Genomic DNA, 121,972 nt, shown 5'->3' with positions numbered 1-121,972 from the left:
CCTTAAGATAAATCCACATTTCATCTGTCAGGAAAACGTACAGTCGATGGTTCTATTTTAAAGCCCTTTTGTGCATAATATGAGCGCGAATTGATTTGTGAGCATCTGGATACATAAAAATGCTGATGATTTGCAAAAATGCCGTTTAGATTGGCACTTCACTAAGAGTCTTTTCAGTTGGCCCTCTGCTGGTGATAAAACACGCTAAATGACTGTGAAATGTCAAATCAAACACTTCCTCTCAGTGAACCACAACCAAATAGCTTAATTGTTGACAAAAAGAGACTTATAAATGGTTATAATCCAATATTCATATTTCTTACTTTAGTTAAAATGAATAAATCAACAACTAAATCACAACATTCACAATATACAGTATATATTATTTTTTTGTAATGTCTTGTCTGAAATGATTCATTTCTTCACAAGGGTGCTAGACAGTCAAAAATATATTTATTTCTACTGAATATTAATGGAGACACAAAATGTTTGTAAAAAGAAATGGTAAAGAAAGTGTGTTATGATTTCAAGTCAAAACATTTATGGTAAAGGGCCCCTGCAAATATAAGTATATAGAACCACCTTGAATAAAAAAAATAAATAAAACTTGTTTAAAAATATATGTGACACTTTCAGAGATTCTCATTGGCTACATAAATCTGCAACATTTAAATGACTAAATATTATATTAAATTGACCTGAAAATCAGGTCTGTACATGATGACCATAACGGCAAACAAGCACTCAGGAAAATGCTTCGATTTAGTTTTGGTTTGTTGCTATTTACTGTTTTGGGAGAAACACTAATTAAAAATAAAGGTGCTTCAAAAGGTTCCTCGCAGCGATGACATAGAAGAACCATTTTTGGTTCCACAAAGAACCATTCAGTTAAAGGTTCTTTAAATAATCATCTCTTTCCTTTTTATAATCTGAAGAATCTTCTTTTGCCACAAAGAACCTTTTGTGAAAAAGAAAGGTTCTTCAGATGTTAAAGGTTCTTTATGGAACCATTTAGACAAAAAGGTTCTTCTATGGCATCGTTAAGCACCTTGATTTTTAAGAGTGTTGGTATATCCTGGGTCACGTAAACCTGCAAGCAAACATTTTTTGTGAGGACGAGTTAAAAGCTGTGCGGGGGGATGACCTGTAAAGCAGGGAGCATCACAGACCCCCCGTCACTGCTGTGCCTTTGAGCAAAACCCTAAACCCCGGGTGGCTTCAAGAAGACTGTCTTTGTAATTAATGCACAATGAATCACTTTGATTAAAAGGGTCGACCTCACACATTACTATATCATGTATGCATGCAGTAAATATGCCTTGCTTAACTTGTTATTAACTAAATGTGTGCTAAACCTCCAAATATTATATGCACTGATGCCATGAATAGGTTGTAAAATGCTCCATGCCACAAAAATCCAAAATGTTTCCCCAAGGCAACAATTACCAACTTAAAGACAGAGAGCCTGATGAAAAGTGACATGCGCTTGAGGAATGAAGATATGTGGCATGCAGAAATCAGTAAAACATTAAAACAAGCTGTTGACACTTCTAGTCATTTTTTTCAAAACATAATTTTGAATAATTGATAATAAATTAAAAATGTTAAATAGTTATTTTAAAGAATAAATATAATTTAAATAAACATTTAAATAATAATAAATAACTATTATTATTAAATGAAATAGATAATAATAATTAAATTAAATAGATCAGTTGGTTTTTCCCCTGTTTATAGCCTGCATAATATTGAAAATTAAATATGTAATTAAAAATTTGGTGTTTTGAAGACAACTGACTTCCTCTGGAAAAACTCTAAAAACATTAAGTTAAGGTGTAAATAAATCCATCGTAGCTACTTAAAAGCCTGTGTCTAAAGATCAACTTCAAAGCAGAGAATCTTTGCACAGGATGAGAGTTTGATTTGTAGCGAGCGGATTTAGGGAAGTGCAGAGAGATTGATGGCAGGAGTAGATCATGAGGTGAGATCAGCCATGTAAATACAGTGTTTTCATGTGGTTTACTCACTGTACAACTCCTATGTCTCTGAATGTAAGTACAATAGGACACAATACAAAAATCTAGCTTGATAAACAGACCCAAATTCAAACAGATCTGAAATAGATGTTCAGAGTTTGCTCTGTAATAAAAAATGGACACTTTTCTCCTCCATCTCCACACATGAGTTTCCCATCTGACAGGCTGAGATGGTGTCCACGCAGCATGTCAGATATCACTGGAAGGGCCGGACGGGATGAAGAAAAGAGCATCAGCACCATGTACAAATTTTATGCATGACTGGATTCCGCTTGAAGTTGAAATCTAAAATCAGCCGTTCAGCCATAATTACAACCTCCTCCTGTGGGGTCAGATTTCATGTAATAGAGGTGCAGGGTCTCGCTGGTATGCAGAGCCACGAGATAAGGATAATTTTACTACAGGTTGAAATGAACAGTGAATTAGCAGAGCAAGAGGAGTTCACAAAGACACTGGAGAAACAGAACGAAGGCAAATAGTTCATTCTCGATTCTTGGCATGCTTTTGGCATCATAATATATTGACAAAAATATATAATTTACATGCATGAGGGACATCATATTGAATCAAAGTGAATCAAATGCATACTGTTTGTATTCTGTAATGCACATAGCATACAAAGTCTGACCTTCCTTTAAACATAATGGTGTCTGTTTGTATGATTAAGCAGCATAATACATGGTCTTTGTACGGCTAAAATAACTGAAGTGGATGACACCGGAAGGCTCGCACATTAAAGTTACAAATGGCCTCATACTTTAAAAATAAGGTGGATAATCTCTTTATGGCAGCTGTGACAATTTTAACGGTAACAGAATTAAATGAATGTGTGGTATTATGTGAGGCCCTGCTCAAGGGAAAAGGTCTGAGACTGTATTATATTAATAATCTCTTTAGTAAGACCACATAAATAATTCTAGGATTTGCTCTATAACTTCTACATTCCACAATCTCGTCTGAAAATAGAGCTGCTATAAACACAAAGGAGAAGGTAAGAAACAGATTAAACTGCCATTGTCATTTCTGCCTCAGGCTGTACAGCTGCAAACCAACACCAGCAGTCATTACAGGCCTGCATGCGCTCTGAGGAACATCTCAGTTGGAGATAATCTACTTCTCAAAGACAAAAAAAGCACCCATGACATTCAACATTTGCCCATGTGCCAAAGTAAAAAACACATTGATGAGTTGACTATTACTCATCACAGTCGTTATGCTTTTTTTTTTTTTACCTCCAGAAGGGAATAACACACCTGGTCTGTCCTCTTACCTGTCACCAGGCATCTAGTTGATTTGGTTGGCATGCAAGAGGCACATAATCATCTCAAACTGAATGAACGGGTTGGCTTTGATGATGTGCACTACAGGGACAGTGGTGAAGGCATGAATGCCTCAGGCATGTTTCAATCATCCGTTCTGGTCTCTTCAAGGAGCACCGATCCTTCCTCACAAAATGTCAATCATTTGTACAGAATGAGATAAATGCCCATTTGCAAAAGAGGATTTAGAGATGAAATGCTGGTAGCAAATCTGCATTCCTACTTCTATTCTACCAATTCACTAAGTAATTGATCTAATTTGTTTTCTTCAAGACTCATCATAACTTCTTAAATTTGGTTACAAAAAGGTCAATTTGAATCAGGAAAGTAATACTGATTACCTCTCAGCTAACAATTTTATTTTGGGCTGAACTAACCCTTTAACACCTTTTAATGTGGGAGGGATAATGAAAAGTTTAGCTGAATTCTATTCCTGGTCCTTAAATGTTTGGCGAGAGAGGGTCAAAAGGGGCCAAGTATGTACTTTCCATCAGTTATTTCTTCTTCATGTTGAAAGGTTTGTTGGCAACACAGGGGGTGTAAGATCTCAGCAAGTCTTCAGACTTCACAAAAACTGCTCTTCACTTGTGCTTAAAGATCACAGAGTGAGATACACCTGTCCTCTCTTGTCATATGCATGTCAGCATTGTAGCAGTTTTGAGACTCTACTTTTAGACCAGGCTCTGGGTTTTGTACAAACTTTTATTTGTTCTCTGAGGTTATATAGTTTATAACATGGGTTAATCTCACTTTGTCTAAAGCAATTGTTTGTTATTTAATTTTTATTCAGTCTTTTCCTTCTCTCTTATTGTTATACTTCTGATTGCATGTTTAAGAATTTCACTGTATTTTGCAGTGTTCATTTAAAAGGCCACAGGCCCATAATCTGTCTCCGAATCATAAACAATGAGGTCCACTACTCTGCAATCCATCAGAAAAACTTATCGCTCATTGGCACTTTTTTTTATATCTAATGACTAAGTGGCACTGAGAGTACAGAGCTGTCTTTCAGGTCTGGTTCAACCAGGTTTCAAAGAGGTCAGATCCTCGTGGAGAACAAAATCCCTCTGGAAACACTGCCGGCTGCCAATTAGTGAAGTGATCTCTGGCCCTGCAGCGGCTGGCCGTCACCGAGCATATACTCGCATGATCAAATGCGGCCAGTGCTGTGTTGGGATTACCACAGAAGGCTTGTCCAAAGAGGGTATTTGTGTTCAAAGTACATTTCTTGTTCGTCAAGAGCACTTGTAGTAGGGAAAGCTTTTCCCATTGCATTTTCATGTGTTTTTCACAATTTCATTCTAAACATCTAAAGACCTAGAGTAGCTGCCAAGCGTTAAGGGCCGGATTCCTGCAGTATGTATGAATGAATGAATGAATGAATGAATTTATGTCAAACTGATAAAAAAAGCCATTCATTAAATAAATAGAAAAATTAGTACGAAGACTAGGAAATCTCCATGTTCTTCAGATAAGGTGCTATTGATTGCTTTTATTTCATTTGCTAAAGATGTATGTGGACAGTGCAGCCAATCACAACCCACTTCCTTAACAAGAAGAACACAATTATTGAAGATGCCTGTGTGAGGAGACATCATCAATCACCAGACTTCAATGAAACACAAATTTACATGGCGCCACCATAAAAACAAGAGCAGGAATGAAGGTTGTTCATTGTTTGAGAGTATCAAATGCCTCTCAGTAAATGAATGTTGCTTTTGTACTACTTTTATGACGTAAAAGTTTGCAGTCACTCTTCTTACCAAATGCATCACTGGATAATCCAATAAATAATTAATTAAATCATGTCAATTTTCCTTTAAATTTATACGAATGTATGAGGGGACTTTCCAATGAGTCCTGTGTTCCTTTAAAATGTATGTTGGCATTTTAATGCTGTAGAAATAAAACATGAGGTTTACTGTATATATTAAAGATCATTATCCATCTTTTATGAAAATGTGTTATACAATGGTAAAAATGTATAAATCATATGAAATATTTCCTTTAATATAAATGACATTATCAGAAACAAATTTGAGTGAACATTTAATTAGAAAATTAATCTTTCAAAGTAGCTTAGGAAATAATTAATAATAATCATTTAAAAACCTAAGAATTGTAAAAAAAATAACATGTATTTTACAATTTATTAGTATTTGTAAAACCTGATGATCATGTTCTCCAGCCTGAGCATTTTCAAAAATCTTGTGCTACAACGGATGCAAGAAAATCTGTACATCATGTAGAGTTCACATGATCAATATTATAATTTGATTATTGGATTAATGACCTAAAAATACATGAGTAAATAAAATATTTCTTAAATATTTTTAGAATGTATTATTCCTTTGATCTATATCATTTTCTTTTTTTCTTTCTTTAAAAAAAAAAAAAAAAAAAAAAACATCCAATGGTAACCTTTGCACTCCACTATACAATAAAGCATACCGTTAAAGTTTTAATTAATTACAATGTCTTTTGGTTGGCAAACATTCTCACAGTAATGCTTCTGGATGGATAAGAGCCATGAGCTTTCTGTCTCCTCATCTGAACAGACTGGGTTCTGAATAGAAGAGACACATGCGGTGCAGATGAGAGCAGCAGCACTGATACTGTTTTTCTCAAAGGGAGATAAACAACTCTCCTAAGCCTGAAAGTGACAGACTCCAACTCCACGCCTAATAAAACCAGAACAAAGACAGCCAGCAGCCAGAGCAAACAGCACACACGGCGAGACAGTCAGTAGAGCAGGAGGAAAAAAAAAAAAAAAAACACACACTCCAACTCCACGCCTAATAAAACCAGAAGCAGCTACACGGAAAGCAAATCTCATTTCCTTTGCAACAATTTTAGAGGAAGAGCCATATGTCATGTTTGGTTTAGAGAGAAAAAAACCCTCATTATTCCAGACAGCAATGATATTAATGGTCCACGGCTTTGTGTCCCACACTGAGATCCTCTTGGGAATGTTTTTATTGTTCTCAGAGCTCTGGGGGGGAAGTTGCTCTTTTGTGCTGTTTGAGGTTCAGCTCCCTCCTCCAAATTTAAACCTGGGCATTCTCATGTGAAAAGACAGAAACTGTTCTCAGATCAGCGTGGAATGAATTTTAAAAACGTAGCCCTGCTGCTCATATACAAAAAGCACAGCGGTATGTTATAGATTAAAGAGACGAGAAACCGTTTACACACTCAATCAACCCAATGAACGTAAACAAGACTATTTATCATAACTCACTTCAACCTTCATGGGAAGGAACACAGTCGCACTATGAGGTTTGTTAACATCTATAAAACAGTTCTAGAACTAGGTTTTACATATAGAATATCCTATTTATTAAATTTTTTATATGAAATGACTAAAAATGTAAAAATGAACTGAATTTGCAATTGCAAAAATTATATAGGCTATATAAAAATGTTGTTTATATGAGTTTTAATTACATTTTTAAAGTTGTGATGACAAATGAAAGTATCGACAGATCTTTTCTTCAGTATTTTGATTCCAAGTGAAATTATCGAATAAGAAAAAAAAAAGTAGAATGAGGACTCAGTTCTACTTATCAGTTCTTGATTGGATGGAGGCAAATCAGCTAAATGCAAACTTGCAGTAGGTTGTAGGTCGGTGGTGCGGTTTATGACATTTTGGTTAAAAATTATGAAGTTTTAAACATCATTCACAATAAAATAAATAAAATATATTTAGAAAATAGATAAGAGTGAATTTTGAAGTAATGCCAGCTGTAAGGGAAATATTAGTAGCATAATAACTTAACATAGAATATTTGTGCATGGACACCTTAGGATAAGTTAAATATGGTCACGTTTTTATTTCTATTGGTTTTTCAGGACAGTAAAACATGACAGCATTTGCAATAGTCAAGCCAGAATAATACAAAATATACTTAATCAGTGCTTTTACGTGATGCAGCTCCATCTTCTTAAAGCACTGATATTTATGTAGCAATCCAGATCTCTTTTAGAGACATTAACACCATTTAGAAAACTAGAACAACACATCCCGCGTCCTCTCATTGCTGTGCTCGGCCTGTGTGACAGAATCTGGGACCAGAGCCACTGTCTCACAGGAACATCCCACACAGAGACTTCTAATGCTCAGTGTGTGAGCCTCAATTTGCTCAATACAAATCCAGTGAGGCAGTATAAGTTAATTCCACCGCTTTAGTTGCTAAATGCTGTTTTGCAACCCGTCTGGTTCTCTGTCCTATTTAGCACGTCATTAGTAAGCAGTGATTACAAGCGATACTACTCCATTGACAGACCTTCCTGACACAGCAGCTTCCTGTGCACACAGTTCCTCCACCACTGGCCGACTGGCGGTCTCCTCGCTGAAAAATTAAGATATGGTTTTGCTGATTTGGCTGCAAAATGCATCCGTCTCCACTCCAAATCATTGTGTTTTCTAAAAGAATAAAATAATTTGTAAGTAATTTCATTATATTATTGTAGATTGTTCAGTGTCCAACTGTTTTTGAAGGGAGCCTCCAAGTGTGAAATTGACTTCTATTACAGCTCCAGACAGTCACTAGTGAGTGATCATCTTCTTCTTGTGGCGCATTAACCAATCAGCCAAGCCATGATGTAATTTTTCTTGTGGCTCCAGGCTGATTAGTCACTGATCAGTCATGAGAACATCTGTGAGCCCATCAGCAAAGATGGCAAATCACAATATTACAGAGAATCCTGCCACATACTGCCACTGAGATGAATGGGAATGCTAGCTTTCTCCTGCACAATGTTACTTTGGCCTTAATGAAAACATCCATCTGACTGTATTAATATTCCAGTGTGGATGATGTCTCCTTTGTCTCAATGATTTGCAGTGCTGTTCATCACCGAACAGGTTCTTATGATTGAGGATCATAATGGTAGCAGTCCCATGAGAACTGGGACCAGCAGGGTCACACAATCCCAGATCCTGAAAGTGGGTGCTGCTGAGCTGTGGGTTTGTCTCTGGGTAAACACTGCATTACTGTGATTGGTCGGCAGCTCTATGTTACAAACCATCCCTTCACAGCAAGATAAGCACTCCTGCAAGACAGAAACACATTTTGTAAATGAATAATTTTGATGTAAGAGATTATATTTGTATGAGTGGAATAATGTGTATGTGAATACTCACATGGTGTGTATTTTTGTGATGTCTACAGCCAGCTAACTGGCATTCTTCACGCACAGCACATCTTTTGGTAACAAATTTTGTCTTTCCATGATGGTTGAAGTGGTGTATTGTCATACAATATTGAGTATCTATAAATGAAGAAACAGGTTTTGCTTTACAAAGTAAATCTAGAGACAACTGTGAAGATCTGAGAGTGGTGGGTTTGTTTTGTAAACTCACTTTGAGGACACCACACGTCTTCTGCCCAGCGGTTACAGCTGTAGTTGTCTAAGGCCTGTTCACATGTGAAGCACTTGAAACTCTTGGGGTATGGGGTGGCTGCACAGACATGAACACTGTGTTATACTGTAGTATCACTATAAAGTCACTGGAAGTTAACAAAATTAAAATGAATGAACAAAATAACTAAATGAACTGGAATAAACAAACTCACCTTCTACAGCAGGCATGATATTGTAGAAATCAATGCTGTCACTTGTCACCAAATCAACAAGAAGCTGGACGAGAACAGTGACTAAGGCCAGATCTGCTGCCATGTTTAAAACTCTGATAGTGACTCCTAAAATACATAGTCAAAGATAAGAAGTTTAAGTCTCTGAACACCTGACTTCCTTTTGTCCTAATATATATATTTTTATGCACCTCAATATTATAATTATTGGGCAAACTGGGCAAATACACACAGCTTGTCATGCTTAAGTAGGATGAACAGGAACCCATTTCTTAACAGCAGGAAATAGTATTTCACGTAAAAAGCAGATAAAGGTTTTTTTAAAGGAGGGAATTGTTTTTTAACGTAAAAAGCAGATAAAGGTTTATAACTGGGATATGATGAGTTTTTAATAACAACAATAAAATTTTATGTCCCCGGGCGCCGCAGCATAAAAACTGCTCCGGGTGTGTGTTCACAGTGTTATGTGTTCACTGCTCTGTGTGTGTGCACTTCGGATGGGTTAAATAACAAATATGGGTAAAATATACTTTTTTGTTGATATGATGAGTTTTTAATAACAACAATAAAATTTTATGTAGATAATATATGTAAAATATACTTTTTTGTTACAAAAGTATTTTATATAAAAGAAAATTCTAACATTGATGCCTACAGCTGTAAGATAACATATTCATTCATATCCTTTATCATTTCTTTTAAAGGGATAGTTCACCCAAAAATGAAATCCAAGAGCTTTCTAAACCTTCATAGACAGCAACTACCACGTTCAAGGCCCAGAAAGGTAGTAAGAACATCATTAAAATAGTCCTTGTGATATCAGTGGCTCAACCGTGACTTCATTCAACAATTTCTTCTCTTCCGTTTCAGTCTTTGATGCACATTCACAAGAGATGTGTTGCATTGATATCTATGCAGGGTCAGAAAGCTCTCGGATTTCATCAAAAATATCTTAAACTGTGTTCCGAAGATGAACAAAGGTCTTACGGGTTTGGAACAACATGAGGGTGAGTAAGTAATGACAGAATTTTCATTTTTAGGTGAACTATCCCTTTAACAGAATAATGACAAATCACAAATACATAAATAACAGAACAGAATTAGAGGTTATGGATGGATTACTTCTTTTAATTACAGCAAAGGCTCATTCTCTAAAGAAGTACAACCTATGAATTCTAATCATCCAAACAGCATTCATTTCATGCATTGTTCAATTTAATGAATGTGCTGGATTCACTAATATGTTCATTTACATAAAGCCCTCTGGTACTTCAATTGCAAGTACCTACATTTTTAAGCAGGAAACCAAAATCCAGCCTTATAACTGATGATGAGGGACTGAAGTCCCCATCCACGTCTTCCGCCCCCATTTTTGAAACATCTTGCACCTGTCCCTGGCACTTTAAGAAGCAGTAAGGCACGGTGACCTCAGAGGTTAATGATTAAGGCTGAACACATTCTCTGAGGACATTAACATGCTCTAGTGCTTGTATCCATCAGTGTTCAGTTACACAGCATTGACCATCTCACTGTGTGTGATGGATGTTAGCCTAACTGCGTAACTGTGAGCAAGTTCTTTAAATACATTCACAATCTGAATAATAAAGAAGTTTAAATTTCACTTTTCAAATGACTTAAATCAAGCACTCAGCATCAGTTTAGTACACAGTATTCCACAGGCCCAGCATATGGTTTAAAAGCAAACAGACGAGTGTCATTAATCTTTTGGCAGTGACAATCTACTCCTAAGGGTCTCTAGCAGAGTAAAGAGAGATCACACATATATAATGACTGACAGCACAACAGCAATCAGCTCCACTGACCCAGAGGTTAAAACTCACACAGGGGCCTGCAGTCTGAAGCCTTTCAGCTCCAAACGTAAGTGTTCTTAGGTCACAAACCAGCCAGGGCACATGTAGGGTCTTAAAAGCAGTTCATTAAGAGTGAAGAGCATAAAATGGCCATTTGCATGCATCTTTATTTTGGCATATTTATGCTGAATTCAAAACCACACAAACATGCGCTCATTCTCACATAAACAAAGGCTGCATTCTGAAACATGGTGGGATTTTAGATCAAAACCGTAGTCTAGTTTAATATTTAAATGCATTCTTTGAAACTAAATGTCTTTAAGTGAAATGAAAATGATGTAAATGAGTTCTAGAGGCCAGTGCTGTCTGACTGGTTTGAGAACTTCAGAGGCCTGTTGATTGCTTCAGTGATCCGTGAAGCCACCTGAATAACCAAGACTTTTAACACAGTAACTTCATCTTCTTCTAAAAAAAAAAAACACACATCTGTGAGAGTCTATCTTATAATTAATATTTAGAATTTACAGAAACTGATGCCTAACTAAAAACCCATACTATACAATAGCCTACTCATCCAATACAAATGTGAAATAATATAATGCAAAACATACCTTATTCACACAAAATAATGTTAACACAAAACATGCATAAACTTGAAAATCAAAATATACAATAAATAAACAAATAAAAAATAAAACAAAGACTTACCTTTTGTCTGTATGGAAAGCTTTTCGGTTTAACAGGCCAAGTAGACCGATTCCCTGATAAATGTGCAGAGACTTTTGAAGGAAAAGGAAAAGGAAAGAAAAGCTTAGAAGTCATTTTCCATTTCAGCTCTCTCTCACAACAACAGAAAAGAAACCTCCGACCCCAACCTCCTGACAACCCCGGCTTCTGATTGGACAGCAGGTGCATTGTGGGGGCGGAGCCTTTAGCCATTGTGTGAAGTCGACAGTGTGGTGTCAAGCCAGTCTAGTCCATGTAATTAGCATTCACACACACAGATTTAGCACACACCCAATCTCCATAACCTCTGGAACACCCAGAACACAACACTCTGCTAGATGAACTGTACTTTCCCCGATACACTACATGAGTACATTGCTAAATCTGTAGCGATCAATACTAAAACTCACTAATGATAAGAGGTACTTGATGATCTTTGGGGGTTTGCGCAGACAATTGCTTTATTACTTAGAAATCTCTAGCAGTGGAATTCAATTTATTCACTGTATTATAAAAACTATACTTGAGGATCTTACAACTTATAATTTAAAATAACTTTTCTGTTTATTTATTTATTTTTAATTAAAAAAAGTAATAACTACTAATTTTCTTTTAAAAAAAAAAAAAAAAGACTCAAACTTTAATGGTAGCGTATTACACACCACCTACTTAGAGAGGTGGTTATTTATCATATCATAAATAAGGCTTTTTATTTCAGAACAAAGCATCGCCATGTTTAAACTTTCTGTCATGCACTTGTATGGGGAAAATAAACAGCTGAATTTGAGCCAGGACTGCTAACACATGGAAATGAGCAATGATCGCCAATTATTTATGTCTTCTTCCTTTTTTTTTTTTTTTTTTTTTTTTTTACCATTGTGGCATTATTCAGGTTATTTAGGCTTTAGTTCCTCAAGGGGAATTTACCTACTGTGATATATTTCGAATGAATTACAAATGAAATAATATCTTTGATTTAATTTAAATAGATTGATTGAATTATATACAGTTTTATGTTTGCAACATAAGTGAATCTACAATTTGACCTACAGTATAACTGTGAGCAGCACCAATAGTTAGCAGTACAGTATGTGTTATTCCTCCATTGAGAGGTGAGATCATCAGTGAGTGAAGTGAGGAAAAGACTGCTGAGTGTACAAATCACATCAACACCTCAATAACAGGAAATACAGGAGGCTACATACTGTGTGTTACCACTGACTCTCTGATACAATATGAATTCCATGTACTTTGTAAAATATATTATGGCCTTCTGCCAGTCCCCATAAAAAACTGCATGTGGAATATCAATGAAATATGATACAGCATTGCTCATATGATATCTTGAGTTCTAGCTGTCCCTCACGGCTGTCACAGTAAATATACAGCTGTGAAATCTTCAAGTCTTGTGTAAATATCACACCACAGTGAGTTTTAGTGCATCCTTTGAGCTTTATACAAGCCTGATGTGCTGACAGGGTTAGAATTACAGGAATGTTCCCAGACTAACCAGAGCTTTTAAAAAATCCCTCAAATTAATGGTGGATTATCCTTTGAATATCCAAATAAAACACTGGTGAATATTTCACGACTGCCTTTTGGCCATAGACAGTTTGGTTTTTCCCATTTATGCCTTTCAGTGAAGGTTTAACACTTTATGCTTTATGTCATGGTACTATTTCTATAAAAATAAGAAACGGTTCTTTAAACACATTTTAGTGGAGGATGCAAATCACCCACTGTCTTGCCTCCAGGGAAACCGTCTTCCACAGTGACGATTTCAAAACAAAGAGGCTCAACAGGATTTGAAAGGAATGAATCAAGGACAAATTGTCGTGACTTCAGGGTCTTTGTTCAGTTAGTGTTAGAATCAGTTAATGCACTATTTTCATGAGCCAGAAAAAATTAATAAATACGATTTTTCTTAATAAATGATGAATAAATTATTTTCAGAGGCCTGTCAGAAATAGACTCCATAGCTATTAAGAGTCACTTAAAGTCACATGATTTATTTATGTTTTATCCTGTGTTCTTTAGGTCAGGTAAAAGTCAGACTGAGTTCATAATCAAAGGAGCTTAAATCATTTTTTTTAAATCTAATTTGCAGTACTTGCTAACATTAATGCCAAAACAAGACGTACAGCATATGTCCAGGAATACTATATTGCTCTGTCAGCTCTTTTACTGGAAGACATTGCTGACAGATTTACTACTTTGTTTTGAAACCAGCAGATTTCTCGGTCTTTTGACAGAAAAAACAGGACACGTGACGTGCTCTTCTATAGGTGTCTCAAGGGCCGGAGGGCTTTTCTGATGGCCTGAGGGCCAGTGGATCCATTTCATTATATTATACAGTGCTCTATTTTTGCTTCTTTGAGGTTACAGTTGAAAAAAGAGGAATGTGAAGAAACTGGGGAAGAAAAAAAGAGGCCTAAAGTACACATGATGTCACATGAAATCTAATCTTAAAGGCCAATCTTCAGATGTAGTGTACCAATCTAGCTTTTTGTCCTATGAATGGCATGATTTAATGCTCCTCAACAACCTTCTCGTAAATATGATCCTAAGTCTAGCAATTTAAAAACAATTTGTCTGAACATAAAGATAAAAAAGAAAACATTCCCACAGTTCACTTGGAGGCACCTGCATAGGTACGACCCAGATCCCGAGCATTCAAGTGAAAAACACTTAAACCCACATGTCATGTCTCTTGAAATATGTCAGAACTGAGAGCTTAGCATGAATTAGAAAAATAAGCTTTAAAGACCTAAACGCCCTGGTTTCAAGCCACTTTAAGGTATCAGATTTCTTTTGGAATATGGGTAGAAAGTGACATCAAAGCAATATTTCTAAGACCTCCATGTTGCTCAGTACACAGTAACACTGGCAGAATTTCAAGAACGCCACACTCAAGTGTGTATATATCTACCAAGCTCATGAATCACCATGGCATAGCAACACTGAAAGAACAATACAAACATTCAAATGTTCCAGTTACCTGAGATTTCCTGTTGAGATCCTCAAATGGATAAAACACTTCCACTTTCTCTCTTAAATGACTTTCCTCCTAAAGAAACAGCTGATAAAAAAAGGAAAAACAATTAGAGCAACCACACAATTAAATCTATCTATCCAGACTGCTTACTTGACAAACATCTTCATTTCCTCTCTGGACTGAAAGAGTCCAGGATTTTTCCTACACAATCTCACCACATTTATATCTCCTTTGTCTTCCATTGGTCAGTGACTGGTTAGGTATGTGAGCCCACCTTCACAGGAAGACAGACTGTCATAAACACACCAGGTCAAGGATATAAACTCAAGGGGGCTTTGTGTGACTCCTTTTATTGCTCATTTGTGATTGGTGCTTTTCCCACTCATTTATCAATGCTGACCAAGTCAGCACACAGACATGTAGGCTGTAAAACACAAAGGTCCTGAAGGCAATATAGGGGGGCTATTAGTACTCTGGTGGACTAGCAGACATCTTTTAATAAAAAAACGATTTGTGCTTCACATTTAAGTAATATTTTAAGGTAAATTACATATAATATTTATTTGACTACATATCAGTTTATTTTATTTTTAAAAATGTATTTATATTCTAAAGCCACTTTAAATAATAAATTGCACAACTGCATTTGAACTCAAACTAAAATGAAACAAAAAAAATAAATTAAAGGATCTTCTAAAATAATTAGTACTGAGATAAAAAGAACGAAAATGAGCAGATTGTGGGAATTTATTTATTCTGGTCTTTATTTGTCCCTTGTCAGGGAAGGATGTAGGCTAATAGCTTAAATCTGTTCATTCTGTAAATCTATTACTGACTTACATAATCTTTTCCATCAACAGATAAACATCAGGCTGGCAATTGTTCATTGTTATATAAAACTGCCATGTAAAGATTCCATTATTTCCTTCAGGCTATGTCATGTGGATAACGGAGGTGACGTACAGCATTACATTCAGTATAATGCCTTGCTGTTATCCGATCAGGTCTAGTCGTGCCTAAATGAGATTTGTGTGGAAAATCCCTGAGGTGTGTATTTATGTGTATGTGAAGATGAGGGTCATGGTTCAGTAAGTTAGGATATAAAAAGCAGCTTGCAGTGGATCATTTTCACTTGTGTCATGGCATTTCATCTGAACTGAAAACAGTGGAGAAGACCAGGACTAGTTGCTACACAATTAGTGAATATTTCTAAAGATTTTTGTCTTAATTTTTAAGTCTAAGTCAATTTCTGTTTAGGCACGTACCTTAATATCCTGACTACAAAACATTTCCACTGTTGCTGTCCTGGAAAAAAAGATACAAATCAGTCATTAATTTTGCATTAGCAAAATGTAAACAATTAATGAAACCACAAAAAACAAAAACATATGAAAAATAAATACGTAATCAATCAATTATATATTTTAATCAATTATGTATACATTTCCAATATTTAAAATGTGGCAACTTCTTCAAACAACTAATATTAATGAAAAATAATCTTGCCCTTGCTCATCCGTTCAGAATACTGCTTTTGTGACAACGTCTTAGTTGTTTGAAGTTAAACTAGCTGTGACCTGCTTGCTTAAATAATAATTAATAACTTAATAACAAATCTATAAACTTCCAATGATTATAGAAAACGTAAATGTAATACTTAGCATCTTGGCTAACAAAGGCAAATTCTAATTTAATGAAAGGATATATTTTCAAGGCAATGAAATTTTAAAATAAACAAATTCAAAGCTTATGATAGCTGACATAAACTACTAGTCAAAAGATTGGAGTCGATAAGATTGAAAAGATCAGAGGAGTGAGCCACAGCGTTTTAAGAAAGGGATGCTGAACGTCTCCTTCCACAGCAATTTTAAGGGCTCAAAGGCCACCCTGGTAAAATTACACACTTCTCATATTTAGTGTTAAATTTCTTTGTGGGCCCTTTCCCATGTATTTATTACTTTTTGGTACGTGACACCTAAAAGCAGCTTAGAAAGCTTTAAGAAATTCTGAGAATGTGTATTTGGTGTCTCAACCCTTCATTAGTCCATCCAAGTTAAAATTAGGGTCTTTCTAAAGGAATACTCTCAAAAGACCATCATGAACTGAGAAGCAAATTGGTCTTCAGTCCCAAAGCCTTTTAGACCATTTAGACCAACTGCCTTCCATAATTAACATAAATATTATTTTAATCTTCACTTTAAGAAAAATTTAAAATGGTAACAGTGCATAACAAATGTGTATAGTTTATCTGTGCATACAGAAGCCGGAGTATCCCTTCCCAAGGTTCATATGTTGAGAAAGGAACCCTTGAGTGTCAGTCTCTCTCATTACATGGGGGTGAGAGACCAGGGTCTGTTTAATTGGCCAACTGATTACAGTGCATACGCTCTTTCACTCCCCCCGTTCTCCTGCAGACTCTCAGAAGCCTTCCTGTTCTCTGGCCTGCAGGTTCAGAGAGATCAGAGCCCCGCAACAAGGGCTTCCTTTGTGTGCTTCACTGGGCCACAGCGAGGGCTGGATGGGGCCCTGGGAGAAATGTGGGCTCAGGTATCACTAACGGCAGGTGAAGCATATGGCTCTGAACTGATATCTAACTGGATGAGTTCTGGTGAAATCCAGCATGACTATATGTTCAAATTATTTGGCTCACACTGGAGTCAAGAAAGTTCTTCAAGTTTATAATATCAGTCACACTTTATTTTAAGGTCCAGTTCTCACTATTAACAAACTATTAACTACGACTTTTCCCTCAATAAACTCCTAATTACTGCTTATTAATAGTTAGCAAGGTAGTTGTTAAATTTAAGATAAGGATGTAGAATACGGTTGTGCAGAATATGTGCTTTATAAGTACTAATAAACAGCCAATATGCTGGTAATATGCATGCTAATAAGCAACTAATTAATAGTGAGAATTGGTCTCTATACTAAAGTGCTACCATAACATTTTTAAACACACAAAACTAGATGATTTATGATCAAATTTTAAAAAGAATAGCTGTTTCAAAGCCAGTCCAATCTGCATTCTGTAATATTAAGGCGTAGCTCTAAGGATATTGACAGATTCTTAATAATTTTATATAATTTTTTGCAGTCCTATGAGTTTTTACAGCAGAATATATAAATATATATGAGAAATATATGAGTGCACATATACTTGCTTGATGAACAATACTTGCATAAACATACTTGCCTGAGAACAAACTTCACTGGTTTCTGTGTGCCAGGCAAGTGTGTTTGAGCTTCTGTTTACCATATTTGATGTACTCTATGTCTGTGTGTTGATCGATGTTTATATGCGAGTACAAAACTAAATTAGACTTTATATGGATGGACAAAAACAATGAGAAAACATATATTATATATATATATATATATAAAAATATCTTCATTTGTATTCGAAAAAGAATGTAAGTCTTATGGACTTGGAACAACATGATGATGAATGATAACGGAATTTGCATAGTCACTTATTGTTTTAAAAACATTTCTGTATGTTGCACTTTGATTAGTCTAATTAGTCTAGACTTTTATCCCAAAAACCAATTAAAAAAATTAGCTTTATATATATGGTCTATTCACTGACTCAATAATTAATAAACAAAAGGAGCAAAAAGGAGAAAAGGTGTTGCCAAAGACATGAACAAAAGAAAAGGGAAGCTGACTAAAAAGTCTCAACTCAACCTGACTACACAGAAGACAACATCTACTGACATCCTAAACTACTAGAGTAAACAAAGGTAAATGAGTCTTTGTGCTGCACAATGTGATGGGTCCCTTATTCACATCCCAGCACAAGAACTGATACACACAGCAAGGAAGGCAGTGGGCCAAGCCTTCACACAATAGTAGGTTTGTAACTCACAAAGGACTCACAAAATAGATTGTAAACAAAACTTGCCAGTATAAGGGTCTAACAAATATGTTCTTAGTCTCGTTCTTTTTATTAAAAAAATAAATTTAAAAAACCTTTGGAACAGTACAGTATAAGTGTTTGGTTATCATGAATAGTTAGCTGGCAGTTGTTGGCAATGAATGACAGAAAGAGAAACAGATCCGCACCAAAGGGCGTAACACTTCACTTTCCTAAAATGTGCTGCTTTTGTAATCCCTAAGATATGAATTAATGCACTTCTTTTTGCATTTGCTAATCATAAAACTACACAACCCCATCTGCAAACATTGAAATTTAGTTTTAATCTGAGAAGTTAAATTTAACATAAATGCTAATAATTGGGTGTAAATGAGTAATTTATGGGTCTGAATAATTAGAGTTTGTCAAAAGCTGCTTATTACTCTTCTAGAACGTTTCTTTTCATGCTTAATTAACTGGTCAGAGTGCTTTATCCAAAAACACACTGGGTTCAGGAACCCAGATCTAAGTGCCTATTACTCTGGCCACTGCTTTCGACGCATCTGATTTGTGGGTGTGCGGATCTAATCTCCTGAGATGATGAGAGATTGGGTTCTTTTCCAAAGTGCTCTCGTCAAGTTAAGATTAAATAGACCCTTTAACTGTTTCACCTGGACTGTGGCCAAGGTAACTGAATAGAGATGCCTGGACATTTATTCTGTGTGAGAGTCTCCCTGCATTCTCAGGTTCTGATGAGGATTACAGTGCTCTTATTGAAGAGAGCAATGAGATGGAATGCAGACTGTGCTAAGTCCCATAATACTGCAGAGGTCATGCGCAGTTTACCTGAAGAATGAGAAAAAGGTGGAAATACAGCAGAATAATGTGGACTACCCTGCCTTGAACTGCAGACTGTGACTGTTGTCTTAATCAGATCCTGTTATATATGACAATTTGTGCTCAAACTACAAAATACATGTAGTGCCATAGTTTAAGATATTAAATAAATAAATAAATAAATATATATAAAAAAGAACATTTTTAGAAATAATACTTTTTTATGTACACACACACACACACACACACACACACACACACACACACACACACACACACACACACACACACACACACACACACAATATATATACACGCATAACTTAATAATATAATTAAAAATCTAAATATAAACCAAAATAAAGTCTACTCACTTTGTATTTGATCAAACATAGAGTATAACAGTAGTATTGCAAAATATTTTTAAAATTTAAATTAACCATTTTCTATTTTAATGTTTTTTTATTATTCTTTTTTTTTTTGTTTAACTTATTCCTGTCATGGCAATGCTGACACAATGCTGTCACATGATCCTTCAGAAATCATTCCGATATGCCATGTTTGGTGCTCAGGAAACATTTCTTATTACTACAGTATCGATGTTGAAAACAAAAAAGTACAAACCCCAAATTACTTATACATACATACATACATACATACATACATAAACCCAGTAAAATTGCTAGAGCGTTGTGAACATTTGCATTTGAAAATGGTATTTACAGCCATAATGTTGGAGATGAACACTTTTTTACAATATGAAGCACCTTATCAAATATACAACTAGTTTTATTTTTAGAAGTTGCATTCAAAATATACTTAGCTCAAAAAATCTAGCCCTCTCAGTTCGAACAGGTATGACTTTCCTGAGGATATCTGATCCTTTTCATTATGACGTGAACCACCTAGAAATAATACTTTTATTATTATTTTTTTAATACTTTTAAGATGTTTCTGGAAAATTGTACATAATAATAAAAATAATAATAATACATTTTATTTGTTATGCACCTTTCTTACACTCAAGGCGTTACAAAAGTATAAAACAACAATAAAAGAAACAACACTACTCCAATAACAATCACAATGACAACACAATAACAACAATGGCAACAACAACTGTAAGATTATAACCTAAAAGCTTCACTAAAGAGATATGTTTTGAGTAATTTCTTATAACCAAAATCAAAAGACGGAGCATTCCTAATAGGAAAAGGCAGAGAATTCCACAACCTGCAATACAAGAAAAAGACCTCCCACCCATAGTTTTGAGTTTACAACAATGGTAAGAGAAGGTAAGTAAGAGAACCAGCAGAGCGGAGAGACCGAGATGTTGTAGACACTGTGACCAAATTACAAATATAGTACATAGTAAATAAAGAACAAACTCTCCTCATAACGGAGGACCTATTCTTCAAATTTATAAAGGGTTTATTCTAGATACTCTACTAATGCTTCCTCTGACTTTTTGGAGATAAAAGAGTATGTGTCTCTCATCCATGACCCTGGGGACTTCTATTATTATCATGACCTTGAGGGCAAGAGCAGGTGACCCTCCCCTGTCATTCTACTTGGTGACACTGGGATAGTCCTGGCACACAGGGCCTCAGGTCAGGCTTATCTCCACGCTCGACCATCCCCAGTCATTCAAGAGGGATGCACTCACCTGAGCCAAAGCATATATACATTTTCTGCTTTTCCTTTTTTTTGTTCTGGAGCACAAACAGAACTGGTATCTTCAGGATGTAATCATAGAGCAGAATAGTAACTACTACAAACAACCTCTTTAAACCTGAATGTATTGGTCTAAACATGCCCACAGTGAGGCAGGGCCTGTCAGAGTAGTTGTTAAAAAGTGGAGCACAAAAAATACAAGTCAGAAACTTTCTATGAACTGAAACGACATCTTTACATCATTCCTTGAGTTAGAACATGACATAACTATAGAGTCATGTGATACCAGTCAAGAGCTTGTACATTAAGGTTTGAGTTGAGAAAAGTTGTGAGCTCTGAGCTCCCTCTCAAGTCAACTGTAAAGAGCTGATATTCATGACTCGCTCTAATGATAGACCGCAGTAAAATAGCTGAGCTCTTAGCTTTCGTAAGCACCACTTCAGGGAGTAAAACAACCCTGTGTTTAAAGTACATCCAAACACCTATTAAACGAAAAGATCTCCGCACGTCATCCATAAAGGAACAAACCTGCTCAAAAATGTGGAACAACATAAGCATTCGAAACAAATAAGGGATGACTCTTCTTCTGATTATATAGTAAACATGAGTTGAAATTACAGTATCCTTGATATGCAAACCTGAAAAGAAGTAGTTTGGCATTGAGCACAATGCCGTGTAAGTAAATCAACAGCAGCTGCGACCTCTAAGATCACCAAGCCTTCGTGCCATCTGTCCCCCTTCATCTGTCCACAGCAACAACAGTCCTTCTGAATCAAAGAGGGCAAGCTAACAAGGCTCTTACTCTCGATGCGCGTGTTAAAAAAAAAAATGTAATTGGTGTGCTATGCAGCCACTCTTAAAATTCCACAGTAATTGCAAAGGTCTGAATCAGGACCAAAACAGCTGAGTCATGTGGCTTTGATCAAAACAATTTTATGTAGAACATCCTGAGCAAAGTATATTGACTAAAAATTTGGACCCAACTGAATTAATGCTGCATGGAAACAGCATTCTTACAATTATTTAGACACCATCTCTTTAAATAATAATTGGTTTGCTTAATCTTTTTGTCTGGTCCTATTAATTTATTTAAAAATACTATAATACATAATAAGCGCAATTCATACAAACACTAACTCTTATACACCTCTTCTGTGATGAGCATGTTTTTCAATTCTTATTCTGTATATACACAATTGCCAGAATGGTAACAGCCATCACAGCGTGCCGATATCCAGCCATATTGCACTGCTACTCCTGTGATATTGCGTTTATACAACACTACTAGTCTGAAAACGTCACTTTAGAGCTAGCGGTAACACTTTAAGGTCCAATTCCCACTACTAACTAGTTGTTTATTAGCATGCACATTACTATCATATTGGCTGTTTATTAATTAGAAGCAAATTTTCAAATGGAATCTTTATTAACAAACCATACATTTGAAGTCCAAACAATTACATTCTCACCTAAAAAAAAACTCTTAAAACTACATTGTAACACAAAAACAATATTATTTATAAAAATATATTCAATATTATTTTACAAAAATACTGCAAGAAGCGTGATACAAACCGTAAAACAATTTTGGAGTTCTGTTATCACTAGAATATTGCACTCCTATCAGCCAATCAGACTGGAGGACCAGAGAGAACTGTTGTTGTTCGATTTTTTTTATATGTATATGTATATGTATAAAATATATAAATGATTTATATTTGCACAAAAGACAAATAAACAAACAAGTACAGAAAACAATAAAAAAGCTAAAAATAAAAATATAAAAAAAATACTATAATACACAGATATATATAAGGCACAAGGAAACTATATTAATGCTTTTTTCTGTCTACACAAAGTAAAGTCTAAATGTGTTACAAATGCCACAAGCTAAATTACACACAAGGTTTTTGCAAAGATTAAATGAGGGAGAACCCTTCAGTCTTTGGGTTTAGTGGTGCGTAGTACAGACCAGGGTTTGAATGACAGGACATGACCAGTTCATCTCTTGTGGGCTCCTCAACACACTGTTAATGACAGTCTGACTCTCGATTGCACAGATACATGGCAGCTGACAGCAGAATCTGATCCCTGGGTAAGACTGAGCTTTCCCTGACAGACTAATGGAGCTCTCTCGTAGCCGGAGAGGGAGCCTCAATGATATCTTGAGGAGCTGAGGGCCACATCAAAGACAACAATCCTGCCTGTGATCTGCTAGTGTCCTGCAGTTCTACATGAGAGCCGAGATGAGTGACGGCTGAGCTAAGAAGAGAGGAGGGGCTCTCGATCACTCCTCAACCATATGAGACATTACACATGGAGGAAGAGATGCAGAGGACAACAGAAGTTCTGATCACAATATAATCATTTGGACCTGTACCATCAAAATGAAGTGTAGCTGATATGATATCCTCAGTCCCTGGGAGTCACATCAGCAGATTTGTGTTGAGGTATATTAAAGATATATTTGATTGATCCTGTTCTGTGAATAACCACACAACAGCTGTGTAACCACTACACAGTTATAAACCAACTGCTTTCAAAACAGGTGCTATGCCATCTTGAAAAGTCAGGAACAAGAAAGTATCTAGAAGAACTGTGTTCTCTTATGATGTGGTCACCTTAACTGGAAAATATATCTTGCGTTCATTAAAATCATGTATGAAGGAGAGACCGGGGCAAGTTGTCACAGTTGTTATATGGTTTTAAAGTGGAAATTCACAACTGGAAAGTTGAGCTTTTAATAAAACTTGGCCGTCTATGCCGAATGAAAGAACGAATGAATAAATAAATACAAAATGGGCTATGATGTTTCCTTTCCCTAAAAACTTCATTTCAACTTTAATTAACTTTGATTTTGGATTTGTGTAATCCGGATAACTTTTGTTGATGAATCAACCCCGATATATTTTTTTTAAAGCAATGCTAATGAAAGGTGGTTTCAGACACCCAAGTAAAAACTAAAAGTAATAACAATTAAAAAAGTGAATTATCAACCAAACTAAAATTCCAGTCATTTTGATATTACTTTAATAACTATAATAAAGAACATTTGTCAAAAATGTCACACGCTGTAATTTTATAAATAATTAAAAATGAATTATAAATATTTTAACATTTGTATGCCTTTCCATTTCTTCTGTTTTTTTTTCATAGTTTATTTATCTATCAATTTATGAAGAAAAACTTACTTTCATTAATCATTAACTTGCCTTCTTTGTATAAAGTGGATAAAAGCGTTTTGATTTTAAATACAGTGTCAACATGAACATATCCCAACGTGCTGCAATGAACTGCATTTGCTTTTTCGTAGCCAAGTCTTAGAGGTGTGTCAAAAAAGGATGTTATAAAATAACCATGCTGAGTGTTATATTCAGTGAAATAAAACATGTGACAACTAGCCCCGGTCTGCCCCGTTTAAAGCTGTGACTGACAGGGAACTCCAACTGAAGCGAAGATCTTGCTCAGGTGGTCATTAGGTCCAGGTCGGTTGGATAAAAGATGTAGACTAACATCATGTAAAAGTGTCCAAAGTGAAATAATGAGTCACGCTGTGTTGGCGTTTCGTTCACGAGTTTGGTGTTAGCACAGAGATCTAGCGTTTGTCCAATATAAATTTAACTGTCAAATTCAGAGAGCTTAAAGCCTACTCACCGTCGACGTGTGTGACTTCATTTACATGAACAGAAATAAAATCACATCTCCTTGTATTATGTGAAGGTCGCCCGCACCCCTCTACGACGCGGCACTAGCCCACAGTCAGGGTTTTTCGCGTCTCACCGCTCTCATAAACACAGTCTCTGATTGGTCGACTGCATCCCGAGGTTAGGATTCCTTTTCTTCTTTCTTTTGAGTCGAATCTTTTAATGAATCGATTGAACCAGTTCACATAACTAAATGATTCATTAACGTGATAAAAAAAAATCTCAAATAAAAGCAATGTACCTGCTACATATGGATTTATTAGATAATTTTAGTCCATTTTGTAATGTTCTCACTGGGAAGTCAGGATCACTTGATGACGCAATTATATAAAATTTTTTAATCCATTTAACTTCGGTTCTTTGACAAGAACTTTTCAAAAGAATCGATTCGCGGAAAATGCGTACTTGCCTTTAAAGTGTTCTTTACTGTCACCACTCAACTCTATCAGCACTAGCTATATATGTTGTCCTGCTCTTTTTTTCCCCTCAAAGCAAATTACAGCAAAGAAAAACATGTTTTCCAAAAAAAGACAAAATTACTTTAAGATACATTTAGTAAACTTTTTTATTCCACATCAACATCTGATAAATGAGTGTCACACTCTGTAGGTAAAACCCTGTTGTCCATAACACGTGTGCTTTATCTTCAAACAAACACTAGAAACCTTTTCATATCCTTGTTGTGGCACTTCCTTCACCTACAGAACAACTGAATCATTTGAAGTTAATTCCATGTTCTTTAATTTCACAAAAAGCTTCATACACTGCTGAGGTAAAGTTATAGCACATTTCAGAAACTTCAGAAACACTGATGAACAAGACAAAATTGAGGAGGTCTCTTTGTGCAGTACAGTAACTCACCACAATAGAGTTGTACATGGAAAAACATAGTACAAGGACATAGATACAAAAACACTAGACCTTGTTAGGATATGGGGTCTGTATATTTTACATTAGATGATCTTTTAAATAGGAAAAACATATTATTTCACATAATTTCAGTGATGAAGGAAGTCTTTTTGATAGGACAGGTTCTCAAATAGAAACAGAGATGAATTTCCATCAATGCATTTGTGTTTTTCTTCATCATTTCACAACATCCAACAAGAAAGTGCTCACATTACTTATCATGGAGTTGGTTAGTTTTTACAGTAAACTGAGTAAGAATTTGTTTTCACCATATTAACATTTTTATGTACTGATCACTTTGTTACAGCTGATAAAACAGTGCTGAACATATAGACGAGACAATTAACACAAGACAGATAGTAGGCAACATTTTTGCATTAGCACAAGAATGTAAATAGCTATGGCATGATAGCATGGTTTACCTGTTGAAATAATATTTGTGGTTCTTGAAAAAGTCTATGATATTTTTTTTTTTAAAGAATCATTGGTCGTTCATATCATAATATCAAAAATAAGAAATAATTATACAAATATAAGTAAAATTTAATTCAGCACATAAATGACAAATAAACAGTCAGCTGTAAAATCTCTCCACTTTTGCTTTCTTGAATTTATCAGATTTTTTCATATGCTGTAATGTCTCTGACTTTGGCTTTCTCTAAATGTCTGCATTTCATGCCCTTCAAAACAGGTCAGTTTAAAGGAATACTCCACCCCAAAATGAAAATTTTGTCATTAATCACTAACCCCCATGTCGTTCCAAACCCGTAAAAGCTTTGTTCGTCTTCGGAACACAATTTAAGATATTTTGGATGAAAACCGGGAGGCTTGTGACTGTCCCATTGACTGTCAAGTAAATAACAGTGTCAAGGTCCAGAAAAGTATTAAAAGCATGGTCAGAATAGTCCATCTGCCATCAGTGATTCAACCATAACGTTATGAAGTGTCGAGAATACTTTTTGTATGCGAATAAAACAAAAAGAACAACTTTATTCAACAATTCGTCTCCTCTGTGTCTCTCTGCATCACCGTAGGGCCATTTTGGAGAATATGAGCTGAACGCAGGCAGTGTACAGCATTCTGTGTCAGCCGTGCCACAAGGATACTCATCGCTTCATAATGTTACGGTTGAATCACTGATGGCAGATGGACTATTCTGACGATGCTTTTCATACTTTTCTGGACCTTGACAGTGTACTTGACAGTCAATGGGACAGTTACAAGCTTCCCAGTTTTCATCCAAAATATCTTAAATTGTGTTCCGAAGACGAACAAATCTTTTTTGGGTTTGGAATGACATGGGGGTAAGTGATTAATGACGAAATTTTCATTTTGGGGTGGAGTATCCCTTTAAGTAACAGCCAATAAAAGACAGAAGATAAGAAAATAAGATAAGAAAATGATTCCTGATTTTACCACTAATGTGGTAATAAATACTGATATTTTACAGTTGTTGTTTGCTCCAGAGCACCTTATGCTATAAATTAATACATTTTCAAAGCACCTATATTTTGTATAAAAACATGTACACATGATGACTTGGATCTAATGAGAGGAACTTAAAAATAATATACAAAAGACAATATGTAAACAAAATCAACTCCAATACTTAAAATGCATATAAAATAAATAAATAAATTAATTAATTAATTAACCTCTAATAATATTACTAATAGTTATTATAAATCATGATGAATTAAGCTTGATGCAATGTGTATTCCTAAGCTACTGTACATTCCCAAGTCATGTCACTGCATGTTACCAATGGCCATTAAGACCGAAGGAATTAGTGCCAATTAAAAGAACAGAAAGGTCTTAATGTAACTCCTGAAGGGATAAAAACGACAAGTGTAGGTTCTAGTGACTACTTTTCATATTTCCAGACTTCTATGGAAACTAACCTGGCATGAGTGATGACAGATGCACTGAATTACTGTAATCAGAATGTGATAGAAACACTGAAGACTATTTCAAATACAAAATGACACAAGGCAGAAAGAAGCCAAGACAAAAAAGTTTCAATGAAATAGCACTTCTATCACTTTAAAATTCAATATCCTTTAGTCTTACTTTGTGGGTCTGGGTTTGTTTATTCATAGTTGAGTCCACAAATCTCCACTTAAACCGGATGAATGTAAGGAGGTCATGGTAAGGACAGGAAATGAACTTGAAAAGGCTTAGTATAAGATGACAGTAGTTCTTTTCCCCCCTCATTGAATAGAAAAGACTGCATTGGAAAAAGACGTCTTCTTGTTGCCACACATAACTGGAATGGAAAGAATGTGCAGACTGGTATCAGACCGGTCATTTTTTGTCCCCTGTTGGAAGTGTAAATAGTTAGACACACTGTATTGGGAGAAAACCTGTCAGAAAAAAATATTAGCAAGAAACATTGAACCACATTACTGACAATCAACTTTTCTTGTCACCCAGAACATGAAGAATGTTATCTTCATGACTGGGTAAAAGAAAGTGACCTACCCTGAAATAGATCCATAAACTTTGACAACATTTCAGCGAATGCCAGATGGCACTAGACACTGTGCACAGTTCACTGACTTTCCCAAGCATTCGGGCACAAGTCTTTTGTAGCTATTATAACCATGTTGCTCCATCTTTGTCAAACAGTTGGCACAGTAACTAATGTTACACCACAACTTTCTGTTATTTGTGCTTCCCAAATGCATCACATGCTGGAAAACTAATCAGCAGCATTTTTTCAGCACTGCCCCATTCATCTCAACATTAAGCCAAACAGAATCACTCCAGCTTGTTCCAGTGTCAAATTAAGAAGAAAAAACACATGCATCTATAGGTACATGACATGACTCCATGACTTTTAGTAAAACTGTATAAATATAAATTTAAAAACTTTCAGTATACTTGAAAAAACCTTCAGGTTGTGGTGTGTATGTGTATATATATATATATATATATATATATATATATATATATGGCAGACCTTTGATCATAAATTATGTACAATATCATCTTACTAAAACATATTATTAGGTGATATAGAGTGACAATTGATATTTAAAAACATTTTATTTATGTAAGTAGTCTGCTATATACCATTAGTCGACAAATTGCATATTTTTGCTCATTTTATTGCTTCTGAATAAAATCAAGTTGATTTTCCCCATCTTGATTATGAGCTGTCATATTATATGAACCATAAAAGCCTGATGTATCAGATTTGATACTTTAAAAAAGTTCAGACTGTTATTTCACCTGCCAGTTGTTACAGGGTTAAAATGAAGCAATACATATAGTTGTAGCAGAAAAGTCACTAAACCAAACGTACATGGAGAGTTTTTCACTTGCTCCTGTGATGGTACTGCTGCTGCTGCTGCTGTTGGTGCTGCGGTTGGTGCTGGTGGTGTCGTCGTGGGCTTGGGACACCCCCTCTGATACCGTGGCCCGGTGTGGCAGAAGCCGCTGAGTGATGATGTCCAGCACGAATAGGCTTAGCTATAAGAGACAGTGTAGTTTAAATTTAACATATTTTAAAAACTTTTAACTTCAATGAATATGCATATATATACATATATGGAGCATGCATAATGTATGGGAGACATGCACCAATACATGAGAGCATTTGGGCATCAGGTAACCAGAGACAATGTATTACTGAGTATATGGTGCCCTCTACTGGATATAATGCAACATTGCGATCTGAAGATCAAGCAGCTCTGACCGATCTGTGCGGTGTGTTTCATCCTGGCCTGGTTGTTGGCTCGGATGACCTCCTTGATGCGGTCCACCTCCTGCTGGTACTTCTTACGGTCTCTCATGGCGCTTTCTTTGGCCTCTCTCAGAGCAGACTCCAGGATCTTCACTCGCTCAGCAGTTGCACGCAGGCGCTTCTCCAGTTTGGGAAGCTCACATCTTAAGTCTGCATTATCACGTACCAGCTATGAAAATCACAGAATATATAGACAGAGTTATTAATATCATATTATATTACAATATACATTATTACTATTTATTTGTTATAGTTTATTATAGCTATTTGTAATTTCTGTGCAAAGTAAAAAAAAAAACCCCTACAAACCTGCTTGTGGACTTTAGTGAGCTGCTCCAGGTTATTCTCAAGGAAAATTATTTTCTGTTTTTGTGCCAGACTTCCCCCTGATTCATCAGTGTCCAACTCTACACTCTATAAAATAGAAATGTATAACTAATGTTATAACTAATACTGCAGACATCACTATACTTCCTCAGCTGATAACTCGGTACATTAAAAAAAAAATATTTTGTATTACAATTTTTCGAAAAGATTATGTTTACAGTAAATATTCAAATATGCATTATCAAATTAAATTAGCTCAAATTTGCATAATGTCCCAGAACAGAAATCTGAACATTGAATAAGGCCAGGTTCAATTCTTGTTGACATATTAGAGTTAATGGTTTTTACAGAGATTTTTACAGGTTTGTTTATTCAAGTTTGTTCATTCATGTCAATTTACACGATTTATACAACATTATATACCTAAAACATGTATCTTGCTGTTGAAAGTATTTACTGATTTATGTATTGATAAAAATAGCTATCCAAAATGTAAAAAACCTTAACCTCTGTAAAAACCTTTAACTAATGTGTCAACCAAATAAAACAGGAATTTTATTTAGAATTTAGATAGGAATAAACCTATACTGAAAGGAGATTTTTGGCTCAATGCATGGAAAAAAAAAATGTGAGAAGAACAGCCTTTAAAGATATGTGTTGAAATTAATATCTAGAGATGCACACAGACAAAGTGTAATAAAATAATACTTAAATGTGTAGTTTGGCTATGTTCTATTCACTAGTCTGAAAGAAGACAATTTATGGATGCAAAAATCTCAAAAACAGTGTTTTTGCATGTAGAAGCTGTTGGTCAGAGAATACTAGCACATTGCCACTCAGTAAAAAACAAAAAACAAAAAAAAGTAATATCAAAAAAAGGGAACAGTATTTGTTTTGGATACTCACTCGTCCAATGCGATTATTGATGTCCTGGATGAACAGCACACGCAGGTTGAGGAGAGTCTGGAGCTCTTTGGCCTTGTTGAAAAGCAAATGGCATGATCAGTGATCTAAAAAAATACTTTGTACAAAAATAACAGCTTTAGAGGTTGAATATTCAAGGTGAACAACTCTGAGACAGCAGATGGTGGTGCTCAGAGACAAACTCTAGGAATGCCATGCAGGTAATGTAATAATACTCACCACAGTCTCTTCCAGACCCTTGAGATCTTCTTTAGCTTGGTCCCTCTTCTCATTCAACAAGCTGATTACAACAAAAATTATAATATGTGTTCAAAATATCTTTATTAGTGGAACAGAGCTGTTTTACAAAATCTATCTTTGACTTATTCCATGAGCAGATCATTTATACAACTTTTTAATATGAGCAGTTGACTCACAGAAGCTTCTGCAGCCTCTCGTCCTTCTTCTGTTCCTCTTGTTTCAGCTTTTCATAGTCAGACTTGAGCTGATTCTGTTCAAGCTGAAGAGCCTGGTTCACACTGACAGTAGGGGATTATTGAATGAATCGAACAATTTTTTTTAATAAGTTCATTAATTTGGAGTAATACCAGTCAAAAGCAGATGTATTAACTGTCTAAAAATAAATATTACAAATTAATATTAGATATAAAACAATTACAGAACTGATTAGAAGTAATCAGAAATAAAGTACTTACTCTTTCAGCTCATCAAGGATCCTCTGTTTCTCTTCGATTTCATCTCGCAGACGTGAAAGCTGCTTCTGATGAGCCTCTCTGTGGCTTTCCATCTGCTGTTCCAGCGCTTTCTACATGCAAATGCATATGGGATTTATATATTTAATATAGATGGTGCAGTATTAATCTTCTAGGGTGATTTGGTTTCAATAATAAAATCTTTTCCTATTCTATGCAGCAGATTTGGCCTTTTTTAGAGTATCTTTATATCTTGAACTATCAAAAATAAAATACTTTCTTTTATCATAGTTTATCATGCAGAGTAAGCTATAAGTTAGTCATTTGTAGGTTGATTTCTTGTAACGTTGCTCTGCTATCATGTTCATCACCTTCATCTCCTCAGCGTCCTGCATCCTGCTCATGTGTTCCTTTTCCTTATCCATGAATGACACCTCATGCATCTTTTCTGTATGAACCAAAATAAGATTTTTCAAAAGATTTTTACATATATATTAAAATCACTGTGAATGAAAGAGGTCGTGCTTGTTTGAATTTGAATATAATATAATATCACGGTATTTCGTGTGTGCATCACAAAGACCTTGTGCATTGAGTTTAGCGAGCTCCTCCATCAGTGAGTCGTGGCTTTCCTCCAGCTGTCTCTTCTTTTGTTCTATGTTCTGCATGTAGTCGGTGAGGGATTTGATCTTTGCTTGATGCTACACACAAAAAACAAAATGCAAAAACAATGTTGAGATTACTGGGCTTGAGAACTCCATCAATGGGCTGCAATACAAGTACTGGAGGCAGGCTACTAGGTTAGTATTGTTCTTCAATTAGGGACATTAGTTGCATTTCAGTTTTTAATCTCTTACTTTGTGGTTTCAAAAGTAAAAGTGAACTCTCTTGGATTTAACACCTTAAAAAAAAAAAAAAAAAAAAAATTATTAATCCAATTTTGAAGAGAGGTTACAATTGGGACATTCTGGGATATTTACCATGCTACTACTCTTAAAATCAAGAAAAAGTCATTAAAAAGAAACAATAATATGTTTAAAGCAACTATAAGCTATCCTATTTAACTCATTAAAAATCACCCAAATGGACGTGAAGAATCACCAATATACAGTGTTCTGATGTAGAATCACCACTAGATGGCGCTGTTTGCTGCTCTAAATAAATCACTGCGAGTACCTGTGAGATCAGCAGCTGACAGGAAGCGAGCTCTTTCTCGTTGGCCTGCATTTTACGCATTGTGTCGGCCTGTGTGCTCTCAAGCTGTTTACTGCGGTTGACCAGAGATTTCACTTCTGACTTCATCTTACTTATGAAGAGCCGAGCCATTGTGAATTCCTCCTCCATTCCTCCGTTCATCTCTGTCATCTGAATAAAGAGAAACCAAAAATGACATAATACTATTCCAATCATTTGCTATTTGAATCTCTGTCATCAAAAGTGACAGTATAGACAATAAATTATATTTCAAAAACATGCTGTTTTATTTGACCTTTCAATTTATAACATAATACGAAAAAAATATATATCACAGTTGCCACAAACGGATCACTGTTTCTACAAAATAAGAAGGAACTGTTTTCAAAAATGATAATATTGGCAAATATGTTCTTGAGCAGCAAATCAGCATATTAGAATGATTTCTGAAGCATCATGTGACAATGAAGACTGGAATAATGATGCTGAAAATTCAGCTTTGCCATCAGATTAAAAAACTAATAAATGGTATTTCAACATAATTCAAATGTATTGAAACAGTTCTTTTAAATTACATTAATATTTCACGATATTAGGTTTTTTAATTGTATTTTTGATCAAATTACATTCTTTGTAAGCATAGGAGACTTCCTTCAAAAACATATTCAAAAAAATCTTAACGACTCCAAACATTCGAATGGAAAGTGCATATATGTATACAAATATTTGTAAATAACCACATATTCACATGTGTATGTAAGTAGTTGTGAGGTTTGTATTCTTTGCAATGATGAAAAGTAATGTGTAATTTACAAATTATATAAAAAATGGAAAAAATCTGCACAACTCAGAATAACAGACCTTTTTTTTTTAAAAAAAAAACTGATTAAAACTGTATCTTTTGATAAGTGAATAAGTTGTGCATTTACTTTTTTCTTTATTAAGCTGTGTATTCTTACCTTGTGGTCATTCAAAGCAATAACAGTGCCAATCTCATTGAGGTCCCGGAGCAAGAGACTGAGGATCTCTGCTGATCTCTTCTTGTGATGTCCACTGAGCTCCTGCAGGGCAGACAGATCCCTCTCCACACCAGCCAGAGCTGCCTAAGAGATAACAGGACAAAATCAATGCACAAAGCTACATCACCATCACTCTTCATTCACATGAGCTTTATTATTTCCTCCTTATTCTGCTTACACTCTTCTGCATAAGCTCCTCTGTGAGCTGTTGGTTTGTCTTGCTTCTGTCTTCCACCTCATGGCTTTTCTGGTCGTAGTTCACTGCCAGCTCCTCTAAGGCCTGGAGCACCTCCTTCACCTCCTCTTTAGCTGCCTCGTTCTCATGCTGCAAACGGCTCAGATCTTCCTGGATCTTCTCATAGTCACGCCGTGTGGATGCCAGTAACTGTAATAATGCAGCACAGAGACGTCAGACATCTATGTTAGTCAGCAGACTGTCTGGAGCTTTACTTTGCAGAATAAATGCTTCTCTGTGGTTGTCATTAATATACTTTCATTCTCTGTCATGGCTATGTCTTGTTTCAATTTCAGATGCATTGCAGACAAAGCATCATGGGAAGGCGTGTGACATCATAAATTGCGGAGGGCATGAATTTTCTGCTCTGTGTTGCTGCTCTTGAGCCAGACTCACCTCATCCTGATCCACCATCTGCTGCTTCAGGTTCTCTGCCAGCTGACTGTGCTGGTTGATCTCATCATCCTGTGGTGAAAGAGGGAAAGAGAGAGGAAGGTCTGAATTGTGAAGGTTGCACTTCCTGATGCACTTTTCTTACAGTGTGTGAGAGGTATTTATCACCTTGTCATCTAGTTGCTGATACAGGTCATTGATCAGCTCCTCATACTGGGTTTTCTCTGAATCAGAAAGACGCTCAGGGGGTGGAGCTGAAGCCTCAATTATGGGAGCGGCTTCAGAATTCTTTAATTCTTTACTGCTGTGCTGCTCATCAGCAGGTACAGTCTCACCTAAAGATAAAGAGGTAAAATATGTCAGTCCAGCACAACTGCAGCAGTAAAGCTTTTGTTTTATTTATTTATTATTAATTTTCATGTGGCTTTTTTGTAGTATGGAGTTATTTTTGTATAAAATAAAATAAAATAAAAAGGCATTGGATTCTTCAATAATAAATGGACCAAGGCTTTCAGGAAAGAGTCCTGCAGACTTGATGATAAAGACAGAGATGAGAACGACTGATTGGATGTAAAGGAAAGAGTCAGAGCCACAGATATTCTCTGGGCTTTATAGAGCTGGGATGGGTGAACCCAGCATCTGTGTGTTTTATGTGCAGGAGAGGTGGAGGGAGCTGATAACACCAACAAAGAAATAAAAAGCTATTTATGGGGATGCAGGAGAGAGAAAGTGATACATACTGACAGAATGACAAAAACATCAGGATTTATACAAGGGAAAAAGGAAAAGGTTTGGACATGTTGGAGGCTGAGTGTATTCCTTATAATAAGAAAAGTAAATATATTTAGCTACATACGGTAGTGTTGACATACATACTGTAAGTACTTTGTAGCAAACATGCTTTCACTTAATGACAGGGCTGTTTGTTCAGAGTCATTATGTGTGTACCATTACACAATCTGTGTAATTAGTGCTAATTGGTATTTATCATTGTCAATTATTGTGGATTTCTGTCATCAGCACACACATGGTTTATATGAACGCCAATTTGTGTCAAGTACTATATAACAAAATAATTACATAAACTATTCAATAACGTAATTTTCTCTTTGAACATCATTATTTTACTCAAAAAACAGAAATTGGCCCTGACTTTAATAAGTCTTAGACAAACAGGGGAAGATGAAATAACTGGCTCCTTATCATTTTAGAACTCGAAAAGCTTTTGTTAAGACAATTACATCAAAAATTGACTGGCCTCTGCAAATTTGACCCAGTAAACAAAATGATATGCATCATCTCTCAACCATTACAGTATTTTCAAAGCAACCACTTCAAATCTCAAGCATCATTTCAATGAAATTTTCCTGATATTTAAATATATATATATAAACAGTAGTGTATATAAAACTTATAACAAATATATAAATCTATATAACAATAACACAACTATTAAACATGAAACAAAATAAAAATCTTCATCTTCTCGCTTTACCTTTCCGCCATCGTTTAAGCTCATTTTCTAGCCGCTGGATGATGATTTTCAGATTTCTGGTTTTCTCTTTCTCTTTCTCATATTTCTTCTTCCATTCCTCAGCTGTAAGCTCCATGTTCACAGAAACTGTGTTTTTGATGGTTTTGGCTCTGTGTGAATAAATTAAGGTGGATTTGTATATGCACATTTTTGTGACATTTTGTTTTAGCTTCACTAACTATTCTTAATTTCAGTCTTTATACAGTGAAAGAGAAATCTTCTAGGGCATAAAATGGCTTCACCTCTGGCCGAACATGAGTGTGGATTTGGTCTCAGCCTCATTATATACGGATGGAGAGCAGCAGATGACGATGGTTGTTCTGCAGTTCCCACCCAAAGAGTCCTGTAGGATCCTGGTCATTTTACTGTCTCTGTATGGCACATGGGTTTTCTGTAATGAGAAAAATAAGACAAAACAATAAATAATGTATAAAGCAAATATTGCTTTGTACTGTGTGAGGCCTAGGTTATAAATACAAGATGAGTGGCATTTCAGTGAAAAGAGAAAAAGAAACTGTCTGGGCAGTTGAAATGGGTTGAGCACTTACAGTTCCTTCAGCCAGGGCTGAGATGACGTTCCCCAGAGCAGAGAGAGACTTATTGATATTTTTAGCCTCGTCCAGCACAGATCCTTCTGCTCCAGTTTTACTGACCTGTGAAAGAGAAAGAGCCACAGAGAGGTCGAGAGAGAAATAGTGGAGATATTATATCATTCTCAAATCTATTTTGTAGTTTTATTATGATTATGTCAGAGTTTTTGAACTATAATTCTATAATTCCACAAATATACTGTATATATCTATAATATCTATAAATATCATATAAAGTTAAAAAGAAATGCTATTATTTTGCCCTTTTTGTTATCTTTTGCCTTGCTTTATATAGATACAAATAGAGATACATTTAAAGGCAACAATAGAATAAAAAAAAAAAAAATCAATAAAAGCATGCCTTTTCACTTCCTGCCAGATCCACCAGGTAGAGTTTTCCGCTCAATTTCTTCTCTGTCTCCACATTCTCCTGCTTAATATTAATGAGGAAAATGCTGTGACTGCGGGAGCTGTGCTCATTCATGTCTGTAACACAGTGTAACATCAGAGGATCATGGGTTAGGGTTAAAACTGTGTGACACAATGTCAAGATAATAGCACTGTATATTAGTTATGTTTGATTCAAGATGTGAAGTATTATACTTGTGACAGCCACGTGACGATTGGATTTCCCCTCATCGATCACATCCATGACGTCCTCCGGACTGGACACAAAACGCTCTGTACAACCCTGGCAATGGAACAGCATTAAAAGACACAAGACATCGAGGAAGTTTTTGCTTCATGCCTGGTGACTAAAAAACACTGTATTGTATTGTGTATTAGCTTTCCTACCTTGACAAATGGCACCCTGTTCTTATCTTCATGGACAGCCAGGTTGGTTTTGGAAACTTTAGAATCGGACATCAAAAATTTAATTTACACCCTGAAAAATCTATTAATATATGTTTTTTAAAGAATCTTAATACTATGAAGAAGATTGCTTTTATCTCACCATCAAGCAAATCTCGAATTTTGTCCATGTAGATTTCAAAATAAGAGACCTGTGATAAGGCACATTAAAGACATAACATAGGAATTATAGTCTATCAGAAAATGACAGTAGAGGACTCTTAATTAATACATTTTCATTTATGTATAAAAAATTTACACAAATAATAAATATACTAACAATGTATTGAAAATAAGAGTTTGTGTTGTAATAAAGAAATGCAATATTAAAAGTACATATTCAAGTGGTTATTGAATTTGTTGTTATCATAATAAGAATTATGGTCTTGTCAAGAGATTATAGGATTATAGGTTTGCTCTGCTTTCAAATGAGTTTTTATACCACTAGGAATGGGATTAATTACACTATTATACTCTTTCAATGAAGCCCCAATATCTATAACATAATAATGTTAGTATTAGTATAGTCCAATAACATATTAACATAACCTACAATTAAATATGCTGTATATTACTGTATGCCAGAGATACATTCCACTAACATTTATTTTTGAAGACAGCTAAGCTTAATGATTTGTTTCGATCTGTTAATATGCACATATTATTGAACTCAATATAAAAGTGAATGAATTCACATGTGAAAATATGCTGAATGTTTTCACCTTGATATGGAACTCCAGGTTCTCATCCATCGAGTAGATGTGGTCAAAGATGTCCTGGGCGATGCGAGGGATGATGCCCTTCAGCTGTGAGTTATGGAGCTGCCCCTGTGTGCATGTTGCAGAGGATATTTACAGCAAATATTTGATAATATGCCTCTGTATTTCTAACAACTATTGAGAGTTTGTGTAAGAACTAAGCACTGCATTATAGAATTTATATTTCCCTCCACTATGTAAGAAAGATATAAGCATTCCCTCTGAAGAATGTATGAGGATATCCAGTTTGGATAATTTGCATCTTTCAATGGTTACAAAGTGATTCATTTTCAGAAACATTTATTGACTTTATATTCAAAACACTTGCTGAAATGGCAGACTGTTTCCAGGGCAACGCCTGCAGTCAAGTGGCATTTTGCAGCTGTTGCAGCAGTTTGGCATTTCAGTCATTTCATGAAAGATGCTGAGAGATTCATCCATCTAGAGCATTTTGTGACATTTTCTCACCGTACATGTGACAAAAGGTTATTCTATTATTGAACTACAGAAATGTGTGAACTTGATACCATTCGTGATATGATTAGAATAGTTTTTTTTCCTTACCTCCATAGTGTGCGTCTTCCCTGATGAGGTTTGGCCATATGCAAAGATTGTCCCATTATAGCCATCCAGCACATCTGAAATGCAAGATTCATGGTTCAAAACTTTTTTCTTTTAAGGCCTGTATAATTTAACCTTCCATGCAGCTACACATAATTTATATACAACCTTTAACAATCTGCTTGGCACAGGTATCATATACTTGTTCCTGTGTTGTGTTTGGAGGAAAGACTCGGTCAAAGATATATGGCTTGCCCTGAAAAGACAAACAGATTAGTCAAGATACAAGTAATGAACAGGTCTTAAAACATAAAATATTTCAAGAGACATCTCTAATAGAAAATATCATTAATATTTTGTTTTAACCTTTAAAACCCTACAGTAAATTCATATATTTAATATCCACAATAATATGTGTTTGTAAATGAAAGTTTCTATGTTACATTTTCAATGATTTAGCCCAAAACAGATAATAAATTTGATTTCATTATATATCATATTCATTTAAGAATTATTCAGTTTTTTTATCAAGAGGTCACTCTCATAAATGGCCCCAGCACCTCTTTGTTTTGCTGATGCTGCACAGATTCTACTAACGGCTATTTATGAAGTTCCCCAGAGGATTTGAGGGGTCTACATTGTTGGAGAGAAAATAAGAGGACCTTGTGATGAATGCAGCCCAACCCCCAGCTGCCAGTCAATCTTATTGAGCCTCAACAAATCCCTCTCTTTTGTTTTGATTCTCTGAGCCGGAGCCTCAGCTGCTGAAATCTATAACTGTGATTAGAAATGAAAAATAACTCTCCAAAGAAAGAACTACATGCAGAGTATAAACTTTAAACTATAAGTGCTAAGCTACAAAAAGTTTTGGAAATTCAGGTTGATGATACTACTGGCACAAAAATTACTTCTCCTCTCCCCCTTTCTCCTCTGTCATTCATTTTTCATATTTATTTTAGAATATTTTTTGTATGTATTGCATATTTAAATGTATTATTTTTATTTTATTTACATTTATTTAATTTTTATTTTATTATTATATATGTTTTTATTTATTTATTTATTTTACAGAATCTGTAATTTTTGTCTAACCCTTATGTTTAAACATTAGTTTAGACAAAAACATATAAACAAGTAACAAAAAATGTTAAGCTGGATAAATATTTAAGGATGCTTATATACAGCAAAATCAGCTTACTGATATGTGAGATTTAGCATTAGCGCTGTGTTCACACATGCACATAAAGATCATGGGGAGCTCATGTACTGCTGAAAGCAGTTTTCCACATCCTCTTTCGCCCATATGCACACTAGGTGACGTAAAACAGACATGCATTTGCACTGTTGATTATCAGTGTAAGACATCACACAGACACTAATACTGCTGTATCAGAGTTGACAGTGTTCACACAGACACATAATGTTTCTGTCTGTGTTTTATTAAGCTGGTTGGGGTCATGCATCCCTGCCGAGACACAAATGAGAGCTGTTGCTCAAACCCAGACCGTCACCACGGAAACTACATCTCGCCTGGAAAGAAAAGCACTGATTGGCTGATAGTCAGCACCTGTATCCTGGCCAATACTGTAGGAGAACAACATGATGAAAATCATCTCTTCCTTCCATTGCTCTCATTATGGGTCCAACCTTTTATGTTAGAAGTCAAATAAATACTGCAGATTGAAATTAGTTCTTGTAATACAGAAAAAGAATAATTACTGGAAAGCCATTGTCAACAGACAAACAAGTATTTTATGTATAGTGTGTATATAGTCTGTAAATAGGCAAGGACATTTACATGTTTCACCATGTGCTGGAATCTGAAATATCTTTTATAAACACAAGCACTGGCTGTATATAGCACAAGCACTGGCTGTATATAAAAGCGCACGTGTTCAGTACAATGTATTCTTTTAGTCAATAATTTATGCATATTATCTGGGGACCATCAAGGCTTTTTCAAGAGTGCAGGGTTTTACCACATTCAATCAAAAATCTATATTGCTTACTTCCTGAACAATTACTTGAAAAGATAATGCATGTTTTTCTATACATTTCAGATGGGTTTGTTGAATAAAAATAGTACATATACAGTATTTATATAAACTATATAGAAACAAATGTGCATCATAAATAAATCTAATAATGCAGTAAATGTAAGGGTTGTTTGTAAGGTGGTGCAGAAGATAATGCCAAAATGTTAAAGAGGATAAGAAATACAGCAACAAAAAGTGGGTTTATACAAGAAACACGCTTGTGACTGTGCGTGTCAAACAACAATTGTCCCAATCCTCAGTGGACTGACTTAAATATTCCACTAAATCTGCCTAACCGTTCCCTGCCAGTCCTGGCCCCTCAAACTGCACCTCTGTCACTACGGCAACATAAATTACTCACAGGGGCCCTGGGCCTCTTTGTGGCCTTGCGCATATAATAAGACGTTAACACCCACATTAAACACTGCTGACCAGATAACCCTCATAAAGCAAACCATCAAACCCAGCCTGGTATTGACAAGCTGCAAATGAATAGTAATTTCTCACTGTCACAATCCATCCTATAAATCTCCTTGCAACTGTTTTGTGAGTTTACTCAAACACAAACCATGCAATCTTTTTACTCACTAAACTATGAATTATTAAATAATGAAAGATGAAAATAATGTATATTTTTATTCTTGTATACTTTTTATAATTAAATAATTTAATTATGAATGAAATAATTAAATAATTATACTGCAAAAAAAAAGAGTTGTTGCTGAATATTTTTAGTAAAATTGTTGCCATGTTGGTACATTTTTAGATTAAATAAAGACTGTAAATAAAGTAGGCTATAAAGAAAAGAAAAAAAAAAATCTAATACTATACCATCATTTATAAAACTATAGAATTGTGCTATTTATAAATAAATACTCAAGTACTCTTCACATTTTCAGTCCATTTACATTTTCATCAATAATTCAAAGGCTAATTAAAATTGTAAATTTGATTTCATTGTGACTCTGTGGAAGTTAATATTTGTTTCATACATAAAATACAAATAGATCACTAGAAAGATACTGTAGATAGATCTCTGGATAGATAGATAGATAGATAGATAGATAGATAGATAGATAGATAGATAGATAGATAGATAGATAGATAGATAGATAGATAGATAGAATTTCAGATAGATAGATAGATAGATAGATAGATATGTTGGTGGAGTTTGTGTGAAATTTCAGTTTAATCCACAAATGAATTTGAGTTTATTGAGGGTTTAAAATCTATTGCATTAAAGTACCACATGGAAAGATTCACTACCAAAAAACAGTCTCTAATGAGATGCAGTTAAGTAAACATTGATAGTAATAAATGTACATAAATTACCTAGATCTCCATTCAAAGTCACACTTGTATCCTAAAGCTAAATGTCTGGCATTAGGACCATCAGGCTGTGCAGAGCCTGCAGGGTACCATTAAAGAGAATTTAAATTAGAAGCAGAAGTCTAATACCTGCTACGCTCGATTTTGTGTGCAGATTAGGCATGGAAATGTCGATTACCATCTCAATGGGTCAGATAATATGGGCTATTGTGTTTGCACAAGGGATTTCTGGAGGTTTACTGTAAAACATAAAAACCATCAGTATCTTACTGTGTCGACAGGCCAGCTTATTTATAGCACATCACACACCCACACAGTCACTCAGACTCTCATTCCAGTTATCAAATGCTCTTTAATTTGATCACACTACTAAAATATAAATCATATTCTGTTATTAAGAGATAAATGAAGGCTCTGACCCATAATCAACATGTATCTTCCAGACTGAGTAACCGCAAATAATTCCAACCCTAAAAGTGCAGATGGCCGACAATCATTCTACACTCTACATCTGCATTCAAAACAAAGTAGACGGATTTAATGTTGCTAGCTAAATAAATAAATAAATCTAATGTGATTGAATTAAGGTTAAAGTGAAATGGATAAAATTACATGAAATATGTGACAAGTAACGTGCCATTCTAAATTTTTCTTTAAAAAGCCTGGCACAACTGGTGGTCATTAAGAAAATTATGATTTTAAAGTAAACAAAGATATTATGGTGAGATGGAATGTGGAGAACACTGAAGTTCTCAAAGGTTTAACATGTTGGAAATTTGTCACAAAAGTGTGAATATATATATATTTCTAAATATATATATCAATTTCTAAAACCTAAAATATCATTGTTATATCTATTCAGTATGAACACAAAGAGTCAACTAGGCCTATATAATAAAGAAAGCCTAAATTTTAAAAGAAAAAAATATATAAACTGTGATCTCTGGAAATTTTGAGCCACGTTTTTTATTTGATGTGCGCAATTTATCTACAGTGTGTTGTTGTTGTATATTACCTTCCACATTTTTGTTTTGTGTTTCATACCGTTTAACCGTTTAATTTTTGCTGAAAAGCCTATAATAAACTATTTCATGGTCGGTCTCATTGTGACAACACGTAGCAATGTAGGGTCACCGTGAGTCCTGCATCTTTTACTGTCATAAGCGGAATGTTCAACAGTCGACAGTGTATGTGATAAAATAAAAAAATAAAAAAATACAAAATACAAAACTGAAACAAACTCGCTTAAGTAAACCAAAAGAAACCATGTTCAACATAGCACTGTGTGCAACGATTCTCGCTAAAACAACAAAACAGACGCACAGCAATATACATTTTTCGAATGAAAGAGTAGCCTATCTGTTTTTCAAATGAAATGTTGGGCTATCTAAGGGATAACTAAGAACTAAGACTTAATTCAGGATTAACCTCTATAATATGAAAGAACCATACGAATATGATTCACCCAGACAGATATGAAATGATCACATCAATGAGTCAAGTTAGACTAATAGACCTATATTTATCTGAAGTTACATCATATATAACCTCCTGCTCAAAAAAAAAAAAAAAAAAAAAAAAAAAAAAATGGATAACATCTGTAGACTCTGAAGACATCTTACCGATATCACCACGGTGTCTTCTTTGAATTTCGGTATGTATTTGTCACCTCTGGTGATTTCCGATTCGTTAAGTGGCCTGAATCGGCACATCACCTTCACACAACATTCAGCCGCATCCACCATCGTGTATGATTTTATCCGAGGAAACTTTCTCTCTGGTCAGCAGATCTGGTCGTCCACTCCGCAGTCTGCAGAGGAATGCATCAATCAAACAATCAAAATGTCTCGTCTCTCGTCGCTTGCCGGTCGTTCAGTCCGTGCGGTCCATTCCCACTGAAAGAAGCTTTTAAAGGGAAAACAGCCTCAGATCAAATAAACTCCTGGACACCGTTTCAAACAGCACACAACATATCACATAATCATTTAAAATGAGTGTATTTTTGTTGTCGTTGTCGCTCGCTGTTAGGAGCTAAAGCCGAGTGCACCTTGAGTGTTTGAAGAGCATCAGCACTGGACAGTTCCACGCGCTCTGACTGACGGCGGCCGCTCCTTCCGCACGCGCTTCTGCTGTCCAACAGCGCCTCTCAGCAAAGCTGCCCATGACTGCAACAAATCACAAAGTTGCTCAAATAAACAAATCAACAGCACACATTGGCGAAGAAACTGACCCAGAAAAATGGCCCAGCATCTTGGTGGGGTGCGGTAAATTTATACAAGATGCAAGGGGGAAGTTCACTCAGTATAATATTCTTCATATATAGGCTATTACCACACTCTGGTAAGATTTTACAGGATGAAACTGATGAAAGACAATTTATGTTGGAAATGCCAGTTGGAAACAGGTACCTTTTTACACTGTATTTGGGAATATAATCTTGTTAAACCATTCTGGAATCAAGTTATGGATGTCTTAGGTTGCTGGTATGGCTCCGAAATATCTTTAACCTCTAAATTGTCTATTGTGACAATTCTCAAATACCTAATGTTTCAAAGCGTGAATTTTCTGTTATTGTGGTATGCATTAGTGCATTGACAGTGAAAGCCCCAGAATTGAAAGAGTGGGTCAGTGCAATGGTAGAAATGGCATCTTATGAATCCATGCTTAATCGAGTTGGCTAAATGGTGTTGAGGAGGGCTTGTCTCCCTGGGAAGAGTTCTGGACATATACAGTAGGTACTGTAAGGTCTCAAAATCTCAGAAAACACTTTTGTGTTCTGTAGAGTATTGTATTTTATTACATGGTGAAAATGTGCCTGAAAAAATTTAACCTTGTATAATTATGGTAATGTTGTATTTCTGTTACATATCAACCTTCCAAAAAAAAAAAAAAAAAAAAAAAAAAAAAAAAAAAAAAAAAAAAAAAAAAAAAATCAACAGCACCTTTGCAAAATATAATTTATTTGGCGTACACTTACATATGCGCCATCATGATGTCATCAAGATGCTTTATAAAACTTAAAACATTACTTTACTTGTAAACAAACCAAACAAGCTAGACTTTATAAAAAAAGGAAAAGTACATTTTCCAAACAAACACTTCCTGCTGGAGTGATAAAACAAACCGCGGATGGATTTTTTTTTTTTTTTTTTTTTTTTGTATTCAGTGATAATTAAAGTTTTTGAAATGGAAAAATCAATAGTTATATCGAAACGTATGTGAATGGATAATAAAAACACCACAAATTTTGTGATAAAATATTTAGTATATCAATTGTGCGATTGTAAACGAATTAAATTTTTCTTCAGTCGTTTTCTATTCAGCTGCTTTTCTACACACACACACGCACGCACGCACGCACACACACACACACACACGTTTAGATAATGTGCTGTTTAACTTTTAACCCCTCAAGGATTTTAATCAAAGCTATTGTTTACTACAATATCAACAGTATATCCGCAGTGAACACTAGAGGTCGTGTGGTTGGTCAAGTCTTGTATTTTTTTTTTTTTGTTTGTTATAGTGTCTAAACTAAAATGTTAAATCTAAAGTGTTACAGCCAACTGTAAATTTATATGGAGTTCCACTAAGTACTGTAAAAGGTATAGCAAAGATTCAATTAGATCATGATCAATTAAGTGGATCGTTACAGTGATTCTTTAGAATACTGCTGTGTAATTCTGCCTATGAAGGCCTATGGTCCAAGTGAAGGTCAATCAATGCAACTGAATCTCCCACAGAATGACTCCCAGGACAGCTTCTGCTCAACACAAGTGCAAAGAAGCTACAAGAGACAACTTATATGCTGACTGGGATATAAGGTTTGTGATGAAGGTATAAAATATTGTATAATAGTACAGTTATTTAAAATTCTTCCATTCCTTTAGTATCTTATGTTCACTAATTTGTATTTAAAAAAAAGTTTCTGGCAAACATTATAAAAACCTAAAGAAAAAAACTTTTTTTTTTATCATAACAACCAAATGCAAATGCTCATGTGTACATTTATGCACACTTCCCCTTTGAAATCAAAACAAAGGTCTCATGGTGAGTTCATTGTTTTCATGCCAAAGCTGGCGTCTCCTTGGCAACATGCTGTAAACTCAAAGCTGCTTCAGGCAAATGCGCAATGAAGACAAAGGACTGACCCTTAACAGACAAGGACGTAAACACAGGAACTAATTTAACTTCATTTAACTCAAACATTTCAGTCAAGAAAAGTAAGAAACTGCTCACACAGGTGAGTCTTGCTTGTTTAAATGTAAGCAAAAGAAATTACTTTTGATTTCCTTATTTAGTAACTATTGTTTAACATCAAATATTTTTTATTTTTATTTGGGAAGTTCTATGCTGATTTATGTATTATGAATCGTGATTATTGGTTTATAAGGGCTTGTTTTTCTTATGCAATAAATGCCTGGTCATTTATTAATTTCTACTATCTACTAATATTACATTTATTAGTAAATTATATAGGAAGTTGCTTTAGGGAAAAATGTGTTAATCAATAACTTCAAAAGCAAACATTTACAATTTATTAAAGATATAAAAATATCTTTAAAAATACATAAAATGTCCTTGCACTTAAACAGTACTGAGACCGTGCATTGTCTTCATCATAAACACAACCACAAGGGGGCAACAAAGCAGTTCTTGTGCATGCTGTGAATATTGAAGACATTCATTACAGTTAGTGCATCAGAACTGCAGCTCATTTTCTGTTTGTGCATCTGCCAGAACACTGGAGCATGAGTAAACATGAAAGAAGCAGATTTGTCGAGCAGCTGTTGAAGGACGAGCTTGAGGCTGTGGCTCTGGGACTGGAGCAGGGAGTCTACGCCTGGGAAGAGCTTGACCTGCCTCATGATTCACAGGGCTCCACTCCTCTCATCACTGCCTGCAGAACGGGTCTTACTAGGGTATGAGACAAAAGGGTGATATGATCAAAACAAAGTGGAAACTAGCAGACTTCTGTGTAGGAAAGCTAATGTAGTGTAATAGGGGTTTAATGTATTGATTGCAATAATGGGCATAATGTTACTGTAGTAGCTACTTTTTACTGCTTCCTGTTTTCTTGATCGAATTGCTGAATTATAAATTAAACAACAGTTAATTTTAAGAGTAATTATATACAGTCCACTGGGGGCACTGAATCGCTTGTTTTTCTCTGTTTGTGTGTGTCTGTACTACAAAGAAACTTTTGTAGTGAATCTTCCTTCATGTTACAATGTTTCACCACTAGGTGGCGACAAGTGACTGTTTTGATGAGTGAGTGAGTCATCCACTCAACTGATTCATTCAAAGGAAAGAAGCACTGTATGAAATCGACAGCCATTTGTAGTGGTGTCCCAAACAATAGTGGACACTATCAAGTGCACTCACTCAATTTCATAATCCGATGAGTGTCCCACCAAATTAATTCCCATGTCTGTAGCACTTATTTGTTTTTTATTTAATAACTCATTCACTGGACTATAACAGTGGAGTAATGTAGGGAATAGTGAATGAGGTTATAGGGGGCATCTTCTTAAGTCATTGAATTGTTTACGCAATCGATCAGGTAAAAATGTCTGATTCATTCATAGCTCAATAGCACTCGCTCAGAAGCTGCAACATCATTTTGGAATTATTTTCGCTAGCAGAGCAAAAATATACAAACTAACTGCTAATACTGTGTCTAAAATGTAGATTACTCAGTATTAACTTGTTTATTGAATTGTTGTATGAAAGCTACATCACACTTGAAATCGTAATGTCAGAACTCTCAATTTGTTTAAATATCATAAACCTATAAGCCTACCATTCACTCGGTTCATTATAATTTTAATAATTCAGATACATTGCTTTAACATATTTTGAACACAGGTTATGCATTTCCTTCTGAAAAGAGGAGCCGATGCTACACTGTGTAACAATAGCAATCAGACAGCTCTTCATGTTAGTCAACCAGCACTCCAGGGGGAGCTTTTGACGGCTATGATCGGAGAAGTACCCCATCAGAAGCAGCTCTCACTAGCAGCCTGGAGGGGAGACCTCTGCTGTCTACAGGACCTGATGGTGAGCAGCTCAGACTTCAACTTCCACTTGCAGTTTGACTGTTAGTAATGCGATATCAACCTTAGGTTCGCACAAAGCAGGCTAGACTCCATAGGGAGTTCTCTGATGGATCAGTATTGGCCCCCTGTCATATGAGAGCGAGATATTTTTACACTCACCTCAGGCAATGGCAGGAGTAATTACAACAAATAAAGCTTATGTTGTTTGTGTGTTACAGGCCCAGGCAGACTTGTTGGAGTTAAATAAACAGAACAGAGATGGACTGACCCCACTGATGCTGGCTGTAAGGGATGTGGATCTGTTTGAAGGACTTGAGACACCGTGGGAGTATCAACCTGTGGAAGTGGTGAAGGAACTTGTGTGTTTTCCAGTGTAAGGAAACAAATTTCAACTTAATTTTGTCAATCCCTTCTTGGATTTGCAATGGAAATGCAAAATATAAACAACAAATAGAAATGCAATATATTTAGAATATTTAGAATTGTGAATCGTAAAATGGAATTTAAGATGAATGGTGATTTAATCGGACTCTCTAATTAAAAACAGTCATGAATCCACCTGCTCTGATTTCCAGTGATAAGAAGATCCTTGATGGAAGAGGTCATACTGCTCTGTGGTACGCCTCTCAGATCAAGAGCACCAAGAAGGAAGAACTCTTCCATATAATGGATTCTTTAATGCAAACAGGTAAAAATTACATATTCCCTTTGTTTCGCAATATGGAAGTAAGCTGTTCTGTGAAAGTGCAGTAAATGTAATAAAATATATCTTCATAAATCTTTGACTAGATCTACATTGTGCATAGTAATTTAATATTTTATATGTAGTCCAATCAATGTTTTCATTGAGGTTATTTGTCATGTGAATGCAGTTGTACCAGCAATACCAGTTACAACATTTAATTCTCAAAGAAGTTTATAGATTTTATACCACTGTTTAAACAGTTTTAGAAGAAAAAGCATTCATTTATTTTAAGTGCAATTCATGAAAAACCTGTTTATGTTTTCAATGTGATGACTTATTTTAGTATTTGTATTGTATTTTGGAGAAACAATATTCACGTGTCTGGAGGCATCTTATTGGCCAATGAGTCCTTCTGTACTCCCCAGCTGCTCTCCTACACGTGGCTGTTGCACACCAGATTCAGACGGGATGAAGGTCAGGTGCTCTCACACTTCTTACTCATCATTATATACAATGAATCTTGGCAGTGTCTTGCAGAAATCTATTTGAACTGTGTGAACAAAAGCATACAAACAATGACGGCATAAACAGAGTCAAATAATAAATAAGGCTCAGTGGGATTATAAATGCAAAGCCAATTAAATGTAGTTATTTACTCTGAAATGTTTTGATTAAGCCCTTCCTGGCGTTTCATTTGGCTGCGTCTTGGTCACAGGCATCACAGCTGGCTAATGATGGTGTTATCTGATTAAATAAGACTGTCTCCAGATGGTCAGTAGCCAACAGGTGAATTAGTCATGTGTGATTCTGTGAAAGGTTATTGTAAGGGACAGCCAACATCACAGCTTTTGTTTCTTGCTGCATACCAGCTGTGTCATTGATAACCTTTCCTTTACTGAACTTTATTTTTCTGCAGAAAGATTCAGCTGAGATTATCATGGCACAAAACGATCATGCAGATATCCACCAAGGTCAGTCAACATCAACAGTTAGAATTGTGCATTGTTAAACCTAGAAGACAGCATTCAGTGTCAGAGGTACACCTGCAGGATCTCTCTCTCTCACACACACACACACACACACACACACACACACACACACACACACACACACACACACACACACACACACACACACACACACACACACACAGAGAGAGAGAGAGTAGTCTCAGACTTTCAGCCCTTCCCTCAGAGAATCCATGACAATAGGAGGGGTGTGTCTGATTCTGCTTTTTGGGCTCCTCTGTTTCAAATGAGTCAGAGTACACAAAGTCATCCACAGAGAACCTCGGACTCTCACAGATAAGGATTACGCAAGACTCACAGGAACTGTAAAACATTTGGTTTCACTGAAGCTTGGGCTAATTTAGAGAGGACTGAAAGGTACTTGTATATATTTAGTTTACAAGTTGTGTGTGTGTATATGCACAGTGCAAGATTTGTGGTGTTTAAGATTTGTAAAATGTTTTTGAAAGAATTTACAAATCAAAATAGCCGTTTTCTTTTTCATTTATTTTAAAATGTTATTATAATATGTAATTTAATGTAATCGTGATGACAAAGTTTAATTTTAAATAGTCATTACTTCAATTTTTTATTATAAATGTTAACATATACACGAAAAAAAAAAGAAAGTCGTGACATTTGCAAAGTATGGTAACCCATACTCGGAATTGGTGCTCTTTTTGAAAGAAAAAAAAAAAGAAAATTACACACACACACACACACACACACACACACATACACACACACACACACACACACACACACACGTTTATATACATTCTCCTATCATAATTCTCATTTCATCTTATTGCTTTCTCCTTCAGTAATATAGATGTTGTCAGCTTTTATATTAGCTCTTCAGCATAACCATGAGGACTATTTTACATGACCTTTTTCACCCAGAGTGTATTTGGCTGTGTGTCTGCAGATAACAGGATTTGCTTTGAGGGTTGGATGGAGCCAAAGATAGACATCAGACAAGATGGCAGAGACGAGAGGAAGCGAAGCAGGTTAGCCAGCTGACCACATACACACCCATTCATCGCTTCCTCATCAAATTAAATTAGCAATCAGATAAACAAGAGAGCCAATCACAAGTCAACAAATCACACTTAAACCACCAACAGCAGCTGTGTAAACATAAAATGCACAAACAGTCCTCACCAACAATTTGCCTGCATGAAACCTCCATTCAATGGCTCTCTCTCATTTTTACACAAAGACTATATAGAGGAGTACAGTTACAGGATCAAGCCGTTGTCAGCATAATACCACGGTTCCAGGGTGTACCATTATCCAGAGAGAGAAAGAGAGGAGAACTCGTCTAAGGCAGATTTAACTGCCCTTACTGCGAAGAAACATTCAGCATGTAGAAAAAGAAGATATAGCTCATTTGTAAATGCTTTGAACAATGTGAACATGCTAATGTAAATTAATTTTCACTTAGTCGGACATCATCCTTGCCTAGCCTATGGAACAACAGAAAAGACTGGGGCAAAATAAGGTCCTTGCATCCATCACTCAGTTTGACTTCTTCCTCAATACCTGTTCTTCCTGCTGCTCATGTCACTCAGCTCAGTAAGTCAGCACCAATTCTAATGGACCCTCTTCTTGATGCAAGTGTGCTGCTGCAAGCACGGACTAACATTCATAATAGTAAGTATAGACTTCTGTCTAGTATAGTTTATTGTATTTAAAAAAAAAAAACAGATTGATAAATACATACAAAAATATGCACATACATGCATTTCCTGTAGTGCGGTTTGACAGATTTCAGTGAATAAGCAAACGAAGTAAGCCAAAAATGTAACTGGGTCCAGTAGTTAAGGCTATTTCACATTGTACCGATAGATGCTAACAATGCCAACAGACATGTTTGTCAGGTTTAGTCCATTTGATGCGTTTCCCCTGTCGGCATCGGTTGCTGTGGGGGGGGGGGGGGGGGGGTCGCAGAATGTCTAAGCTGTACTGTAATCTGATGTTTTTCGTCGCTGGTCTGCATCTGCCGGTGGAGTGTGAACTAGCCTTTAGTAAAGCTGCATGCTATCTAGACTGGGTGTGCGAGGATGTACAAAAGTGTGTGGATTCACAGCCACAATCACTATGTTGCTCCCCAAACACACAAGATAACCTTGAGTGGTACCTAGTCTCAGTGGTTTCCCAGTGCCCAAGAACTCCAGCATTAACTGCTCTTTCTGATGAGACTGTAAGAGTTTCCAAACATCTACAAGTAACATAAGAAGCAAGAAGGGAAGTAGTGCCAGTGTTGATCAATTTTGTTATCTAGAGTGTGTTATTAGGTTAGTCTGTGATCAAGGAGACATCTACTCGTATTGCCAGGAGCTTGCATTACAGTTAGAAAAACAGAATGTATTAAAAGAGAGTGAAGAACTCACCCTTTTAGAGAACTTAATCTTGACAGAGCTACATTTACCCCAGAAGCTTACCTGTGGAGAGCTTCCACAGCGGTCTCCTCACCTGACCAGCTGTGTCTGAGAAGAATGAGTGCGGGAACTTAGGGTATTTTGTCATCAGAAGACCATGCATTAGAAGAGACCTTCACTAATACTTTGTAAAATCCATCAGTGAGAGGATTACAGGATGCTCAAGGGGTAGTTTTCAAACAAACATATTTTGCCTACCTTGTGGTTGCTGTGTCACCAAAAGTGAGGACACATTCCTTTATTTAGAGTCTGTGTGCAACTTTGATTGTAACATATGAAAAGTATTGTTGAGAAGGTTGTCACATGAAAGTAAGGCATATAATAAAAGTTTTTTTTTTATTAACTACAGGACTTGGAGGTGTTCACACAGGGGATGATGATGGCAGACAAAAGGTGAGGATTTTTTTACGAATTTCAACAAATGCAAAAACTCATGCCTTTAATACCATTTTGAATGTTGTGCTGTGATTTCCAGACACTACCTACTCTATGTTCAAAGTCACCTAAACATCTTGCTCCGCTGGACAATATATACAGGAATGGCTCTACAGGTTCAAGTCTTGAGCACCCACTGCTCTTAAAACAAAGTAGCATCTTGCCCATCTCATCACAATCCAGGAGAAGCCTGGAAAGGATCTCCAGGCCGTCTTCCAGAAGATGCAGAGGCACCAGAGCAGGCAGTGAAGAGAGCAACTCCTGCAGCAGTAGTAGCCAAGAAGAGGATGAGACAGTGCCTCAGGATACACACAAGATTGATGTGGGCTTAGATAAGTCACTGAATCTGGAACTGGGGACCTATTTGGATTTTGAGGACTTTGTCAGTTCAGTAATACACAATACCAGAAAAGATATAACTTCAGACAACAAGAAAGGCTATACATCTATCAAATCTTTGACTGTCATGAAAGTCGAGGATGAAATAAGATGCCAGTCTACTAAAACAACTGAAAACTCAGAGGAATTTCTGAAGAAGTCCCCAACTATGGACTGCTGCTCTGTCTCTGAAGAACCCCAAAACATTAGACAAACACAACCTATAGCCCGAGGATCCTGTTTTATTGCTGGTGAGAAGCACCTCGCCGCTGTGGATACTGACGTAGCAGAACACACTCCACATGAAAAGAACAAACCAGTTAAGGCGATCAAAAGAAATGATAGTAAAGGCAAAACATCTATTCAGACAAATCAGTCATTCAATGTTCTGGCACACAGAAAACAAAGTACTGTTAAAACCACAAGGAATAGGATAAATTCACCAATTCACTCAAAGTTGCAACTCAGAGAAAGTAAACCCACCATCCTAGTTATTGCAGGAGAGTCTAACAACAAATATTTGCCAAGAGAACCTTGTAAAAAAACTGCACATGAAGCCCCAACAGCAAGGGGGGTCTCTGAACCTTTTCAACACATGAAGTTGAGTGATGACAAGAAAGTAAGCAGTAACAGCCAAAACCAACTTCACAGAGATCGAAGAAGTGCAAAAGCATCCAAAAAGCCAGTAACAGGACCAGTACAGCGAACAAGGTCTGCTGTGGATTATGTCACTTACAATGACATGTTTCTGAAGATCAGTCAGGGAGATGAAGGTCCCGCAATCTACGAAATGTTTGCGACTCCGGTTTATGAAAATCTTAGAGTAGACAGTTCTGCAGAGAGAACCAGACAGGTCCATACAGCACTTCAAGTTAAAAGACAAACCAATGGAAAACTGAAGGGCCAAAAAACAGTGGAGGTTAACCGAAGGAAACAAGCTCAATCAGAGAGATCCAGTCGAGCTAAACACAGGCAACTCAAGCGGAGGGATAATGTTACCAAAGGGATAAAGAAAAACCCACTTTCTTCAGAGAATAAATGCCATGTCCTTGTAACTTCTACTTGTGGAGCAGTCCAGCAGAATATATCCGAAATGCACATCGAGGGAGATGGAAGGGAATTATCAAGTGCAGAGAGACAACGTACTTCCATGCTATCAGTGATTGAGGAAGTACTTTCCAACACTGTATCCAAAACAAGTCTCATAAAGGAAATAATACATCAAGAACAAACTCCAATTGATGCAGGTGCCAAGAGTGAACCTGAAATATCACATGAAACCAAATTGCCATCGCAGCCTCTTATCAATACCTGGACAAGTGACGGAACAGTCTCACCTGTGTACCACAGCTTTCTAGATGAGGTTGGCGATGGACCTCTCACAGATGACCTGCTGAGGTCTTTGGCAGAAGAGTTGATCTCACTCGAGAGAAGAGATGTTGAAACACTCAAGACTGAAAAGGAAGATAGCACAGAGTTCAAACATAACGTGCCTTCAAGATTTAGCATTTTTTTAAATGAGGTAACATTCTAACATATTTCACTTGTACATCAACCAGCCCCGCTCCTAGAGAGCTATTTTACAGCAGAATTCAGACTACAACCCTGCTTCAACATGCCTACCTGTAATTTACAAAGTAATAATGGTAAAAGTAACCCTGAATACCTTGATTAGCTGGTTTAGATGTGCTTGACTAGGTTGGAGCTGAAATCTGCAGGATGATAGCTCTCCAGGAGCAGGGTTGGCTACACCTGCACTATTTTATGGGCCATTACATTGAGTTTCTGTTGTCCATCAGGGTTCATCCTCAGGTGAACTGCATTACACTAATGGATCTTGCTCAGATGATGCCATCACATGGACAAAAGGAGAGGTTCTGGGTAAAGGAGCTTATGGAACAGTAAGCATTCAATGCAATCATTTTAAAGCACCCTTCTTAGCTTTAACATAAACAATCATGATTTGCAAAAAGTTCTCCAAGTATAATCCAATGTAAAGCTTTTGTTGTTTCACATTTTATTTTATATTACTATTTATAGGTGTATTGTGGGCTAACCAGTCAAGGTCAGCTGATTGCAGTAAAACAAGTGGCACTTGATGCTTCAACTTCAGAGATGGCAGAAAAAGAGTACGAACGCCTGGAGAGAGAAGTGGATCTTCTTAAGACCCTTCATCACACTAACATTGTTGGTTTCTTGGGCACAGCTCTCTGTGAGAATGCTGTAAGCATCTTCATGGAGTATGTTCCAGGGGGCTCCATCTCAAACATTTTGAGCCGGTTTGGACCCTTGCCAGAGAAGGTCTTTGTTCTATACACTCGACAAATTCTGGAAGGTGTTGCCTATCTTCATGCTAACAGGGTCATCCATAGAGATCTGAAGGGGAACAACATTATGCTCATGCCCAACGGAGTGGTCAAGCTAATCGACTTTGGTTGTGCTCGCCGTCTTAGCTGTCTTCAGACTTCAACTGGAAGTAAGAGTGACCTTCTGAAGTCTGTGCATGGTACCCCATACTGGATGGCACCAGAGGTGATCAGTGAAACCGGTCATGGACGAAAATCAGACATCTGGAGCATTGGCTGCACTGTGTATGAAATGGCCACAGGAAAGCCACCCCTCGCTCACATGAACAAGATAGCAGCCCTCTTTTACATTGGGGCTCAAAAGGGCTTAATGCCATCTCTGACTGATGACTTCTCTACACATGCAAAGGGCTTTGTCAAGGCTTGCCTGACCAGGTAATTTTCTTTTACTCAGAAATGAAATGTTTGCTCTGGATATTTGTGCTATTTTTAGTTTGTTGTATATTAGTCTAACACTGTGTCTACACCAGATGTGACATAGATGTGTGTTGCACCACAACAGCTTATGTCTGTCTACGCGACAAAGTGACCAGTAAAAATCATTTGAACTTTGTTTCAGAATTCAGGAGTATTTGTTGTGTCGTATCCAGTGTCGCTGATTATAATGGGTACTGTGGTATTTTTTTGCGCCGTGCTGCTAGGATCCGGTGTAGACATGGTGTAAGTTCTCCATACATTATCCTTTGTTATTTAACAGTGGAACAATTTTCCTCTTTGCAGAGATCCAAAGCAACGACCTTCAGCAGAGGAACTGTTAAGACATCCATTCATCTCTCATCACAGCCAAGCCTGCAATAGGCCAATGAACTGAAAACTTAATTCCCCAAATCAAAAAGTGACTTTTAAAAACAATGATACAAACCAAACATTGTGAGGCAACATAATTTAACATGGAGAAAAATGTTATTTATAACACAGTAAAGATCTGGAAATAGTAATCTGACAGATGTGCCATTAAGTTCTTAACGCAATAAATGATCACATAAAGACTGAGGTTAAGGTAGTGGAAACCATGGTATTTATTATTAAATCTAAATAAAATTGGGAAAAGACAAAAAAAAAAAAAAGTGCCAGGGTTTGCACTTGCCTTATCCAACTGCAATTCAGCGTTCCAAAGTAAAATGATAATTTGTACAATGCTGGCCTCATTTACCAATATCTTCACACTAAAAGAATTTAAAAAAAAAAAAAAATCAAAACCATTCATCTGTATTCAGAAATAATGTCAAGGGCCTGTGAAAGCCCAGGTCTCTTTGGGTCAGTTCTGTGATAATGAACTATGATAATGATCTCCTTTTACCTACATATGTTTCTGGTCATTTGTTAAAGGCTACTGCTTCAAGCCAAGAAATATATAAAATGCACTTCACAGCGAAGGTTATGTAAACTTCATAGAACTATACTTTTTGAGGCACAGCCTTTGGCATCCAGCTTAAGGTCATCTTGAAGTTCAAAAAAGGTATAAATTGCATGGCCCCTGACAACATGCCAGGTAATAGTAGGGTGTGGATTGCCTGCTAGTTCACCCTCTCCTGATAGCAACATGGAACACCAGTTCTAGAGCACATCACTGGAAGGCTGCGCTAGAATTGCCAATGTGATAGATTCTAACACTGAGTCACAAAATCCCCCCTACCCCAATATATATATATATATCTTACAAGCAGCTCCAAACCTGAGAAGTTATGGTACAGCTTTTAACATACGAGAATGTATGTAAATTTTTCTTCACAATCAGTAAACAACTATCTCATCCCTTTCATTATTAACATGCAGCTCACATAAAAGGTATCAGATGAGGGAAAAGGAAACAAAGAAACATTCAAGGAACTATAGAACTTAAATCTTGATTCTGCATTCCTTCTGCTAACTTTGTTTAACAAATGAGAGGAGCGTCAGTCAGTTTAGAGGGTGCTTTCAGTCTTATACATTTTCTTGTGGAAAAAACTTTGATCACTCATTACACTTTTATCATGAAAATAGTTTTTTTTTTTTTTTTTTTACTATAGTGGCCCTGACATTCATATACTGGCTCACGCATTCATACAGACTGCTCATGAGGGAATACTGAGGAAAGCAGCAGTTATACAGAGATGGCGAGACTGAACCGAACTGCCAGAAGATCGGGAAGCATTTTTATTTTCTTTCTCTTACTCTTCACATTCCTGTTTTTTTCCTCTTCCTAATAATGAAATCTATGCTTGATTTTCTTTTATATTTTATCCTCTTTTCTATCAGTTTAAGAGTCCATTTCTTGGGCACTTAACAGCGACTCAAGCGTGTCAAAAGTATCTTTGTAGTCTGTGTGTTGGCCATTAGCTAGGCCGGTGCCCTCAGGGCCATGGCTCTCCACTGGTTTCCTGTCCAGTTTCACTAGGGTGCTGAGATGTCCGTAGCCCACCTGGTATGTGACAGGGAGGGGGAAGGGAAGGTTAAGAACAGAGCTGTGAGATGACACACACTGCTGAACAGAGGAACAATGAGAGGAACTACCTGCACCGCCTTTGGAGCTTTTGCTCTTTTTGGAGTGGTGATTGTGGCTGGCTTCGGGGTTCACCCTCTTGCGTGAGGAACTGGAAGCTGAGCTTGTGTCATCGCCGCCAGAAACTACTGGGCTCCGAAGGGCCGAACCAGATGCGGGTGCCTCAAGGCTGCTCCTGCCATTGCCACTATGCGTGTGTGTGTGAGAGTGGCCGTGTTTGTGATGGTGACGATGGGCTGAGTGGTCTCTGTGTTTCTCCTTGCTCACAAGCGGGCTGGAATGTTTGCTCTTTGCAGCACCCTCGTCTGAGGAGCTGTGCCGCTCAGAGGAGACCTTTATTTTCATTTTTAGCTCCTCCTTACTTGATCCCCCCTTCTCGCTCTGGGAGGGGACCGGAAGACGCAGTTTTAAAGAGCTCCCTTTCTCTCGTTTCTCCTGGAGCTTGTCCTGCCCAGGGACAGGCAGCTTCATCTTCAGGGGCGAGGCAGTGGTGGCTCCTGCTCCCTGCTGCCCATGAGACAGTTGGGGCAGGTGCTTGCGGTGATCTGTCTGAGCACCATAGACCTCCGTCTCCTCTTGTCTGCGTTTCAGCACAGCCAGCTCAGCAGCATGTTTCTCCCTGTACTTGTCCAGAGACATTTTCTGTGTGGGTGCTGCAGGTGGAGGATAGGCCGTGGCCTGGTGCTTCACCCCACCGCTGGCCTTGTGTTCGTGTTTGGCAGGGTTGAACTCTGCGCTTTTGTCAGGCCGGTGTGGATGCATAGAACTGTGTGGGGGAAGCTGTTTGACAGAATACTGGTCTGAGCGCACTTGGTCCTGAGGCCAGTCACTGGGGGCGGTGTAAGTGTATGAGGTTCCCTGCATGTTGGCAATGGAATCAAGAGAAAGACTGCTGCTTGAGTTGCTTGGCAGGGTCACTGGGAAAGACGCGGAGGCTTTGGAGAATGCTGTATTTGTAGAAACCCCGGGAAGGGCATCCATCAAGGCCATGTCCTGGGTTAATGAAGGTCCCGCTAAAGAGCCGCTGTCTGAGGCCTGACCATCTGATTTGGGCTTCTTAGCAGCTTGTGTAGCCTAGAAATAAACATAACAACTATGTGTTATCCAAATTAACCAATGTAAAGACACCAAATGCATGACTTATCTATTCTAATCACTTACCCTCCAGTTACGAATCCTCTGTAACCTGCTGGGTGTCTTCTCTAATATTTGCAGAAACTCGTGGGTCAGTTCTACAACAAAATTTGAATGAATATAAATCATGGGTGACAGCAAATAGTGCAAAATGAGCCTAACATGGTAATTTACGGGAATGTCCATTTACCATCAAGAAGTTCAAGTGTAACTGAGCTGTCCACATACTCCCACCAGTGCTTTCCATCTGTGGAAACAGGGATCTCCCAGTTGGACCACTTGCAGGCCAGGTGAATGCAGACGCAGGCGATGACTGTGGGCTTGTACTGCAAGCAGAAGGTGGTGAGGTGCAGACTGCAAGAGCAGCATGTTATGGAGGAAGAAAAAAGACAACAAAGAAAGAGCACAAAACGATCAGTCACATAGCAGATAGAAGGCAATGTTGAACATCTAGAGAATACTATTATGGAAGCATTGAAGCCACCAAGATATTTCCCAGTTGTGAGTAACATAATTCAAAAATGTACCTGCACAGTTCAGAAACTACTTGATTTAGCACCATGCAATTTATTAACATTTTACAATTTAGGCATTACAAAAAAGTTTTTTTTCCCCCCAACAAATTCACAGTTCATGTTTTGTGCTCAGTAGTTTAAAATGGGTACAAGCAAAAGGGCAAAACCCAACAAGAGGAAGGGAAGCACCGATCAAGATTTTTTTTTTTTACTTAAAGCAGAATTACTAAACAAGTTATCCATGTAAAGATAACACAGATTGGCATAAGAGGAAATGGTCTATAAGACCTAATGTCGGAGTACAATCAGCCTATTCTGATCAGCAGCTGATCAATTTTATCATCCCTATATTTTAAAGAGGTCATGTGATGTGATTTCAAGTTTTCCTTTCTCATTGGAGTGTTACAAGCTGTTTGTGAATAGATAAGATCCCTGAAGTTGCAAAGACTAAAGTCTCAAACCCAAAGAGATATTCTTTATAAAAGTTAAAGACTTTTATAAGACAGAGTCCACGCCCTCCTAAAACGCCTCATTTAAACACGCCCCCATGTCTACTTCATTGTGTGGGAAGATTTGCTTAATACCGCCCAAATGTTCACACAAATAAAGGTGGTCTAACTTTTATTCTCATTGTAGTATTGTTGTTGCCGCTGCCGCTATGTTGCGGAGACGCTGTGTGTTTTGTTGTGAAAGCGAAACTACTTTGTTTGGCCTTTCAAAAGAGGGCACCAACTAGAAATCAGTGGTTAAGTTGTATTTACAAAACTGTTCCAGAACAGTTCAAACCAAATATTCGGATGTGTGTAACGTTTTTTTTATGGAGGACGAGGACTGTTTCCTGGAAGAGTAGCCTACAATGCCGGTGATCTGACTTACGCCTGTGAGTACATTTTCATATTTAAAGGATTTGCCACTGATGATTCAAACACAAGTTTTGAGCAATGTAGAGTAGCGCTTGTTTGTCGTTTCTCTGATCACAAATGCAAGACATGGTTTTATGTTTATGCGGCGCGATTCAACGCAACACGTAAAAAGACAGTACAAGTCATTAAAATCAGTAATTATGTCCCCACTGGATGCTACAAATGCCTCGTTTGTAATGGGTTTTATTGGTTTTGTCTCATCGCACCAGGACATGGCATCACAGTATGGTAAGGGCTTTAACATTTCTGTCACACACTTGAGGTATTCTGCCAATCACAATACACTGGATAGCTGGCCAATCAGCATACACCTCGCTTTTCAGAATGATGAGCTTTGTAAAAATCGACGTGTTTCAGAAAGGCGGGGCATAGAGGAGAAACAATAATGTACAGTATGTGGAAAATAATGTGTTTTTTGAACCTTAAACCGCATAAACATTTCATTTCACCAAACACACTAAATAATATTTTTTTTAGCAACATCATATGACCCCTTTAAATTTAGAATAGCAGTAGAAAGTCTAAAAAAGATTCTATAAAAGATATAAAAGTTTTACTTTGTGGAATTCAATCTGTGCAAGCAAAAAAATAATAGGTTTGTTACTCATAATCAAGGATAAATTTGATACTATTGACATATTACTGTACATTCAATAATAGCCATAAAAGCCTGCAGTCAACAGAATCATAGGGAACAATAAAGCAAACAAGCATATGGTTACCATCCATATCTACCACATAAGAATTGCAAGCCCACATAATAAAAACAAAGCAGGGCTGACTGTTTGGCCTCATCAAGTGCTTATTCTTTAATCTCTGTAAACTTGTCAACATCTCTAAAAAACAATGTTAGTATTTTAAAGTATGTGGAAGGCAGTTACTTGTTCTGCTAGGGGGAAAAAAGGACATGCATCTGACCTTCATCAATAGTCCCTGAAGAAAAATGCTAACAATCTTTTAACAATCTTACATTGAACATAGTAGTGTTTTACTGACATTTGAGACAAATAACAATAAAATGAAGCCTCAGTCAAAGCTGGATGGTAACCCTGTGCTACAGAACAGAATCAATGTTTGGACATGGGGTAAGAGGAGCCTATAAATCCTAATGCAACAAAGACAAACAAACGATAACTGCAACATTCATTAATTACATTAGCTATAGGTGATCAAGATCTTAAAAAAAGCAGCCTCTAATTAAATTTAAAAGAATATTTAAAAAAAAAATTAAAGGATAAACACACAAATGAATAAATATTATGAGGTCCATCAAGCATCGGACACATTGGGCATAAAAACTGGGGTTGATTTATCAGTCAAGTTTCTTTAATTGTGTTTCAAAATTTACACAGTCCACATCCTTTGAGTAATATGCTCTTGTTTGAGGGCAAAACAAAAGCCAAAAAAAAAAAACCTTGAAGTACATATTATATGCAGACCATGTGTTGAGCATATGCAGCTCTAGTCCCATGTTCAGACATCGTATACAATGCTGCAGTAAACCCATGCAAATAAGGAGGCAAACACTAATGACAGCTAACCTGATTTAAAAATAATAAAGACAATAACTACACAATGAGGGACAAACAAAAACAACAAAAAAAATCTATTTGATTAAATTACAATGACGACTACACCCTTTAAGGACCTTTTGTTACACACCTGATACCAACAATTTGTCAAGATTATAATGGGTATTAAAATACATAGCCAATGAAACAGCTATTTCAATTAAAAAAAAGAAAACCAAACAGGTCCTTAATGAGTTAATTTGCAATAAAACAGGTATATCACAACGGAAGCACAACAGAAGTCTGTATCTCAAAATCAATTCAGGCATTGAATGACAAAAAATAAATTAAAATAAATAAAAAAATGTGCTTCTAAATAGTCTGAATACGAAAGACCAAAAAAAAAAAAAAAAAATTTCAATTATCACTTTGAGAATAACAAAATCATAGGAAAAAACAAAGGGGTCTGGTTACTTACCGTGAGGACTTCTATGTAATGTTTACATCTGTGTAATCTTTAGCTGCTATTCAGGCTACCAAAGTGTCTTTTTTAGACAAATGCACTTCTGTAACCGAGCAAACGTGAGGTTCAAGAGCACCACTACACTTCACATTGTGCATTCAACCCCTCTGTGCCAACAATGATCCCCCGTACAATACACCGCACTGCAACCGGGGCCGGTGCCACCGAACCCCCTCCCCACCCTGCTCTGAGGGCATGTTTGAGAGGGGGGGCGTCCCAGTAGCCACCGGTGCAAGGAGGGTGTTGGACACTGGTAGGGTAACCTGCAGTAAAGGAAGCTATAGTGTGCAGTCACAGTGCAACAAATAGGTTCTGGATAACAACCTGTTGGTAGCCATGAAATAGGAAGTCTGTGCCAGATCCTTGCTTGCTGTGAAAGTAAACAGAGAGGGAGAGAGAATGGCAAAAGAATGCGAGTGAGTCAAACTATACACTTGAGTAAGAATGACACACATTTAATCTCAATACAGTGAGGTTTACCTCTCCATGAACTGCATGCTTAGCCACAGTTCAAAAGCCAATAGTTTGATTCAAAGACTAAGTAAACACTGTTTTATATCTAAAGTTGATTGCAGAGAGCATATGAAGGAAAATCTATACCTCGCACTAGCTGGGAACATTTCACTACATCAGTGTGTGGATGTTCAATTGTTATTTCAAAGCCTGCAATATAAAGCACATGAATTTCATTCAAAGCTGAATCACACTGTTATCAACACCTGTGGATCATGAAAGAATCATGCATTAGTTAGACCAAAGCCTTTAAAACAGTGGAATTGTTGAGATAATACCCACATGTATCGTGCTGCAAAATAACATCCCAGATTAACTGAAAATCAATTTGGTTTCTTTGCAACAACATTCAAAATCATCAATCTGGAGAATTTAGTCATGATGATACAACTTTTGTCAGGCAAATACTCTGAGTGGAAATGTTTTTTTGTTTTGTTTTTTCTTCAAAAGTGACCCACTGTCAGCACTGTCCACTCTAATATTCAGTTGAAAGAAACCTCCTTCCATAGACTTACCTAAAGTCTGCAGCACTATGGTTTCAAGTATCACCAGCTCTTGAGCTTGCTGGAGGTATGCCTGAAGTTCAATAGACAATCATTACATGAGGCTTGTAATGTGTCTTTCTGTATCTTCAACCCATAAACTGAATTCTCTGCACTCTTCCAATTACAGGCAACATTATTTGTTTGCCACACAATTATTTTCGATCTGTCTTTTTCAAGACAATTTTTCTCATTCAAGAGAGATTTCTGTCCCAGTACTGACATGCTGGATATCTAATGTCAGTGTCTCACTAGTCCATTTTCACTTGTAAGCCTCATTTACATTGTTGCTTGAGAATCGGAGGGAGTCACGAGTTCTGTGAGATTCACATGAACGGGAAAGAAATAACAGAGGCATCTGTTTAGTCGGTCTCCCCTCTGTCATTCTTAAAAGAATAGTTTGCTCAAAAATTAAAACTCTGTCATCATGTACTCACTCGCATGTTGTTCCAAAGCCATACGAGATTAGTTTATCTTCAGAACAAATTTAGATATTTCTGGATTTCTTGAAATGGATCTCTGTCCCTCCATTGAAAGTTCATTCATTCAAAACCTTCACGACACACAAGATCAAACCTCATTGGTGTCAAGCAAGCATGTCTGAGCTTCCTTTAACCACGTTCGATAAGCTTTAAGTGATTAACGTTTATATGTGCACAACAGCCGGAATTAAATGTATTCATACTTCTATGATCACATCAGAGACTTGGATTAAATGATTTGATTCATATGGATTTGTTTATGATCGCTTTATCAACTTTTTAAAGTGTCAAAGTTTTGAGTGAATACTTGAAATCTGTCATGTTTCATAAAAATATCTTCATTTGTGTTTTGAACATGAACAAAAATCTTATGGGTTTGGAACAAGAGGGTGAGTTAACGATGACATTTTATTTTATTTTTATTTATTTTTTTGGGTGAACTAAACTTTTAATCAGTGTATGTGACAGACATGTGACAAAAGAGGACAAGATTTTTAAAAAGTGTTGAAACCCTAATCAAAGTCAAGTTGTTTGGAGTTGACTAGTGAGACGACTGATTCTGTAGCGACAGAATCTTAACACTCTTTTGGATGCAAGTGTAGCAGAAATTATCCAGTGTGATAAAAAGGTTGAGGAAATTGAAGAAGAAATAAAGAAACAATTATGATACGTAGGACTTACATTACTCTTGGTATCCAGTGGAGGCTCCTGGGGGTTTAAACACGCATGCGCTACTTTAATGACATGTTCAAGTTTCCGTGGTTGTTCTTCAACTTTTGCAGCCAGAAATAATGTCGTTGGGGAGGTGGTCTGGAGAGGAAAGAAAATATATCATGGTCATGTCAAAAAATGCAAGCGTACTTTAAAAAGTTATTTCACTCAAAATAAAAAAATAAAAAATATGTCATCATTTACTCTTATGTTGTTCAAAACCCATAAGACTTTCATTCATCTTCAAAACACAAATGAATATACTTTTAGTGTAAACTGAAAGAGTTCTTAAAGTTCATAAAAATATTATAGAAACTAGCCTATTTGTGCAGTTTAGTCTTCTGAAGAGACACAATCGAACAGATTTCATTCAGGCTTTTATTCATATAGAACCAGTGGATTTTGTTCTCAGGTCTATTGTGGTGGTTAACAGAGTTCTATGATGTATCTATTTCACTTTCATTTTGGAAACCGCTTTAACAGTTCTTACACTTCAGGGGAAGTACAGGCTCATTAACATTCATGTGGTTGAAAAGGGTATATGTAATAGATGCAGGCCACGTGGATGGAAACACTTACATTTCTGTGGAATTTGGTGAAAGAGTGGTACATATAAAATCTGTGCATGTAAACAATGGCAGTATTTATTGTGAGTTGAGAACTGATGTTTAGAGTTAAGGAAAACGTAGGGTTACGTAACTTCAGCCATTAACTACGTATTACGTATACGTTACGTGATTCGAACACTTTACCAATACCATACTAATATTTTTAAACAAACGTCAAAATATTTACATAAATCATAGATTGACAGGGTTTAGTAGTGCAGAACGGCTTTAATATTTACGGTAACCGGCCTGCTCGCGTGCCACTAACATCACAAAAGCGCGTGAGCTGCGTGCTCTCACACGCCTGAGCTACTTGAACATAAACAACATGAATTCAGGGTACAACTAGCTCATTATTATGTTACACATAGATGATATGTAGATATACAAATCGTAGGTTAATCATTTGTACAACATTAACATTAATCAGCAAGTGCCTGTCCTAGACTAAATGCGCACTGCTACCATAAGGCGGTTTAATTGACAACCTCAAATAATTTCAGACGTTTTCAGTTTTTACAGATATTCATGGTACGCAAAAATGCTAGATATTATCGATGTGAAGGCAACAAAAACAGTCACAGCGAGAGACAGAACCGGGCCTGCTGCTTTTGATGAGCGCGTCTGAAGGATACACATTCAGTCTCTGGCCCATATCCTGAATAAGATTCGCGGCTTGCTGTCGATACGACAGCTCTCTGTCTGGCTCCATTCCGCAGCGGCGGGACGGGGTGTTTTCGAGCTGTTCCCGGGTGAAAAACCATTTGGACGATGATCCCCGGCACGCCGCCATTACCGTCCAGCAGACGAACAGAGAACGAGCGTCACGTATTTTCACAACGTCACGTACGTGCGGCGTCAAGTCCTTGACGTACGTCTCACAAGTTTCTGCTGGGAACTGTAGTTTACTTTCTTCTTCTCCTTCTTCTGTGTTTAATGGCGGTTTGCAAACCAACTTAAGGTGTATTTCCGCCAACTACTGGGATGGAGTGTGAGGCCTCGATTTTATATCTATACAGTGGGTACGGAAAGTATTCAGACCCCCTTAAATTTTTCACTCTTTGTTATATTGCAGCCAGGGGCGTAGCAAGCTTTTCAAAAGTGTGGGGGATGGATGTGGTTTGTTTATTAACAATAAAAACGATGAATACAGTGACAGAGGGGTACAAAATGTATAACATACAAGATATAAAAAGCTTCCCATTTAAATGAGTGATACTAGATAAGTATAAAAACACACTCGGAACACACGGAAAATAAGTCAAAACTCTGTTGTGCAAATACACAACAGTAGACTTGCTAAAGAATCAGAATCAGAAATACTTTAATAATCCCAGGGGGGATTATTTTTGTTAAAAACTCCAGATATACGCCTCCTCAGCACGAGCTGACCGATAACTCTAACACACCAGGAGAGGCGGGATTTAAGGCAGAACAGCCAATCATCAGCCGGTCACACTCAAAGCCGGTCTCATGTTTGAGAGGGAGGGGGAGAGGAGGCAGCCGCAGGCGAGCGCAGACACAGAGCGGCCAGAGAAACAGAGAAGTGACTGTAGTTAGGCGTTTGTGCAAAACTGCGGAAAAACTGCAGAAAAAGTGCGGCTGTTGAACCCTCTCACCGGGAAAAGTGTGGGTGTTAAAACACCCACATCCCCCACGGGTGCGACGCCCCTGATTGCAGCCATTTGCTAAAATCATTTAAGTTCATTTTTCCCCTCATTAATGTACACACAGCACCCCATATTGACAGAAAAACACAGAATTGTTGACATTTTTGCACATTTATTAAAAAAGAAAACCTGAAATATCACATGGTCCTAAGTATTCAGACCCTTTGCTCAGTATTTAGTAGAAGCATCCTTTTGATCTAATACAGCCATGAGTCTTTTTGGGAAAGATCCAACAAGTTTTTCACACCTGAATTTGGGAATCCTCTGCCATTCCTCCTTGCAGATCCTCTCCAGTTCTGTCAGGTTGGATGGTAAACGTTGGTGGACAGCCATTTTTCAGGTCTCTCCAGAGATGCTCAATTGGGTTTAAGTCAGGGCTCTGGCTGGGCCATTCAAGAACAGCCACGGAGTTGTTGTGAAGCCACTCCTTCATAATTTTAGCTGTGTGCTTAGGGTCATTGTCTTGTTGGAAGGTGAACCTTCGGCCCAGTCTGAGGTCCCGAGCACTCTGGAGAAGGTTTTCGTCCAGGATGTCCCTGTACTTGGCCGCATTCATCTTTCCCTCGATTGCAACCAGTCGTCCTGTCCCTGCAGCTGAAAAACACCCCCACAGCATGATGCTGCCACCACCATGCTTCACTGTTGGGACTGTACTGGACAGGTGATGAGCAGTGCCTGGTTCTCTCCACACATACCGCTTAGAATTAAGGCCAAAAAGTTCTATCTTGGTCTGATCAGACCAGAGAATCTTATTTCTCACCATCTTGGAGTCCTTCAAGTGTTTTTTCATGTGTCTTGCACTGAGGAGAGGCTTCCGTTGGGCCACTCTGCCATAAATCCCCGACTGGTGGAGGGCTGCAGTGATGGTTGACTTTCTACAACTTTCTCCCATCTTCCGACTGCATGTCTGGAGCTCAGCCACAGTGATCTTTGGGTTCTTCTTTACCTCTCTCACCAAGGCTCTTCTCCCCCGATAGCTCAGTTTGGCAGAGCGGCCAGCTCTAGGAAAGGTTCTGGTCGTCCCAAATGTCTTCTATTTAAGGATTATGGAGGCCACTGTGCTCTTAGGAACCTTAAGTGCAGCCGAAATTTTTTTGTAACCTTGGCCAGATCTGTGCCTTGCCACAATTCTGTCTCTGAGTTCTTCAGGCAGTTCCTTTGACCTCATGATTCTCATTTGCTCTGACATGCGGCGTGATCTGGGAGTTGTTATATAGACAGGTGTGTGGCTTTCCTAATCATGTCCAATCAGTATAATCAAACACAGCTGGACTCAACTGAAGGTGTAGAACCATCTCAAGGATGATCAGAAGAAGTGGACAGCACCTGAGTTAAATATATGAGTGTCACAGCAAAGGGTCTGAATACTTAGGACCATGTAATATTTCAGTTTTTCTTTTTTAATAAATCTGCAAAAATGTCAACAATTCTGTGTTGTTTATTTTAATGAGGAAAAAAATGAACTTAAATGATTTTAGCAAATGGCTGCAATATAACACAGAGTGAAAAATTTAAGGGGGTCTGAATACTTTCTGTATATAAAACACCAGAGTTTTGTCTGACATCTGGACATGTCTAGTAGTTACTGTATAGGGAAAGTGGGGTAAGATGAGCAAGTGGGTAAGTTGACCAGCACTTTTTATCTTGCCAGCTGTACACTTTTACTGTCATGTGATTATATATTTTGGAACCAACCATTATTTCTGCCAGACTGTGAAAAGAAGAAACACAGGGGAGGAGTGGAAGGCACCCATTTGTTTTAAAAACAGGGTTTTTTTATTTTTATTTTAGCATAACAGATGTTTTTATTTTTTATTTTAGCGTAACAGGCTTTTACATCAAAGTAAATTTATCCAGGTCTAAGAAATATTTATGATGTATATACAGTAGGTGATTTAACAACATATAATAGCTAAAAATAGTGTTTTTCCAAAATTGCAGCTATGGGGCAAAGTGAGCCAAATGCTGTGGGGTAAATTGAGACAGCATTTTAACTTGAAGTAGTTAAACTTCTGATATATAAACTAGTATTTTAATGTGATATTACGCAACTGATTTAGTTTATCACATATATATGAATATTATTTGTAGTTTATTTAATAGGGACAGTGTACAAGTGCACCAAATTCTTCTCTGATATGAACCAGAAGATGCTTTTTGTCAAATTATAATCAGATATATCTTTCCACCTGTAAGTCCCTAATGGCCGGTTCAGCATTGCCGAAAAGATACCATGCCAAGAATCTTTTGACTAAAATGTTTATTAGTTTCAGTGACATTTATTCCTTCATTCTAATTCATTTATTTTTATTTTTTATTTTATTTTACTTAAATTCTTTGTTTAGTCTGTTTTAGGGAAGATTACAGCTTTGGTGTTCAACATATTGTTTCATAAACGCAAACAACTAAAGACTGAATTTAAGCTTAATTTATGTTAAGTTAGTTTTAAGAAACAAAATATGAAAAGGAAATTTGATTATTAAATTCGTTTTTAAAAGAGATTCAATGAGATGGTCAGTTTACACCCCACCCTGGGGCAAATTGAGCCACAGAAGCACTTTTTTTATAAGAAGCCATATTTTAGAACCCTTTGTCATAGATACATTGTGATCATTTAAAATAATAGGATACATCTTGAAATTACTTCAGATACTTTCCCTTCTGCATCATTTCCCTTTATCTTGAGCACCACATAAGTAAAAAATGGCTCATCTTGCCCTGCTGTGTTTTTATATAAAATTATGGAAAATAACTGTTGCAGTGCTGCAAAACTATTAACTTTTAGAGAATATATATGGCTGCTGCTGTACCCAGGAATCTGGATTTTTTGACCCACCCGTCCGTATATATTTGAATACTATTAAAATAGTTTTGTTTCAAATATTGATGCACTACTATTTCTTTAGGCAGTAGTGTACTTTCGCTCATAGTGTTGTTGTCGTTAATATCGTTATAAAGTATGAATGTAGATGTTACATTTGTACAAAAACCATGAGCAATGTAGACCTTACATGTGTACAAAAACTGATGGAGTAATACCTTAAAAGAAAAGTTTTAGTTTGAGTTCATTATACTGTAAAATATCAGACTCCTTTTTAAAGGTGGATCATCCTTCTAGGTGTATATATTACTTATTCTTTGTGGTTCAACATAGTGTATTTAATACTTTTCATTTAACCATTTTCAACCATTTAACAAGGTTTTTTGTTGTTGTTATTTTACACAAAATAAAACGATAAGTGAGGTTTAATTCTTATGATCCAGCTCTTTGGTAACATAATCAATCTTCTGATACACATTAGTACAACTGATCATCAGTCACTCAAACTGTTTTCTTGGCATTCCTAAAAACTCCAGAGCATTCCCAGCAAGCAGTTTATCCTGAAGAAAAGAGTACAAAGAAGATAAGCTGTAAAATGACAAGTACAATGTATTTGCAATTTCATGTTTGAAATGAAACCTAGTGTGTTCAGATAGACAGACAGACAGACAGACAGACACACACACACACACACACACACACACACACACACACACACACACACACACACACACACACACACACACACGGACGGATTGACGGACACACTTACACACACACACACACACACACACACACACACACACACCACACACACACACACACACACACACACACCACACACCACACACACACACACGGACGGACGGACGGACGGACGGACGGACAGACACACACACACACACACACACACACACACACACGGACGGACGGACAGACAGACAGACAGATAGATAGATAGATATGATGTTTATCTTACCTTTAGTGAAATATCAAACTCATCCATTGATTCAATTAATGTGCCTGGCTCCAGTTCCTCCTGTGGAAAAGGGTAATCTGTGCCTAACATCACTTTATCCTGCAAGAAACAGAATCCTTTATTACGTCATCATTTATTATACTTTGTTACATCTTACCCAGTAGCTGAACATCATGGGCACAGGGGAAAAAAAATAATGAAAATGAAAACAAATCTCGGTAATACATATAACAATGAACTGAAGTTGAACTGGTCTGAATATAATGTAAATGTAGATAAGTATTTGATATATAAAACATATTTATTTGATAAAAAAAAAAAAAAAAAAAAAAAAAAAAAAAACACTGCTTTACTGTCTGGTGTGTGGAGATTCTAAGAAATCCACATGGTGTTAGAGATTCTGAGAAGAAGTCCACGTATTTAAATTAAACCCAAGTGTTGTTGAGAGATTCTGAGAAGTCACGTGCTCAAAATGTGTTCTATTCATAATGATAAGTTTCATTTCAAAAGTTAAAAATTTTTGTTTTTTTGTAAGGATCTGTCTCATATATATATACAGGTCCTTCTCAAAAAATTAGCATATTGTGAAAAAGTTAATTATTTTCCATAATGTAATGATAAAAATTAAACTTTCATATATTTTAGATTCATTGCACACCAACTGAAATATTTCAGGTTTTTTATTGTTTTAATACTGATGTTTTTGGCATACAACTCATGAAAACCCAAAATTCCTACCTTAAAAAATTTGCATATTTCATCCGACCAATAAAAGAAAAGTGTTTTTAATACAAAAAAAGTCAACCTTCAAATAATTATGTTCAGTTATGCACTCAATACTTGGTCGGGAATCATTTTGCAGAAATGACTGCTTCAATGTGGCGTGGCATGGAGGCAATCAGTACTTGGTACTTGACACTGGACTTCAGGCATTTTGGCATTTCCTTCTCCCCAGTCTTTCTCCAGACTCTGGCACCTTGATTTCCGAATGACATGCAAAATTTGCTTTCATCTGAAAAAAGTACTTTGGACCACTGAGCAACAGTCCAGTGCTGCTTCTCTGTAGCCCAGGTCAGGTGCTTCTGCCGCTGTTTCTGGTTCAAAAGCACACGCCTGTGCACGGTGGCTCTGGATGTTTCTACTCCAGACTCAGTCCACTGCTTCCGCAGGTCCCCCATGGTCTGGAATCGGTCCTTCTCCACAATCTTCCTCAGGGTCCGGTCACCTCTTCTCGTTGTGCAGCGTTTTTTGCCACACTTTTTCCTTCCCACAGACTTCCCACTGAGGTGCTTTGATACAGCACTCTGGGAACAGCCTATTCGTTCAGAAATTTCTTTCTGTGTCTTACCCTCTCGCTTGAGGGTGTCAGGTCGGCAGTTTTGAGTAATGAACCAGGCTGGGAGTTTTTAAAAGCCTCAGGAATCTTTTGCAGGTGTTTAGAGTTAATTAGTTGATTCAGATGATTAGGTTAATAGCTCGTTTAGAGGACCCTTTTCATGATATGCAAATTTTTTGAGATAGGATTTTGGGTTTTCATGAGCTGCATGCCAAAATCATCAGTTTTAAAACAATAAAAGACCTGAAATATTTCAGTTGGTGTCCAATGAATCTAAAATATATGAAAGTTTAATTTTTATCATTACATTATGGAAAATAATGGACTTTTTCACAATATGCTAATTTTTTGAGAAGGACCTGTATATTAATAGGTTTCATTTTTATATTCAAAATGTTTTTGGTAAACTTTGTGGTATATTTCATATGTAATTTCACAGTATTTCTAACTGCGTAGTCAGCTGAGTCTGTTTTGCATATGAAGTTGAACTGCATGTATTGTTCTTTAGTATCAATATTTCTTAGAATTATCAGTATGATACTTGAATCTAAAAGAGGAAGAAGTCCAAAATTGTGAGACATTGACTAGACTATTTTTTAAAGGTCAGGTGTTATTAGTGATAGCCAGATGATGACTTATGTCTGGAACAACAGTATATAAGATAGACTCTGCAAAATAGAGGTTTTTTTTTTTTGACTTTCTGAGACTCTGGTCTCTCTATCTTTTCAGCTCACTTTCTCTTCTTTGGCTTCACTCGACAACCCTTAGACTTAGACTTAGAACTCTTACAGGTTTTTATTCAAATTCAGATACCTTGAAATTCAGATACTTTGATACTCTGATACTTTGATATTTTAATATTTTAATACTTAATATTTTGGTACTTGTGATTCGAACAGAATAATTGTCTATGTTTTAATTACAATTTGTGATTAACTGTTTTTGATTATACATAATTTTAAAAATATGGATTGAATTTTTTTGTTAGGTTATTATCCGGAACTTTATTTCCAAGTTATGATTTGTGGTTTCTGTTCTCTATATTCTTTTTAATAAATTTGTATATTATTCAGTGTTTCCCACAGCCTCACACTCTATTTGTGGCGGCACTCCCCCGCCCCCATATATAGCCTACATATAAATTCCCCCCATATATACATGTAAATTCATTTTCTGCCAGCAGGAGGCGCTTTAAGAGCGGGAGAGAAACAGGATTCTCCGGTAACGGCTGTAAAGCAGCGCTGAGCTCACAAACGCTGCCTTTATCAAGCATTACATGCAAAATGAAATGAAAATTAAATCGAAAATTTTCTAAATACAGTCGGTTTCCTTCTGAAATACAGTGATTTATAAAAACACCCGCATCGGTTTTTGATTTTGAAACGTGCAGTGCTCATGTTTATTCAATGAATTCAAAGCCTTTTTGGAAAATCGTTTTGTGGCGGTCAGTTGTGATATTGTGGTGGCCCGCCACAAATAAATCAATGTGTGGGAAACCCTGTTATTACACCTTGACCGTCTGAATTGGATTAAATTTTGCATCAGTTTATGGAGGCACCGCTGGGATAGATCGATCCTTGAAGTACATTTGATGCATCGCAAGGAAAGATAAAGAGAGGTTAGTTGCTCATCTAATTCTCTTTATGGGCTTCTGTTGTGCAAACCTGCCGAGTCTAAGAGCTATATCTGCGGACCCATTTCGTTAATTTTTCTTGACTGCAGCAAGAGAACGAATTTGGGGTGGTACGGTGGTTTAACCGTGTGTGAGGAATGAGCGCGCGCTCTGTGTTTGAGAACGGCGATTTGCGGCATTAAATGTGTTTTTTCACTGAAAGGGTTTACCGACAGTGTGGATAATTCTGCGTAGCAAGTACACTTTGCGGGGTTTACCAGAGGTGTATTGCGGGCGCCTTTCAGGTTTACTGAAGCGCAACAGTTTTTTTGAGACATGCGCTGTCAGGGATTACTGCAGCATGCTGGTCAGATCTGTATTCGATTCTCTGTTTTGTTTTGATATAGGCTCTGGGATGAACTCGGCAGTCTTGACACTGGCAGAATTTTCCACCTTGCGACTAAATTCTAAAATCCATATATTTGACAATTGTTTGACTGTGACAGAATACCACATTGTAACTAAGTTTTAACTCTGTATAATTGTTATAATTGTCAGACGGCTAATTAAGTTAAACGAAATTAAGAGTAAAGAGAGAAACACCACCAAATTTAACAATTTAATTAAGTGAATTTAATTAAGTGTATTTAATTGAGTGTATCTGAATTGAATAAAACTTTTTCTTTGTTGGGGGTGTCAACACACGAAGTAATGGCTCATGTGTATGTAAAGGATCTCCTAACGAAGCTCTTTACTGCTCAAGTAGCGATGTTAGGCATCGGAAATAAAGAAAAAGATTAAACAGAAAAAATGACTAAAGATGAATTTAAAGAAATTGGGGTCCATAGGCAGTGTGAATGGGGGTGATGAAGGAAGATAATAAGATAATGATCCTAAGAAACAAAAGAAATATGCACGAGTTTTGTGTTGTTTGAGGATTGTGCAAGTAAAAGGTTTTTTTTTAACATATCGCAATGGAAGAATAGTTTATGTGGATAAACTGGCACAAGCCGCTAGAGATGCTACACAAGATATGTGGGATTTATTAGACATTGTAACTAAGGAGACAAGAGCAGATACAGGGAGAGTTCCTAAAATTGGTGATATTTATAGCTGGCAGGAATATGCTTCAAAATTGAAAGCAGCGATTGCCAAGGCAGGGAGAGATGTGACGAATGTTTCTGAAAACGGTGGTATACAGGTTGCCGCTATTTCTCCTGGGCACCTGGAGGAAACTGAGAATGAGTGGGGCGAGAATGTGAAACTGCGTTCAAAATAACCCCGCTATAGTGAAATAGATCAGGAATCGACGGCGGCTGGTCAAGTGGGGGGTTGTCGATCTATGGGTGTGCGAGATTTGACTAGTATTGTAAATACACTGCCACTCATGAAATCTAACAGTACCAATTCTGAATTTTGGGATCGTTTGTGGGTAATGGCAAGAGCCAACCGCCTAGCAGTAAAAGATCTGTATTCAATTTGTGAGCAGGTCTGCCCGTCTACATACACGGGACAGATCGTTAATCTCACCCCTCCTTTACAGCCACCAGCGAATGTAGATGATTACGCAACTCAGTATAGAGTGCTGCGTACTGAAGTACAGCGTGCAGTTGGAAATGGAATTCAAACTTTCACTAATGTGACAATGATTAGGCAGGGTCCTAATGAACCATTTGTTGATTACACTGAGCGATTCACAAAGGCACTGAAAGAATTTGTGGCAGCAAATTCTCCAGATTCTCCTTTCATGCTCCACACTGCGCAGTTAAATATGAATGCTAAATTTACACAGTTGTTTCATTCTTCTCTGCCAACAATAATTGACTGGTCTTCTTTTGTTGCATGGGGGACACGGGCTCAAGACATCGTGGAGCAACAGAAAAAAGGACTGGTTGCTGCAGTTGGTCAGCCCTCTGCTCCAGCATTTCGCTGTTATCATTATTATCATTGCCAGCGCGATGGTCACTACGCAAACAGGTGCCCTGATCAAAATTTAGAGCAACATTTCAGAAAGCCTAGTTCCTCTTTTCAACAACAGCAGACACCAAAACCACTTCCTCGAGATCGTGCTAAAAATAACCCTGGTGCAGAGAAGCAGGGTGCTGACCTGGAGGCTCAGATAAAACCTCATGCAGCAGGTTGAAAAACTGACAAGAGCCCTTGAGAATAAAGACTGACAGATAGTGGCCTCCATTTTATATGAACACGAAGACCCTCGTCCATTTTTACATGCTAACCTATGAGGCCAGGATAGCTACATTCTTGTGGGCCCCCGGGTCTAAATCTCAGTAACTGATATTAATTTGCCTTTAACAAACAAACAAATGCATCTTCAAGGTATATCTGGTCGCAGTCTTTTCACACAGTCTCTATTGATTCCTCTAATAATATATCCATTTGAACAGCCTTTTTGGCTGCAATTCTGGGTTGGAGAAAGCCAAGTTGGCATGGTAATGGGAATGGATATACTGAGTAAATTGGAAGCAGATGTTTTGCTGACTAGGGGTCAATTAACTTGGTCAGCATTTACCAATTCCCATACCAGTGTTTAATAAAACTGGAATTCCTAAATTAAGCCTTGGAGCTATCACAGCTAATGAAAAGGAGTCTACTGATTCCTCAATGATACAATATTTTTCTGAGAAATTTCCAAATTTGTGGTCAACTTCTAAACTTGATGTTGGTCTTTGCAGGATTGAACTTTGAATGTTTCAGGTCCTATACATCCTCCATTATTCCAGTATCCTCTTCAGAGAGAAGCAGAGTGAGCTGCACAGGAAATTATGAACCAGCTTCAGGAATCAGGGATTTTGGTAAGGTGTACTTCCTCAATTACTTTACCTATGCAGCCTTGAAAAAAAAAAAATAGCCAGATGGTAGCTATAGGTTAACTATAGACTACACCACATTGAATGCTGTGACTCCTAAAATAACTCCTATTGTGCTAATCCGTCAACCATTCTTAATGACATTTCTCCAAACCATCGTTATTTTTGCACAGTAGACATAACCAATGGTTTTTGGTCTTGTCCTATCAGAGAAGAAGTACAATACAGATTTGCCTTTCAATATTGTGACGACATTCTTCTCGCATCTCTAGACAAAGCACAACACTTGAGTGGACTCACTCAGTTGTTGAAAATACTCCAAGAGGCGGGTTTCCTCTTAAACAAACAAAAGGTGCAATTGTTTCAATCAGAAGTTACATTTTTAGGTCAAAGTATAGGTCGTGAGGGAAAGAGACCTCTTCCAGACCGGGTCATAGCCATCACTCAATTGAATAAGCCAACCACAGTTACTGGTTTAAGATCATTAATGGGGCTATTTAATTTTAAACAAATGTATATCCCAGATTTTTTCTGATTTGGCTAAACCTCTAACAGAGGCTCTTAAAGGAGGCCTTCCAGGTGCTTCCCCTTTGGAGTGGACAGCAGACATGGCTGAGTCCTTTACTCTCCTCAAATCCACATTACTCTCCTTTCCCGCTTTATATCACCCCGATATGACAAAGACATTCCATGTATGGATACATGTTGGGCCAAGTGCTTATAACTGTGTGCTGGGACAATGTAAAGGTGACAAAAGTTATGGCACTGTTGGGTATTATTCAACTTTGATTCCCTCTTCCATGAATGGACAGATGCCAGATGCCTCTCTGGACATGTTCGTGGATGGCAGCAGCTTCTACGAGGGTGACACGCGCTACACGGGCTGGGCGGTGGTAGAGGGGAAGACGGGCGAGGTCTTGGCTGAGGGGTCGCTTCGGGGAGGAAGTGCTCAGATAGCTGAATTGCATGCTTTGAAAGCTGCCTTAAATCTGGCTCTTAAACTAACTGCAGGTGAAAATAGCTCCACTAATGTAAATATTTTTACTGATAGCGCATACAGCCACCATATAGTGCAGAATTATGGCCCTGTTTGGAAACGTTGTTGTTATATGACCACAGCGGGTACGCCAATAAGTCATCAAACCATTATTAAAGAAATTCTTACATGCAAGAACATTTCACCTAACAGTGTTGCGGTTTGCAAGGTTACAGGTCACAGTACTTTCAATGATTGGTTGGCGAAAGGAAACTCTCTAGCTGATAAGGCTGCGAGAGAAGCTGCAAAGGGTGTGGCACTTGAGGAAGTAGCTGTTATTTTCCCTGTTCATCCTGATTGCACGGGTTCAGAAATTTTATCTAAATTGTACACGACTGAGGATCGTGAAATGTGTCAGAAATTAGGAGCTACCTTAACTGAAGAAGGGGTTTATGCTCTGAATGAAAAGTCATTCCGCCTAGCGGATATCAAACTGAACTAATTGATTTGTACCACAGCATTGCACACCAAGGGGTTCAGAAAACATATGTTATGTTACAACAAACATGGTTTTGGTCAGAGATGTTACAAACTGTGAAGGATAGACTGTCCAGATGTATCCACTGTTTGCAAATGCAGCCATAATTTGGAAAAGTTAAAATCCCAATTGGTCACAGTCCTCGCCCGCGAGGACCATTCACACATTTACAATTGGATTTTATTTTGTTACCTTCTGATCATGGGTACAAACATGTACTGGTTCTCGTTGGTAAATTTTCCAGATGCTCTGAAACGGTATATTGGATTTTCAGTCCCTCTCATTGCACCATGGTTCGGGAATGATAAATTTTCATAAAATATGGGTATCTTTACTGGGATTTAGGTTATAAGTAATGTCTGTATTTGGTATCTGTGAGGTGACTGAGGGTCTGACCTAGGTCAGGAATGCAATAACAGTGATTATTCATTTAGCCCGGCTTCCAGAGGATAATACATACATACGTTTATGGCAATTAATTTATTTTACGATATTACAAATTAACCAAAATTCATCATAGTTGTATAAGACATATAAAACAGAAAATACAACTAAGTCAATAACTGTACCTTCCCCTAAAGCTCTGTTGTTGTGCTCAGGTCCTTCTGGTCCATTGAAGGACACTTTGCAGGAGTATCTTAAAGTACTCACGTGCGCATTAAGAATGCCCATATCAGTGCCCTCAGTGCTCAACATGCTGTAGATCTTAAAAATGCTATATTCAATGTAAAGGTTAAAAATCACGTACAAGTGGGGGACGAAGTGATGATAAAGAAAATAGGGAACTTAGGACCAATGTCCTCCAGGTATGAGGGTCCTTATTCGTTGTTGTTGACTACTCCAACATCTCTTCTTGTTGAAATCGAGCCAGGGCTGACTCGATGGACGCATCTTGCACAAGTGAAGCCTCTGTCGCCGCTTGCTGATACTAACTCTCTTTCTAATGTGATTTTGTCCAACAGGTGCAGTATTTTATATCCAAGGATTGGCTGCTAAGGAAGAACAATGACTAATTGTTTCTTCTCTTTAGGTTCTCAACTATGATTCCATCCGGACCTGTTGTGTTAATAAAAAAAAAAAAAAAAAAACTGAAAACCATGGTGTTTGTGTTTATGTGTATTGGTGTTGTCCTGTTTGGTTGTCTATGTGTCGTTGTGTGTGTTGTGTTTTTTATCAAAAAAAAACAAAACAAATTCTGCTCCTACTATTCTACAGTATATCTCTAATAGGTACGAGTGCATGCTGTCACAGAAATATTCTGCGTATATTAACCTCACACGACTGGTTCTAAGGGTGACCCTTTGATGTGACTTCTGCAACAGTGCAGCTCATTGACATTCTGGGAGTGGTTGCAGTGCTCGTGGCTGGACAGTAGTGTTCATCCTAAGAACTGGATGCATCATCATCACATGACTCGTTAACTCTACGCCATCTGAGAAACCTGTGCTAAGTCTGTCACAGCTGATTTATATATTTATAAATTGCTACATTAAAATGATTAAGATGCCTTTCAAGATCATTGATCAAAGAGATCCTTATTCTCCCATTTATACCAGTAGTGATGAGGAAATCTATACCTTGCAGGTGAAGGGTAAGGAAAGGTATGAGATGTTGAAAACGATCAACGAAAGTTTGGAAATTAACGACATGGTACCATAAGGACAAATATCTTCAGCTACTATCTCCTAAGGGCAAGAAGAGAAAGAACGATGATAGAGTTTAGAGTTGGGAAAGATGGAAGGCTGTGGTAAGTCCTCAACCCAGTAAAAGTCCAGGGGACGCCAGGGGTCGAATTTCCTTAGGAGTTCTCGTCTGGTCATCTTGGTGAAGATCTTTGTTAATTTTAAGGTAGCTGGGGTTAGAGAGGTATCTACAGTATTATCTATCTGAAATTGTTTATTGATTTTCTATATTTTCATGTATGCATCATTTATTTTTCTTTTGAATTACTCTGTATTTTTGGTTTTGATTTAAGGAAAAGGTTGTGGCGAGTCTTTTGATAAGACTCGAGTAGGGGATTGGTGTGTGGAGATTCTAAGAAATCTACATGGTGATAGAGATTCTGAGAAGAAGTCCACGTATTTAAATTAAACCCAAGTGTTGTTGAGAGATTCTGAGAAGTCACGTACTCAAAATGTGTTCTATTTATAATGATAAGTTTCATTTCAAAAGTTAAAAATTAATATTTCATGGTAAGGATCTGTCTCATATATATATATATATTAACAGGTTTCATTTTTATATTCAAAATGTTTTTGGTAAACTTTGTGGTATATTTCATATGTAATTTCACAGTATTTCTAACTGCGTAGTCAGCTGAGTCTGTTTTGCATATGAAGTTGAACTGCATGTATTGTTCTTTTGTATCAATATTTCTTAGAATTATCAGTATGATACTTTGAATCTAAAAGAGGAAGAAGTCCAAAATCGAGACATTAAAGGTCAGGTGTTATTAGTGATAGCCAGATGATGACTTATGTCTGGAACAACAGTATATTAGATAGACTCTGCAAAATAGAGGGGGGTTTTTTGACTTTCTGAGACTCTGGTCTCTCTATCTTTTCAGCTCACTTCCTCTTCTTTGGCTTCACTCGACAACCCTTAGACTCAGACTTAGAACTCTTACAGGTTTTTATTCAAATTCAGATACCTTGAAATTCAGATACCTTGAAATTCAGATACTCTGATACTCTGATACTTTGATATTTTAATATTTTAATACTTAATATTTTGGTACTTGTGATTCGAACAGAATAATTGTTTATGTTTTAATTACAATTGTATTAATGTTTTGATTAATACTGGTTGGGTTCAATCCATCATAAATGGATTGTTATTAAAAATGTACTAACATTGGATTTACATTTTTTATATTTGAAGGTTGTTATTATTATCCGGAATTTTATTTCCAAGTTATGATTTGTGGTTTCTGTTCTCTATATTCTTTTTAATAAATTTGTATATTATTACACCTTGACCATCTGAATTGGATTAAATTTTGCATCACTGTCTTTACCATACTTGTCCATACCTCGAATCCGAGCCTCTGTATCCCAGCAGTTTTCCTGGATAACTGTGCATCATTTTAGCTTCTCCCTTGTACACACAAACCCATGCTGTTTTTTCAAAAGGGAAAAATAGCCAAATCTTACATTTCTATGCACTGATTTCCACATAGCCTCATGACATTTTGTATTTTCAGCCACTTGGTGGCAGCATGGAGAGAGGTCAAATACATACAGTAATTCAATGCAGTGGACTTTAGGAAGGAGGTGCAAAGTTTTTAGCATGACAAGCACATTTTAAATCAGCAGTCAGTGTTCATCTTAAGTGTAGAGAATGAGTTTCATTTCAGAGTGTAAAATTATGATGAAAATGTTTGCTACAATTATCATTATTGCAGTTATTCAGTCTATATTCTTGTTCATTTATTACAAGGTACAGTACATTATGTTTTTAAGACACAGCTGAAAGGGTAAGATTTATCAAAGTCTATGTGTGGGTGTGTTTATATATGCAGCAACCGTATTGTTGTGCTCAAGGTGAACTGGTTTTAGTCTGACATTTTACTGAAGCTAAACCCCATGTGGAGCTCTACAGCTGCTCATACAGGGAGTCCAGGGAAGGCCTGCTGTCCTCTTTTTCCACACACAAAAGCACTCCTATCCTGCTGATATTCTTAAGAATGCGTGCTTTCTAGGAAGTCTTGCTCATTTGGTTTAAAAAAGAAAAGCAGTGGAGCCTGAAGAGGAATTTCTGCAAAAAACTGGGCTGCTACAGTGACTCACATCAAAATGTTTTAATAAGCATTATTATTATGTTTATTCAGTGTTTCTGTTTTAGAGTTCTTCCTACTGCACCGGAAAACAGAATAAGCTGAGCATCCAAGAAGACCAGAAACCACCTGAGACACCAGCTGAAGCGCAGTACAGAACGATCCAATTACTCTAAAGGCCTGCAGGTATAAAGAAGCTGGCAGATGCTTTAACATCCTCCTGCTCTGAGTGGTGGATCAGATCTGTCTCTGCTGCCCACTCATTCCTCATGGGGTCGTAACATACTCTCACACACTCACACTATCTCTCTGGAAGAGCTCGCAAGAGATCATGCCAGCTGGATCTACGGCCAAGCATGCAGAACCCTTTCTGTCCAGCTGGTGTTCCTATCATCATCACACTAAACTGCAGACTGAGCTGATTTTCTCTATGAGCAATGATCAGGTGTGTAAAGGGTGTATTAGAAGAACATTTATCGTGTTCCAGATATTTGCGATGTTAAACTTACTTTGCAGTGATGGTGCAGTTGAATGAATGTCTGTGAAACATGAAGAGAATTTTAAGATGCAATTTTACATTTTACTATGGCAAACAAATACATTTGATTGAAATAAATAGTTTAAATACTTAAATAAATGTAAAATATTTTTCGATTTAATTTGCATGTTAAGACATGAGAAATGATTAATAGAGTCGTTCTCAGCTCGCTCAGATAAACAAGCAATAATGGTCAAGGTTAGTGATCAAACCCTTTCATTAATGTGTAACAGATGCATACATTTTAAAAGTAAAGCGGTAGTAGTAGTCTTGTTTAACACTTTTAAGCATTTAAAAGACCATGTTTGGTTTAGCAATTAATATCAATATCTGATAATCTAAAATTGGACAAGCAGATTTTCTTAATATGTAGACATTTTCTGTATATTAAATGCTGAGGGAAAACAGAACAGATGTACAGCTGACCAAAATATATTAAAATCCAGCAGGGCAATTTGGCAACCTTGTAAACGGAATCTTCACCCTTCGTGCAGTTGTGAATGTTCAGCAGTGTGGTAAAAAGAAGACAAACATTCCTTCCTCTGTCCTGTCTTCTGAAATGGCCCAATGAAAACCCCTGAGAAGAGACACACCAACCAGTATTAGCTTGTCTGCAAGAACTTATTGTCTGAACAAATTAATGTCTTTGTAACTTATGAAATATATGGCAGACTTTACATGCAATACCAATGGTTAAAAATTAATAAACACAAAATTACTTTCAGGAGTATTTAAATAAATTCAGAAATCAGCCCTGCCTTATCTATTTACTTTACATCCTTCACAACAGTGTCGTCAAGCGGTTAATGGGGGTAGGGCTCCGGATGCTACAGGCAGGAAACCTTTTCATTGTTGACTGTTTGTTCAGGTTTATTGATTGCCACATATGCGAATAATATTGAATAATGTTTAAAATGTATAAACTAAAAATCATTGCTGATATGTGACTGTTTAAATTTGATATCGGATCATAACGCAACAGCAAAATTCTACTTTTTAGAAAACTTTGTCTTTAGTTAAAATGTATTTAATCTACGTAGGCTACTGCATTCTCGTTTGGGGAAAAAAAGAGAAGAGGCATTATTAATTGGGTTTAAACAATAGACTGTATAAAAACATGGACGTAGTGTCCATGACGTCACCCGTAGATTTCCGAAGAGCATTTTTTGAAGCCCAAATTGGGCAGAGGTGACCGTCACCATCTTGGCAGCGTGTCACCATGCGTCACTCGCGGATAATCGAAAATGGGCAAAAAGGTGGGAGCTGGTTGCTGAAGCCACGCCCCGACGGCAGTGTCAGCAGCGGCAATCCACCTGTCACTCAAGTGGCCACGCACTTAATCATGCAGAACTTTAAGGCTTAATATAATTTAAACGGCTGAGTTATAAAAAAAAAATCCACCCCCTCACAGTTGTCATGAAGGGCAAAATTAGCTATATAGACCAAAATCATTTTTTGAACTAGGCTGCAAACATGTTTTTTGTTTTTTTTTTTTTTGCTGTAAAGTTGGGAGTCTATGGGATTGAATACCTTTTGCAGCCAGCCTCTAGCGGCCAGTCGATGAATTACAGTTTAAGTCACTAACACGACAAAATTACGCTAAAATCGTTAGCAGCCTCCTATAGACGCCGTTCATCCCAGTGTGCATACTGCTCTATCTGCCCTAAATATTATTGAAAATGACTAATATCAAACAGAATATAGCATGGATTGTGTGCACATTGGTACGCAGGCACGGTTTCATCAGGTACACGCACCTGGCCCGAAGTTAACTTCCGATCTGTGATTGTTTATCGGTCTGGCGCCGGCTACAAATGCAGTTAAAGTTAAAGTGATGAGTAATGAAGTTGGCTCAGGTTGTTGTCCTGTGGGATGTTTCCCATACATTTATTTATTTGTTTGTGGCGACCCGCCACAATATCAAACTGACCGATTTTCCAAAAGGCTTTGTGAGCTGAGTGCTGCTTTGTGTACAGCAGTTACTGGGGAAACATCTGTTTCTCCCGCTTTAAAGCACCTCCTATTTGCATTTTTAACAACTCCGTCTGATTTACCCAGCAAACATATTTTGCTTGTTATCAAAAATAATCTACTCTAGAGGGACTTAGCTGTTGTTATTGATTCTATTTGGAAGTCTAATGGAAGTTAAGTTAGGGCCACAAAAGCGCACACGCGCAGTAATTATTTGCGGTAGCTCTATAGTGTCACTGTTGAAGAGTAATTAGCTGGTGAAGTGGATTTAGCCTACTTATTGTAAATTTAATGAAATTTATCATGTATATCGTAATGGTCAAAGTGGATGTCATAACAAATAGACTATCAGTAGAACACTTTAAAATGAGCGGTTCATTTCTAAATTCGTACAAAATACCTGTGGAAGCAGGGTAACCAGTTACATTTACTTCGTTACATTTGATTGAGTACAGTCGTGGCCAAAAGTTTTGAGAATTACATAAATATTAGTTTTCAAAAAGTTTGCTGCTAAACTGCTTTTAGATCTTTGTTTCAGTTGTTTCTGTGATGTATAATTACAAGCACTTCATACGTTTCAAAGGCTTTTATCGACAATTACATGACATTTATGCAAAGAGTCAGTATTTGCAGTGTTGGCCCTTCTTTTTTCAGGACCTCTGCAATTCGACTGGGCATGCTCTCAATCAACTTCTGGGCCAAATCCTGACTGATAGTAACCCATTCTTTCATAATAACTTCTTGGAGTTTGTCAGAATTAGTGGGTTTTTGTTTGTCCACCTGCCTCTTGAGGATTGACCACAAGTTCTCAATGGGATTAAGATCTGGGGAGTTTCCAGGCCATGGACCCAAAATTTCAACATTCTGGTCCCCGAGCCACTTAGTTATCACTTTTGCCTTATGGCACGGTGCTCCATCGTGCTGGAAAATGCATTGTTCTTCACCAAACTGTTGTTGGAAGAAGTTGCTGTTGGATAGTGTTTTGGTACCATTCTTTATTCATGGCTGTGTTTTTGGGCAGAATTGTGAGTGAGCCCACTCCCTTGGATGAGAAGCAACCCCACACATGAATGGTGTCAGGATGCTTTACTGTTGGCATGACACAGGACTGATGGTAGCGCTCACCTTTTCTTCTCCGGACAAGCCTTTTTCCAGATGCCCCAAACAATCGAAAAGGGGCTTCATCGGAAAATATGACTTTGCCCCAGTCCTCAGCAGTCCATTCACTATACTTTCTGCAGAAGATCAATCTGTCCCTGAAGTGGCTTCTTTGCTGCCCTTCTTGACACCAGGCCATCTTCCAAAAGTCTTCGCCTCACTGTGCGTGCAGATGCGCTCACACCTGCCTGCTGCCATTCCTGAGCAAGCTCTGCCCTGGTGGCACTCCGATCCCGCAGCTGAATCCTCTTTAGGAGACGATCCTGGTGCTTGCTGGACTTTCTTGGACGCCCTGAAGCCTTCTTTACAAGAATTGAACCTCTGTCCTTGAAGTTCTTGATGAACCTATAAATTATTGATTTAGGTGCAATCTTAGTAGCCACAATATCCTTGCCTGTGAAGCCATTTTTATGCAACGCAATGATGGCTGCACGCGTTTCTTTGCAGGTCACCATGGTTAACAATGGAAGAACAATGATTTCAAGCATCACCCTCCTTTTAACATGTCAAGTCTGCCATTCTAACCCAATCAGCCTGACATAATGATCTCCAGCCTTGTGCTCGTCAACATTCTCACCTGAGTTAACAAGATGATTACTGAAATGATCTCAGCAGGTCCTTTAATGACAGCAATGAAATGCAGTGGAAAGGTTTTTTGGGATTAAGTTAATTTTCATGGCAAAGAAGGACTATGCAATTCATCTGATCACTCTTCATAACATTCTGGAGTATATGCAAATTGCTATTATATAAAACTTAAGCAGCAACTTTTCCAATTTCCAATATTTATGTAATTCTCAAAACTTTTGGCCACGACTGTACATTTTTTAGGTACTAATACTTTTAGAGTATATTTTAAGATGGGTAATTTTACTCTTACTCAAGTACATTTTTAGTGAAAAACGGTAAAGTTACTTTTACTTTGTTACTGTGGGCGACGCTCCTCTCATTACCTTATCTTAATGCAATACAAGTTAACCTAGCTTGTGCACTCCTCATTTGAGAGTCACACTCATGGTCTTCATGGTCAAAAATGACTGGACACCTGAAATGTAACTTTTTTTTTCTTCAGTAAAATCAATCTAATATATTTTTGTTCAATAATATTTTTCATTTTTCATTTTTATTTTGAGAGAATTTCATGGTACTTTTATTAATATTCATGCAATAATTCTGATCAATTTTTTCCATTGAAAATAGTAAAAAAAAAATCTAATTTATTAAAATTATTTTTCAATTAATGCAGTATTTCAGATTAAAATATAAACTAGGACTTTCAAATCCAATTTTTGAAGGCAGAATAGCAACTCCTCGTGAGTGCAAAAAAAAAAAAAGAAAAAAAAAGAAAAAGAAAAACCTGTAATTTCATAAATCTCAACTTAATAACATTAAAGTAAATAAATTAAATATAAAACCAAAGCTATTTGCCACTGCCAGGGAATTCAAGGGATACTTCACCCCAAAATGAAAATTTTGTCATTAATCACTTACCCCCAATTTAAGATATTTTGAATGAAAACTGGGAGGTTTGTGACTGTTCCATAGACTGCCAAGTAAAATACACTGTCAAGGTCCAGGAAAGTATGAAAAGCATCGTCAGAATAGTCCATCTGCCATCAGTGGTTCAACTGTAACGTTATACTTTTTATACGTGAAGAAAACAAAAATAACGACTTTATTCAACAATTCGTCTTCTCTGTCTCTCTCAGCATAGCATCATTATTGAGAATATGAGCTGAATGCAGGCGTACACTCTTCTGTGTCTGCCGCGCCACACGGATGCGCTGATTTCTTTCAAATCAAAGCGTAAAGGCTACACGTAGATAATGTAGACACGCAGAATAAGGGTGTACTAACAATAGACAATCTAAACCGTGCGTTGATCGCTCCATGCCACGCTCGGGCGTGGTTCGTTTAGCCAGCACTGGCTTGGTTGGAAGAGGTGGACCAGAGCACGGTTCAGTTGGGCTCGGGTGCGATACGCATATAGTGCTACAGTATATGATCCAAAGTAACTAGTAACTAACTTATTTTTTTTCCCTATATTTTTTTTACTCTTACTCAAGTAACTATTCAGACTATTACTTTTACTTTTACTTGAGTAAATATTTCTATAAGTACCTTTACTTTTACTTGAGTAGTTGTTGGGTACTCTGTGTGGAACACTGAAAAGTGCGGAGCTAGCCTAAAGTCTTTGAGGTGTCCTTCAATGCGCAAAAACACGTTTGGAATTCGCATAATGTCTGAGTGTTTGGATTTGTTGTTTTCTATCGGGAATGGAAGCGAAGTTGTCCTTTGACTTTTGCCTGCAGTTTGGAGCGGGTTTATCTCACCAGGGAGCGATAATGAAACGACTATAAACCATCAGTTGTCCCTCGAACCCTGTTCATCGCTCGGAGCGAGTTTCTTTCACTAATGAGGAAATGGAAATCCCGGACTGGATCATTCATTCTTACGGAAAGGTTTGAGCAGGGAGGGAAAAAGTTACTGTCGCTCCGTTCCACTTGATTTAAATCCTGTCCGTTGCTTGGTTACATGCAAAGCTTGGCGCTTTGGATTCTTTTGGAAGGTATTTTCGTTCGCTGTGAATGAATAAAGCCAATAAGCGACGCCACTTTTTCTCCAGAATTTCGGGCAAAAAAAGGTCCACTGTATGACCCTCCACACAGAATTCACTTTCAACCCATGCAGATTTCTGTTGGTCAACTGGTCTGACCAACTCATACCCAGATTGAATCACACTTTGTATTTAGCCTAAAACAAGTGGGGGTGATTGCTTCTAGCCCATTTAAGACTTGAATAAATAGAATAAAACGTATTTGGCAAAAAAAAAAAAAAAAAAAAAATTATTTAAAAAAAAAAATATATATATACATATATATATATATATATATATATATATATATATATATATATATATATATATATATATATATATATATATATATATATATATATATATATATATATGTATATATGATATATATATATATATATATATATATATATATATATATATATATATATATATATATATATATATAGTGTATATATATATATATATATATATATATATATATATATATATATATATATATATGTATATATATTTATTTTTTATATTTATATTATAAAGTTTGTCATTATCTGACTGAAAGTTGGAGACAGCTATAGGCTATTTGTGGCAGGTATCAATGGCACCTGACAAGATCGTTACTCAAGTCACAGGGTATACAACTGTGCTTTATCGCCTCGATCAGATGATGTGCAAAAGTCAAGATATGTTGAAAACAGACAGCGATACATCATCTTCCTCATCCCCACGTCAAATTACAGTTGGGTGGCTGCAGTTCTTGCGCTCGGATTGGAGTTGTTCTCGGTGGGAGGGTGGGGGTCCGTTGCTGATGCTGGGCAGATTGCGTTTATCTCTGCATCTCTGCTCCGCTACCTTTAATGCTGCCACTGGATGGCTGCGCTTCGCACTTCGACGTGAGATCATATACTGAGGGCTTCATCTGATTAGAGAAAGCAAACAAACATGACAGACAGTATGACTTCTGATCCATGCCCTGTTCCCAATCCGACTATTGTGGACCCGTCGGCTGTGCGAAACGGACAATGCGCCGCTGCCCAGGACCCGAACCTACCCAAAAGAGGGAGCCAGGGCGATCCTTTCAACATGGACCGGGACCAGGAGATGAAAATCACAGATAGCGTTGATGGCCAAGGTAAACACACCTCATCTCTCTAACATACAACAGATCGAGCTGTACTTTTCTGGAGTTGTTTCAGAAATGCATTTCAAACACAATGAGATTCTTTAAAGTAATTTATTTGGGATGTGATGTGAATAAAACTGAAAGGCTGGAGAAGGTTGCAGTCCAGCGGAGCACGCACGCGCTCTTGAAGATATTAATAATTCAGGTGAGCACAAACACTCGCCCTTTAAGTTAAGAAACAGACCAGAGAGAGATTAAACATCCTTATAGCAGTATAACAATAGGTTTAGCTTGTAAGTGAATAGATGGACATTGTTTATTATATAAAATATTGCTCTGTCTGTTTCAATGGAGCAGCTTGATTTGTTTCATTCAGTTTAGTCACGTCGCGCTCTGTGTATCGAGTCTGTTTGATACTTCACCACAAGCGGCTCCATAAGTTTCAAGTTTGGAAAAAAAATGTTTTGTGGATATTCTAATGTATCGCATAGGCTATATTTCGTTCGTTATGTTATCATGATAAACTTACTGTTACTATATAAATCAACGTTGTTGTCAGCAGTGATGTGACTTGGCATGCTTGTATTACGTCACGGTGTGATTTTCTCCGGTATTCATTCAATCCTTAGCCTATAACAAAATGTGATTTTTATTAATTTCTGTGTAACTAATTAGTATATATACATATGCAGTTTTTTATAAGAAGTTGCTTATTTGATATTCTCAAACCTTTATTTACTGTTTTTGTGTTGACATGAAAGTGGTTAGAAATTAGTCGTTTAAAATTAGTTGTAGTCAAGATTCAAGTGAATAAAATTTTTATTTGTGTGTATTTTAATAAAATATCAGAATTTTGTACAAAATGTTTTTTTTAATTGCAATAAACTTATTCATTCTTAAAGGGTTAGTTCACCTAAAAATGAAAATTAGCCTGTGTTTTACTCACCCTCGAGGCATCCTAGGTGTATATGACTTTATTCTTTCAGACGAATCCAATCGGAGTTATATTAAAAAATGTCCTGGCTATTCCAAGCGTTATCATTGCAGTGGGTGGATGTTTCTGTTCAATAGTCCACAAGACGTCAAATAAAGCACATGCATCCATAATAAAACATGCCTCCTGTAGTGAATCCATGCATTTTTGTAAGAAAAATATAAATTTTTTCAAACATAAACACTCTATCACTTCATTTAACTGTGGTATGGAAGCCGTTCCGGCTGAAAACATAGGACGTCAACGTTGCGTGATTAGTGACAAATGTGGAGAGAGAACAACACAAAATACTGGTCATGAATTAGAAGTACAAACCGAAGATTTGTAAAGAAAAATGTCGGAGGATTTCGATATAAGCCAAGAGGAGACTGGTTTTACTTTGCTAAAGTAAGGAAGGTTAGACAGCTTTGATTTTGTGTTAGAAGCATAGAGAGTGGATTTTTAGAGGTGAATGTTAGGGGAGTATGTTTTTCATCTTTCACCTGGAACGGCTTCTGCATACGACAGATACCATAAGTGAGAGAAAAGTGTTTATTGCATTTGAAATATGGATATTTTTCTTTATTCATGCCTCGGAGCTGTGTGAGGTCTGTTTTATTATGGATGCACGCGCTTTATTTGATGTCTTGTGGACTGTTGAACAGAAACACCCACCCACTGCAATAATAACGCTTGGAAGTGCCAGGGTAATTTTTCATATAACTCCAATTCGTCTGAAAGAAGAAAGTCATATACACCTAGAATGCCTCGAGGGTGAGTAAAACACAGGCTAATTTAAATTTTTGGGTGAACTAACCCTTTAAGCTTTTGTTACCTTGCATGTTGACAAAATTCATGTTGTAGTTTACGATCTGGCCATCTATGATGGTTACGTCTCTGCTGTAAAAGACTGGAAACTTTGTTTCTGCTACCTCTCAAACTGTATCTACACTGACTCGCACCTCCAATGGAGCTGTTCAGAGGTGCATCTGATCTCATATCAGCACTTCTACTCTTGAAGCAGCATTAGTCTCTGCACCTGCAGGATCTGAGTGTGGCTGTATGCTGTAGCACCCCCCTGTGCAATCAGTTTGAGCCGCTGAATAATTCATAAGAACCTTCAATTCTCCGCTGGTGAAATTGTGGGGGCATTAGAATGAGACTAAGAAGCCTAAGAAAAAGACAAATTAATTAAGAAGCAAAAACAGGAGTTTTAGTTAAAAGTAGCAGTCTGTTGTTTACAGTCTCAGCACTTGGATTATTTATTTATTTTTTGAAAATGTATGCTAGTCTACAATTTTAGTATCATGTATACACTTCAGATAAGGTCTGTCTGCTCAAGAATTGCAGTTACTTAAACTGGCAGTGGCAGCCATCAGGATGGACAGCTAGTTTAGGATAGAACTGTAGTTTACCTTCAGTAAATTCTTGGCACATAAAGCAAGGATAAACTTTAGGCTGCCATGGCCAGTTGGAAGTCACAATTGTTGGCAGTGCTGTCATATACGTTTTAAGAAAAAGAAAAAAAAATCAGATTTTGTATTTTTTCTACTTGTAATTTTTCTACTTAATCTCTATACAAAGGGGGTAACAATTGATTATTAAAATAATATGGATTAAAAACAGTTTCTTAATATTTATTCATTGAATTTGAACCTGCAACCCATTTGTCAAAAATGATGCATATGTTTTTAAAGAGAAGCATATCCTGTTTTTCTAAGTAACATAATTAATGCCAAAATGGCTTACTTCCACTTACGGCTTTTCCTTAAAGTTGAATAAAAAGCAAATATTTTAGCCGATGTTCTTTAAGCCGCTAAGAAGAATGTTTCTCTCTTTCATGCAAACCCTATTAAGCATGGAAGAAATGCTGGGTCATGTGGATGTCCTTCTTCCACATGATTAGCAGACAGGCAGAGTGGGGGCAAGACCTTTATGTTGAGTTGCGGCTCATTTTATGTGCCTAGTCTAGAGTTTGCATGGGAAAATACAAACTGAGCAAACTCACTGTGTGTAAAGGTTTCTAATAGATCAGTAAGAACAAAGTTAAGCTTAACTGGAGTGTGTTTTTGGTTTTGGAAATGAAATAGTTTGGATCTTATGGGTTACATTTGTGTGAGAGCAAAATATGCTTGCGATCCTGACTGATGAAATAAATCATGTGAGTGGACACATTCCCCGGCTCTGTTTTTCAGTTCCTATAATCACACTGACTGACCACCTATTGACTCTGTGCTCATGACCCTCAGCATGTGACTTCCACAGGCCGACAGATCAGTTTGGTGAGCATGTGGGAAGATATACACAGCCACCCACTGTCACCATGACATAGCTGCCATTCATTTAGAACAGATGACAAAGGCATATTTGAATTTCACCTCTTTGGCAAACACAGCACAATATAAACATTGCTTGGAGGCTATACAATAGACAGTCAACAAGTTCTGCTGATTCTGTTCACTTAGTCTTATTTATAATTACACTCATGGATTAAATTTGTGACCTGTGGTGTAGAATTTATCTCTAATAATGTCTTGATAAAGACTGTGTTGAGGGACACAGATGTAGTTTCCTACACTTTGGGAACTGCATATTAAGGCTGTTTGTGCCTCAGAGTGAAAAATAAAAAGATAAGTGTGAGCCAAAGTTTAAAATAATGACACATTCAAAAGTTTGGGGTCAGTATATACTTTTATTCAGCAAAGATGTTGTAAATTTATCAAAAGTAAAAAAAGTAAAGACATTTATAATATTACAAAAGGTTTCTGTTTCAAAAAAGGCTGTTCTTTTGAACATCCTATTTATCAAAGAATCTGGGGGAAAAATATTAAGCAGCACAACTGTTTTCAGCATATATAATAATTATAAATGTATCTTGAGCTGCAAATTAGCATATTATAATGATTTCTGAAGGATCATGTGACACCAAAGACAGGCGTAATGGCTGCTGAAAATTCAGGATTCAGCATTCACAAGAATAATCTACATTTTAAAACATATTAAATAAAAAAGTTGATATTTTGTGATATATTGAGTGTATTTTGATAAAATAAATGCAGCCTTGGTGAGCATAAAATACTTCTGTCAAAAACAAACAAATCTTACCAATTCCAAACCGTTGTAAAAAACTGACATGCGATATGAAGTAAAACAGCAAGATATAAATTCATTCTGATATATAAAGTCACAAATACATTTTAATATGTTTAATTGACTCTTTGTTATTTTACTCTGAGGTGGAAACAGGTTTTCATTGCTGTCTCATTTTCCAATAGCTAAAGATCTCCCAGGGCTGCTTGTGAACAGCATTTAAAGTCATATCTTTTGTGACTTGATACATTATAAACATAATTTAGTGGCATGTAAATCTTGTTGAAACCATTTTGCTCTGCTGATTAAACAGAGCCAATGCCCCTCTGATAGTGCAGATTCATTTCTGCTCATCTTTGCGTCTGACATAAAGCCCTTTAATATTGCTACCCTCAGTCTCAATGCCTGTCATGGTCCAGTGAGTAAATAATCAGCCGCTGTTGTTTGTTCTCCTAGTGCACTTAATTGAATTGTATAATGGCCTTTAACCAATGTTTTATTTACTTTTTTGACAGGTCTCTTGGAGAGCAGCATGCGCCTGAAGCCTCACGAAGCTCAGAGTTACAGGAAGAAAGCTTTGTGGGTGTCCTGGATCTCCATTGTGGTGACGCTCATCCTGGCTGTGGCGGGCTTCAGTAAGTTCATGGTGATGCTTTTCCTGTCTGTGGCAGGCAGCCTTCAGGATGTTCAGTTAGTTTTAGTTAGAAGTAGTTTCAATCACCCACAGACCACAGTCTGTTCACTGACTGTCTGGTACATATTACACACAAAACTGGAAACTATTACTTTCTCAGTCTGGCAAGCTTCAGTCTGATTGGCTGACTCAATTTTGTTTGCAGTTAATTTTTTCATGTCTAGCTTTTAGTCTATTACTGTGGTCTAATGAATTTAAGGTAAATGAAATGGACTAAATGACGTATTACATTTCAGTTGAATCTCTGCCTGTCTAAGTGGGCAGTTTTTGGCCTAAATAAGCTGCAATGTGGAGCAGACCGTATGCTGTTGAGTCAAAGCCCTGGCTTTGTGAGACTTGCTTCAATTGCCAGTGACATCCATCAAGATGGTCAGCTAGTTGAGACTAGAACTGGCAGAGACAGTCCTCAATAAATTCAAGTGTAGGCTAGAACTGGCCACTGTGATGTGTAGGCGGTCAGAGTAGTTGGCACTAGTTGGCACTAGTATAGTCAGTTCTTAAATATTTTAGGTTTTGGTACGTTTAGGTAATTACAGGAAACTTTTCTTCCACTATTTTGATAATGTTAGAAGAGAGATTTTCATGATAAAGATTTCAGAGGTGTTTGCTGTCATAATAGAGTTAAACATTTTTGTATTTTATTTATTTTTAAGGCAGAAAATAGACAGTTACATATATTTTTTTTTATAAAGGTATAAATAAAAAATAAATGAATAAACATTTTTTTTAAATTAATTTTAAAGATTTATTTTATGTACTAATTTATTTATTTATTTGGATGTATTTTTATGTATTTATAAATGTTATGCAATAAAGTAACTGAGAAACTATTGATAAAGTATACAAAGTGTCTGTGAAACGTAAATAATTTACCTTAAATTATTTGGAAAGAAGCAGAATAGATTGTGCATACATTTTAGCAGCCTTGCAGATGACTTGTGCTTTTTGTCAGGAGAAAAATTTTAAAGCAGAAAACATCAGCACCTCTGCTGCTATTTAAAGCTGATGTGTGTAATTTATTCAGTGTTGAAGCACTCTTGCTATGCAAGATTAATAATACATAGAGACAACAATAGGTAAGCCATTCATAGATTGAATCCCAATAAAGTTGAAGTTGTGGCAATGTGGCGCAACTAAGCGGTCTGAGCGGTCCAGCATTGGTGTTCTCAGAAAGAAATTACACAACGTATTGTAAAAGATTTATATTTTAGTTTTTTATTCTTTGTTTTTAGTATGTATCTCTCATTTTGTACATATATTCAGTTATGGTTTGCATTGATTCTTTAGTATGATTTTTTTTTCTTGCATATCTTGCCTTTTCTATGTTCTGTTAAGCTGCTAAAAATATAGCATTATGTCTATAAAATGGGGGGGGGGGGGGGGGGGGGGGGTCATTCTCAATAGGTTCCTTGGCAGTAAAACATTCTTGACATTAGCCTCTTAACTCCTCACAAGACTGCATGAGGAAAAATGCTGCAAAGGAATTTTGCTCATTTTAAAAGAGGAGTAACATTTGTGCAGCAGATACTCATTTAAAATGCCAAAGATCTGATAATTTACAAGCAACCTTGTTTCTTTGATGCTTTTTCTGTCTTCACACCCTTGATTTAGAAATAACTAAGACAAAGAGTTCTTCCACACAGTTCTTCATTAGAATAAATGTGCTTTCAGTATATCAAATTGAAACACACTATAGAGTATATGAAGTTAAAGCATTTTTTGTACATGCACAAAGATGAAGTGAAGGAGAAACTAAATGTAAAGGGTTTACAGGATGTTTCAATATTTGGTTACCAGATGACGATGACTTCCCAGCTGAGTCTTGGTTCCTGCCAAGGTTTCTTCCTCATTTTAATCGTCTTCATTTTTGCCTTTGTCTCAGTCATTAAAGTTTGCTGAAAGCTGCTTTGGAACCATACATCTTGTGAAAAGAGCAGGTTAAATTAAATTGAGAAGGAATTATTTGAGGATAAAAGCAGAGAGAAATGAAGATTTATGCTACAGCATTGAAATGAAGAAGAAAAGTAATTTCTCATCCCCTGTAGCTTTAAGGTTTTTATATTTATCTTCCTACATTCACCTATACCTCTCAAACACACACACACACACACACACACACACACACACACACACACACACACACACACACACACACACACACACACACACACACACACACACACACACACACACACACACACACACACACACACACAACCATACTTCCACATGCTCTTTCATTATACCATCTCTGTCTATTTGTAATCTTTATGTCATAACATGATGATTAACAGAGAAGAGGAAGTTGGCATTTGGCCAATGTGATGCAAACAGTGTGTTTATCACGAGTTGTCTGCAGTGATAAAGCGTATGGTTGTTGGAAATTTGACATTACAATACTCACTGTGTTATCAGAGGCTGTAAAATTTCTGTTTTGAATTTAACATTCACTGTAACTTTAGTTGTACCAATTGATTTTCTCTGCCTCCGGAGTTCATACCCTTAATTTATGTAAAGCCTATGGCTCAGCTGTCCATGAGCAGTCTGAATGTCTCTTGCTGAAACAGCAAGTTTAACTTGTCCTCTGTTTTGTAACATATAATGATGTGGCATAATAACACTGTCTCTGTATTGCACAGTCACACTTACATTGTAAAGAAACATTCTTTACCAAACTGACATCATGACTCTTGTCGGGGTGTGGGGCTTGTGACCGTCTTCGGATTCTGAGGAGATGAACACCCAGCTTTGTTTTTGTGATTTGGCATGAATACTTGTATTTTTCCAGATTTTTCATGCAAGTGAATTGGGAAATCATAAGAAATGCTGAATTTGAAAACATTCTTATAGAATCTCATGGGAAAATATATAATAAAAACTATGTTGAGGCAATGCATCTTATTGAGAAAGCTCAGAGATTTATTGTGGCTTACAGCAGGAACTGATTGCTTGCTCTACTGACTTTTTCAATCAGTGTCAGTCAGGATATTCTTTAGTCTAGTAGAACATTTCAGCAATTGTTAAAGTGATAGTTAATTCAAAAATGAAAATTCTGTTATCATTTTTCTCCCTCATGTCTTATCAAACTTGTATGGTTTTCTTACTTCCATTGAACACACAAAAATTTGAGTGATGTGAGGACTGGAGCTTTCAAGCTTCAAAAATGATGCACAAGCACCATAACAGTATCATTGGCGTGGTCCAGCCTAAACATTCAGTTTACTCTGAGTCTTCTGAAACCATACGATAGCTTTGAACAGTTGTTATTCACACCTTCTTTTCTAGTGAGCTATGTTGTTGACCACTGAATCAGTGAAATGACTTTTAGCACTGAATTAGTCTAAATCAGAATGTTTTTTTTTTTTTTGTGATTTGGATTGACGATTCATGGACCAGACTTGACTCAAAAGAAATATTTTTCATTAATTGTATGTTGCAACTTCTCCTAAGTAAACTTCTTTTAACTGAGACGTTTACTTCTCAGTAAATGATAGCAAAGTTTGGGTAGGTTTGATCTTTTAAGGAAATGATTAAATAAGACATTGTTTATCTCAAATCATCCTAAATTACTTACAGTTAATTAACACTATTTGAAACAGTTTTTTGATCATTTTTATTACAGATTTCTTTTCCACATCTACAGCAGCACAAAGCCCCTTATTCTGCTTAAATGTCTCATTTGTTCTCATATATTTTTAAAGAGAGCTGAAAAACTCTTATCTAGGGCAGTATTTCTGTGAAAAAGATTAAAGTCTTCCTTTGTAGTTATTTAAGATTCAGTGTAATATATACATGATATTTCTTAGAAGGAAATTGTATTCTCCAGTCCAGTCTTGTTCAGTAGCTTAGCTGAATAGACTAGCATGAAAATGCATTAACATTCCCTTAACATACAATATGTGTACGTTTTGACATAAAGGATTATTAAGCTAAACAATGTATTTGATTGGCAGTTAGAAATAATTAATCTGCATATGTCAGGTTTGCTGCCAAAGTTTCTTTGGTCAGATTATGCATAATTACATGCTGTGTAAAAGATTTTATGTTGTCAAAGAAACATATATGCTATCAACATATCAGATAAGTTTTCATAAGATGGGTGTTATGTGAACATTAAGCAAAATTTACCCATAACTCCATGTCTTATTAATTCCACCTAATTACCTTTTACAGTGTGATGCACTGATCAGCAAAAGAGCTTGGTATTTTATTTCTACTCTTATCAGTCACTGTCATGAGTAGTGGATACCCAGCAGTGATTTCACAATAAGGGCCTGTCTTAAAACTTGCCTTACCTTGCTATAAATATTATCTTTATTATTATATAAAGTATAATCTATATTATATAAAGTATTAATTTCTTGAAAAAATCTTATTGATTCCAATCTTTTTAATGATACAATTTCAATGTGCCTGCAGTACTTTAAAATAACTTAAGTAAGTCCACTATGTGTACTGAGAAATGTATTTGTATCTGTGAAGGCTTTCATTCATTCAGGTCAGTGTGGAAAGTCAGGATGTTCTTTTGCACTGTATATATTTTTTTTTTAGGATTTATCCTATTACCCTATTATCATACTTATTATTCTGTTATGTCATTTACTTTTATGATTAGCAGGCAAGGTTATTAAATCATTGTTATTAAATCATTGATCTGCAAACAGCAGATCAAGTTGGAAAGCTTGACAGAGCTAGCAAAATAACTAAAAGTTGGAAAGAGCTTATTAATGAAGGGTCAGTACAGCTGGTGGTGGGATGCATGCTTTGTGTTTTAAACAACTTGTACCATTTAGTAATTGCATAGCAACATTAGTATTTTGCATTTGGTTTCAGGTGAATCATAGCAACACAGCACAAATGAAATCTGGATTTTTACACTAACTAAATGCCAGATATGTGCTCGGAGAACATTTGTGCATTTTATGCAAATTATCATCTTTTTCATTCCTTCAATGTCACCTTCCTCATACTGCAGTAGCTACATTCACTATATTCACACATTAAAAAAAAACAGGTTATTTATATGAGGTTCCAAATATAGGTTTGGGAGGAACCTTATCATTTAGTCCTTTCAGTTATCATTACGAGCCTATATAAGCAGCAGTCTTTGTGCTGTCTCAACGACAATTCTTCCGGCATCCCTCCACCTCACCATCTCCTCCTCTATTTCTGTTACTCTCCATGTAGTACTGCAAATAAGTAAGAAATGCTGCAAACATTGTAGCCTGTAAAGTAATCAAATATATAAAAACACTGCATATTTTTCACTATGTGAATGAAATATATATTTCTTCTTATTAAAGTTACAAAAGTGATGTAGTCAAGAGTAGTGAGAGATTTTCTCTTTTGTTGTTTAATTAAAATGAATGACAGATAGCAGGAATACTGGACTGCTGTCACTTTAAGAGCTGCAAATTTCTGCTGGTTAATGGTGTCTACCTGTATATAGCAGATGCTATAAAAAGGGTTAAAAAGCTATAAATGGATGGTATTATCATAATAGTATTTTGTACGATTCATACGTTATATTCCAAATCTTCAAAATATTCTTTAAAAGTCAAATTTAGTTTTCATGGTATAAAGTACAGCAAACAAGCTGAACTATTCTAATAAATAAATGTTTTATTTATTTATTTTTATAAATGACTTATTTAAGAGGCAGGCAGGGAGGAAATTCAGATGTATTATAATGACATAGGTCACCTAAATTAAAGTACCCTCTTGAATCAGTGATCATCATTCTCATTCCTGAAAATGTGGTGTGAATATGTGTAGTAGGGTGTGCAATTGAGTTTTTCATGATTTTACATGAAGAACAGGATTCATAGTCAAAAATGAGACATGAGTGGTGCAATGTAGCCCTCATGGGAAATCAGTATTCTAGTTTTCAAGTCATGATATGTGGCATAATAACTAGATCCTTGAGACTTCTTTTTTAATTAAGCCCTTCCATTGTGAGCCCATGTTGCTTGCTACCAAAATAATCCTGAAAGTGAGAAGCGATAATGATGAGTCATTAGCTTGTCATTTCAGCCTTTAGTGAACTGAAGTAACGTGCGGTACTTTATCACTGCAGCAGTCACTCTGCTTTTCAACCTCATCAGTGTCTTCAGTTTTATTACTTACAAAGATCCAGTATCTCATGATGTTAATTTTACATTTCAAATGGGATTCTAGGCAACATCAGATCCACATTTAGCATTGTTTAATTGAACTGACATTTAGCCAACTGAGGCCAAGTTTTTCAGATACATGCAGCACTGGTCAGAGTTAATTAGGAGTTATGGAAAATAGTGTGTGTGTGTCTGTGTGTGTGTGTGTGTGTGTGTGTGTGTGTGTGTGTGTGTGTGTGTGTGTGTGTGTGTGTGTGTGTGTGTGTGTGTGTGTGTGTGTGTGTGAAATATAATATCGCCCATTAGGGCAGCTTCACTGAGAGGTTGTTGGGTCGTGTTTGAGTGCTGTATCTTTACACTGGGACTGTCTTTATCAGCCTTATCCTGACATGCGCTACATATATTTGTTTCACAGTATAATGGATCATATCCATGCACACAGTGCTAAAATACAGAGAAGATTTATTGAGCTTTATTCCTGGCTGTCTGTCTTTATTCCTGTCCTGATAACAAGCATCTTATATTAAGTTCAACCAAGCATTTAGGAGAACGTTTTCACTTCAGATGCATTGCGAATACTTTAACTGATTTTATTTTTTGGTTTCTCCCATGTAATCCTAGTTCTTTAAAATCATTAGACACTCCCTTTTCACTTGTGAATCATCGCTGAGATATGACATCATTTTTAAAAGACCGTGGTTGGTGACATTTTCAGTGTGGCAACACATTTCACCTGAAGTCAAAGCCCATTTTCATACTCAATGTTCTTCTCTCACCTTCTCAATGTGTTCTGCTGCCTGAGGTTGTTTTGAACATGTTGTCATAAGATGATGATCGTTCATTGTCTAGTCCTAGTTTTGTCATCCCTACTGTTGTTAACCGAGTATGTTTTTGTTCCTCTGCAGGACCTACTTAAAGCATCAAGAAAGGTTTGGCTGAATGAGTTGCATATATTTTACTGGCCCTGTAATCTGAGCAGAGCGCTGCAGACGTCTGCCGTTCTGCTCCATTAGGAACCTGTCTAAACATATTAAGTCTCAGTGTTGAGTTCTCCTTCCAGTCCAGTCTGGCAGGACCGGCATCACAAAATTGTTCTCTAATAATGGAACCAGTGTCCTGATAGCAGCCATGCTGCTGGTGTTTATGGGACACATCATCAGTCACTCTGAACATTTCTTTCTGTCTGCCTGTCTATGTGTCCGTCTGTACATCTGAAATAATATAATTTGTCTATATTGAGTTTCTTTAAAAAAAATTGCAATACTCCCTTCTTTTATTTTTACTGCAATATAATTTGTGTACTGGGTTTCTTTCTTTCTTTCTTTCTTTCTTTCTTTCTTTCTTTCTTTCTTTCTTTCTTTCTTTCTTTCTTTCTTTCTTTCTTTCTTTCTTTCTTTCTTTCTTTCTTTCTTTCTTTCTTCCTGCATTTCTTTCTGCATTTCTTTCTTTCTGCATTTCTTTCTTCTTTTTGTTTTTTTTTGTTTCTTGTTTTTTTTCTTTTTTTTTTTTATTTCTTTATTTTATTTATTTTTTTATTGTGATTTTATTTGTATAATTGTTTTCTTTATTCTTACTTATATAATATTTCATATCTTGAGTTTCTTTTTACAAAAATTGCAATTTCCTTCCTTTCCTCATTCAATCCCTAGTAATGCCTCAAGATGTTTGTTGATGGAATACAGAGTGTGGTGGTCCATTTGGTACATATAATATCTTAGCTTCTAAATTAATTTCTCTGGCTGCTCCTTATGTTTTTTTTTAAAGTTCAGAATTATTATACTACAGCAACAACTGGTTCTCATAATGCTTTAATGTAAGCCCTCAAACACAGAATATATTGAAAAAATATGCTAATGTTGTGTATATGTAAGTTGAGAGAATAGCTGTTTATCCATTATGTTCCTGCTATTGTCAGCATTCAGTGACATCAGCCGGCACAAGTATTCCAGCTGTATGATCTTCTGATCAATGTGTTCTCATTGTATTGTTCAAAGGTAGTACAAATCACCTGGTGTGCTGATGCTGTCCATGGTCCTGAATTCCTCCTGGTTATTACAGTTTAGAAAGCCTGGATTGAGTTTGAATGATGTTGTTTCTGAGTAATTTTGCACAAAAATTGTATACGGCTGAAAAACCTGTGAAGCCTGTGAAAATATAAGTCCTTTTGCCCCTGAAAAAATGGTGGTTAAAATAACTGGATATGTCATGTAAGAATGCATGAAAGGAACTCTAGGACATTACAGTCTATTTCACCTGAACTCCTGTACTGCTTATGTTAAAATATGGACAGGAACAGCTGCTGCTCTGGTAGCTTGTTGTCAGGGCCTCAGACATGTGTTCATGTACAGCACACAGACACGTGCTTAGCAGGTGTCCCCAAAGCATTTCAGCTCATCAGGTCAGCTTTCAACCCGAACCTGTCTGTAGGCAACTGTAATGTTAAAAAAAAATTTAAATCTTAAAAAAAGTGTTTTTTTGTTTGTTAAAAAAACGTTTTTAATATGCATCCATTTGTTGGATGATTCCATTGAAAAGTGTAAACACTGTAGTTATGTGGCACTTTAAACATTATTATACCAGTTCTAGCATACTGTCCAGTTTGACCAAATACTTTAGAAATTCCAAGACGGTGCACATACTGTATGTTACTATGAATGGGAGAAAGTGCAATATGGCCAACCAATAACATGAGTTTGGAGGTGGGACATCTGTTTGCTTGACCACTGACAGACAGGGGGAGTGTTCAGAGCAGATATCATACACTTTAGCTTTAAGCATAATTGTATGTGAGAGTCCTAAAAAACGCTTAAATTTCACTGTGAAGAATTTTTCAGTCAAAATATTTAATTGTGTTTTAATAAAAAATGACTTATTTTGAAATATATTTTTAAGGTGATTAAATATTTATCTAGTGATGTAATTATAGTTTCCACTGTACCACAGTCTAATAGACTTTTCTAAAATACACCAGAGAGGCTTTTGAGTAATATGAAGTCATTATACCAATAAAGCAGGCCTTTTTATTTAAGTATTTCTGATTAAACTTTAAACAGGTTAAAACTGTAAACAGAAATCTTTAGAATCAAAGGCTGCGGGCCATATTTACTAACAGCTTGCACCAGCACAATCCATCATTTGGCATTAAAATCAGGATTTACTAAAGACGCGCAGTGAAGAATTGGCGCTGAAAAGGTGTGGACAGTTACTTTTGCACCTGACATTATGGAATATGCATTTGTAGGAGTTTCCCTTTCAGACGCAAAATTTATCGGAGTAGAGTATTAAAATTAATCACGCAATTGAATTACTAATGTTTGAGCTCGTCAAATTACTGGTATTTGCGCCATTATTTAACACCCCAAAAAATTTATGTCTTAAAGCAGGTGGTAATTTGCACTGCTCTTTAATGTACACATTGTTAGTCAATCACCCTCAGAATTTTTTATGTAACTGCGCTATAACGCTAATTTGCCCTGTTTAGTAAATCTGGCCCTGTATTTATTGCCACCAAAAAATGACATAATAGCAATTATAACAAATTACTTCAGTCCAGTTAGATGTTTTATCTCTGTTAGCAGTGCCTATTAAATTAATTTGTTCAGCCACATGCAGTAAAAATCATAAGCTTCTGCTGTCAAGTAGAGGTTAAACAATTAAAACATTTAATGTTCCAGCTTTCTTTTATCCAGAAATATTTAAAATCTTTTTATTATTAATGTTTACTGTGTACTGATTTAAATTTTTCTTTTCAGTCCTGCAGAATCGATTCAGTTATTCAGTCAGTCGAATGCCATTGGGGTGTTTACGTGAACGTGAGCTCTGACTGGGAATCAGATGTGTCTGTGGGCATGCCAATCCTGTCACATGCTTCTTCACACATACTGCATTAAATTGAAATGCCTTGAAACATGAAAACCATAAAACTTCCTTAGAAACACTGTCAATCTGGCATGTCCTGAAGCCTATATCAGTATTTGATAGCGTTCTGCAGCAGAAAGCAGGTGCAGCTCTCTTCCTGTTAACAGCCAAGCAAATCTGCTCGACCGGCCATATTGGCGGGGAGTCTCTGGTCTCAAGGGGCTCCTGGAAGCTGAGCTCAGACGTGAGTTGCATGTTCTGTGAGTGTGACCTCAATAAATCAACCTAGATTAGGTCTCTGGAACCTGGATGCGGTACCACAGAGTTTCTGAGGGTGAGGAAGCGGGTCGGACGTGTGGCTGGTCCCACAGGAGGGAATACCTGGAATCTGTGAATAATTCTGAGAATAAAGGGAATACTTTTCTTGATATTTAACGAGATTTATCTCCAACTTTTTAAAATAATGAAATTAATATATTTTCATTGGAATGTCACATTTTGTACTATTGCATGAAATTTAATATTTCCTAAAAATGTGTGGAAGATTATATTTTGCTGTTGTCAAAGGTCTATATAACATCTCCACCTTATAACAGCATAATTTATAATCTAATCTAATAGTCATAAACTAATAATCTTTTAAACCTTTTTTGCTACAGGCCATCAAAGTCCTTAGAAATCTCCTCTTATCAATCTTATTTTTTTTCACAATAAATTATTATTATATCAAGAACTGATATATCAATCACAACAACAACAACAATAAAACAATACGATTGATTTTTTTATTTATGTATTTGCATTATTTTCTGACTTTGAGTAAATCAAAAGTACCATATAAAATTCAAATTTGGCATTATAAGCAGACTAAAGCATTTTGGTTTATAGTCTTATAAAGTGCTGACAAATACGCCTGCATTTTTTTTTTCACATTTCTTATGCTAAATGCTTTAGAAATGCATTGAAGTATTTTATGTGCCGCTGTGTGCAAGGCAGTGTGTAAATTCTTTTGTGGATAAACACATCAATTTTAAAGTCACACTTTTCCACCAGCTCACAGCTGAACAGTAATCTAAGAAAACAGTCAAGTCACTGGGGCAGTGAGTCACTGATATACTGCTTTACTGTTCCTTCTGCTCATTTGTCCTTTGACTTAAGCTCTTAGCAGTACAAATATTCTACTGAAGTCCAATAATGGTGTGAATTACAGCTTACTTTATGAATGTGCCAAGTGCCCTATACTTTTTCTTGAATTTGGCTGGTTTATATGTTTGTTTGTGGTGAGAACGAGTTTCTGGAAATCAGGTTATGTGAAAAAGTTGTTAGACATTTAAGGTGCACTTTTAAACTTCTTTATTCAATGCTAGTCTCACCCTCAGAGCACATGGCTTCAGTTCCCTTGCACTGTATGATGATCATATTTTATATGAAGCCTAAACTCCACTGTTTCTTGAATGAAATTCCCTAAATTTGATGGCAGCACTGTTGAACTGCACTGAGGGTTGGGAGTGCAGTAAACTCCACTCTGCATGTGGCAAATGGCCCAGCGCTGTAGGTTGTGAATTATTAAAGACAACATATTGCAGCAGAGCTGAGGAAGAGCATTGTTGTGATAGCCAGTGTCCCCTAACGTGAGTTCTACATAAGGTCGAGGAATTTGCATTAATTTGCATTGGAATTGGCGACGAAATTCTCTGCATATACACATAAACTAATGTTAAATTCACACATGTGGGATGACTTATTAATCACTATCCTGAAACTAAGGTATTAAGAGCATGTTATGTATTGATATTCGCCAATTGACTCTTTTAAAGTGACACTTTCTGCGGCACTCCTAAAATCGATTTCAAATAGATTATAGTAGAATTAGTCAGACACTGGCTATTGATTTACCCAGTCAGTTATAAATATACTGGATTTCCACTGCAGAAAATGGATGGATGGTTCTTGATTTTTTTTCATTTAATTATCTGCACTGCACCACAAATAAAGCATTGAAAAGAGAATCCTGGGACTACCGGTGACATCTCAAGTCACAACCTTAAATAAACAATAAAGCTTTGACGAATATTTGTGACAGCTCAAAGCTTTTACAATGTTCTTCCTTGAGAAATCTGATCAACAGGAATCAGCAGATTCTACTTTCTGTTTTGCTGACGTCTCTGTCCTCCTTTGAAATTCATAGCACACACAGTCTTACAAGAGGACAACATCCTCAGTCAGCTCGGCTCCTCTGAGACGGGGATTAGCGTGATGAAAAGCAGGAGCGGTGGCCATTATCAGCCCGAAGCTCTCAGAGAGGGGTTATCCCACCATTCCTCATTCATTACGAAGATATTATATTTACAATCTAATTAAAGGAACAGTCCTCCCCAAATATTAAAATAGTATCATCATTTACACACCCCTCATGTCATTTGAAACCCATGTGGTTTTCTTCTGTGGAACACATATGAACAAATTTTGAAGAATGACCTTTTTCATTTTTCCATGCAATTACAATTAATAGATACATTTAATGTATATGTATTTAAAAATTATAACATGATCATACAAGTGTTGTCCATACAATTCAAGCGCTATATTTCAAGTCTTTCAAAGTCATTTGATAGATTTGTGTGATGAACAGACTGTAATTTAAATCTTCATTCACATCTTAAAGGGATAGTTCACCCAAAAATGAAAATTAATTACTCACCCTCATGTCATTCTAAACCTGTAAGACCTTCGTTCATCTTTGGAACACATATTAAGATATTTTTGATGAATTCCGAGAGCTTTCTGACCCTCCATAGACACCAAGGATCCTAACACAATCAAGGTCCAGAAACGTAGTAAGGACATCATTAAAATAATCCATATGACATCAGCGGTTCAACCGTAAATTTACGATGCTACAAGAATACTTGGTAACACTTTATAATAACTGCACACTATTAATCATTAATTAAGTATTAGTAAACAGATAATTCATAATTTATAAAGCATTAATAGACATTAATAAGCAGTTTATAAATAGAGATATAAATGTTTTATTCTTGATTTAAAAAAGCATATCTATAATGTGTTTAATAATTTTATTGTCATACTTTATTCATGATCAAGTTATCATTTCTCAATGAAGTATAGCATTATTTATTTACAAACCAGTTACTTAGGAGTTGCCAGTGATTCATAAGATCACAAGAAATTGTAAGTAAATGTAGTAAATTCAGGTATTTATAAAGCATTTAGTAGTGGTCAGTTAACTATGTATGTGAGCTCATCTAAAGTGAGGACTAGTTATGCCTTGTAAAGCATTTGTAAATGATATTTAAAGGCTCAGTTATCTTCTAAACAGGAAAATGAAACAAATACAACACAGTGGTACAGAACATAGAAATATTAACAGCCTTTAAATCTCATTTGTAAAAGCTTTACAAGGCATAAATAGTCCTCACTTTGATGAGCTCACAATAATAGTTAACTAACAACTACATATGTTTTATAACTACCTGAATTAACCCTGAATTACAGTAGAAATACATGTTAATAAACCATTTATTAACACTCTAAGTAACTATTACTATATGTGTGAAAAATAAGATGTATGAATGCACATTTAAATAGTTTATTAATCATTTACTTACAATTTATAAGTGATCTTATGAACCACTGACAACTCCTTAATAACTGGTGTGTAAATAATGCTATACTTCATTTAGAAATGATAAATTGATCATTAATAAAGTATGAAAAAACACTTATTAAATACATAATAGATATGCTTTTAAATCAAGTATAAAGCATTTATATCTGTATTTATAAACTGATTATTAATGTCTATTAATGCTTTATAAATTATGAATTAACTGTTTCCTAATGCTTAACTAATGATTAATAGCGTGCAGTTATTATAAAGTGTTACCGAATACTTTTAGCGTGCAAAAGAAATAATAAAAATAACGACTTTATTCAACAATTCGTCTCCTCCGCATCACCCTATAGCGCCATTTTGAAGAGTAAACAACGTATGTAACGCATGTACGCATATATGTATGCAATGTATTTGCTCTTTTGTTGATTTTGATCACTGATGTCACATGGACTATTTTAACGATGTCCTTACTACTATTCTGGACCTTGATCATGTTAGGATCCTTGATGTCTATGGAGGGTCAGAGAGCTCTCGGAATTCATCAAAAATTTCTTCATTTGTGTTCTGAAGATGAACAAAGGTCTTTCAGATTTGGAACAACATAAGGGTCAGTAATTAACAACAAAATTTTCATTTTTGGGTGAGCTATACCTTTAACTGCTGCTATATGATCGCTGATTCAGTGAGTTTAGCTGAAGAAATCATTCAGACAGGTTTTGTGAATTAGAAAAAAAAATGAAGTGAGAAACTTCTATGTGCCATGTGGTGGTTTTAGTTACTGCCAAGTTAGAGATTTTTTTATAGGCACTGTTGACACTGACAACATGCTGACAGAAAAAAACAGAACAGGCTACTTCTGGTATGAAATAAAGTCTCAGCTTTCAAATTTTGTCATTTTGAAAGAAATTCAAACAATAAATAACGTTTTGTGGCTCTTTAATGTGTCACACCTCAGTTCAAGTGGCACGTGAACTGATTGTATCTTCTTTTTTTCTTTAGTATGGAATGAAATTGAATTGAATTAAGATGATATGTTGTTTTGTGACGTCAATATACACAATATTTCAAGTTCAAGTCCACCGAGGTTAATCTACTCTCCTGTCTGTTTGATTGTCAGACAAAATGGCAGATTCTGCATTATGATTAGTCAGATTGCCTGACAGTCAAACTCCCTGCAAAGGGTGAATTGCAAGGATTCCCATTGAAATGATTGGTTTCCACCCATGAAAATTTAGAAAACAATGCTAAATGTGAACTAACCTTTCTAAATAAATTGGTAAAAGCATTGCATCACTGAAGTTTTTGTTAGAATCTCTGGTTCTCAGAGAAAACTGAGATTCCCTTAGAACTGCACTTGTGTTTTGACTGGACTGGACCAAACTGTAATATATATATATACTACTATATACTGTTTGAGCATTTGAAGCAACATTTATGAGACATTTTATGTGTGTGTTTTTTTTTTTGCTGATTTATCTGACAGTCTCTCCTGTTCCACAAATACAACAGCGGCTGTTAAAAAGGCACAGCAGCGTCTGCACTTCCTGCAAGTCCTAAAAAAACCCGTCTGTGTCACAAACTACTGGTGGCATTCTGCCACTCTGCCATTGAGAGTCTTTTACCATACTATCTTACGTTGTGGTATGGGGCCTGTTCAGGAGCTAACAAAAAAGCTCTACAGAGGGTCATAAAGACTGCGCAGAATATCACTGGCTTCCCTCTCCTCTTACTACAGGACATTGCAAACACTCGGTACCTATTCAGAGCAAAAAACATTGTTAAGGACTCCTCATCATCTGTTTTCTTTCCTACCTTCGGGAAGGCAATATAGGTCAATCAAAACACGCACAGACAGATTTTCAAATAGTTTTTATCCAAGAGCCATTCAGTCCCTGAACTAAGTGATGCTTTGCACTATTTATTTATGGTAATCCTTGTGGACTGTGCAATAATTTCTGTACTTAGAACTGCACTTTATTGTCTTACCTGCACCATTCATGTTTTTTTCTAACATGGACTTTGATTATGTTATTGCTGTCTATTGGTATGTGGTTATCATATTGTAGCACCTCTGTGTGTAGTCTCTGAAATTTCATTGCATTCCGATGCAATGACAATAAAAGCTTGAAATTGAAAATTGTGATGTTATTTAAATGTGAGGAAGGCATTTTTGGAAATTTCACTATTTCCCCGTTCAATAAGATAAGAGTTGATCTTGCCTGAAATACCTATCCAGAGACATTGTAAACAGAGCTGCTGCCTGAACTGAGATTCCTTGAAAGGGATAAATACACTTGAGACTAGGAGAGACTGAAAGTGAAATAGTGACTAAGTGCAAATCAGAGAAGCCAGCCATCTTCCTCTGTCTTCTCTGTTTCTTCCTCAACAGCTTTTCTCCTGTTAATATGTGTCTTGTGTCTTGTTAGCAAACACCCAACAGGTAGTGTTCCTTTTGTGTTCTGACTTGGAAACTTTAAGTATGCAGAAATTTCCCCAATTCAGACCTGCTGTTTGTCAAAAGATCTGGACCAACCGACACTTTCCACCTCCGGTTTCTAAGCCTTAAGAAAATGGTAAACAAATCAAAGTATGCTGACACCTGAACAACAAAACTATGTGCTTATTAAACATTTCGAAACCATGTATTTACACCAACAGAAAAATAAATTGTTCTTGTTAATACTAATATAGATGTAATGCAGGACTAGAGACATCACACTGATTTTGACCTACTTCCTCAGACATGCTGTAACTACATTCACTGAGTTCTTTGACCATCACATTCCTTCCTATGTGCTCAGTCTTTTTTATCTTTTGGTGTGTGTGTGTGTGGGGGGGGGGGGGGGGGTGGTATTTCATATGCATATAGGCCAAGAAGAATGTGGATGTTATCTTTTCCAGATAGATCTGTATTTTTGTATCTGCTCATATTGGCAAGTTCACAAAATCTATAGTTCATAGTTATTAAGAAATTGAATGTAAGCTGTTTGTTGGTTCAAGTATTATGACCCCACAGCCACAAAGTTGGTCTGCTAAATGCATAAATTCAAGAAATCTTTCATTTTTGCCACATTTTTATTGATCGAGTGAGTTGAGAATTAAAATGAAGACAGAGGATGTGATGGAAACATGATCTGGGCCAAACTTTAACTAAACCACTGATTTACACTTGTACTGTTTTGTTGGATATTATATATTACAATGCATCAACATTTGTTATAGGCTCTGAAGAGTCCTCGGTTGTTTTATCATTCGATTTAATAAACAAGAAAATCTTTTGTTTTTCATACATAATAACAGCTCCGGAGCAGAAGTGTTGTTGTGTTTCAAGGGCAGTGTGGGATACCATGCGATGTGCAGCCCCTCTGTTGCTATGACACGTGGTGGTCGAGTCTGTCTTTAAAGTTGGAGATCAATAGAACAGTGAGAGCTCTCCACTCAAGAGGGGGGCAGCAAATAGAGCCTCTCAAATGCAAGCTCACGCTCGGTAAAACGGAGAGCCTCATATCTCTACAGCTTTGTCAAAAAAGTCAAAACACAGTGGGCAGCCCTTTTCAATTCACATTTTAATAGATGCAAACAGAGGGGTGACTGCATTCTGTTACTGATAAATGTAACACAGAATTTGACAATTGCACTTCCATCTGATTACAATGGCTGACATTGTACAACAGACCTGTGCTATGAGCTGAACATGTACAGGAGGCATTTTCTCTCCGTGTGAAACTCACTGATGTTTCACAAAAGGAACAATCCCCTCATGTTTTCTAGCTTTACAGTTACAGCTTTTAGGTTTATATTATTTTATATTATAATATAATATATAATATTACATAACTATTTTATAATCATTTGTTTTTTATGTGAAATACATTTTTGTGTGATTTGTTTTCCTTAAACATAATGTGGAATAGAATAGAATAGAATAATACATATTATATAATACATGATATTTACATGGAAATATGCTGCACGGAAAAAAATACAAAGTATTGTCATTGTACCATTTCCAACAACAATGGTATAACTGTTATTTTTATGTTATTTTAATATTTTGTTACCAAACATTAGTTCAGAATAATAGACAACATATAATTCAGAAACAGCTTAACAGCCATCAGACACTCCTTTACATTAGTCAGTGCTGTAAAGTGCTGTACTGCATATTATTTATGCTTTGTGATGTAATATATAATTACATTCATATATAAATGACTTTCTCTCTTTTTTTCTGTTGTTTTGTTTTCCCACAATAGCTGCATCCTTCATGAGACACAGTGCATCAGCTTTTGGATTTGCCGTAAGTATAATCTTCAGTGGTAATGAACTACATTTTATTTTTAGGCAAAAGTTTCTGGAAATGTGTGCATTTGTTTTTGCTTAATGTTCAGTTGTCAAGCTATGTGTAAATATTATTTAAATGGTGTCCGTGCGAAGCATGTCCTAACACCTAATGTAGGATATGAGAGATGGTTGCTAATGACACTGGAAAAAAAATACAACAAGCTGCTTAACAGGATATTTTTATGATCCAGGTTTTTTTGATTTATTACATTCACATTCATTACATTCTCGTGCACAAGGCAGCTGTGGGAGGGTTTCATTAGACTAAATGTATCACTGGACCTAAGTTTGTGACAGTGAGATGATTTAATGAGCATTATTTCTGTAGCACTGATGAATCACTGTTGTTTTTCAGTTTGACGCGACGTTAGATGTTCTTTCCTCCATTATAGTGCTTTGGCGCTATAGCAACGCTGCAGCAGTGCACTCTGCCCATAGAGAATACATGTAAGTAAACAAAAGCCAAGCTGTCTGTGGTATGTAGGGCACTGCATAGTACAAAAAAAACCTGCAGCAAAACACTAAAAAGGATGAATAATGCTTCCTCTGTGACCAACACTAAAAAAACAAAACATTCCAAGCATTTTAAAATGTAAGTCAACATTTCACTGTCAGTGCTATTCTTAGTAAAGCTAGTGCATTTGGAATTGTGGTGGAGCATAGTAGAAAACAGAATCGACTAGATCATACCAGCATTCAGTGCAACATGTTTTAAGTCTGAACATGTTCGATTTATCAGGTTTGTTGAGTGATCTGCCATGTTTCAGTTTTTTACCTTGACTGTCTCAATTGGAGATGTATTATGTTGATAAAGGCCGGTGCTGCTGGTTTCATCCTCAGTCTGTGGGGCCTTGTGAATCTCATTCTCTGTTCGGTGTGTCAGAAAGGGAGATTTATGGTGCAATACTAGAGAAGAATTGCAGGTCTCTGTAGGTGTACCGGTGGCCGCTTGTCATACAGAGAATCTGAATGTGTATTGTGGGCACTTTGGGTTGTGGGTTTCTGCAGGTTTACTATAAAAAAAACGAAGCATTTGTAAATCATTTGAGACCAGTGTTTCCCAGGTGCACCTTTGTGAAACTGTCAGTGTTACTGCTTCAACCTTGAATCAACATCAGCTACAAAAAATATATAGTATAGAAGAGGTATAATAATATATACACTACCATTAAAATGTTTGTTTTTAATGAAGTCTCTTATGCTTACCAATGCTGCATTTATTTGTACAAAAATAGATTAAAACCATGGTCAGACTTTAGTTTAGGGACCAGTTCTCACTATTAACTAGTTGCTTATTAGCCTGCCTATTATTGACATATTGGCTGTTTATTAGTACTTATAAAGCACATATTCTGCATGATTATATTCTACATTCCGAATCCCAAACTTAACAACAACCTTACTATCTATTAATGAGCAGTAATTAGGAGTTTATTGAGGCAAAAGTTGTAGTTCATAGCTAGTTAATAGTAAGAATTGGACCTTAAAATACAGTGTGACCAAAACAGTGCTATTGTAAAATAGTATTACAATTTAAAATGATTGTTATTTGAATATGTTTCAAAATGTAGTTTATGTCTGTGCTAACAAATCAGATTTTTTTTTGCATCATTACTCCAGTCTTCAGTGTCACATGATCCTGATTTGGTGTTCAAGAAACATTTCAGTTATTATTATTAATGTTGAGAAAGTTTATACAGTGTTGTGTTTTTTTCAGGATTCTTTGATGAATAGAAAGCTCAAAAGAACAGCACTTATTTGAAATGCAAATCTTTTGTAACTTTATAAATGTATTTACTGTCACTTTTTATTAATTTAATGCATCTTTGCTGAATATTAATATCTTTAAAACAAATCTTACTGACCCCAAACATGTGAACGATAAAGTAACTCAAATCATATAAACTCAAAACATAGAAACGAATTCAAGATTTGATTAAATGTAGTATTTTGTTTTTTGGTTTTCTCCATCAACAGAGCATGTGTGATCCTGGGAGTGATTTTCATCTTGTCTTCTATGTGTATTTTGGGGAAGGCCATCCATGATCTGGCAACCAAACTTCTTCCTGAAGTGGTGAGTTCAATGGCAGTGTGTCATATTTATCATTTTAAGATGAATGTTCCTACACTGAATATAATAGATGGTGAGTTTGACAAATAGATGGAATACAAGCATCTTCACACCTTAAAAAAAATCAAATGATAAATTGTTAACTTATTATGTTTACATTATTTGACCCTTAAAAATGACTTTAGGTTACCTGACAAACTCTTTCTACACTGCAGTATTTCATCTCACAGTCAGTTGTGGATTTTAACAGCAGTCACAGCTAACAACAATGTGTTCACTTTTATCCGTTAATTAATCAAAGACTGGCACTACTCCAAAGAACTGCAGGATAATCATTTCAGATGTGGTGATTAATGGTATTGCGATTTTAATCTCTCTCTGTTTTCATCTTTTTTACACCGCTGATAAATCTCCGAGCACTGATACATCCCTACTCTAACATTACTGAACATCATTTTTATTATCCTCTACCAACAAAATGTTAACTGATATCCAAGTCTGGAGACTTGCAGTTATCGGTGCATCACGAAATACTCTCTCTGTTTATGCTGAGTGAGGAAACATGTAAGGAGGGGAGAAGGAATAATAGAGAGAAAAAATGGCTATACTCAGAATAAATAAAAAGATTAATGACAACCAACAATATATTTTTCTATTTGTTTGCTATTGACAGCCTAAAGGCACTTCTCTAATCAAAGAAAATCTAAATGTAAATCAGTGTTTCCACTCAGTGTTTATTTTTCTGGCTGGGAAATAGCAGTTCACACCCTTTTCATCTTCCCAGACTATAAAATGCTAATGAGCACGAGGAACCGACAGTAATCTGGAGTCACACATAGATGCCGCTGACAGGAATAATAGGTGTCAGGGGTCTGTTATGATTCATTCCAGCAGCACAGCAGGAGGGTCAAGATTGATTTTTTATCACTCTCCTCTGCGGTTTATTTGATGAATTTCTAATGTGCAGAAAATTATATTAAATAAGTCTTTTTTTAGACAAAAAATGTTGCCAAGATCTTAGTAGTAAATAAAATCTGGAGTGGAATGCGTGACTTGCACCAAAGATTGTTATTGTTAACTAAAACTAAAACTGTTAAAAATGTTTTGGTTAATTTAAATGAAGCTAAAATATAATACTTTATAAGTATCAGATGAAAAACTTTAATGAGAAATATTGCTTTGGCAACTAACTGAAATAAAGTTAAACATACTAAATTTACTAAAACTGAAATAAAGTCAATTAAAGCTAAATAAAAGTATTTAAAAATTACAAAGTACATGCAATTAATAAAACTGAAATGAAAACGAAAACTGAAAATGTAAAAATAAACACTAATTAAAAAATTCACAAATGCTACAGTATCATTAGCATATAAATAATATTGAAATAACACTGGCTGCACTGAATATACTAATTTACTAACAAACTTTTTGCAATATATATATAATTTGGCACATTTTTTAATTCTTAACTAAATGGATACATCTATGTAAATGCACATATAATGATAGATGATTTATATCGAAATTTTCCACTTTATACTGACATCTAAGTGTGTGTGTATCGAGTCATCACTCGAAAAGTCACTAGTGAATGTCACCTCTTCCTTGAAAGGCTGATCTGATGTAAATATTTACTGTCATCACAGACAGTTTAATTTATTCATATGTGACCCTGGACCACAAAACCAGTCTTAAGTCACTGGGGTGTATTTTTAGCAATAGCCAAAAAAAACATTGTATGGGTCAAGATTATCCATTTTTCTTTTATGCCAAAAATCATTAGGATATTAAGTAAAGATCATGTTCCATGAGGATATTTTGTAAATTTCCTACTGTAAATATATCAAAACTTAATTTTTGATTAGTAATATGCATTGCTAAGAACTTCATGTGGACAAATTTTAAGGTGATTTTCTCAGTATTTTGATTTTTTTGCACCCTCAGATTCCAGATTTTTAAATAGTTGTATCTCGACCAAATATTGTCCTATCATAACAAACCATACTTCAATGGAAAGCTTATTTATTCAGCTTTCAGATTTGTATAAATCTCAATTTCAAAAAATTGACACTTAAAGGGATACTCCATCCCAAAATTAAAATTTTGTCATTAATCACTTACCACCATGTCGTTCCAAACCCGTAAAAGCTTTGTTCGTCTTCGGAACACAATTTAAGATATTTTGGATGAAAACTGGGAGGCTTGTGACTGTCCCATTGACTGCCAAGTAAATTACACTGTCAAGGTCCAGAAAAGTATGAAAAGCATCGTCAGAATAGACCATCTGCCATCAGTGATTCAACCGTAACAATATGAAGTGATGAGAATACTTTTTGTACACGAAGAAAACAGTTCCTCTCCTCTGTCTCTCTCCAAATCAGCGTAGCGCCATTTTGGCAATTCTGAGCTGTACGCAGATGGCGTACGCTCTTCTGTGTCAGCTGCGCTGCGCTGCGCTGATGTGCTGTTTGCTTTCAAACCAAAGCATAAATACACGTAAAAAACGTATCCTTGTGGCGCGGCTGACACAGAAGAGCGTACGCTGCTTGCGTACTAGTCAGATTTGTCAAAATGGCGCTATGCTGATTTGGAGAGACACAGAGGAGAGGAATTGTTGAATAAAGTGGTTATTTTTGTTTTCTTCGTGTACAAAAAGTATTCTCGTCGCTTCATAACATTATGGTTGAATCACTGTTGGCAGATGAACTATTCTGACGATGCTTTTCATACTTTCCTGGACCTTGACACTGTTATTTATTTGGAAGTCTATGGGACAGTCTCAAGCCTCCCTGTTTTCATCCAAAATATCTTAAATTGTGTTCTGAAGACGAACGAAGCTTTTACGGGTTTGGAACGACATGGGGGTAAGTGATTAATGACAAAATTTTCATTTTGTGGTGGAGTAACCCTTTAAGACTGGTTTTGTGGTCCAGGGTCACATATGTTCTTTCAAGCCTTGTTTAGCCCCATAAGTGCTAATGAAACATCACAGCAGCAGCTTTAATGATGGATTTGTGCTGGCCGGAAGCCATTGGTTCTGTCGGCCCTCTCCTGTTGCATTAGGATGGATGATTCGGAAATGGGCTTCTACCTTCTTTAATGTGCTTTTTTCATTCTATCAGCCTGCAGTTCCACATTCATTAGACCTGGACTCTTAATGTCAGCCTTCACTGGCAAATGGCCATCACTCTGAATCTCTAAGGTGGCCTTATAGAAAACTGTGTGGTCCAATTCATCCAAATTGGCAGTCTCAACTAGCCAGTCTACAGCTTCAAAGATGAAAGACTGAATTTAAACACATTCTTTGTCTCTTATCTGTTCCTCGGAGATGAAGGTCTCTGAACAAACTGTCTTATTAGAAATGCTTCTGGATGTCGTGTGGGTGGAAAGCAAACATTCTTAGTTTGGAGAGAAAAGAGGATAAGCAGAAGAGACAAAAACAGCTGTAGTTCCTATGATGCACCTGAAAATGTCATTTATGCAGTTTTATTATTTATAATAGCTATTTTTGTACCTTTTGTTTTCCTTCTTTGGTGTTTTGTTTGGAGATCTTCACTTAATGTTTTCATGTGTCTTTTGTTGTGCATCTTGTCATGTCTTTTTATAGTGACGTTTTTGTGATCAGTTTCACTGACCATGTATAGTTTTTGTCCATATTTCTGATACAGACATGTTAATTTTTCACAGCTATTAGAATAGTTCTGTTAACTGTATTTAAAGCCATCCTGTTTGTTGTGTAAATCAGTTTTTGTGAGTCTTATATCTAGTCTAGTCTAATCCTCTTATCATGCTTTTTTGATTCCTTATTAAATATTAAGTTTGATACTTTTCGCTTATGCTTAAAATGAACTGCACTTCATCTCTCTATCGCCTCTAGAGCTGACAATACATAAATGAATGACCGACAGATATTGTTATATTGTTATACTTTTATCCCTCTTTTACTTCCACAAGAGTTCAGGCTTTAATATCTCCATATTGGTATTGCCTATGCCCCCCTCCCAATGTAAGATTCAACCATATGGACCCTGCATCATTTCTACTGTGAACAATTCTGTTTCTGTCTGTTACTGTCTGTCTCTCTGCCAGGATGACTTCCTGTTCAGCGTTTCTATCGTCAGTGGCCTCTTGTGTGTCATTCTTGCTGTTGCCAAGTTCATGCTGGGAAGGATTTTGACCAGCAGAGCCCTAATCACTGATGGTATGACACACACACTCACACACACACACACACACACACACACACACACACACACACACACACACACACACACACACACACACACACACACACACACACACACACACACACACACACACACACACACACACACACACACACACATCATGAGCACGTACCATGTCACTGTTTCTCATTCAGTTCATATTATTAGCTCACAACATCATGGTTCCACCTGCCTCTGTGTCTATGAATAGGTTACAGTTTTTTACAATTGCAAGCACCAATTTTTCATTTTGTCTGTCATTTTTTCAAAACTCTTCACATAGTGAGCACAACAGCAATCTATGTGGGCTTAACTGTGGATCATTTTTTATTCCTTTGGCCCCACATGCATTCTATGACTACATCTTTTAAATTACATCAAATCTCTTCTCATTTAGAGACAACCAAATGCCTATGTATCTACAGGCCAGTTTGCACATTTAAATGATATGTTCAAAACTGTTAAACTTAAGTTCAAAATCTAAAATAATACAGGTAGCAATTTGCTACATTTCTACAGTAATACCATATTGAAATACATTCTAAATCTATACAAATGAAATCCTGTCGAAACTATTAGATAAAACTGAACACTTACACAGCAGGTATTAGTCTTTCAGTTTCAATTTGCTGGTGTTACAGGCTTGATTAGAGATGTATGAAGTGTTTTGGTATTTTAGTGCATTCTGAATGTGAAATGAACTGCTGTGCCAAGATGAAAGTTGGTTGGGAGAACTGATTTAAAAAAGAGACAAAGTATTGAGAAATGTTTCCTATAGGGTCATTCCATGTTAAATCAACCAAATTTCAAAAACTTCCCCGGCTCAAATTTTTCATTTTGCTAATATTTTTTCTGAAGAAAGTTAATTTTACACAGAAATTGGTAGGTCTGTTAGTAAAACCTTGTTTAGCAATATTTGTTGCATTATGTGTCAATGGTGACCATTCAAAAAGGTGGAAATAGCACTTTTCAAGTTTTTTCTCCAAAGTTTGCATGCCTGTAACTCAAGAAGTATTAAAAATAGGGTGACCAGATTTCTCATGGTTCAATACATGATATACGAATGTCACGATATGAGAAATTTTATTTCATGATATCTAAATTATATATATATATATATATATATATATATATATATATATATATATATATATACACACACACACACACACACACACACACACATAGTTAATTACATTTTTTTAATATTAAATAAACTCATTTTTCCAATACAGTAGGTTTAACGTATACATTTAACATCTTTTGTTGTTTGATTAACATTAATGAGACAGACAGGTATTTAATTAGGCTGCTGTCCCTTTAAGACTGTAATAATGTAAGAATGTAATATACTGACACATATTCAGTTTTCACCCACCTGATTACGTTCACTAATTTTCAAGCTTTATTTCAACGAATGACAATAATTAGTTAACAGTAAAAACACTGCTTTTTATAAAACTTAAATGAAGGTGTCATGAAGATGAAATTCATAGCAACACATAAAATGTAATTGCTCTTTATTCATTTATTTTTCTGAGGCTTTAATTCTATGGTTGGAGGCATCATGGGATTTTCCATCCTCATCAGTGCTGAGGTGTTTAGACATCATCCCACCATCTGGTACCTGGACGGAACCACTGGAGTCCTGATTGGACTCATCATTCTAGCTTATGGGGTCAAGTAAGTGTATTCACTGAGAACATACTGATAGTTTCTGTCATTCACACTATAATGTCTCTAATGTGAATCTTTCCATTCTTCATTTCTCCTGCAGGCTATTGATCGACATGGTGCCACGAGTAAGACAAACTAGAAACTATGAGCGCTTTGAGTAACACTGGTTCAGAAGAACAAAAAAGGCATCATATGGATCCAGTTATCCCTCTCGGCTCCTGCTGCTCTCTCCCCTCGCACGATTCCCAAATACATCCAGGAATAAAGTCTGCTGGCAGCCAATTCAGCATCATGTATTGTAGAATCACCACTGACCAGCTCCAGATGTCCTCTTTCACTAAGCACAACATTTAAGAGAAGGAAGGAGGAAGAAGAATGAGCTGGTCAGTGGATCGGTGTCTCTCCTGGCACTCAAGATATTATCCTGAATGGAGTCACTGGTTTTAAATAGAGATCAGGATTTATTGGTCACATCCATGAAATACTATTATGCCACATTTTATGTTTTTGTTTCTTAAATTATGGAGGAAGACATTGATTTATACTATATTATACTCTTTGTTTAATGAAAAATCATGTGAATGTGTATGTGAAACCTACAGAGCCCTGCATATGACATGCAAGAAAAAATAAATAAATTGTGCGCATGATTTACTAATTCGTTCCCTCAATATACTAAAACGTGCACACGATTACTATTGCATTCCGTCGGTTTGCTAAATCGTGCGCACGATTTAGCAAATCGAGGGAACGAAATAGTAAATCGTGTGCACAATTTATAAATCGAGTGAATGAAATAGTAAATCGAGGGAATGCAATAGTAATCATGTGCACGTTTTAGTACATTGAGGGAACGAATTAGTAAATTGTGCGCACGGTTTAGCCTACTATTTTTTCCTGCATGCCATCTGCGGGGCTCCGTAGAAACCACACAACTATAATTCATTTTAGGTCAGTTTTAGAGATCATCTTTCTGTTAGATCATATCGTCCCACCCAGAATGATTTAATTATATAGTATGTTTATTTATTAATGTATAATATTGTATATATCCTCTCAGAGCTAGAGACCAGCATCGTTTCCAGTGTAGAGGTGATACTCATTTAAAATGAAGAAAGCACACAGAAATGTCCTGAATTAGTCACAACTATACTACAGGTTAAAGACCACAGTTCAGGGTCAGTAAGATAATTATATGAAATATCGATATTGGAAAAATAGCTGCAATGTTAACAGGAAAGGCCCATCATGCATCAGTGATCTGTCATAGACAGTGAGTCCTTGTGAGTCAATAGTCAAAATGACTAACCAGCACAGAAAGCAGCTTGAACTTCCTGACCGTTGAACCATAAGCATCTAGCACCACAACCAGGAAAAAATACAAAAACTGAAATAATCCTAAAACTATGTACTCTTGTCTTTTACTACTTTAATTTTTTCGCTTGTACTGCATACTGTGCAATTCAATGCAAAATATCTTTATTCATGTTTTTAGTTGCACTGTTGTATTTTTTTTATAACAATCGATTAATCTGACCTTTGCTGTGCGATGATCTGCTGTGTTTAACCGCTGATTCTGTGGCATGCATTGCTGTGTCTGTTTGCCACTTGCTATTGAATTTAACAGATATACTTTTCGTGCCAAGACAGAATGAGATTAGAATGGCCTGAAGTATCGTCTGATGTAGAAATTATTGATTTGGGCTCCAGCAGACAGAATGAATGATTGGTGTATTATGAAGGGTTTGTGAGGCAGGGCAGCTTATTCCACAATGGAGCGCAAATCATTGGAAAAACAAAGCACATTTTAGTTTCTTACCGCACTAACAAAACTAATCTAAAGTATAATGGGGTTTTCACTTTTCATTTGTTTTGCCACAAAGATTGAAGCATAAATCCAAATGTTTGTAATTTCTGACCAACAAATCTACACTGACTGCTGTTCAAAAGTTTTTGGGTCAGTAAGATTATTTTTTTCTTTTTCTGGAAAAACAATAATTTCACCAGGATGCTGTAAATTGATTAAAAAAAAAAACAGATTTTTATTTCAAATAAATGCTATTTCTTTGAACTTTCTATACATCAAGGGATCCTGAAAAAAATCACAGTTTACATAAAAATGTTAGCAGAGCACCTATTTTCAACAATGATAATAACAAATGCTTTTCAAGCAGCAAATCAGCATATTAGAATGATTTTTGAAGGATCATGTGACACTGAAGACTGGGGTAATGACTGCTGAAAATTCAGCTTTGCCATCACAATAAATTACATTTTTAAATAGAAAACAGTTCTTTAAATCGGTAATAATTCACACTATTAGTATTTCTACAAAATCTTACCGATCTCAACCTTGTGAACCGTAGTGCATTTTAAAATTCATTTATTTTATTC

The 121,972-nt window shown here is 36.4% G+C and overlaps 5 protein-coding genes and 1 long non-coding RNA gene across 11 annotated transcripts; 2 read left to right on the top strand and 4 right to left on the bottom strand.

The window, feature by feature from the left end:
- Positions 1 to 7,163: 7,163 nt before the first annotated feature.
- LOC109058693 (ly6/PLAUR domain-containing protein 6B-like) lies at positions 7,164 to 24,666 on the bottom strand. Of its 5 annotated transcripts, none has more exons than XM_042731281.1 (9): positions 24,500 to 24,666; positions 15,747 to 15,786; positions 14,485 to 14,565; positions 11,469 to 11,539; positions 10,239 to 10,349; positions 8,932 to 9,057; positions 8,718 to 8,816; positions 8,499 to 8,626; positions 7,164 to 8,407 (listed from the first exon to the last, which is right to left on the bottom strand). In XM_042731281.1, exons 6-9 carry the CDS (start codon positions 9,032 to 9,034, stop codon positions 8,237 to 8,239), a joined length of 501 nt encoding a protein of 166 aa, XP_042587215.1. In that variant the 5' UTR covers positions 9,035 to 9,057; positions 10,239 to 10,349; positions 11,469 to 11,539; positions 14,485 to 14,565; positions 15,747 to 15,786; positions 24,500 to 24,666; the 3' UTR covers positions 7,164 to 8,236. The 5 variants fall into 5 exon arrangements, with proteins under 5 accessions (XP_042587215.1, XP_042587213.1, XP_018931426.1 ...); XM_042731279.1 differs by lacking the exon at positions 10,239 to 10,349 and adding an exon at positions 14,697 to 14,755 and having other exon boundaries at positions 24,500 to 24,664; XM_019075881.2 differs by lacking the exon at positions 10,239 to 10,349 and having other exon boundaries at positions 24,500 to 24,664.
- Positions 24,667 to 26,726: 2,060 nt separating this feature from the next.
- Positions 26,727 to 43,760, bottom strand: LOC109058694 (kinesin heavy chain-like). The gene is made up of 26 exons (XM_042731278.1): positions 43,273 to 43,760; positions 38,454 to 38,541; positions 38,289 to 38,362; positions 37,689 to 37,793; positions 37,070 to 37,118; positions 36,910 to 36,965; positions 36,718 to 36,805; positions 36,476 to 36,600; positions 36,073 to 36,177; positions 35,767 to 35,915; positions 35,486 to 35,634; positions 34,159 to 34,325; positions 33,994 to 34,062; positions 33,541 to 33,747; positions 33,303 to 33,446; positions 32,326 to 32,514; positions 31,733 to 31,850; positions 31,521 to 31,597; positions 31,153 to 31,262; positions 30,874 to 30,975; positions 30,677 to 30,737; positions 30,440 to 30,511; positions 29,516 to 29,620; positions 29,159 to 29,375; positions 28,766 to 28,932; positions 26,727 to 27,776 (listed from the first exon to the last, which is right to left on the bottom strand). Exons 1-25 carry the CDS (start codon positions 43,393 to 43,395, stop codon positions 28,778 to 28,780), a joined length of 2,904 nt encoding a protein of 967 aa, XP_042587212.1. The 5' UTR covers positions 43,396 to 43,760; the 3' UTR covers positions 26,727 to 27,776; positions 28,766 to 28,777.
- A 2,405-nt stretch (positions 43,761 to 46,165) lies between these two features.
- LOC122138490 lies at positions 46,166 to 54,123 on the bottom strand. Its single transcript, XR_006155618.1, has 6 exons — positions 53,996 to 54,123; positions 48,772 to 48,944; positions 48,269 to 48,382; positions 47,978 to 48,045; positions 47,646 to 47,834; positions 46,166 to 46,567 (listed from the first exon to the last, which is right to left on the bottom strand). It is a non-coding gene; the product is annotated as an uncharacterized LOC122138490 (long non-coding RNA).
- LOC109058676 (mitogen-activated protein kinase kinase kinase 19-like) lies at positions 46,402 to 56,201 on the top strand. Its single transcript, XM_042731274.1, has 13 exons — positions 46,402 to 46,572; positions 47,519 to 47,710; positions 47,928 to 48,082; positions 48,285 to 48,397; positions 48,759 to 48,868; positions 49,311 to 49,365; positions 50,330 to 50,411; positions 50,849 to 51,057; positions 52,195 to 52,238; positions 52,321 to 54,180; positions 54,458 to 54,559; positions 54,699 to 55,399; positions 55,745 to 56,201. Exons 1-13 carry the CDS (start codon positions 46,402 to 46,404, stop codon positions 55,833 to 55,835), a joined length of 3,885 nt encoding a protein of 1,294 aa, XP_042587208.1. The 3' UTR covers positions 55,836 to 56,201.
- LOC109058696 (cyclin-T2-like) lies at positions 56,020 to 65,852 on the bottom strand. Of its 2 annotated transcripts, XM_042731276.1 has the most exons (10): positions 65,604 to 65,846; positions 64,940 to 65,021; positions 64,331 to 64,459; positions 63,141 to 63,201; positions 62,713 to 62,775; positions 62,437 to 62,482; positions 58,831 to 58,994; positions 58,668 to 58,738; positions 57,518 to 58,580; positions 56,020 to 57,425 (listed from the first exon to the last, which is right to left on the bottom strand). In XM_042731276.1, the coding sequence occupies exons 1-10, from the start codon at positions 65,759 to 65,761 to the stop codon at positions 57,358 to 57,360; spliced, it is 1,905 nt and encodes a 634-aa protein (XP_042587210.1). In that variant the 5' UTR covers positions 65,762 to 65,846; the 3' UTR covers positions 56,020 to 57,357. The 2 variants fall into 2 exon arrangements, with proteins under 2 accessions (XP_042587210.1, XP_042587209.1); XM_042731275.1 differs by having other exon boundaries at positions 56,020 to 58,580; positions 65,604 to 65,852.
- Positions 65,853 to 88,418: 22,566 nt separating this feature from the next.
- Positions 88,419 to 120,295, top strand: LOC109097082 (transmembrane protein 163-like). The gene is made up of 8 exons (XM_042731273.1): positions 88,419 to 88,898; positions 93,468 to 93,587; positions 111,514 to 111,557; positions 111,957 to 112,048; positions 113,579 to 113,675; positions 117,765 to 117,876; positions 119,443 to 119,584; positions 119,679 to 120,295. Exons 1-8 carry the CDS (start codon positions 88,709 to 88,711, stop codon positions 119,737 to 119,739), a joined length of 858 nt encoding a protein of 285 aa, XP_042587207.1. The 5' UTR covers positions 88,419 to 88,708; the 3' UTR covers positions 119,740 to 120,295.
- The last annotated feature ends 1,677 nt before the right edge of the window (positions 120,296 to 121,972 follow it).

The sequence above is a fragment of the Cyprinus carpio genome, chromosome B9 (genome assembly GCF_018340385.1).
Source record: "Cyprinus carpio isolate SPL01 chromosome B9, ASM1834038v1, whole genome shotgun sequence".
In the NCBI taxonomy this organism is placed as follows: domain Eukaryota; kingdom Metazoa; phylum Chordata; class Actinopteri; order Cypriniformes; family Cyprinidae; genus Cyprinus; species Cyprinus carpio.
This window is presented reverse-complemented; position numbering and strand designations above follow the sequence as displayed.

What these genes read in the sequence shown, in the direction of transcription:
- LOC109058676 (XM_042731274.1), top strand. Translation starts at nt 46,402, where the DNA reads ATGAGTAAACATGAAAGAAGCAGATTTGTCGAGCAGCTGTTGAAGGAC. An exon ending in ACGGACTAACATTCATAATA is followed by an intron (nt 51,058 to 52,194) that starts GTAAGTATAGAC and finishes TATTAACTACAG; the next exon opens with GACTTGGAGGTGTTCACACA. An exon ending in GTCAAGGCTTGCCTGACCAG is followed by an intron (nt 55,400 to 55,744) that starts GTAATTTTCTTT and finishes TCCTCTTTGCAG; the next exon opens with AGATCCAAAGCAACGACCTT.
- LOC109097082 (XM_042731273.1), top strand. Translation starts at nt 88,709, where the DNA reads ATGACAGACAGTATGACTTCTGATCCATGCCCTGTTCCCAATCCGACT. An exon ending in AGATAGCGTTGATGGCCAAG is followed by an intron (nt 88,899 to 93,467) that starts GTAAACACACCT and finishes CTTTTTTGACAG; the next exon opens with GTCTCTTGGAGAGCAGCATG. An exon ending in ATTCTAGCTTATGGGGTCAA is followed by an intron (nt 119,585 to 119,678) that starts GTAAGTGTATTC and finishes TTTCTCCTGCAG; the next exon opens with GCTATTGATCGACATGGTGC.
- LOC109058696 (XM_042731275.1), bottom strand. Translation starts at nt 65,761, where the DNA reads ATGGCGGCGTGCCGGGGATCATCGTCCAAATGGTTTTTCACCCGGGAA. An exon ending in CACTGGATACCAAGAGTAAT is followed by an intron (nt 63,202 to 64,330) that starts GTAAGTCCTACG and finishes ATTGAACTTCAG; the next exon opens with GCATACCTCCAGCAAGCTCA. An exon ending in ATGTTCCCAGCTAGTGCGAG is followed by an intron (nt 62,483 to 62,712) that starts GTATAGATTTTC and finishes TTACTTTCACAG; the next exon opens with CAAGCAAGGATCTGGCACAG.
- LOC109058694 (XM_042731278.1), bottom strand. Translation starts at nt 43,395, where the DNA reads ATGGTGGATGCGGCTGAATGTTGTGTGAAGGTGATGTGCCGATTCAGG. An exon ending in TCGTCACGTGGCTGTCACAA is followed by an intron (nt 36,601 to 36,717) that starts GTATAATACTTC and finishes ACTGTGTTACAG; the next exon opens with ACATGAATGAGCACAGCTCC. An exon ending in GCTTAAACGATGGCGGAAAG is followed by an intron (nt 34,326 to 35,485) that starts GTAAAGCGAGAA and finishes CTTTATCTTTAG; the next exon opens with GTGAGACTGTACCTGCTGAT.
- LOC109058693 (XM_042731281.1), bottom strand. Translation starts at nt 9,034, where the DNA reads ATGGCAGCAGATCTGGCCTTAGTCACTGTTCTCGTCCAGCTTCTTGTT. An exon ending in TATCATGCCTGCTGTAGAAG is followed by an intron (nt 8,817 to 8,931) that starts GTGAGTTTGTTT and finishes ATGTCTGTGCAG; the next exon opens with CCACCCCATACCCCAAGAGT. An exon ending in AGACGTGTGGTGTCCTCAAA is followed by an intron (nt 8,627 to 8,717) that starts GTGAGTTTACAA and finishes CTTCATTTATAG; the next exon opens with ATACTCAATATTGTATGACA.